Source organism: Poecilia mexicana, unplaced genomic scaffold, assembly GCF_051168715.1.
Source record: "Poecilia mexicana isolate PSO_F unplaced genomic scaffold, ASM5116871v1 scaffold_10, whole genome shotgun sequence".
Lineage (NCBI taxonomy): Eukaryota > Metazoa > Chordata > Actinopteri > Cyprinodontiformes > Poeciliidae > Poecilia > Poecilia mexicana.
The window spans coordinates 6,233,431-6,355,326 of record NW_028263379.1 but is presented as its reverse complement, the minus strand read 5'-3'; the positions used below and the strand labels follow the sequence as shown (position 1 = coordinate 6,355,326).

Genomic DNA, 121,896 nt, shown 5'->3' with positions numbered 1-121,896 from the left:
ACAAGTTCCCCAAAACGCAGCATATAGCCACTACCAAATATAAGACGTTTGATGTTCCAATGCCTGAATCAGACACCAGTGTGTCCTCTGATGGCTGATGATGAGAAAACATGATTCATCAGACCAGGGCATCATTTTTCATTGCTCCATAATCCAGTTCTGATACTCATCAGTCTACATGTTGGTGCTTTCAGCAGTGACAGGGATCACTGCGGGTACCCTGACTGGTCGAATGGCTATGCAACCTCAGACACAGTAAATGTGCATCTTGTAGACTTAGTTTGGGTGTTGCGTGCAAATGTTTGGAGTCAGAGCATAAATAAGAATAAAGAAATATCAAAACAAAGATGGAGACATAGAGATAGAGAACATTCCATCTGAGTTGACCGTTTAACCAGTGGAAATTAAATAAAGAAACTCAGACATTATATTCATCAGATGGCAAGACATCTCGTTTAGATGCTAAGGAAAATCGAGGCACATTATTATTACTCTGATTCCTTTTTCTTTCTTTTTGCAAGCCGACAACCCATAGGAGTAGATAATGAAACAGAAAGCATCTTAACAGCCTAATTATTCTGCTACACATCTCTCTCTACACTCTGTGCGCTGCTGCAGTCAACAAAAGCTGCGCCACCAGAACCAGAGGCTACAGCAGGGAACAGAAGCTACTTCTGAATCACTAATCTGTTTTACAGCAAAGCACAGCGACAATAAACAGGAACGCTTGTGTGGAGCCTTTAAGCCATTACATAGAGACTCAATGCATCACTGGCATCATAACCAGTCACTTTATTTAGTTGGAATATTGTGTGATAATGATTCCTGCCAAACTGCTGTAATGAGCTCACCATTCCTCTCATTTAATTGTAAAAATATTTGAATTTTTAGAAGAACTCTGGGGAATAAGCAGTTTTGGGGAGCAACTAATGAAACCAAGTCCCTCTTACTTCCACTGTTCCAATTCTCCATAATCCTCTTTATCAATGTCCTGCATGTTTAAATAAATGCTTTAAGTTGGATAACTGAAAAGTATGTTAATGTACTGTAAATTTTATACACACAATGCTTGGTTGAGGTTCCTATTGCATTAATTTGCTTATATTCAGCACTCAGTAAAAAGCTAGCTTTATTAGCAATGACATTTAGCAGCTTATCCTTGTGGAGGAAGCCAACACTGTCTGCTGGGCAAATGTCAAGGACAAGTGTTCTTCATTATTTTTTGCCTGTAACATTAGATTATGTATTAAAAATCCTTTTTTTATTGGTGTCGAGTAACTTTCTCAGAAACTACATTTTGGATTATTATTAGCTGTAAAGTATAATGAAATAAATAATTAAAAAAATTGCTTGAAATACACTGATTAATTTGCATGACTTTCTTATTCTGTATGAAATTGCTGAGATAAATCATATTTTTAATGACATTCTCATTTACAGAGATGAATCTAAGTTGTATTTAAAAAAACCTTGTAATTCAGAAGTCTTCATCTTTGATTTGTAAGTGAGGTGAGTTCTAGAAAAAAGGCAGAGTAAAATGTTTAACATGGTAGTTGTACACCTTTGATCACTGTGTTTACTGCTAAGCCTGATGGATACTGCTGGCATGGTTTTTCACTTTAAATGAGAAATCTGTGCAAGGATGATGGCCTAAGTTCCATAGTTAAGGGAATAATTAAAAGAGTTTAGATGAATGAACCTGAAATGTTAATGTGGTTGAGGAGAATTATACAGACATACAAACAGATCAATTCTTAGTCACTTAGAGGAGGTCATATGTTTGTGTGAACGTGTGAATATGTGTGCGTGTTTGGGGTACCGTCTTATTCTGCGAGCACACCGATAACACGGCATGCTGCTTCTGCTGTTGTTGCTTCGTGCTTGCATTAAAGTCATTGTATCCCTCATCCGGATTCTCCACAGGGGGGAGTTTGGCTGCTGTGTCTTTCGCCTCCAGCGGACACCCTGGGGAGACGCCGTGGCTGTTTTCCTGGAGGGGCCACATTTCCTGCCAGGTGAGCGACGGATGATGTGGTGGGTGACCGCTGAGCAGAGGCCTTTTCTGTCTGTAGTTTGCCCACACTTGGAGGATTGTTTCTTTGAAAGGCCGCGTGGTTAGCGTGTAGAGGATGGGGTTCAGGGCACTGTTGATGGGGAGAATAAAGATGACGACCCAGGAACTAATGGTACCTGCCAGGAGACAGAGATAAAAAAAAGAGGGGAGAACATAAATGTGGAACAAGCTAACATGACAAGAATATTCATAAAAAAATCATTTTGATGACTTTTTAGCATTTTTATATTTACAGCAGAAAAATGGAGATAGAAAAGAATCATTGCTGTGATGATGTGCTGATGTTACAAAGAAGGAGCTTCTTAAAATTACAGAGGCCAATTTCAAGTTGTCAAATGCAAAGTCAGATTTTCTTTTAAGTTATATTTGATACATTTTCATAACAACTGAAGGCAATATAGTTAGTTACTTGATTGGGCTCTCAGCCTGAAAAATACATAATATTGGTTCTTTATCAGCAATTCCTTGTAAATGGTGCTGGAAAGCCAGTTTATTTCCCTTTAAATGTTATGATGTTTATGAAGAAAATGCATATGATTTGAGCAGTAAACCTTGCAACATCTGGCAATGTGATGTGTGTGGTGGCATCTCCCACACTGGAGAAAAGAAGGCTATTTATCATCTCAATGCAGAGAGATATCGAGATGAGTTTCAACCGGTGAGAATCCCATATCTCTATTCTCCGGGACCGAACTCTTATCTTCTAAGATGTCAATGTTCCCCCAACACAACAGGTTTATCAGATTGAGAGCAGAGGTTGCAATGACCAGGTTTCAGTTCTGACCTCCACCCCACTAAACACTTGTAGGATCAGCTTTGGTGTGCTGTTTATGCAACAGGATCAACACAAGTGACAGCTGCTGGTTGAGAAATGAGAAATCAGCCACAGCAGTGTGTAACTGAGCTGGTGACTAGCATGAAGAGATGCCAGACTATTGTGGTTACACACCATCAAAGCTCCTGTTTGTTGAATTAATGTTGTTAAATTGCCAAAATAACTTGTTTCTTTGAACTTCCATTACTCAGTTCAACAGACACCAAAAACATGCCTTAGCAGGATGAGCAGGATAAGCAGTCTGGCATGGGTAGAAAGATATTTGGCTATTTTTTCAGTAGACTATCCAGAAATGCATCTTTCTTAAAAATGTGGCACAATTTAAGAGAAAATAAACAGGTCGTCCAACAATGTAAGCTTTATTTCCAAGAACCTCTGTCATTCAATATGATTTTGTTCAGGTTGTAACTGCACTAGAAATAAACACCAAAAGTGAGGAAAAATTCAAGGAGCCTTGTGAATACAGCTTTTACTAAGCAGTTAGACATTATTATTGCTTTTGGAGGTGACATTTTACCCTCAAAATTATTTTGCAAAACTTTTATTTCAGGAACTTAAATTGCTAATTTTCGTTGTCACTGGTGCTAACACGCACCACACAAATACTTCAGACACAAACTGAGAGCCACTTATGTTATTCTAAAAGAGCATATTTAAGTGGACTTTAAGTGGGCATCTTTTCATTACCGGGAATTTCCACTTGCAGCAGTGAAAGGATCTTGAGAATAAAAATGGGGATCCAGCAGAGGGAATCGGTGATGACGATAGAGAAGAACCGCTTGGCGATGGTGACCTCTTTTTTTATGTGGTTGCTGTACTTGGTGGTCTGAGTGCCTGTTCTCTGGATGTTATAGAACATACTTGCATAGGAGAAGACAATTATGAGGAATGCCACCAAGTTGAGACCTGAGGAGAGAGTACCGAGTTCAGAATTACTTCTGGGGTCTACAAGGTTTCTTAACATTGTAATTATCAAAGATGATCTGTAGGGTTCTTAATCTTGATACAAATTATTATAATTTGATATAAAAGTATTATAATTTTGAATCAGATCTTTATGCAGGGGCACATTTATAAAACTTGTAAAGTTTTATAGCTTAAGCAGTTAGTTTTATAACTGGATTTGTTTGGTTTATTTGGAAAACCAAACAAAAAGATGTATGTGTTTGCAAAATGTTATGGGAGTAAAATATGTATTAAGTAAAATTGGTTAGAAACATGGTTATGCAATAGGAAAAAGCAAACATGAAAACAAATGCTCACCAAGAAAAATAACAATGGAGTACACATGTGCCCAGGGCGTCTCTGGCTGCTCCGAGTGCAGAGGGAAGCAGACCCCATTGGTGCCATAAAAGTTGCGAAATAAACCCTTGCAGGCCAGAGGCAAAAAGGCGACGACAAATCCAAACACCCATATCCCGAGCAGGATACTGACAGTCCGTCGCCAACCGGGAGTCAGGTAGTGGAAAGGGTACACAATACAGATGTACTTCTCCAAGGTGAGATACGTGAGGAGCAGCACAGACACTTCGGTAGACAGCATAGCCAAAGAGCCAATGACCTGACATTGAGTGCTGTCCATCCAGGCTTGAGCATGACGATTGTATTCACCACGAAACTTCAGGTCATATGCACCAATCATGAAGAGATAAATACCCATCAGGCCATCGGCACCTGCAAGAAAGAACAACTTCCTTTAGAGAGAAGTCTGATTAAACTCATAAATTCTGCCATTTCAGGGGTTTTGTAGTCTTTTTGCTATCCACTTTTAGGGTGGCTTGCCCAGACCTGGGGCATGTTGGCAGCTGTTTTAAAGGTCCTTCACTTGCAGACTATATTCCAGACAGTGGAATGGCAAATTTTCAGAGTCCTTTGAGACCTTGTTATTTCTTTTACCAGACTCATACAACCCTCTGCTGCAATCCACTTTCTGAAGCCCTCAGACTGCTGTTTTGATTGTACCCTGGTGTTCACTCTCCTTTCAACAGTCATTAACACACCACACAAATTACTTTTCCACAAGCACCTAACAGCATGGCTAAACTCAGCTAAACTCTAATTTACACAGTTCGAGTGACTTTCCATCAGTTTGAGAAACAGCTCTAGTGGGTGGGTGTAATCAAATAGTTGGGGGGTCCCTGAATCTGAGAAGTGGATGGATCTGTACGACACAAACACAATATGGAAGCTATGTCAGTCACTATTTTGAGTTTTTTAAATGTTTGGTTATTGTAAGAATCTCTCATGATGCAAAGAGTGACTCCACTCCCTAGCCAATCAGTGACTGACAGACTTGACGTGATGTTTTCAACCGGACTCCACATGTTTTAAACCTAAGCAGTAGTAGAAAAACCTGATCACCACATAGAGCCGGCGCCAGCTGGACTGAGGTGGTCCTACTGGAAAAAGGTTGTAAATGTCTAAAGTTTGAACAGGGCACAGGTCCATCAAAATGGTCCTGATTGGTTACCTTGGCCTTTTTTGTGCTGCTGGTGACCTTTACTCATAGTAATCGGACTGCAGGCAGAGAAAGAGCAGAGGGGAAGGCATGCTGGAAGTGTCCCAAGGTCAGCAATATAAACAACTGTGAGGGGCGCTCACTTGACCAAAATGCACCATTTTAGCCATTTTAAGTGGGAATAAATGAAGGGATGTTCTAATTAATTTCTTTTACAGAATATATTTTATTTTTATTGTTCAATGATTAATTTATAAGTATTGTTAAAATGTATATTCGATATCCATATTGTAACTTTCTAACTATAGAGACCACCTGAACAAAACCCTCATCCAATGATTTTGAAAAGAAGAAAAAGGTACATATAGGCTCCACTTGTCTATAAGCAGAAGTCCATTTTGTGAGTACTTTGAGGTTTTCTTTTGAGTAGTATTTTTTTCTAATATATATCATTTTACTTTTTATTTTTTCTCCAGTACATCTAATTTTGTAAAAAAGAAAAGAGAGGCTTTTAGAGGGTGTCCTAAATTTCTGTGTGTTATTTCATACAACTCACCAACTTATCCACTATAAGATTTTCTGAAATGTCGATGACAAAGAAATAGATGCCCTTTCTAGATAATTAGAATTTTTTATTCAGAATAAATTAAAACTGTAACCTGTTATCTTGCTGAAAAGATGAAAGGATGTATTAGAGCACATGTGTCAAACTCAAGGCCCGTGGGCCACATGTGGCCCGCCATGTCATTTTATGTGGCCCCCCCAGCATTTTATAGGCCCATGATTGATTTAAAATAGGATTTGAGCACGAATTGACTACAAACTACATCTCCCATAATGCATTCCGATTGTTACCAGCCAACATTACGACTTCTCGTCACTAGAGAGCAGCAGAGTCACCTCAAGCTGCTTATTGATTTCCCCAGCGAATAAAACTGAGACGTCGACAAGCTAACATCAAAACGTCCAAGAAAAGAAACATCAATTTACAAGTAAGACTGTGAATGAAGATGTGTGTGAGTTGGTGTCAGGGCGGCAGGTGGCGCTAGACTTTTTTTGTTATCCGTTATCTTGACCGACAACATGAAAAAAAAAAAATAAAAAAATCGGTCATGTACTATTTTTATCTGTGAAATTACAATCATATTAACATCGGGTATTTAATCGCCTTTATGCGGTTTAGTTAATATTCACCGTGAATCCAGATCCCATCACAAATTAAGCAGATAAATGTATCTACATTTTTCTCGTAGTGACAAAAACCCCCCCAATAACTTTTAATAAATTAAATTAAGCGACTTCACTTAAATTAGCATCACTTTACCCACTGGGGTCTGAACGCACTTCCTCCTGATCAGATCAGATCAGATCAACTGAATTCTGTGAGTGTTTAACCCTGTGCGGTCCGGTGTGCGCTTCTACCAGGATTTATTTATTTATTTATTTTTTGCGTGGTTTCGCTTCTCCGAAACCGACAGATGTTACGTCTGCAGCTCCTCCAGGACGCCGCTCTCCTGGGCGTTCTGGACTCTGTAGAACCATTTGTCTCTGCTAATGGCATCTCCAATACATTTTTTGATCCCAGGCTTAGTTTATGGACTGAACAGACAGAAACAGTTACCATTATACATTTTAAACTGTTGATTTTATTTTTGAACCATTTTTTTTATGGTTCAAAAATACATTTTTTAATTGTAAAGTGTTGATTTTATTTTTGAAACCTTATTTATTGTAGTGTTATTATTTTTGAACCATTTTTAATTGTAAAGTGTTGATTTTATTTTTGAACCATTTTTTTATTGTAAAGTATTGATTTTATTTTTGAAACCTTTTTTATTGTAGTGTTGATTTTATTTTTGAACCTTTTTTTAATTGTAAAGTGTTGATTTTATTTTTGAACCCTTATTTATTTTGAAGTGTTGATTGTTTGAAGGACCTTACACATGAATTGCCCCATATGGGGTTTGAACTGACGACCTCAGGATTACCAGCACGGTGCTCTAACCTGCTGAGCTAACTCACCTACCTTACAAACTGTTAAGTTTCCATGGATTTAAGAAGAACTTACATGATCTTACCACAATGAAGATTTGATAAAAGTGCTTATATTCTAATGTTTTTCAAAACAACATACATAATATTTTATGAGCCTGAGGTTCTGTAGTGTAGTGGTTATCATGTTGGCTTTACATGCAAAAGGTCTCTGGTTCGAAACCAGACAGAAACAGATTTAGTCTATTCTATTCATCACAGGTGTTTACTAAAGGTCAACAAGGGTTCTGTGGTGTCATGGTCTGTACTCTGAATCCAGGCATCTGAGTGCAAACCTCAGTTGAAATTTTCATGCGTTGCATCTCACATCATCAACTTTGGAACCTCAAACTGAAACAAAGCAGAGAAGTTCAGTTCCTGTAGTGTAGTGGTTATCACGTTTGCTTTACACGCAAAAGGTCTCTGGTTCGAAACCAGACAGTGAAGCCAGCAGCCCACCTGTGGAGAACACAGCTTCAAAAAACCCTCAGAAATTATGACCAGCTGAAGTCAGAAAATATGATGCAGCTTTTATGCTAAACAAATGCAATAACTATTAATTTTTGAATAAAAGTGTGGAAAAAACTTTCTATAAGTTTATGCTTCTTTACATATTTTGTAGGAATGTCTGAGGATTTGTAAAGTGCGTCCCTGGCCAGAAGTTAATGATGTTTGCGGGGTCAAGGTAGGGAAAGGTTTGGGAAACCCTGCTCCATGATTTTATAGTTTATTAAATAAGTTGAAGGCTATAACAGATTTTGATTAAAGTAAAACATGTTTTCTATTTATATGGACAGTTTACACAGTATCTATTCTATTCATCACAGGTGTTTACTAAAGGTCAACAAGGGTTCTGTGGTGTCATGGTCTGTACACTGAATCCAGGCATCTGAGTGCAAACCTCAGTTGAAATTTTCATGCGTTGCATCTCACATCATCAACTTTGGAACCTCAAACTGAAACAAAGCAGAGAAGTTCAGTTCCTGTAGTGTAGTGGTTATAATGTTAGCTTTACACGCGAAAGGTCTCTGGTTCGAAACCAGACAGAAACAGATTTTGTAGGTTATTCATCTCTTGGGGTACAGTGAGACAATAAGAGCCTTCCTCTTTTGTGATGGTTCATTTGCCAATCGACTTCAATGTCGGCTTCTTTGATGTGGCCCCCCAGCATTTTATAGGTTGATGATTGACTTAAAATAGGTTTTGAGCATGAATTGACTACAAACTACATTTCAACCAAAGATTTGTATTCAGAAAGAATGTTTTTAATTAATTGATTTCAGTTGCCTCTGAGACTAAGTCTTTGCGTAAATATAATGTCTGCCCATGTGACTTGTTTTTATTATTTGCTTGCTCACCTTTAAACACTGATTTAAATATTGTAATTTTTAAACTGAGCAGTAATTTTACATCCATGGAAACTCAAATGTAATATTTAAAACTTCAATACATAAAATCAGTTATTTAACAATATGAGGTGGTGTTTAATTTATTTTTAACATTGTATTTTATACATTTATGCTAGGGGTGCCCAAGTCTAGTTTTCCAGAGCTACCATCTGCAGCTTTAGATGCATTCCTTCTCTAACACACCTGGACCATTGACTCATTATAAGCCTCTACAGAACTGAATGAGGGAAGTCAACCTTTTGTCTTGGGTGTTTTAGCAGGGATGCACTCCTGATTTGTACCGTCAATGTGGCCCATTGAGGGGGGCCAATATGCTGAAGTGGCCCTCAGTGAAATTGAATTTGACACCCCTGTATTAGAGTAAGAGAATGTAGTCAGAGCAAAGTCCTTCACAAAAGCTCAAAACTTAAAACTGTCCCATAGAAACCCTCACAGACTGAACTCAGGAAGAATGAAGTCAGTGTGGAAAGAAGGTCATAAAAAGTCAGTTTTGCAAATATATTTTAGACTCTTCAGCAGCAGTCACTACTTATGCTCTTGGCATATTTTAAATTTGACTGAAAAACAAAAGAGCAAATTATCCAGTCAGAAAAGTACAGCTAGGAAAAAGGGTGTTGCTCAGTGGTGGGCTTTGAAGGTTTTTATATTAAAAACATACAGAATGTGAGGATCCATGCACAGCTGCAGGTCTGGCTTCTGTTGTTAGTCACTCATTAATCAACAATTCCTTAGTTAGTTACTGGTATTATGTCATGCTGCAGAGACAGATTGATTTTCTATATACCTCCATTCTGCACAAATGAGTAAGCAAACGGACATAAAAAGATGCAAACATATTTGCAAACTAGTCAGGTTGCTAATGTTAATGTTTTTTGTATCCAAAATGCAAAACAGGAAAACCATGTTATTCTTGGTCTATACCAAAACAAAATCCAATAATAATAATTGCTTTTGTTTTAATACAAACATTATTTTATTTTTTTTAAACATGAAGAAGCAGTTTTTGTATTTTGTGTTGAAACTTGTTCTTATGTTGTTGAGATTCAATATTAATCCTACTGCACAAAAAGTAAAATAATAAACAATAAGCCCTCTGGGATGTCTGCACATTCAGCTTGAGTTGAGCTGCTGTTCCACGGAGCAGTCAACATATTAGTATTAATAACTCAGCACATAAGCACATCATCATAGCAAAGAACCAAGGTCTCCTGTGGTAGAAATACTTAATTATATGCAGTGTACCGGTGTCATACAGAGAGCTGACATTTTCTTTTGTACAGGACTATACATCTGATCAAAAGTGTCTTATTACCTCCCTGGACAATGTTTTCCTCCATGTTTACTCCTCATTGCCCTTGGCAACTTATTAAAAAGTTTTCCTGTCATGATCAACGAACAAATTGCAAATTTACAAGTCATACTCTCTAATAAGTTTATAGATGTCTCGTCAGTCACTTTTTAATGTTCAGATGAACAACAAAAAGTAATTCCTTCATTATGTCAGCACACCATAAGCTATCACCGATGACGGCTAAATATGTCCAAAAATCCCAGAACAGCAACTATCTTGGTGTCCTGTTCATAAGTGATGTTAAGAACCAGAGATGGACAGAGAGATTGGGTCTTTGTCTACTGTAATGTGAGCATCTGTTGTAGTGAAGAAAGAGTTGACCAGATCAGCAAAGCTCTTAATATACCAGTTCCTCAAAGTTCAGACCCTCACCTATGGTCATGAGAAATGGAACAAGAATGAAAGAGTGAGATCCTGGATGCAAGTGGTCAAAACAAGCTTCTACTGAAGGATGGGTGGACAAAGCTGGTTTGTTTCTGCAGAAGGAACCTTGTAGTTACAGGTTCCTCAAAGATCTCCGTCAGCAGCAGACGCAGCATACAACCCCACCAAGAAATAAGTAAAGCTGCCAAATACTGCTTAGGGTTAGGGTTAGAGAAAACTGAGAAGCACAGCTTTGTGTGCCCATACCAGCCTGACCCAGAGCTGGAAAGGTCAAGTTCAGAGCCGACTTGCTAACCAATAAGATAATGTTAGCCACAGTAGCTAACGGCTCCCAACAGACACAGCCAGCCAAATGTCTAAATTCATCTTGCCCGTTAGAGCTCTGTTCACAGTAGGTTGTAGCAGCTTAGGATGATCAATGTAAATATTTTTGTGTATTTTTGCTTTTCTTCAACAGGAAATAGAGATCGATCATGAATGTCAGTCCAGGAAGAAAATAAGTTGGATACTGTCCAAGGTTTGAGACTGGGGTGAAGGTTCGTCTCTTAATGGAGAAACTGCATTGAATATGAAGCGAAAATGAATGCTGTAGATCAAAGCATATTTACAAACAAAATCCAGTAAAAAATGTAGCAAGACTTGATTGTTGTCTTAGGTATGCAAAGCTGGCATGTCCTTGAAGACTTGCAGCAGTTATTGAAGTAAATTATGGGTCCACAAAGAATTGAATCTGGGGGTTGATAGAGATGCACACCACCTTCCACAAGCCGCTGTTTGAGCCTGTTATGTTGGGCCAAGAGCAACTCAATGTGTAATTATCCACGGAGCTCATGGATGAAATTATGGAGGTGACATTTGACCCGACGCATTAAATATGGCCACTACAGATGGTGAAGCACAGTTTTCTTCTTATTGCCTCAAGAATAATTATACATCATATTTTTAAGCTCCTCTTATGTTTTCTTAGGGAATAATGTTGATAACTGACCTATTTTCTTTTTCAGGTTCCTCCAAGCAGAGTAGTCTCATTTTTCTTAGATTCAAGTCCCACATGCTTATCCACTGGTGCAGTGTGAAAACTAATTACTCATATATTCTCTTTTCCTGGCATCTGAAAGGCATCAGTCAAAATCTGTAGTTTATATCCAACTGGAAAATGTTACCATTATTGCCATTTTATCCTTTGTTTTACATAAAGTATCACCTGAATACAGTGAAAATACAAATTTTAATATAATTCTTTTGGCTTTTATATGCATCACCAACACAAAGTAGTCCATAATTGTTAATATGTCTAATTTTAAACATTTTGTACTAATTAAAATCTGAAAAGTTTGGTGTTCACTTGTATTCAGCTCCTGTTGCAAATTCTCCTGTTATTTGGGATAAGTCTCCACCAGCTTTGCAAATTTGCAGACAAAATATTTTCCCATTCTTTTCAAAATACCTTTAACCTTACGGTCTATAAAATTTATATGAAATATATTAACATTTGTGACATGTACAAAAAAAAAGGCTCTCGAATAGTTTTCCAAAATTAATCTCATAAAGTTATTAAAAGTGATCTATAATACATTTGGTTTATTAAATAAAGAGCTCAACATTTTATTATTGATTCTATGCAGTATTGAGATGTGAGGATTTAAAGTGGAAAACAGCAGAACTGATTTGGTTCGTGCCTGACTGGGATCTCTAAGAGGATCTTGGCTTCAGGTTGACCTTGTATTGAGATGTTTTAGCAGAAAAGAAAAAAACAAACAAACGGAAATGTTTTCAGTGAGTAAAAGGCTACAGTCAAAGATGAATGTGGCTGAATAGATGAAAATATCTTTCAAGCTAACTTTTGATCCAGATTTGAATACAGATGGCTCAACACTTGAATGAGTTTATACTTTGCCTGTGAACTTAAATCTGTTCCATCCCTTTATATGCAGATCAGTAGCTCTTTGTGGATATGTTGTGTTTGCATATAGAAGCACATAATCCACTTCTGGTGAAGAGATTAAACCATTTTAAGGCCAGTTAGCTCCTTTTTCATTCCTTTAAGCTTCACTTTAGCTTTTTTCAGCCAACTCTGAAGGAATGAAGTTTTAAAGATCAATGTGTTAAAGCAAGTAGGCTATAAATGTCTTGAAATGAAAACAAATTCAAACTTGGTTGACACTTTTCATGGTACATTTGTCATGGGTTTACTAAACTTTTAGAAAAAAAGTTTTTGCCCTTCAATCTCTGGTTTATCACAGTGGGGGCTGTGGCCCCATGGGGGGGAAGGTCACCATGAAGAGCTAGGAGGGTCTTAGAAAGTAAGAGGACAAAAAATACAAAATTGACAAGTTTCTGAAAAGAAAAAAAAGTGAAGCCACCATCCAGCAGCCCACCTGTGGAGAACACAGCTTCAAAAAACCCTCAGAAATTATGGCCAGCTGAAGTCAGAAAATATGATGCAGCTTTTATGCTAAACAAATGCAATAACTATTAATTTTTGAATAAAAGTGTGGAAAAAACTTTCTAGAAATTTATGTTTCTTTACATATTTTGTAGTAATGTCTGAGGATTTGCAAAGTGCGTCCCTGGCCAGATGTTTGCGGGGTCAAGGTAAGGAAAGGTTTGGGAAACCCTGCTCCATGATTTTATAGTTTATTAGATAAGCTGAAGGCTATAACAGATTTTGATTAAAGTAAAACATGTTTTCTATTTATATGGACAGTTTACACGGTATCACATCACAGCAGCAGCAGATTTGCTCTTCAATCTCAAATATTTCCAAGGAATAAACCGTCTTCAGCATCAACTCCGTTTTCCTCAATTGTCAGTCTGGAGTTCATTTTAAATGGCCATTTTAAAAAACAACTATTCTGATTCTCCTCATTAAATCATGAAACAACCAAGGAGTCCTCATCTGATGTTGATAGCAAATGAAATTGCATTCGTTAGCATTCTGATGAAATCCTGTGTTGAGCTGTGAGCTACCAAAACACAGAAATGTCTTTATTTAAGGATGCAGGGAACATGTTTAAGAGTTGGGGCATGTTACCTCCACATTGCATCACCTCTTCTTTTAATGAAGCGCTTTAACTGTCTAGAAAATGTCAGGAACAATATGTTGAGTTTTGAATGTGTTGTCATTTTCTCTGTTTTTCTAACAGACTTTAACTTACTGCCATACAGATGTCAGTTTAATAGCTGTCCACCTGGAACACAAAATGTATCTGGCACTGTGTTGCTGTAAAAGTCACCTGGACAACAGCAAACTTCACTGAGCTGCATATAATGGTGAGGACTAATGCTGTGCGACATACTCATGTCCACTAATCTTCTCTTCTTAGATTCTCCTGTCCAGTTACTCTGTCTTGTATTAAATATATTTATGCCCCTATAAACATTTTTCCCGTTTTGTCACATTACAACCAGAAATATCAATGTATTATTGGGAAATTGTAGCAGATGAACATAGAATATTTGTGAAAATATCCTGTATGGTTTTATGTATTTTTTACTACACTAATTCTGAAAAGTGGTGGGTGCAAATGCATTTAGCAACTTTTACTTTAATGTAAATTTATAACATCTATATCTGTATTGTACCGTCACAACACAGTGACAGTTTTAAGTAATGAATAAAAAATGATAAAAGTTACATGCTGCAGCTTTGAAAAGACTACAACTTTTCTTTTGTCAGGAAACTGTGGAGTGTTTCTCCTCACCATTAGCCAAGGAAAAGGCTCCTGAAACAAATTATATACTTGAAATCACAGCTTCAGCTATAGATTGTAGAGTTGATATTTAAATGTTTCTAGTGCAGAGATGTTGATAAAAAATATGGTTAAATATTTAAGTATTGATTACTTTTTTAGACATCAGTGTAGAGCTCTTGTTTTATGAAACTTGTCCTCAGTTGATTCAGTTATTATCACACCTAACATACTAATTTGTTGTGTGACACCGTATTTAAATGTGAGATGTTTGAGCTGATTGATGCGTGGATATATTTTTTCCTCTTTTTAGGGTAATATAAAACTTAATTAGCTTTTTTTATTGCCCTGGTGCCAGCTTTCTACCCCCAGCTGTTTTCTCACTCCTTTTCCTTCATGCAATATTAACAAGGTCATGTAAAATTATCAAGCCAAAACGTGGTAGAAAATTGGAGCATACGTGCATGGGGGGGGAACATTAAATTTTGATGTGCAGAGGGACAGCTTTCACTTACACAGCCTTGGTGGTAGATGCATCCAGAATATGTTTAAAAGATTTTGTTGGCACTGAGGTAAAAATAAAACTAATATGAATCTTGATTTACATTCAGGGTTTGAACATTTGCATGCTCATTGCATTCATATAAACTTTTTACGAAGCATCTCAGCTTTTCTGGAAACATCTCTCAACATCTTAATCAAGAGTCTGTATTAATTTAGCAGATGAAATTACGATTTGAGAAATCCCTCTAGTGATTTATCTTTTTCCATTTAGTCATGACAGCGTGAGAAGCATTCAGATTTGTAGTTTTGAGGAATGTAAATACACTTTGATTTCTTTTATCTGTACTGTAGTGTTTATTTAATTTCACTGTTTCTGGTTTGTTATGGAGAATGATCAAATGAATGCGCAACTGTGGCATCAATGTCATTTAGAATAAATCTGAGCAGAAAAAGTTTAGTATTGGACTGCAGTGGTACAAGAAATCATTCTTCACTGTCCACCTCTGGTTCCCACAAGGTAATGTTTGCTGTCCATATAATTGCATGAAATTTTTTAACACGTTGAGTTTCTGAAATTAATTAACAGTCCTGGCCCTAATACAAACATCTTGGGTTCACTGGTAGGAAATTTAAGTCTTAACTCCATCCAGAACCTCTGGGCAGGTCAACCAAAAAACAAACTCTAGGAAGTGAAAGTGTGTCAGGCTGCATTACACACATATTAACACAGAATGAGTAGTCACTGCAAAAATATTGATGCTTTGCATAAACTTGATATAATTCATAATAAACCCTGAGAGACTTATTAAATATTTTATACCAGAGAAACATAATGAAACATGACTATGCATTATAGCAAAGAAATACAGTCAGAATAAAAATAAATAAATAAAAATTCAGGCAGAAACTTCAAGTGACACTTTGTACTCTCTGAAGTTTAAAAGGCTCCATATCCCTCTCCCTTTGCACAACGCTCCCTCCCAAATGACTGCTGTTCCCCTGAAAGTGCAGTTTGACTCACAGCAGAGGGAGATGATGCACATGGCGTGGAGTTTGTTCTCGGAGCGGATATACGAGCGCATGCAGATGACAAAGATGTTGCCAAAGCATGTGGTGGCAGAGACAACCCAGACAAAAACCCTCAGGACGATGTTGGCCAGCAGGTCCTCAAAAGACGAGATGCCATCTGTGTTGGGCTTGCAGCTGCGCACGTGAGGGGCATAGCCGCAGTACTGGAACTTCTTGAAATAGCTAAGAAAACAGATAAAACAACATCAAAAAAGCAATCTAATGCTAGGGCATGGGGTGTGTGTTTACTTGGAGCCTGGAGTGGTCTATCCACAATATTACCCTTACTGTCTATTTGTGCATTTAAACTGGAAGATAATGAAAAACAGAAGGACAGTGATCTCATTTCTGTCAGACTGTGCAGTTCAGGAGGTGGAAGACTTACTTAAAAAACCTATTTGGATTAAAACTGGTCCTTTTGTTCTTATAAACTCTTGTTGGAGGAAGCCGACAGAGATTTAACGTCAGTCGTTTATCAAAACTAAAAGAACTGAAACCCAACCAAGCGTTTGGCTTTGGGTTAATTTACTTTTAGATGTGGGGTGTTGACACAGCTCTGCTTTCTTCACAGTGTCACTTTGGCCTGAATGGTAACTAGAAAAATGGCCTTAATGAAAAGCAAAAGGAAAATCAATCAAATCCTCTCAGATCCTGAAATGACTAAATTTGGACTATTGATTGAAACTATTTTTTTTTAAACTATTTTTTTTCTGCATAAAATGCAATAAATATTATACTTGGTGTGCAAGTATTTGCAGAATGTCCACATTTTGTAAAGTTACAAACCCAAATTTCAATGTTCCTTAAAATTTTAGAACATAAGCCAAGTTTAACTTGGCCTGTCCGATGTGCGCTGGTTGTTCTCTAATGATCTCTAACAAACCAGTGAGGCCTTCACAGAACAGTTAGATTTACACTGAGATTACATTACATAGGCAACTGGTTGTGAAGAGTTTTATTTATGGCTAAGAGGGCTGAAAACATGCTTCATTTTTTAAAAAACCCAAATGTAATTTTCTTTTCTTTTCTTATCGTTTACTGCTCTGTGTTGGTCTGATACATAAAATCTAATTTAAATAAATTAAAGTTTGAGATTACACATCAAAATGTCAAAAGTTTATCTCCTATATCACTATTGGAGATAAACTGTTGCTATTTTAGCCAAAATATTCACTCATTTCAAATGAAGGTGGGCAACGTTCAGGATGGAGGTTGAACGTTCAACCAGGGAAAAAAAAAAAATAAAAATACTAAAGTTTTGTCATCAAGTGATGCACCAGTATGTAAATTTGGGTTAGTATTAATATCTGATGTTAATATTACTGTTGTGTCCGATAACTGATATGGTATTATGTTCTCTTACCTTTTCCACATAGTGAGAACACCCCACAATGCACTGCTTCAACATCATTGTCACATGACTAAAAAACTCATCATTTATTGAAATTGAAGTTTTATATATCAGGCAATTTGGTAAAAAAAATTAAGGAAAGCCAAACCCAATGTATTGTGCACTTCTACTTTGTTCCCATGTTTTGCTGCTTTTTATGGGTCAGTTTATGGAGTCAAATCTGTTGAAAAATCATAGAAATTGTATATTTGGAAGCAGATTATAGCCAGGCTGGTTGATTTAAGAGAAAAACACACACACACACACAACCCCACACACACACACACACACCCCCACACACACACAATGTAACCTTCCACAGCATAAAAAGTATTTGTCATGAAGATTTGAAATTGTTTTTCACTGTTTGGTGCTACAAAATTGCCTTTCAATTTACTTGCCACAGTTTGGGGCTAAACCCTTTTTACTAAAACAAACCAGATCACCATCCTTCTTAACATTAATGGTTTTTGTTTAGCCCACTTGAATAAAAACGAAAAACTACAACTAAAAAAAAAGAAGTAAAAAAGGAACTTATTCCTTCCACGAATTCATGAATTATGTATCTTTGCGCTCTGAGAGGTTGGCTCACCTTAAAGCTGGTTTAATTATCTCCCAGATGGATTTAAAGCTGAGCCCCAGTAAGGATAGCCTGTGACTCGGTCTTATCAGTACATTATGTGTGAAAAAATGAAGGTCTCCACAGAGCATGATAATGTTGTACTTACATGTGAGTCAAGTATCTGAGAGGTTCAAACATCCTTCGCTGTATGTTATCAATTTCTATTCCCTCTATGCTCCTGAGAGACATAAAAACATTTTGTTACAAATTCTGAAAAGTGAAATACAGACCTGTGAAAAAGAATATGCTCCTATGGACTTTCTCTGTCTATGCTGTTCTTGTCAAACTTCAAGTGTTTCAGATCAAACAAATTTTATTATCAATAATAGATTAAAAAAAGCATGTTTCAAAAACTTTGTTTTTTGAGCCATTTGGAGGTGAATTTGAGCACAGTGCTGTGCTCTGGATTACTGTCCTGCTTCATGATCAAAGTGTCCCTACAATCCTTTAGAAATTTATGCTAGAGAGATAATTAATTGTTTGATCACTTATTGAAAATTGTCCAGAGCCTGAAGCAGGAATACAGCCCCAACCATCACACTACCACCACCATGTTTTCTGTTGGCCTGATGCTCTTTTTCTGAAATGATGGGTTAGATTTACACCTGATACATTTGGGCGCACACGTTGTAAAACTGTGTGAGAATTTGGGTTTTTCTGGTCTTTTTGCCGAGCCTTTGTCTTACTGTTAAACTTTTTCCTATTTGGCATGTCACAACAGACATGTTGGCAGATCTTAAACATCATAAAAGACTTCATTACCCTTTCAAAAGCTGATACAAAGCTGTTGTTGTCCTTAAATCTCCAACAGTAAAGATTAGTGGTCAGTGTCAAGAACGGGAGAACAGATACTTACAAAGACTTCAGTTTATGTAACTTGTCAAAGTGATCCAGTTGAAGCTCCACGATGGGATTGTAAGATATGTTTCTACAAGATTAAAAAAAAGCACACAAAATATTAAATATAGATGCTACTGATCCTTGATCTCACACTACAGATAAATCCTGCAGAGATTACATATCAGACATCAGCGCTTCATCTAAATAACATGTTTTTCTGTTTCTTTTTAACTCCTACATGTTTTCCTTCCAATCAAGCTATCAAAACAATTCAGCAGCAAAAGCTGGACTCGTCCTCTTTCTGTTTGTCTCTGCATGACAGCTTGATATAAACCTATTATGCTGTTAGCAAGCTAACTTCTGCTCAACTATTTTTATGTAATAAATGCATAAAATCTTGGTGCAAATGTAAAAACTTTACTTTTCATACTTTATATGTCTGATTTAATTATATTGAAATAAAATACACTAAATCCAATTAAAATTGAGTTTTGTGCAATCTGATTCTCGCAGACATGTAAACAGACTCCAGCTGCAGCAATCCAAAGTTAAACCAAAATCTGTTTACTGTCGTGTTTGATTAAGAACTCACAGTTGGAGCAAATCCTCCAGTAAGACAAATAGATTGGGAGGTATGGCCACCAGTCTGTTGTTGGACAGATCCCTGTGCAGAGACACAAGCGCATAAGCATTAGACAAATAAACAAACTCATTCAGAACCAAAAGACTGTTCTAATTTTTGCTGATCTTTTTATAGAACATTGTTGGTTTCCAAACTATTTCCTGCTGATATACAAAATATGAACAACAGACTTGGCCGATTGACATGCAGAGACAAACAGGCACAACACTGTACTTTCTCCTTTACATGTGTTTATTATTTGTAGAAATTATGATAAAAAGAGAAGCAACTTTTTAAAAATAAAAATAATTTTTCTTGTAAAAAAAGAAATCTATGCATGAAATCCAGTTATTGTAAGATTTTACTCAGGAACAATTAAAGGTGCTAGTACGAGCAAAAAATAAATAATCTCAATTTAGTTGTCTTTTTTTTAAATAAACTTTAAAATAACACAAAAAAACAAGGGCAAGGAAAAAAACTTAACACCTGATTTCAATAAAAATAGTTCACAACATGTCCAATAAGAAACCCTGTCAGACAGACATTATGACAGTAGGTATTATAACTCTTACAGGCCATTTTAATACACAAAGTGGAAACTAAAGTAGCTAGTCGTCTTCTTATGTCTGTAAGAAATACTAAACATCTATCAGAGACACAGCTGAGAGTTCTTTATAAGTACATTAGAGTTTCTAAGTGCTTTAAGTAGAATGACCCTGGAGTTCTTTTATTCCTTGAAGAGCTCTCATCTTCTATCCAAAAGCCTTTTTCAGTTCTCAATGTGATTGGAAGTAAGGCCTATTCGTGCTGTAGTCACACCATTTGGGTCATTAAGTACACAAGTTGCCAGTTCTGCTCTCCGTTTTTGTCCAGTACTTGAGTCCATGTTATTTGTCGACATACAGATGAGTGGCTTTGGTCACATGGTGTGAACTGCTGTGAAACTGAATGAGGAGAGTCAGGACTGATCACCATCCTCTTTGTGAACTCACCATACATGCAGAAGATACAGATAAATGGAAATACTATTTTTCTCCCTCAAAACATTTAAATTAATAAAGTAGAAACAAGGTAAAGTTTACTATTGAAGCAAGATTAAGGTTAAAATCCACTGGCAGGAGTCAGAGGGAGAATGTAGTGGACAGAGTTAAGTATTCTGACAGGCTGTTGTTTAAAGACGCTCAGAAGCGTTGGAGTGTGTTCTGGTACCTTCTCCCTGAGGCAGGAGGCTGAAGACGGGTAGTGAGGAGTGTGAGGTGTCACCAGCAATGTTGGCAAAGTGGATGTCAAAAATATCAGTGAAGGAGGGAAGAGTGGAGATGATCCTCCTGGCTTCTCTATGTCTTGCAGAATCTTTTTGCAGTCTGCAGAGTTAGGTAGATCAAATCTGAGGTCACCTCCTCTGTTAAATGTTGGTTTTTCAGACGTGGTTGGCTTCTTTTAATACAATCTAGTTATCTCTGTCTAAAATGATGCCTTCAGTCGACCATCCCTTTTCCTTCAGATGTCAAATGAACACCTGAGACTAGACAGAATAAAATGGCTCTTCTGGTCCATCAGTGATATGAGGACCAGGTGAGTCTAATCAGTGAAGAGTTGCACATCTGTGGAAGAGTAGGCAGGAAACTGTGGGAAGGAGGCTAAGTTAGCTGAGCTAAACAGAAAGGATACTAAACTAAAAGTACCTTAAAGTGGACCTATTCTGCAAAATTCACTTTTTGCATATTTTCATACTTCCATTTAGGTCTCTCCTGCTTCTAAAACAGCCCAAGTGCTTAAGAAAACCTCTACACACAGTTGATTTTTGGCAATAAGTTATTGTTTTTTTGGATCTGGAAAACAAGCCATTTCAGAAACCTCCCAATTGTTAAGTCACAATCGAAGGACACTGCCTGGTTACTTGGCAACCCCATCTTAGCCAAGCCCATTACCAAGCAATGCAAGTGGAGCTCCAGCAAAGTTTGGTTAGCCGGTTTTACAGCTGTATGAGCTGCAGTGGCTGTGGAAAAAAGCAAGTGTTTTATTGTTTATCATCCAGAAACCACCTTCTGCGTTTTTGTTGACTGTTTAAGACGCTCTACTTTTGGTTTTCAAAGATGTACAGTGGCATAACTGTGGCTCTGTTTGCAGACAATTTTCATGTGCAAATGTAAACATTGATTTTGGGGGCTTAACCAGCAGCAGCTTATTTGGACCTAAAGTGACAAGAGGGCCTAAAATGGCTCATTTTGAAAAGAGGCAGAACTGAGTAGACTGAAATCTCATAATCTAAGAATGATTTTGTGCAAAAAGTGTAATGAAATGTTTTGAATAGCATGAAGACCTACCCTAACCTGTTCAAGGAAGCAAGATAGGTCACCTTTAGCACAGGAGGTGATATCGCTCCACCTCCATTCATTTCCTATGGAACAAATGCTATGAGGCAACAACTGCTTGCTGTCCTTCTACGCGGGATTCAATGTGGCTAGCAACACAATACAAGAAATTTGAGAAATGGTTTTTCACTGTTACTATTCTGTCCCATGTGCTGGATTTCACCACAAGCAGCAGAAAACTTTCGCCTTTTGTTGTCGTTCGATACTCCCCATAACACCAACATATGAGTTTACAAGTACACTGGCAAGGAAATGTTAGTGTCGACATGCTTACCTGTGTTTGAAATCACCTACCGCACCACAAATATAGCAGGGAGAATTCATAACCTTCTTAACCAGAAAGGAATCTTAAGATGCAGAAACATAAAGACAAATGTCGCCTTTTTTGCAAGGAGAGATATCTTAACTTGATTAAGGTACAATGATGTAAGCAGTGCTTTAATGTTACATCATGATTTATCTTCATTCTTTGAAGTCTTTGTAGTGAAGATTTATTGTTATAGCAATTTACAGTTCAATGCATGTAACTAAAAAACATTTATAAAATACTAAAACTGACTTTTTTCCAGCAGCCAGAGCTGCGAGATGCATTCTCTCTGTTTTTCTTGTTTCTGATTAAATAACCAACAACTACTATCAACACTTTGTATGTTTAATAAGGTTGACAAAATAAATTCTTAGAGTTTGCAGAAATGTGCATTATTGGTGAGCATTTAATTATGTTGTGAGTACAACAGAATAAATAAAGTCATGCGAAATGTAACTGGCTTTTGGCTACAGAGTCGAGAAGAAACAAAACAACACTGGTTATTTTGCTTTGATGGGATTTAGTGATAATAAAAGAGTCATGGAAGGCCTTATCTTGGACAAAAGGATGCAAAAAAGTATTTGCAAGAAAAAAAAAAAAGTAAAGAGCTTGACGTTATCTAAAATATTTCCCGCTAAGTTAATTTATTCCAAAGTCTCAAAGCCAAACCCAAGCAGTTGGATTCTTAAGGAATTAGCCTGAAGCTTTCACAGCCTAGACAAAGAAGGTGTGTCTGATGTTACAATAACGGTGCAATAGCGTTCAAATTTTACAGATGACACATTTCTGTCCCTCAAATATCCAGCAAGGAAAAATAAAAGCTTCAATTACCCCCTTGCTGTTAAATGTCTGCAGCCCATTTTTTATATTTCAGGCAGGACAAAAAGGGTCACAGTAATCTTGAGATATGACCAACTAATTTTAAGTAGTTCACCCTTTAATCCAAAGCGACATTACTGCAAAATTTAAGGAAATTTTCCTTCAGTGTGTTCTGGAGAATGAGAACAAACAATATGTTGCCTCCGGCTATCGAACTTACTGCTAGAGGAGCATAAAAAATTCACAGGTCCCTGGAACAGGAGATGCTAAAACTCATGAGGCATTTATCAGCTTTGTACAGGCAACAGTGAGGCACAGAAAACAAAAGGAACATACAGTTGGGGGGATGCTATGAAGATAAATGCAAAAGGGCACTATTCAAAACTCAAGAGGGAGACAGGATCTGAAGTAAAAGGTTCACATCTGCAGGCATACGCAGCACGTCTGTGGTTATAAGCCAGAAATATACAAACAACAGGAGTGGAATGGTGTCCTCTGTACAGAAACAGGTCAAATAATACCCAGTCTGAAAAGTAAAACAGTAGACACTTGGTATAATACTGGCTGTAAAGGTTAAATATGCTCAATTTAGAGGAGCATCTCAATAAATCACAATAGTTTAGAAAGCTAATTCATTTAATCTCCTTTATTCAGAAAGTTAAAATCATTTTTCTTACACAAACAGAGTTAAGTTCTTTTACAGGTAACAAAAACACACAATCACATGCTAGGACATTTTAGATTAATAAAGTAATATTTATCCAAGATGGCATCCAGGATGTTTACTACTTTACTGTTACAAAGAGAAGAGACATTACTGAGGCTTTTCTGTTCAAATGTTTTTTTTATGTGTTTTTGTACTTTTTCTGTCATGTCAGGTTTATAAATGAAAATTGTTTTCCAACATTCTACCTGGTAAACTAAAGGCTAAATAAATATTAAATAAAACCCTAAACTTCCTTGAGTGATTAATTAATTGCCTTCATTTTATGCTGTATTAATTACAGTAATTTATGCAAAAACGTTTTGACCAAGCAGTGAGTGTAAATACTCTGTAGTTCAGGGTGAAACGTTTTAGTAGGATCTCATTTCAGAACAAAAATGTTTTTTCGTAATATTCCAAAGTTCAGAAGCTGCATGTAAACCACAATGATCAAATTAAGATGACTAAAAACTTGATATATCACTGTGAGTGTGATTGATCCCTATATAAATATGTTTTCAATCTAACTATTTAAATAAATATCAATTTATTCAAATTGACCTGTATGTAAGAAGTAACTTGTTTTGTGACATATTTTGTGGATTATTTTTGGGGAGGTATATAGTACAGCACTGGAATGAAAATGGCCTCTGATGAGTTATTGTTTATTTTTTTACTTTGTTTTTCAGTTGGAAAAACTCCACTCCAGGAAAAGTCATGAGCTCAATGAAAAACAGAAAAAATATCCTCTGGGGTTCAGACATTTGGAGAAAATTCAATAAAAACATTACATGTACTTTGTGAGAAACTTTGTGGCAGTTAAGAAAGTTAGTGAAGGAGAACAAATCTGTAGTTCTAGAAACAGAAGGGTCAAGAGTTCATAATCAAAATAATCCTCCTGTAGAGAAAAGAAATGCTCTTAAAATGGGAACATTAGCTGAAATATATATCGCAGTGGAAAAATCATTTCAAAGGAGCAAACTAATGCGCCCCAATAAAGTAGCTAATCTAAATGACCATATTCAGTTTAACTGCAAGTAGTACAAAGCAGTCATGAGTTTGTTCAATGAAGCCTCCATCATAACTGTGAGCTCATTAGACATAGTGAAATCTTTCCCTTAAAATTTGCTCTCCTTCAGAACATACTGTTCCCTTGATGTTCACACACTCCTTCAAACACTCCATCAATGTTTTGATAATGTCCTTGGAACTGGAAGACAATATGTGACGATTTTCAAAGTGATCCACATGTTAACGTGGTTCATTCAGCCTTTTTCTCAAAAGCAACTCAAACTTTGTCTCTTTTTATTTTGAGAATAGTTTCTCTGTGCGATTTGAAAATAAAATAAATGAGGAAAGGAACTTACAATTCTCCGAGCTTTTGGAGGACTGAGAATGCTTGTTCGTGTATGTAGCTGATCCGGTTTCGCTGCAACACCCTGGAAAAAGTCAATAAACACTGAATCACTCCGCTGTTCCTCGAAGCCTCTTCCTTCCGTTTAATGAATCGCCTGTATTGACTTCATGCTCTGGCTACAAGGTGGCTTCAGTTTTAAGTGAATCTGGGTAGGATTTGCAAGCTTAAGTCAGAAGTAAATATTTTGAGAGCAAACGTTTGCCTTAGCTATGAATTAAATTATGCAAATTTACACTTACAGAACCGTCAACATGGTGCATGAATGGAGAGAAGCATTTCCAATTTTTTCAATTAGATTTCCCTCCAAGTCCCTGCAAGGACATGTTTTGGAAAACACACACATACACAGAGAGTATGTGGGGATAGATACACACACAGAGAGAATAAACCCATCAAAGGTCTTGTCACTTTTATGAGAGGACAGTTTGTGATATTTTCTGACATCCCACTTACAGCCAGTTCAGTCTGGGCATTTCCCGGCAGATGTCATCCAACTTTGCCAGGGAGTTGTTCAACAAAACCCTGTCAGTCAGAGACAAAAAGAAACACAGTGTCGCTCATTTCTTCTTCATGTTCAGACACTTTTACTCTTAACAGGGGAAGAACAACAACCACTTCAAATAGGCCAAAAAAACATGAGATGAAAGTAAAAGATCAAGTATATAATGTAAGGGCAGAAACTCACAGTAAAACAAGGGAGTTCAGTCCTGAAAATGTCATGGCAGATATCTGATGGATATTGTTGTTTTCCAGGATCCTGAAAAGACAAACAGAATATTGTTTCCGCCTTATTTTTGGATCATTGATTCAGATAAAACCGCCTCAGCAGAGATACGTGTGGTGTATAATATAACGCTGAGAGGAGGACGAGAGGAAAAAGGAAACAATGGAACATAACAGCTGCTGACTCACAGCCACTCCAGCTTGTGCAGGTCCTTGAACACTCCTGGCATCAATACTATTATCTTGTTGTAACTCAGGTACCTGGAAAAAAAATAATAAAAATGTTACCTTACTCTGTATATGACACATGAAACTAACAAGCAAAGCTAAGCCTGTATTTAGCGTCAGTCAGAAGCTTATACTCAGTCATTAGTGTTTTGCTAACTTTGAAAACGCTTAGCACACGTAGCTTCCAATAAATAAATGTTTGGTTAAGAATTATTCAAGTAGTTTGAATGGGTGAATATGTGGGTGAAGACTGTTTACTGCAGTTTTCTCTCCTCTTCTCATGTTCTCTCTTAAAAAACAATATTGAGCAAGTGACCAGTACATGTCAAACAAACAAATGTGGCACAGAAGAATACAACACTTCCAAACAACCAGGGTGATCAAGTAGGCAAAATCAGTAACAGAATTACAAAAACTCAACAATGAAACAGCTCCAGCTTTATCTCACTTGACATTTATCTTGCCTTGTGTAGGAAGCTACAAATATCAGTCAATCTGAAAGGTGTTAGTTTTGGAGGAAAAGTTTTTTTCTTGTTTTGCACCCTTCTCAGTCCATGCTGAATAGTGATACTGCTGCCTAGTTTATGAGAGACTTGGTGAGTCTTGGATTGTTTCGATCATTCGAACCAATTTTCTTCCAGATTAGGCTGACATTTTAGGTCATATGGGTACAAATTCAATAAAATCTGCTGTTACAAAGGAACAATGATGGACAAATTGTGTTTCATTGAAGGTTTCAGAATGGCTCTGGCCTCACACTATAGAAACATATGGACTATAATTAAAGTCAGGTCTGTGCCAGACAAAAGCAATCATTTAAACAGGTTTTCCAACTCGTCCGGTGCGTGTTGTGAAGGCGAAGCTTCCTAATAGACATTTACTTAAATGTTACTGAAAATGAATGTATACACTTCAGTCTGTCTGCATGCAGGGATTTGGAAGAAATCGTGCAGCCACTTCCTATGTTTAAAATCATTCAAATTTCTTTTTTTTAACACCAAGTATGAAAAAGAACTGCTCAAATGCAGCCATAAAAGTCTAAATGTGCATGACATGCATGAATATGATGAATGTATGTTAATGTTTAACCAGAACTGCAATATTATAAACATCACAACTGTGATGTTTTACCCAAACCTTCAAATTATTTTCATCATTCCCATCCTGTATATTGTACATTGACAATATCGATTACTTCCCAGTCATCTAAGATGTATTTTAGTCTTCATCTCTATATTACAGGAATAAGGTTTTGCATCGCTAAAGAGCAGAGAGCAGCAGATCAAATGGGTAATAAAAAGAAGGATGTCATTTTCTGTGAAAAAGGTACATTTAATAAAGCAAGAATTTCTGGCCTCTGTGGCCTATTCAAGGACATGTCAAAGTGAGATACAAAAAATGTAATGAAAGGTGGAGAGAATACACCTTCATATTGATAAGTCATTGCAGGTTTATATATTTCTGTTAAGTCAGATTTCTGTAAAGTTGTCCAGGTTATCTTCAAATCTCCTTGGATTTGACATGGAGTGTTTTATCAATGTCATCCACCTCCGGGGGGGGGGGGGGGTGCGTCGAAAAGTGAGGTCATGCACAACATGGTTGAAAATAACGTGCAGTATTACAGATGTGTGATTTATGTGACTATGACATCTTATTGAAAAGGTCACATTAAGGTGTCTTCAAACTTTGATAAAATATGACATTCCAAGTTAGTTCAAAGGTGCTGAAGTTTTTTTTTTAGAATGTTTTATAATGACAGAAACAATTTTTAAAATAAGCTGTGAGAATGTGGGTAATCCTGAAATAATAACTAGCAACGTTAAAGTAACCAGTAGGCAAAGATGAACTAGTTTTCCATACATTATGAGGAAACCCTACAAAAAGCTGTTGATATGCAACAGGACATGATATCCCCCTAATCTGTTGGAAGATGATTAATGTCCTAGCAACAACATTTCCATTTTACGGCTTTAAATGTTTTTAAAAACCAATTCAACCAATTGGTGCAAAGTGAAAAAAAAGTTTGATCAGCAAATGACATCTAGAAAATAGAGTTAAGTTTGCTGGTCCTAACTAATCTAAAACAGTTAAAGTTTAATGATTGTTTCTTTTTCAGCATATCTAAATTTGTTATAGATTTGTTTCAATTTCTGTTGTTTTCGTCTTGGTAAAACATTTTTCTTCACGGCCTTTACACATTAAATAACTAATCAAGCCCTGCAGTAAACGTGCAGTACTGGAGCTCCGAAACTCTTCGACCGCTATTTCTTGAGGGATTACGCTATAGCTGGCTACTCTTTGTTGTCTAGAAGAGTTTTCAGTAATTTCCCTGCTCTGCTCCATCCTCTCAGTTTTCTCCTCTTTGAACACCAGCCAGCTTTGCTCCTCCCTTACTCGCCTCCCTATCTCTGTGAAAGCCTGTGTCGGCTCTGCTCATTCATCTACAGCCAGCAGAAAAGTAAGCTCTGTACCAGTTCAGATCTTGGCATCCTGCTCCGACACCTTGACTCATAGAAAATCTCTCCAGCTCAACCTGGACTGCAGCGCTCCACCTTCAGTTCTTTGTGATGGCATTTTTCAAACAATCAAACCTTTTTTCGGAGGTGCTTAGTTAAATTTACACACAGCTAAAACTTGAAGTCGTCCTGAAAGGTTCCTATTTGTTTGTAAAGACGATGACTTTGGCTTACCTCATAGTTTGAGCATATGGGTTACATACAGTGTCATAGATAAAAATAATGATGATTATTTCCATTTCAGACACAACAATCTTTTAAAAAAATAAAATTCACTTTTGTAAGTTATAAAATCATTTTATGCTCCAGTTCTGACCAGTATTGTTACTGTCAATAAGCAACTAATCAATTGATCACATGATGAATTAAAATGAGCTCAATAATGTCCATTCTTATGATTAATATCTTTGAAGGAGAATTTTGTTTATTTTTCTTATTGTTCCTTTTTAGTGGTTTTTGTTTACATTTTTTGTTTTTCATTAAAACCTGCTGTAAATGTAGCATGTGTTTTAATAATAAGGGTTTATTTGGCTACTGTGCTTCATAAGTCATTATCTACTGGACACCGTCTCTCACTGAAGTCATTTAGCTTCATCAACTTTTATTTATTTACTTACAAAGCCATTCAAGTTCATACTCACACCTGCTTTACTTGACCATTAGCATTTATTCATTCACAATCATGGCTCACATTGTAAGAACCTTACAGAGATGGTAATATCTGCTCTCTGCTCTCATGCAAGTCACAAGTAAAACATGTTTCAGTTTTACTTTTCATTTATTGTTTTTACTGAATAAATAAAAATATACATTTTGATATAGTCATTGTCTCTGAACATTCAGTTTTGTTTATTTTGCACAGACACTGACAGGAAAAAAGATGTACATCTTCATGTGTACAGTCACCGAGTACATAAAAGTAAAAACAACATATTTCCTTCCAGAAAAACTTTCCACCATCAAACTGCTGACATCAGCAGTTTGTTTCATAATCTGTGACTGTGAAGAAGTGTTTTGAATAGAATATCCTGTTTTGGTGGTTGTGCCATTGTCTTCTCTCCGTACTGCATTAAACCTCTTCAGCTTTTCCCCGTTGTCATGATCTCAGCCCCTCAGCTCCACCTTGACTGTGCTGATTACTCATTACCCTCACCTGCGCTGTGCTGCGCCCTATTTAAACAGCTGCTCGTCACCAGCTGAGTGCGAGATCATGTTGCCCCAGTCACAGCTTTCAAGCCTCGTCTCATGTTTCAAAGTTTTCTGATTTTCTGATCCTGCCTGTTTTTTGACCACAGATTTTGCCTTGTCCCTTGGCTGCTGGAGGATTTCTGACCTACTGTTGATGAACCCTGCCTGACTCTGACCTTGCCTCAAGTTTTCTGATTACTGGATCTTCATTGCCTGTGGCCCTCCCGTGAATGAACCTGGATTGTTCCATGGACTCAGCCTCTGGTTGGTGGATTTTGTCCCTGTCATCTGTTTGTCTCCTGAGCCCTCAAGTCCTCCCTTTGCCCTTCCACCTTACTCCTCCCCAGCTGGATCCCAGACCCCTGTGGACTTCCCCCTTCCTGACCAACCAGCGTGACCACACCCTGTTTAGCCCCTTCTTACCATTATTTTTGTAATAAAGACATTTGGTGAACCTACTCTTGTGTTGGCTGCGTTTTGGGTTCTGGCTGATTTCGCTTTCCGTTACACACGTAGCTGAATCTGTGGAGGAAGCAGGGCACTCACGCCACACTTAACTATGTTATAATTAAGTGGTACATATTTATCCAGAACCTACTGTTACAAATATCTTTTTGGGCAAGAAAATCTGACTGTGAGCACAAGGTGATATAATTTATCAATAGCCATAGTGCAGAACCTATTTGGTCAAAGAAGCGCTCTAACTGTAGCCCATATAGCCGTTTTTATCTAGCTGCCCTTCATATCAATAAACAGTTTATTAGAACTAGAATAAAAAGGAGTTCATGTCTCTTACTTGTGATATTTAATACCAGACAAGCTACTGTGGTCATGTTTTATGAAATAAGAGTTTGATTTTAATCCAAAAGGAACTTATTCTCACACACACATTTATGATCTGAGGTTAGAATCAGAATAATGACAGAGCTGTTAAAAGTTATAATCTAATTACAATAAACATCTAGTAATTAGAAAAACTATTACTTTACTCACAGTCTTGTCAGATTATGAAGGCCCCTGAATGCATCAGGATTCACATCTTGAATATTGTTGTGCTGTAGATATCTATAGAAGAAGCACAGAAACATCTTGAGGCTGATGAATTAATAAGCAAACAAAAACAGGCACAGGCACATTGCCAAAATATGGTTGGGCTGACTGACAAAGAAATCTGCTTATATACAGGAAGGCCTAAATTTGGGGGTAACATCCTCGTGTTGTAGGATATTACTATTATATTTTACTAACAGCTGTTCAGTCATCTTGTTTATGTAAACATAATAGACATTTTAAATCTATTTAAACCCACAATCCCAATAATGCAAAACATGTTCTGGCAAAGGATTAGACCTGTCCTCACAGTGACACTGTGCAAGCTTGATAAACAGCACAAGTCAGTGGCAAAAGCATCCACACGCACGGCAGAACAATCAACACTGCCAGCATGCCCAACAGCCTTCCAAGGCTCCTAACGTCTGCAGCTACGTCTCCTGCACAGGGTTTAAGTAACTTTAGTTTGTGTGTATATGGAGAGAGGATGATGGAAACTCACAGTTTCTGAAGGCTTTGATAGTTAAAGAATCCTTTTGCTTTCAGCCTATGAAGTCTGTTTCTTTGTAAGGACCTGAGAAATAGGAAGGAATTATGATCATGTTAGTGTGCAGACCACTTTATAGTTATCATTAAAAATTATTAAAATAATTAAAGCCTTGCCAAACTATTAATCAGCAGGATTTTTTGTACATTGTGTTATGTAGCAGCTGCAAACTTCAACATATTTTAATGGGATTTTATGCGTCAAACCAGCACAAAGTAATGCATGTCAGCAAAGTGGAAGGAAATGATGGATTATTTAGAAAATCTTTTGCAGTAAAAAGGTGAACCATTTGACAAATGCATCCAGCCTCCCTGAGTAAATGCGTAGCAGAACCACAGTTTCCATGTCTTTTATAGTATTTCTCTACCAGCTTTGCCAACTAGACAACATTTTTGCCCATCTTTGTGAAATGGCTCAGTTCCAGTCAGATTGGATTTAGCTCTAGACTTTGACTAAGCCCCTGTAATACATGAATAAGCTGTGACCTAAGCCATCCCATTGTAGCTGTGGTTGTACATGTAAGGTAATTTTTCTGTGGAAAGATGGACCTCCATTCAAAAGGACTGAATACAAATGCTTGCTTTGTAAAACGTTTGAAAACCGTGTTTCATTTTCCTTCCAGAATTATTCACTATTTTGAGTTGGTCTTTAACATAAAATAAAAATTAAAATAAAATTAAAATAGTCCTCGCATTATAAAAACCATTAAAATGCCTCACACAAATGATCATTTTCCATCTCCATTTGCAAAAGATGAGATTTTCATTCCACATTCTTAACATAATGTCGCCTTTTTCTAATGTTTGCTTCATTCTTTTAGAATGTACTTATAATTATTGAATATAAGGCAAGGTAAATAACATCAGACAGAAATTTTCAAATGATTTATCACACAAAGACCAAAGGAAGGCCTGATGAATAATATTTTTTTTTACATTTTTTCACACTTGGTTAGCAGTTAGAAAATTAAAACCATAAACATGCTGCACCCAGTCAAGCTTACAAACTGTTTTATCAAGAGGCTCCTAATCTTCCAGTTGATTCCGTTTTTGCTTCCAAACCTTTGAATGGATTAGAATGTCACTAAAGTGTAATTTCATCACTTGTAGTTACACCAGACTTTTGGATGTGTTCACCTATGGACTCTGGGGAAATTATAAGACAATCTTCTTTGCTCTTCTGTTCTGGTAAGCTGCGAAATTTAAGCTGACAGCCAAACACAACATCTTGACTTTTTCACACACAGACCACCAACATGCCTGCTTTTGTAAAGGACAGAAAGGAAAGTAATTTATGAGACGTGACTGGGACTACACTTTAGACATTTTATTTTTTCAATTTCCCAATGCGGTGCAATATTTCTCCACTATTTTAAACAACAATTTATCTGTGTGATGTTGTTTGACAAAAAAAAATGTCCAAAAAAAAAAAGGACTGTTTGTTTGAAAGCTTTTAGCTTCACTCCAAATTAGTTATTTGTTTCTGCTTAGTTTTTTTTCCCACTTCAAAATATGGTTTATACATGGGATTTTCTGCATTGATGATGAATGGACAAAGACATATGCTCCATTGCTTTTGGCTGCGTTCAACATCTGCTATGATGTGAGACAAGGCCAGCTGGAGAGCTGCTTACATCCTGGAGTTACACACTCAGAAACCCAACAAATGTTAAAAGAGGAGTTTACACACTCGAGCTGATAAGAAATTCACAGATTCACAGTTTTGTTGAAAACATTCAGAGTGCAACAGCACAGCCAGGTCGACTGCTGTTTATGGCGGAAGTACATATTTTAGCACCAGTAGGTGTAGAGCAATTGAAAATCAACAGACCAGACATGCATGGTGCTGATTCTGCATAATAAAATCATTAATTACAAAGGGGTGTGTTTAAAATACCAGGATTACAGAGCTCAATCAGTGAAGCCATTCATTCTGTGAAACAGCAGGGGTCAAACAAGTGCCTCTCATGTCAGGGTGAAGGCAGTACTTGCTGGTTATAACACATTCCTCTCTGAACACTTGAATAAAATTGGTTCTTCCATATATAATTCAGAACTAAAGCAGGCCTTAATTAAAAAGAGGATTTGGAGACAGGAAAACATAAAAACGTGTAGAACATGATAGCATTCCCAGATAAAATGATCTTAAAAAACAGAAACTAAGTAGGGCTGGGAGTCTTACTGTGTCATGATTCGACTTGATTCTGATTTTTGGTGCCACAATTTGATAAAATTAATATTCAATTAAAAACTATAATTCATAATGATTTCTGCTTAAATCTATAAGCACGTAAAGGATCATCATGGTCATTCTGCTCTGCAAAGCATAATGACACATGGAGACATTAAAGTGTCTTATTTGCATTTACTAAGTTCTGAATAATATTCAGAGCTTATATGGAATTATTCCCTCCCTGTATCCTCTGTTTTGCTGCAGCAAAATCGATTCACATGAGAATCGGGATTCTTGTGTGAATCAGTTTTTTGGCATGAAACAACCTCAAAAGCTAGAAAGAAAATGGAAAACCAGCATTCGTACAAACACTTAACCAATGATGAGCTCCAGAGTGGTTAAAGCTCTAGTTACATGTGAAGGACTGCAACAATTAGGAGATGAAAATGTAATGTCAAGTAGTCTGCCAGAACCTCCTTAATGCACCTTTATTGTTGAAAGAACAACCTAAATATGTTACCATTTGTTTACGAACACACTCACCAACTTTAACAGAAAAGAGGGCAATCAGAGTTTAGATCCTCATCCACTGGGAGAGTCTTGATGAATGAAATCAGTGAGATTTTGAAGCTGAAAAGTACATGGCTGGAAGAATCAACACAGCAATTTTTGTCATTATAAAGATATGGGAGCAAAGGTACAATCTGAACTTAAATTACTCTCCTCTCAGCCTTTACAGTCTAACTGTGGAAAGGCGTTGACTTCAGCGCAAGCGAGACATGGAGGTAGTTACAGAGAAATGACGTACAACTTCCTGATATCAGGAAAACTGCCTTTTCTTTTAGTAGGTGGTACAATTATTTAAATCCAACAGGAAGGATACAAAAACACACAATGATATAAACAAAAGCCAACATGGAAAAGATGCTGATCAAATTCATTTGAGTATCTTATCCTGATCACTGTGACAACCTATTTATAAGCAGAAGATTTGGCAGGTCTGCAGCTGTCTTAGAACACTGCCATCAGGAAAGACATCAGCAGTGACATTTAGGAAGCAATTGTTTCTGGGAGAATTATGAAGTCAATTCCAAATAATCTGAAGTCCAACTTTCTACAGTGACATAGATTATTTATAAGTGGAAGCCATTAGAGACAGCCGTCAATCTTCTCCAAAATGGACATGCCAGCAAAGTCACCCCAAGGTCAGACAAGCAAAATGACAAAAACTCAGCAGCTGTAGTTCGTTCCAAAAGTCTTCTTGCTCTTTTATTCTTTTTCACATTTTGTAGCAAAGTATATTTTATTTGAATTTCATGACAGATTTACATAAAGTAGCCCAACATTATAAAGTTACATTGACTGAGATTAAATTACACCGCTTTATTTAGGTGACTTCTGAAGGTTAGAGGTTTGGCTGGATTTTATGTAGACTAAATAGACACAACACACTTTTCAAACTTTTAATTGTAAAATAAAGTGTTGAAAAAGTGCATGTTTTGCCTTTCATGTCACAATTAAATGCTACTTTATGTTTGCCAATAAAAGTTTTTAAAGATTTGCAATAACAAAGTGAAATAGCCCAAAGGACAGACGTAATCAAAGTGGAGAACTCCACGTTTGGAGAAAACTAAACACAGTAAACGCCCGACTCCGACAGTCAGTCATGATGTGACGCCACACTATCAGGGTACTTCGCAGTCATCATGGACTCCTCTGTATACTAAAATATTCTGGGGTCAACTCAGAGGTCACCTGCCTGCCAGCTTGAGCTCTGGCTCAAACTGCTTTACCAACAGAACAATGATCCTAAACACAGCAGCAATTTTGAAACAGCATCGATGAAAAAAAAATAAAAGATCCAGTCAAGTTTCTGACCTAACCTTGAAATCCTGGAGTGCGACCTTAAGTGAGCAGAGCAACAAACACATGAAGGCTTCAACTTTTCAGTCTCCACACAGTCATAACAGAAGGATAAAATCATACAGATGCTTTGATGTTGTTTCCAATGTGATTATTTAAGTGACTGGATAATTATTTTACACTTTTCCTTTTTTGTTGTTTAACTACAGTGTGGAATCTGTTGTGTTTTGTGCACTTCAGACTAGATTTATGAATCATTTTTAGTCAGTTTGCTCATCACCTCCTCGTTCAGCTTGATTTTTTATTTCCCTTTAATGCTCCATCTTGGATTTCTCCCATTGAGGTTGATTTCTTTAGACAAATCTATTGCTGTGAACAATTGATGTTGATTTCTTGCGCTGTTTTCAAATTACAAACTGTCTATACGGCTGTAGTTTGGAAATGGCAGTAGAGGAAGTAAATGAAGCCATTCAGTCCGCGTTGTTCGCACTTCCAAATATTGAGCAATTAAAATTGGAGGACGAGAAACATTTAAAACATTTTAGCTGCAAAGCTTCATTGAGCTATAGTGCATTACATACGTCACGGCCAAAAGCAATTAGGTAAAATCAGGCCTAAAACTTCAACAGAGTCCACACCTCCAACAAGCAATAATTTCTCAATAAGGGGCTGATTTTTAGCAGACCAAACTTTAGTTTGATTCATAAAACCCTAAATCTAAAGTGTGTGTATTTTTTTCCCAGATGACTGAAGTGATCATGTTTAGCTTCCTCTCCACTGAAACTGTTAAATGCTCAAAAAAATATTTTTATATATGAATATCAACTAAGAATGTATAATTGTGGTTAATTTAGGCGACTGGGTAACATAATTTTCTCTATTATGCAGTAGAAAAAGTGAAAACACTCGTCAAGGTAAGACTTCACTTCTCTGTTTTTGAGTATGTTTTTCAACAATGACAGGCCCTCACCTTTTTCCCCAACATGGGGTCCTTGAGGGCAGACATCCATGACAACACTTCCAATAAGAAATGACAGTGAAAGCTTTTGATGAATGACTTGTTGAGCTTTATGAAGCTGAAAAAAGGCCATCCCTAAAACAGAAGGGGTTATTTTCTACTCACATCACGGTGACATTTATCGCCACTACAGGGATTTCTCTTAGCTGAGCGCTGTCACAGTCCAGCTCCAGGTCTCGGCACTGGCAGAGCTCAGGAACGACACCCAGCACTGCGAGACGGGGGAGAGGGGCGGGAAAAGGACATCAGAGGACATGTCAATCAAATGGTCATCCTGCAGAGCTATGAGTGGAGCTGCTTGCAGGAATGACAACCTGCTGAAGAATGAAAGGTTACAGATTAAACCACCAGGCGAGAAAAAAAAAAGTAAAGAAGAGTTTTACAAAAAAGTGACTTAATTATAAAGTTAACCTAGCTTTTATAAACAATTACAATTTGGATCTGACCTTTTAAATATGGAAGATATAATTTACTAAAACAGGATATTTATTTATCTCTGTGGGTAAAAATCCATCACACCTGGAAATATTTGAGGGCAAAATGAGCCACAAAAGTTTATGAAAGGTTTTATTTGAACAGCACATTTTATCACCCATAATTACACATTTTCAGTAAGCCATATTTCAATCAATCAAGTTTATTTCTAAAGCAAATTTCATATGTTTCAGTTGGAGGTAAAGTTTCTAAAATAAATGGACATTTCAATAGTATTCTAATCATTGATTAGGAATTATGTGATCTTGGACAATAATTCTAAAGAGCAAACTTACTTAGTGATGATTTTTTTTACGAACCCTCAACTGTGACTTCAATCAATAATTTCTATTTTGTTCTAATTTCTGGTGAGGTTTCTTAATAATGCTTAGAGCATAAGAAAGACTTCCAATAAACAAGTAATGTCATCAAAATGAGCCACAGGAAGGAAATGTCCTATCTTTTATTATAATTGGCTCCATTTCATGATTTTTAAACACCTGACTGCTTGGTATGAAAATAGCAACAACCATTTCAGATGCAAGATGGAAAAAGGTTGCAAAATTTATGCAACTGCTTATGCAATATGTTGTTGCTGAAAGGCAATAAGTTAAAAAAATTTTATGCAGTTTTGCATTGATGAATAGATTAATGTGGGTCCTGAGCATATCTGTTTCATTGATTCTCAAATGTGAGTTAAAGCAGATAGATAAGGGAATGGGAGCCAAGTCAGGCCTAATAATCACAGAGATAATCAACATGTTGATTACAAATTTAGACAAATCTATTTGGTTTAAATTGTGGATGTTGGAAATGTGCTCTAAATAAAAATAACATCCATTTCAGCTCCATATGCCTGATGCATCCAACCTGAAAGTTTTGAAGAGTCTGAGGTAAAATTTGGGCAAAAAAAACAATCAGCTGCAAGAGAAAAGCTCCAAAATGGAAACAAAACATGAATGAAGAAACAAAACAAAAAGAACCTCAGTTGATGTCCATAGCCTTAATTTCGTGTATGGATATTTTTATTTTGAGCTTTGAGAAAAACACTGCAGAAATCCCCAACATGAATACCTAAATTATTGTGACCGTTTCCATAATGCTCTGATTACACAACATGCCTTTTTAAGGGCATAAACTGGTGTGGCCAAATCTGTCAAAGGTAATGCAGAAGCAAGCTTCTTATATGCTGAAAATATGCTCAGATTATGGTTTTATTAAACAAAGTGTAGAGGTAGAGAGCCAAAATCTCCTATGAGCTTCACATTTTCAAGGAAACAACCCTTAATCCAAGCCAGAGCAAAAAAAAAAAAAAAAAAAAGAAAAAGAAAAAAGAAAAGAAGTCAGTCAAAGCAAAGATTGCTAAAAATACAAAGGACTGAAAATAAAGAACCATTAAGTGAAACAGGATGTAGATGCATTTCTAAAATCTAAATCCATATATGTTCAGTACGTGATGATTCCTTCATGATGTCTGCTTCTACTGCTCACTTTTTTTTTCCTGCAGGCTGCAAACTACATACTTTTCTGTGTGTAGTATCATATAAAACTACACACAGAAACACACAGTTTGTTTTCTATGTTATGAAAAAACATAAAAAGTTATGTAACTTTTTATACGAAAATTTTTCATATAAAAAGTTAAAACAAAAATGTTCTCTAATCCAAATATCATAACAAATTTCTTAGAGTAGGTATGAAAATAAACCATTTAGTTTTGAAGACTAAACTGTTTGGGAGGAGTTTAAACAAATAATGGCCTCAAGATTCAGGATAATCAAGTTATTGGAAGTTTTTTTTTTCTTTTTCAGCTAATTTAATCTAAATAAACATGAATGTAACATCACATGTGAAAAGTTTTGAAATGGTTCATCAAAGTTTTATTTTCTATATTACACAAATTTTCCAAATTAAAAAAAGTAGGAAGCTGTGGAGTCATCTCAAACCGGCATGATTAGCATTCACCATAAGAAGAGATACTCTTGATTCTTAGTGAAGGAATGTTAAATAACTGCATTTATATTCATTAAATGTGTGAACTGAACAGGATCAAGGTCTGGGATGTTTTACCAAACTGAACCAAAGCTAATGGTGTTAAAATGGTGGAGCAGCACAAACACAGTATCTTATGCTCTAAGCATTATTAGGAAAACCAGAAGAGAGATTAATCTTCATGATTTTAAATAGCTAAAAATTCATAATGGAAAGATTTTAAATCAATAACATGTCAATAAATTAGATCCTAAAATAAGTTGCACTAAAACTGATAGCACACAGTCATTCAGTCTTTTCTATATATGGCATAAGCATCTAAAAAGACTCTTCTCCAACATGTTTTATCTTAGTCAGTCCAATCTTCACTGTGCAAAAAGAAATGCAATAATTTTTATCACTGTCCAAACAGCCGCTGGCCTGACCGCAATAAGTGAAAGTAATTATGGCTGGAGGTCCATTCACGCTAACCAGATAAGAGATTACAGCTGTTTTAGTAGTAATTGAGGGTAGAGCAGCTGGGGAATCTTTCACTGGCAGTAAATGAGTTGGCTGTTTGAAATAAACAGCTGATGGCCCCAAACCTCACTGTGCTGCGGTGGATCAGCTCAGATGGAAGGCAGCCAATTTAATTTGGGTTTCACGACACAAAAAAATAAAGAAGGAAATTAACAACCAAGTTTGGGCTTGGTGTTGTTGGGAAAATATTCCTGAAGTGTAAATTTAACATCAGATGACATTGCATATCCATCCATTAAGTTACAAACATATGCAGTTAGTTATACTTTGTTTGGAAAGATATTTACTTCTACCAGACTGAAAAGTATCACATTGTAAGTTAAAATTATAACCTTGGCAGGGAATAGATTATATGTGTATTATAAATATTTCTGTTTGTGTTTCACATATTATCCAGGATGTCTATAAATATATATTTAAACCACCAATTTCTGAATAATTAGCTGTCTTGCACACTTGTTTGTTTGTTAATTTGTCTTGAACAATAGTTTTTGGGCCATGTAGGATTTTCTTTGGATTGTTTTGGCCTTGAGAAACTATTGTTCAGTTTGGTTTGTAAAATAAGGAAATAGGGCCACAAAATGAAATTTGGATTTTTAAAAATTAGGAAACAACTAAGAAGATACAATCTGACAGAAGGTAAATGTGTTGTAATCTTCCCATCCACCATATTAAATCTTGACTCAAATGTTTTACTCTCTACAGCTAAAAAATCAAACCTAAGATACTTTACCATTTGTTTACCAGTGGAGTCTGGAGGCTAAATGTTTCTGGAGTTTATGGAAATATGTCTCTCACTCGCTGTTTATTTATTTTTGTGCTTCCGTTTACAAATAAATCTTGATTCCATGAATGTATCTTGGGATTAGGAACCACAGCTTTGTGCCAAGGGAACAACAACAGAACGACTGTTGGGGTTAAATCTCTCCATCTGAGAGAACATAAAGACGGAGAAACAAATCCATCCACTTTGTTACGTCTTTTAGCTAACACCTCTTTAGGAATGACCTTGTTGGTGTTTTAAACATTTGTCATGTTTATCAGACTTTGATAAAGTCAGTTTGATGAGTCAGGGTAGATCACTAAATAATTTAATTTAAAGATGGTTCTTTAAAAATAGCCAGTTATGACTGGATGAGGCTCAAGGTTACATGACTCACCAAACACATCACTCCTTGAAATGAAAAGGACAGAAAACAGAGGTCAAATGAGGGACACCCAGGATGCATACTGGAACATATTTTCTTCTTCTGTGACAATGTAGGAATGATATTCTTCCAAAAATAAGTATCATTCAGATGTGACAATGATGTTGCACTTTGTGTTGGTCACATAAAAAACATGTTTGAAAGGAATAAACATGTTTGCAAAGCCCAATAGGTGGGTCCTGTTACCACATTATAATTTATATACAACCCCTCTGCTAAGATAGCTATAAACAACTCAGAAAGATACTTATAGTTATTATCTTATAGTTACTTATAAGATAACTATAAATAACTGAGAAAGACATATCTCACATGCTATTCACTTTATGTGAATGCAAGTATTAGAATTATGGCATATTAGATTCACGTTGACCTGCTCGGTGATAAGCAGCTCACCTCTTCCAGTGTTGCAGACTCGGAATGCTAAACAGTGGAAGCCAAAGATTTTTTAAAGCCTCCTGTTGGCAGCCATGACACAGCAGAAAACAAAATGACTCATCTGAATAATGAAAAATGATTTCCACAAAGGGTTATCTAGTGATCATGTAGACCAGCTCAGTTCAGCTCAACTTCAAAATTTCAAACACATTTTAGACATGTTTATATTTTTTTGTCTTCTAGATAAACAAATTTGAAAAAAGAATGTCTGGAGACATAAATTGCATTTTTTTGTCCATACACACATATCTCCAGATTTGGTCACTCACACAACATTTTTTTTCTTTTTTATTACTTCTGATAAAATATGCATATTCTGGACATTTTATAAGGTACACCTTGTTAGTACGGTTCAGAACTGCTTTGGACTGGATAAGTGAAATGCTGAATCATTTTAAACTGAACAAAAATGTTGATATTCTTCAGTACAGAAAATGGTCCAAAGTTTGGAGTAAATCTTGAACAGATTTTTTTGTCAAGCAGATAAAAATGTAATGTCACTGTTCAGGAAAAATATAGATCTGACAATGGGGACACACTTTACTAAGTTTATATGAATATTTGCACAACTTTATGGAATGTGAAGAGAAGAGTAGGAAACTTGGAGTCACATGGTTCTAACATGTCTAGTCTGAAAAATGCTTTTTCATTAACACATTATACCGTTAATTGCCTGATATCTATGCAGAAAGAGCACAAATTTCTATAACAAAAAAACAACAATGGATCTTCAGAAATAAAACCCCCTAAAAAGTTGAGGTAAAATAAAACAAAAAAACGGAAACCAGGATTTTCTGACAAACAAAGTTGAAGGGACAGAAGAAAATAAAAACATACTAAAGCATTGAGCTTGTTTTCTTCTAGAATACAACATAAATTATAGTAAATCAAACCAAACACTGGATATTTCAGGATATTTCGGCTTATTCCCAAGAGACAAGTCCAAAGTGCTTCAACTTTAAGCGCTTTGTGGCGGCTTCTTTGTACGACTGCTTTTACCACAGCCAGGAGAGGAAGTCAACATGCATATGAGACACAAACAAGGATACGTGCACTGCGTCTGCGTCTGTGCACTGCGTCTGTGAAGCATAAACAAAGCCAAGCTCTGAGACCTCTTGAGTGGTGGGCGACATTATTTTCACAGCCTGCTGAATGACCTCTAATAGCCTCAAAAGATGCAGAAGCACGAAAAGAGACGGGAATGTTAGACACCGAAAGCCTCGCCTGCTGAGAATCTTAATGCAAGAAACTGAAAATTACTTGCATGCCGTCATGTTGAAATCAACTCTGTGTCACTGATGTAGAAAACGTTTGCGAACTCCAGTTCTCTGGCTGCACAACCGATCATTAACTTTAATGAAACAATGAATTAAACTTGGTGCTACTTCAGAGCCAACACATTAAACGTAGATTCAAACAGGAATTGAGCAGCACCTGTGAAGGATAAAAACTCTCTTCCCAGTCTTGTTTACCTCTGAGAGGCTGTTAATTGATGTAGAATAAGAAAGACAGATTGAGAAAACATGGATGTCTGGAGAAAAAGAGCATACTGTGTTTTAGTGTCATTGGCTGCCATAATGCTATCCTCAGCAGACGCATACCTTTGATCCTCTACTTGGAAAGTAGTGAGTCCTGCAGGGTTTTGACTTAAGCTACACAGACGTAAGAGCTTTTTGTTGATGCCACGAATTGACCAAAATCACAGTCTTTAAGTTAGTTCCCCCACAAAGCAGGCCTTGAACAACATGCATGGTGAAAAAAATGACTTAACTAAACAAACACATATTCATGGCTTTGTCACTTCATGTAGAAAAATGTATTAACTTTTGACTGGGAGAATATTGCTAATCTAGTTTGACAAAATGAACGAGATTCTACTGTATTAATCAGATTATTTCAATTGATCATGATTAATTTAATTAATCATGCCTAATTGAATTAACCATTATCTGTAAATGCATACAGACTCAAAAAAGACTATTAAATATATACATTTTGCATAAAAAACCTTTATGTGAAAACATGTTTCACTCAGAACGCAAGTGGCAGAGTTTTAGCTTCACTAGTTTTAAATTCTGCAAAAACTTTTAAAGCTCGTCTTAAAACCCATCTATTTTACTTGGCTTTCTACTCTAGCGGGATCTAGTTTTAAATTGTATGTTTTTGCTTTTAAACTGTAAATTTTTATTTTATGTTTTTTTTATTGTTATGTTGTGTTTTGATGTACAGCACTTTGTATCAGCTGTGGTTGTTTTAAAGTGCTTTATAAATAAAGTTGGTATGGTTAAAATCAATCTCCTTTTAGGCATCTTTATAAATAATCGACAGAGTAATTAATTACTAAAATACGTTTTTGTTGCAGTCCTAATTCCAACCACAAAACATAAAGTATTTTATTAGGATTTTAAGAGTTAAACCAATAGAAAGTGGAAAGACAACTATGTATTCCTTTCAATTATTTTACGCCGGAATATCCGTCATGCTTTGTATTAAGACCAATTTCACCCTAAAAATAATTTTAAAGAAAATCCAGAGTGACCTATTGCCTTAATAAAATGCAGCGTTTCTGCGAAGACCTCAGAGGTTTTCAGACAACATTAGAAAACAAGCAGCATCATAAAGACCAAGGAAGAGAGCAGACAGGTCAGGGAAAAAACTACGTCCAGCATTCAAGAAATGGAAAGAGATTTTCACAGCTGCAAACTCGGCTTGAGGAGTCGGAGCATTAATTCCTGTAAGATTCTCTCTCAGCTGTCAGGCTTTGTTTTCAGAATCACAAGCGTACAGACGTCAAGTACAAATACATATTTTACTGGAAATAAAAAAGCATAAATGGAACAGTAAGTGTAGTGTATGTATGTGTATCTACACATACACTTACTACACTTACTGAAAGATGGGCAAAATATCAGACTGCCTGTGTTTTTAGTGAGTTTATTTTTGCAGTAGATTTAGAAGGAACATATTTTAATATTTTACTGCTCATCAACTCAAATTCTTTTAACTTTTGTACATTTTGCTGTACAAAAAGCACAGCTTTTGTACAGCAAAATGTACTGTTTTGAACAGTACATTTCATGTACAGTACATGAACAGCCGTTTTTGCTCATGTTGCCTGTTACCTCAGCTTTAAATATATATATATATATATATATACACACACACACATATACACATATACAGACCCATCCCAATAAATTAAAATGTTAACTTTATAACTTTATTATCAAGTGAAACATTATATAAATCAACTACACACAGATTGTTATTTTCCAGTCATTACTTCTGTTAATTATGATGACGTTCTGCTTATAGCACTGAAAATCTGACATTTAAATATTAGAATATTACCTTAGACCAATAAAAAAAAATATATAACACAGAAATGTGGGTTTAACTAACAGTATGCTTAATGCCAGCTTGAAAGTTGTCATTTTAAAAAAAGTATTTTTATTTTAACAAATGAGCCTCATCAGGAAGCATATCGCAGTAAATATGACTGTGTGGCGTTCACACACTGCTGTGACACACACACACACGCACACGCACACGCACACGCACACGCACACGCACACACACACACACACACACACACACACACACACACACACACACACACACACACACACACACACACACCCGTTCTCTTCTCCTAGAGGCACTCAAACGGTTTTGATGAATGAACCAGGCAGGCCGCTGTACCACACTGGAAAGCTGTTAGACTTGACCAAAGTAGAAAGATTGCCAGTCTGCTCCTGGTGTTAAATGTGACTCAGACTGTGTGAAGTTTACTGATAAAAAGCTTCAGCGGTTCAGATTTTCTGAATGTTCAACTGTAAAAAATTTGATCCTAAAACTCGAAGCCAATTTTTGTTACTCATTTATGAGAGATTTCCTTTAGACTGGATTGATGCTCATGCTTAATGGACAAAATGAAAGGGTTTAAAGTGTAATACATGCACATTCTTAAACATGACAAGAGGTGCTTTGAAGACCACCAGAGCTGTGATTGGGTAATTGTATTTTCTGCAGTCAGTTTCCATTGCTAGTGGAGATTTTTGAAGCGAATAACGTGGGTTGAGGCATGATGCACATTCAGAATGGGTTTACATTCAATAACACCAAAGCAAACTTACTCTCCCTAAATCCTTTCCCCCTCTTTTGCTTTTTTCTCACAAATAAGCCAGTGGCAGGAAACAGAGACATTCAGAGATGAAAGGAAGAACACCCTCCTACTGTGAAGGTCACATTGTGAAAAACTGAGTACTTACTTTGGGGAGAATGCAAAAAAAAAAAAAAAAACTGTTTACAGCCGACATCAACGGGTGGGCTCTAATGACAGAATAAAAACCTACACAAAAGGAATCTGCAGCAGAACTATCATTAAATCCTGAGTGTCTCAACTAAATCTGGCTGCATTTCTTCTTTTTAGAAGTTAACAGATCATATGAGTAAAGATTTCTGACAAATGGCCAAAATTTGCAAAAAATCTAGCAATTTTCCTGTCTGCACCCACACCGATATTGTTCCTAAAACAATACATGACACACATAATTGTGTTCTTCACATTTCCAAAAACCCTGCCAACACCATATTCTCACCTCATTCTGTGTAAAGAATGGCTTTAAAAACATTAGAGAACACTTACAGCACACGTTGGACTTGGTCCTGGTATTATGACTCGGCATGCCAAAATATTTATCAAAAAGGTGGGGCCATCCATTATTGTCTCCTGAAATAGAAGAAAAATGACAAAAAAAATGGAAATCATTATTTGTCCTTCAAAATTGTTTTCATGTCAGCTAAGGAAAGTAATAAAATGATACCTTTTTCTTTCATCTTGTTTTATTTAAACCCACATCTTTCCTGTCATCCAGCTGCTTGTTTCAGACTCAGGAACATTCAGTGTTAGTGCTTTTTCCTAAAATCTTGTTCTGGTACAGTGAAGTTTAGTGATCAAAATTTAATACCTTTCAAAGGCTTTTATTGAAAGTTACATAAACGTCCTGCAAAGGGACAACACATTCTCACTGGTATTGAGATTTAGGGCGCTCAAACCTGGTTTGCATGGAGGGACAGTTGGTAGCACTGCTGTCTTACAGCGAGACAGTCTTGGTTTGGAGTTTGAAGTTCATAGTCCAAAACATTAGTGTGAGTTTAACCGTTTTATCTAAATTGTCCTTAGCCATGTACTGCTGCAGATAGACACCAGCCCCTGCAGAGATAAGCGGGAATAGATGGGTTGTGTTCAGGACTCACTGTCCCATGTTTTAAGGTTTTCCCATATTTCATTTAAAGAGTCAAAATGTCATTCAAAAATTGTGTAACTGTCTTCGCGTGGAGACGTCCTCATCCTCTTCCTTAGAGACACCAGACCTGGTCAAACCATTTCACACAGAGCTCTGTGCAATGTGTTGTGTGATTGGTCAGAAGTTTACTGCCGGACTTTATGCAGATAAACTCTCAAACAGCAAAGTTGATATTTTGCTTCAACTTGTCCATGTCCACTATTTTGCTTATGTTTCTGCAGGAGACATGAATACTTTTGAAGAGCGTTTATGAGACATGGTGATGAATTACGGACATTTGCATGATTCTTCACTAGATACTCACAAAGATTGTCAAATGGCTAAACATTCCTGGATGGAAATTGCAACGTTGTTCTTCGTAGAGGCTGTCTGCAGAGACGTTATTGCTGTGACAGTTTACATACAGTGCTTAGGGCATGATGTATATACAGCATGCAGAACAGTACACATACTGTTCTGCTTGTGAAAATACAGAAATCTAACAACCATGTGAGTGCTTGGCTTTGGATGAGGTGTGGGATAGCACTTGGATGTCTCTGCTCCAGTGCACCTGATTCAAGTTACTTCCTGGCCACAGGTGCTGCAGAAGTCTGTTATTCAGTCAATCATTTAAGGTAGGTGCTGCATCATGCTGGAGGAACTATTGTTCATCACTTAACAGTCTGGATTGTTGAGAAAAGTTGCTGCTGGGGGATGTTTTCATCTTTTTCAGGCCATTTTTTGTGGGCCTGCTCCATTATGTTGTCGAGATCGCCTTTTCTCCAGATAATTCTTTTTCCAGATGCCTTAAGCTGTTTAAAGGGCGGTTCATTGTGGAAAACAATTTTATCCCTGTCCTCCACAGCGCAATCCGGCTCCTTTCTGCAGAATGTCAGTCTATCCTTTATGTTTTACTCTGGGAGAGAAGTGACTCTTTACTGTCCTCCTTGACTGTCCAGCATGTAAAAGTCTTAGGGTGTGTGCAGAAGCAGAAACACACGTCCTCCGACATTCCTGAGCAAACTTTGCACTGGTGGCAACCTTAGAGTGTGCTAAAGATTTCTTTACTGCAGTTGAAACTCTCCTTGTAGTTCTTGGCGATTCAATAAATGGTATCAGTTTGTGTTTTTAGGATTGATGCAAATGATGAACTGTACCTAAAACAATAAATTAAGAGCTGATTTTTAAAAATTAGAATAAAATTTGAAGCCATTTTTGTTTAGATTTTGTTCAGAAACAAAAGGAGGTATTAACTTTAAATGTTTCTTTCCTCTTCCGAACTCATTATGACCCGAGTTGTCCCAGTTCAGCGCCAGTGGTGGTTTTCTGTTCCCTGATAAGCTTCTCTTGCCAAAACACCCGGACCCGTTTGTTTTAACTTCCTGAGTAAAATGCAGATGTCAAAATCAGTATTACTGGTTACCTTTAAGAGATGCAGAAAGCTGCAAAGTTGAAGCCGTATCAAGAAGGAAGCAAAATAATCTGAATTGCTAAAGTAAATGAATAAGGACTAAAATCCAATAAAAAAAGAGAAATCCTAGACAAGCAAAACAGCAGTCAACTTACTTAATTTTGTAACTTAAATGTACAATAAACACCTTTAGAAAGATACAAAAAAATAGAAAAGTAACAAGAAAACACATTTTATATGTACGGCTCCTGTTTTATATTTTCAAAATGCAAATGAAAAGCATATGTTCAGAAAGGTATGACGGCAATCTGCTGAACATTTACCCAATTAAATTTCAACAGATGCTGTAAATTCATGAAAATTAATTGAATCCAAATAATAATGGTGTTCCCACACATGCTTGCTAAAAATGTGTCATGCTTTACAATGCAGAAGCAGATGCAGCCAGATGCATACTCTTTAACCACTTTGGTGTATCTTCATCTACTCTAACTGCTCAAGGATAAACTAGAATAATAACTTCTAAAATGTCATGGACAGGTTCACAAGAGTGCAGAACACCACTGAATGCAAAATGTTTCACAATCTGCTATCTAAGGAACCCATTTCACCTTTTCTCACATATAGAGACTATGGGTTTGGCCTGACAATTTGAAAAATCTACATTTCTGGGTAAAGTTCAAAAGGGGCAGTGACAGTGGTTGTCAGGAGTAAAGAGAAATCACTTAGAAAAACATAATTGTAGAGTAAGAAATTAAACCTTGAGGTTAAAGTCATTCAGTTGTTCCTTTTTTCCCCACAGCTGATGTTTTTAATCAGTATAGTCGTGTCGAGTTTGTAGGAAGCGAGACAACTTTTGCAAACTTTGGCACCAAACTCTTCCCAGTGACTTCTGCTTCATTCCCAAAATGTGGAAACTTTTCTGATCATGTTAGCAACTGAAACCACATTGATGAGCATCATGGCTCATCTGTTGTTACTCTGCTACCAGGTTTGTACCAGGCTGTGGTGTTCTGGTGAACATTTAACAGCATCAGAAAAAAAATAAATAAATAAAATAAAACAAACAACGACCACCATCAGAATCAGTAAGTCAAAACTTAATGCAAGAGTTCAGACTCTAATCAAACTAGAAATCTCTCTTTACTTTGAACTGGATACTGCTCTCTGTCTGATCAGGATGAAGAACTCTTATTCCAAGAAGTCGTTATTCACTCTTTAACCTCAAATGCCAATGTTCTGATCCCAAATGTCATTGTAAGGTTTCATTTCTTCCAGATGTTATCAAAAGGTTCATCATCTCATAAAGGTTTCTCAGAGCAAGTTACAGCTTTCTGAATACACCTTAACATGTAAAACTGCATTTACACAAATTATATAAAAATCATCCTCTTTTTGCCTCCCTGACTCCTTGATGGTGAATTTCACAAAACAGATGCATCTTGCTGTGGCACACTATTCACATACATCCAGGCTCCAGAGAAAACCCCACACAGGTTATTTTAGGAAGCATTTCTTTGCTTTTTAGGAAGCACGGTGCTTACAATAATTTGCTAAATCAGCCAGAAATTAATCCTCAAGTCAGTGTACTATCTTTTTTCTCAGGCAATTTTAGATTCACATTCGTGCTACATCAGAAATCTAAAGCTGCCGTTGGTATAGAAATATTACAGATTAACAGTTATGTAACGTTTATCAGCTTCAAGTAGGTCATTAAGACTCAAAATCAGTTACTTTCATAGATTGCTCAGAATAATTCAGATTACTTCAGTGACATGGAAACTACTGAGAAAATTAAAGTGATCACAATGAGACTCCCTGGTTTCACCTGCGTAGCAGGGAGACTCTGCTTACTGTCTTCTATAAAATTCATTCAGCTCTGGGGAAGGAAATGCATTCAGAAAAAAACTAAACATGTTGGCTTCAGGGTTGATTATAAATAAATAAATAAAAAAAGATTGTAGTTTGAACAGAAACCATATTCTTCACCTCCAAAAGCAAAATACCAACTATATTTACACAGGGCTGAGTTCGTCTCTCCTATTAACCCATGTTTGAATAGAAATGTGGATAAATTTACAAAACTGTTGCATCGATTGCACAGCTCATCACAATTTAAGATCCAAGCTGCAGTTGCTATGGTTTAAAGATGCAGCAGAAACACAATGCAGCATTCAGAGGGACCAGATTTCCCTGGATGCAAAGAGCAGCAAAGCACTGCCCCTCCCACACCTATTGCTGCACACTACTGAACAACTGTCTACTGTCCAATCTGCTCTGCGGAGACAAAGTAAACTGTGTTTTACAAACTTATGCACACACATGTATGCATTTTGTTCTGGCCAAAACATTTGCTGAATAACATCATCAGGATATTAAACTGGGCTAAAATCAATCTCGTTTCCCACAAATTCATTTCCTGAGAATGTGAGCATGTCCAAATACAATGTTTATGACAGATATGTAGTCTCTCATTAATTTTATGACTTTCAATAAAAGTCAAAACAATAGTCGCTAAGCTAATAATCTCTTTGATAGTTTAAAACAGAGTTAGCTTTGAAATGAATGCATTTTTGCATATATTTTTCTTATAATAACACATTTAGACTTACAGATAGGCTGCTGTTTAGCCAGAAAGTTCTTATCTGGTGTTTCAGAACTGCCTCTCTAAAAATGATGGGGGGGGCTCAGCTTTGATTGTCTAATTTCCCATGAGCACATGTTTTTGGGATCAGTGCCTAATGACTTTACAACAGAGAAACATCTGTGAGCTCTCTAATGCTGACTACAGTTTGGGAAGACTAAGCCACACAGAACAAGAAACAGCCCACTTGGATTTATCAAGTCTGATCAACCTGTTCAGCATTCGGCAGAGAAAAAAATTTGCTTTTTGTTTGCTGAACTTTTTTAGACTTTAATCTTTGTTTAAAGCAACAGCAAAGCTCCGTCTTGTTTTTCCTCTACACTTCAATGTGCTCAGCATCACTTTGACACTTCTTAAGGAGTGTTTTCTTCCTTATCTCTAGTTTGCAGGGCTTTCTACTCTGCATAACTTCGGAGACCTGAGCCAGATAAGACACCCCTTACTACCTTCCCCAGAATAACCTTTAGGCCTGTTCAAAGTGTCAGTGGTGATGGAAAAGGCAACAGTAAGAACCAAAGGTCCAGGGATCCAGTCTGGTTTATTGAGAAATGATCATAACAACCGTCACCAAGGAAGGCGTTTGATTTCCTGATAAAGCTGCGTTCAGAGCAGAGAGTTCATGGATCACCTTGAGCTCATTAATTCTTTTGAATTCTCCTTTTCCTCTCCTCCAAATCTTCCCTCAGATTTAGGACGGGTATTAAGAACTCAATTCACTTGCAAAACCTTGCATTTCAGAGACATCCTTACAGAGACGCCGATAGATCTGGAGATAAAAACCGAACCTCTAATCAGATATTATTACTCTGATGCTCCTTTCTCAGTTCTGGTGGAACTTCTCTTTCAGTAGTTAATCATTTTATGTTTGCTTGATTTCTTTATTACTCTTTTATTTGGTTACTAAGGGATAGAAGATGACTGTTTCAAAACTAGTGTCAGCTAAAGTCTTGATATTGTGATAACAAAATATAATTTATATACTTCACATACACTTTTAACTGTAACTTCTTCCTGCACAGTATAAAACAACAGTTATTTCAGAAGACCACACAGATTTCTGATGCATAAATTCAATTAAGTAGTCTTATTTATTCCTGGATACTCTATAAAGAGCAGAACCACAAGAAAATGCAATTCTTTCTTGTAGTTCTTTATAATTTTTAGCCAACGTTAAGAGCCATTGTGAGAGGTTCAAAGAGCCACTTGCAGCTCCAAAGCTGCAGGTTGCAGACTCTTCCTTAAAGTCTATGAAGGTGTGCATCAGGAAGCAAGTTTGACAGATCCATTAAGACATTTAAAAACTTTAGAGAATTTAAAGGCAGTTTGTTAACACCCAGGGAGCCTCTGTGATCCAGTTAGAAAATGATCAGCTGTATTTTGAACAAGCTGAAGATGAGAAAAATCAGCCTTTCTTACACCAGAATACAGTTTTAATCAATACTCAAAGTGTCCGACAACAATGACATGAATGATCTTTTCAAAATCCTGCCTGGACAAAATGGATTCGATTTTGGTACAACTGGAAAAAGCTTGTTTTCACCACAGAGCTGACCGGTGTGTCAATCCTAAGGCTGCGTTTTATACAGAAAAACTTCCCCCACTGCTCCCCGTCTTTCAAAGGTAAAAAAAGGGTTTCTTTCAAGAAATTCTATCAAATTGGAAATCCATGTTTGGATTAGAATTTGGTAAGTGTGATTTGCTCCATTTGGACTTTTTTGTCATTTATTTTTATGATAATGTGGAGCATTTCAGTAAAAAGCGACAAGCAGAAGAAAGGAGTCAACCTGCCCTCCATTCAAACTCTTAGAAATGCAGTTATGAGGCTTTGCTGACAGCGAAAACTTGGAGCAACAGGGCCGACACCCCTCCTCGCTTTAACAGAAAAGAACTAGGGAGCTCATTGAACTCATGAGTCTGTGCTACATCTCACATTTGTTATGAATAAATAAGCATGTTTGTTCAATTTAAGGATGTACTAATTAAAACTTGGTCATCCTCCAAATGGGTCTTCAGCCTGAATAGCTACTGGAGGCTCTTGAGGATGCATCCAAAATTCTATTGAAGCTTTTAATCATTTTTCCTCCAACTGAGATGCTAATTCATCATGGTCTCATCAATGAGATGTCCTCTTTGTGAAGAGGTGATGTCCGGTAGAATTAATATGAAACAGGCTAATTTGTACCCAATAAACAACATCACTGACTTTTCTAGTATTTAAAGTAGAAAAGGGAAACTTTGATGCAGGTGCCCTTGTGCTGCTTATGGTCTACTAATAAATATACAAAATGAAACTACATAACAGGCAAAAGCTGTTTGCAGTTACAGTTACTGAAATGCTACAGATGTTTTTTTACATTAATCCAAAATAGTAATAATTTCTAATGTGAAGCCGGTTATGAATTATTTTTATGATAAAAATAATTCATGCCAAGTAATGCATGCTATTGCAAATTAAATTGCAGGTCATCAAATGGAATTAATGGTTTCATGTTGTGTGGCATCTTAAATAGCAAATCCTAAAGAGGGTTACTATATAAAATCAGCATGTTTGAGCTTTACATCATGTTACATTATGTTATCAGAAAACACACACCTGGAGTGTTGCTTCAATTTTTTCATGTTTAAGGAATCCCGAAATCTTCAGTAGCAGCATGTTTGCTAACTGAAAGCGCTGACTATTTCCACATAAATTCAATCTGGTGACTATTTTCTCCTCTTTGGAGCTGCAGATTCCAGCCCAGTTTCCACCTCACAGAGCAACCGTTCTCTACTTACTTTCCTCACACAGATCCTCCAGACTAGCAGCAGCAGCCACTAGCAAACACCTATGAGTCTGCCTAACTTATCATAGGAACTACTTCTCAGTGCAATGCTCCAATAACGGTTGTAAACGGCATAATGGTGTAACATTGTTGTGAAGATGTGTTGAAGGCAGAATGTCTGAAAGAGCAGGAGCTTCTTAAAGAGACAGAGGCCTGATTTCTAACGCATCAAACTGTGAAGTCAAACTTATTTTAAGCCATATTTGATATATGCAGTGTTTTCAATAACTGAAGGTAAGAGTTACTGCTAGAAAAAAGCACTATGTGCCTGAAAAATCCATGATATCTCAATTTTAGACCAATAGAAACAACTTGAGGTTAAAAATATCAGCACCAACCATTTGGACACATCTAAAGGTTTTCTTACAGTTACCCTGACTGATCCAACATGGCGGAAATTTAAGCTAATCTGACTTGTTTCAGCAGGGCTGGAGCTTGCTGAGCATTTATTCTTGCAAAGTTAAATCCATTGTCCTCCAGAAGTAGCATAATGCATTGTTTCCACTGAATGGTTTGGTCATTGTTTAGTGTGAGGGATACAGGAGAGTTTTTTCTCACTGTGCAGGCAGCGTTACGTCCAAACTCCTAATGTAGCATCATACTAGTGCAATGACATACATGAGTGTGTAGAGAGCTTTGAAGAGGGGTCCTCCATCCGTCCATCTATGGTCTACACTCGTTAACTCATGCAGGATTTTGGGGGAGCTGCTGTCTCGCAGGGGTCAACGGATGAGAAGTTTGGTTCACGCTGGGCAGTTGGCCAGCTAAAACTTTGTTATTGGGCATTTTGTTTTTATTTTTAAATTTTCAACACACCATCATAAAGTTCCATAACTTTATTAAACTTTACACATAATTGTGTAATTCAACTCAACATGTCGATGTGGGGTTCTTTCAGAACTGAAGGTCCAAAATGATATTTTTAATCTTTCCATTTACAGAATTAGTTTCAAAAGAATAATTCAATTATATCTAATGATGCTAAACAATTTGCTCATATTTGACAGTGAAGCCTTGCCCTTTAACTTTTACGCACTAGAATAATAATTATCATTTCATCATTCAGAAAGGAGCTGAGCTTCAAAGGAGGTAGGAGGCTGCATACACAACCATGATAATGTAGTAATGGTGTGAAATTTAAATCGTTCATTACACAAACGCAGTCGCTCTATTAAGTACAAGTTTGCTGTGATCCAAATGCTTTAGAACATGAGTAAAATTAAGATTCTGGCTGAGGCAATGAACCCCAAAAATATATAATCAGAGGAAACATGTCGAAGTTATATAGAAATTATCTAAAAAAATAATATTCTTAATCAACTTTGATTAATGGATTGCTTCGATGTTTCGATTATTTTTCTCGCTGATTTCTTGTTGCTGTAAAAAAAAAAAAAAAAAAAAAAAAAAAACTACTTGCAGTAATAATTGTTCCTCCACATGTTAAAATTTCAATAACCACACAATTTTTAAATACAGACATTTCCAGATTTACTTTCTGAACACCAGCAGAATAAATTTACAGTGGCAGCTACTCAAACAGCTTCATGTTGCACTGAACCCAACATGTAGCTTTTAAATCCTGATGTCATTTATTAAGAGAAAAAGAGTATTCAAAAAACTATGTTTTGTAGAAAAGTTAAGTTCAGTTTCATAAGTCTTCCAGCTTCCTCCCACAGAGCAAACGGATCTATGTCGGATTGAATGCCAACTCTAAATTGCCCTTAAGAACAAATGTGTGCCTGGACATGGTTGTTTATTCAGTGTCTTCCTGTAACATTGAGGTGCATATTTTTTGCAACAACAGAATCAAATGGCTGAATACCTTCATCCACATGTCATACAGCTTTGTAGAGGTCTGGCAATGGCAAATCAATTTAATTCATGTACGCAAGAGAAGGGAAGTTGCAGGACAGCAGCTCTCAAGGATTGGAGCAACCCTGATCTAAAACATGTTTATATGAAAACAAGCAACAGGGAAAAGAAAACATGTAAATACAGAGTCAAAGGCCAGGCTGTAAATGCTCCAGGATGCCAAGAATGATTTGTTAATTGGTGCAAAATGTCACAAACTTAATTAAGGATGAATGATGAAGCACTAGTTTTGTTGGGACTTTGAATTTAGCCCAGAATAATCATGTGGGTAACCATAACGACAAATTAACTCTGAGTTTGTGTTAAGGGCCAACTTGCACAATAGTGCATTATTATAACAGATGAGACACAAAACCTCCCACTGAACTCTGAATGAGACAGGTCATAAGCATACATCAACAATGAAGCATGGTATCTCTGCACTGAATGAAGTAGACTTCCCCTATAATTAAAGACAGGAACAGTTTTTCTGCAGTGGATAATTCCTTGTGTCATCGAACACTATGGCCTTTTGGTTATGGGGTTTCGGGCAGGACTTAGATTTATGGGCTCATTTGCCACTTGCACTGCAGCTTCATGGTCAGCGTTATGAAGCTTCTGCAGAAAATTGATGCACCTGCATTTCTGTAGCTTCTGGAAGAAAAACCTTAGAAAGGATTATAACTGACAGCACTGCAGAAAGCAAAAGATCAGCCTGAAAACACAACAGAATAACTCATGTGATGCCAATTTTATGGAAAATGAATGAGCAAGTTGTTGAATAATCATTTGGAGTCTGGTAGAAAAATGTTTTAGGATTTATTAAGTTGTGCTCCAACCCAAAGAATGTTGTTTAGTTACAGAATCTTATAAAGTGAGCATTAATATCTGGGAGCAAGTCGCTTCCTGATGGTTTATAATTGTCTCAAATGATCAATTCCTTTTAGATCACAATGCCTCAGCTCTGCAGATCGATTATCAAATTGAATGGTGTTGACATTGTAAACATTTTTTCTGTCTTCAATCTTGCATCAAAAGCTTTGGTAGAAGCTGTTTATGCATGTGCTGCACAGATGAAAAGTAAAGTTGCTTGGTGATTATGATAAGAAGGGAAAACCGTTATTGTTTATTAAGCTGACTCTGTTTATGTCATCTGCAGGCATTTCTAAAATGGAAACAATTGATTATGTGTGAGGTTGTGATAAAAACTAGTGCAGAACTCTTTCAGCCTATAACTAAGAACAAATCAGACACTTTGGGAGCAAAGTTGTTTTCCTCATAATGCAAATATATTTTTCTGTTCAAGTAAAGCTGCGCTCTTTTTATGGATTTTACACCTTTGAAACTTTCCAACCTCACATTTCAGTGTTTTATTTGAACTTAATATGACAGAATAACACAAACTAGTGCATCATTGTGTAGTGGAAGGAAAGTGGTCCATGTCTTTGTGAAACTCAATCTGAGAAACATGGTGTGCAGTTCTGTTCAGCTTATCCAAGTCAATATTCTGAAGGACCACCTGCTGCTGCAGGATGTAGGATGTGTCTCAACCAGCTTTGAAGCTCGAGAGACCAGGGTTTTAACAATCTTTCTACCTCTACAACATAGTTCAAGCTTTAACTATGTGCAGAAGATGTCTAAAGTTAAAATTCACAAAATATTCTCTTTGATTTAGGTCAGGACTTTCCTGGGTCATTCTAACACATTAGTATGCATTAGTCTGATCAGTTTCCCCGTCCATAAGAAAAACAAAACCACTGCATAACGCTGCTACTGTCCTCTGGTGTGTTCAGAGTGGTGTGCAGTTTCATTTTTTTGACCAAAAAGTTGTTTTATCTAATCTGACTAGAGGTACATCTTCCTCATGTGGCAGTGCCCCCGATATGGGTTGTGGCCTTCTTTCTGCTGCTCTTGCATAAAGACCAGGTTTGTGGCATCCATGATGAGAGTTGTCCTGCTGACAGATTATCCCATCTGAGCTGGAGATCACTGCAGCAACTCCAAAGATATCATGGGCCCCTTGGCTGCTTCTCTGGTGAGTACCCTACCTTTCATGCTAGCATAGGTAGAGATGTTTACCATGTTGGGGCTGCACATGGTAGCCCCAACATGGGGCACAGATGATGATACTGTTGCCTTGCAGCAAGAAGGTTTTAGTTAAGTTTTGCCTAGAGTCTTTCTGCATGGAGTTTGTATGTTCCTGTTACTCTGGCTTCTTCAAAACATGACTTTCAGGTCAACTGTTTACTCTAAACACAGTAAACAATTACTGTAAACAATGTAGGCATGGTTGTTTATCCTGTGTGTGTGTTGCCTTGCGATGGTCTGATGACTTGTCCAGTTTGCTCCCCACTTCTTGTCTAATGATTGATGAAGATGGACTCCAGCCCTCCTATGACCCACAATGATAACTTGGTAACAATAAACTATATCTAGGTAGGTTTGCAGTTGTGTCAGTCTTTCCATTGTTGTCTGTCAGTTGCAATGTGAAAAAATATCAATATCTTTACCAGATTCTAGATTCAAACATATTTTAGGTACAGAGACTTGCAGGCTGAATGGAGTTGAAGTATTACACCGTTTTATTTTGGTTTTTGTTCTTCTCTTGATGAGAAACAGTTGGCAGTAGCTGAGCAGAGATGCATGATCTGCTACGCCTCAGTATGATGTAGAAGCTTACAGATACATTTCACCATGTTGTCCCCTCTGACAGGTTTTTTGACTATCAGCTAGCAGGTTGTCTTTTGTCTCGTTTACCCTAGTTCTGTCAAAATTTGAAGGGCTTTTAAAAGTGTAATAAAGACTCTGTGTCCACGAACATTTTGTCTTTGAGGTTATGCTCAGTTGCACTAAATAAGTCTCAGAGAGACGACCAGGGGTTCAGATTAATCCTCACCAGGGCCGTTGACAGCAAAATGTCTTGTATTTGTCAGTTGTTAAAGCCTAGAGAGATTGTGTCATCACTGTGGTGAAGTAATCTTTCTTCTTTTATTTAATACAACTGGCAGAGATGGGCCATCAAAGTGACAGAGGCCCCGTTTACATGACAACGCCAGGACAGTAAAAAAAATCAAATGTTTTGTTGATTTTTGGCCTCTCACTTACACAGCAGCAGCATTCAGGCAGGACAAAAACACAAAAGGTTTGACAAAGAGTTGCAGAGTGGAACTGATTAAGTCTATAAGCATAAACTGAAAAACTTTGGAAACGATGGTGATGGTCACGTTATCTGTACTTATGCGCTCAGGCTCAGGGACAACAACAACGTTTCCATCTGGACATGGAGCATTTTTACTGTTGTGCATATGTGAGTTTTTTTTGGAAATGTTTTGAAAATATTTTATAAACAAGGCCTAAGTTGCCTCGTATAAATTATTAAAGTAAGCTACAAAGCATGTTTTATTCATATAGCACCACGCTCAGATAAACAAGATAAGCAGATAAAACAAAATGACACAAACAACATCTAGTTAATTGGCTAAAAGCTTTTTTGTACAACAATGTCAAGACATTGATTCTTTCAGGTTTAACCTGTGAACTTCTAGTTTCTATAAACATCCCAAATTCCAACAGTGCCTCTTAAAATGGCCGCTGCTTTCATTTAACCAGGAGCAGTAAGTTGTGTGGTGGACAGTGTTTGGTTTGAAAAGTGCTACAGAGCCTAAAATCAATCTGCATTGATTATTGAAAGATGAAACAAAACCATCAACGTCACTGTGACTCATCAGCATCAAACATGTCTGAGGACGTTTCCACAGCAGCCTGGTCTGGAATTCACCTTTCAATCAATGATGAGGCAAATGATCCAGGAAAAATTAAAGAGTAAAGTATATGCAACACGTCCATATTTTCTGCATCTAAAGTCAGTTTTATTTCCCAAAAAGATAAAAGAATGATGAAACTAAAACTACTAAAGGTAAAACAGTGAAGTAGAAACAAACAATGAAATTAATGATGTCACAATTGAGAAACCAGATTTATGTTATGAGGAATTTGGAGTGTGTCAATTAGCTTACACTAAAATAGAATGGATGGGACAATTGATCAATTACCAAAGTGATTGATTATTTAATCATTTGGAATAGGTCTAGTTTATTTGTACTGCAAATTTCTGCAACAAGGCATTTCAAAATATTTAACCTGATAAAAACATAATAAAATGACCAATTATAAAACAAGCAATAAACATTACATTTAATCAAATGCCATCATCAAAATCACTAATAATATTTTAACATAGTAAAATAGATTAATCAATGTTTCACCTATTATTAGTCAAAGGCAGCTCTCAGCAGGTGGGTTTTAGCCTCGATTTAAAGGAACTCACAGTTTAGGCAGCGTAAAGTGGAGCTTAAAAACTGAATGCTTCTTTTCTGTGTTTATATGTTAATACATAATAAACTGCATTTTTTTCATTTAGTCCAGTTATTTTGTTTGATATTGGATTTTGTTTGATGCACTGAAACATTAAAGTGTAACAAAAAAAAACAAAGAACAGAAGAAATCTGAAAAAAGAAATTGCTTTTTCACAGCAATCTTGACAAGACTTGAGAATAAAGCTTTAACTTGTATATAATTGGGTTTTTTTGTTGAATTTTTCTTTATAGAATGTCTCAATATTGAAATTTAAGTAAACATTTGAGAGTAAATCTACTGGTTTTATGACGGTTAACTGAATCATCTAGGGTTTTAAATAATTATTTTCTCTTTAGGTCGTTGTTAGGTCAGAAATAACCTATAACTGCAGCGACTTCACATGAAAACCTTTTAAGAAAACGTAAGTTTGAACCACAAAGGTCTGGATTTGAAGGGAGGAAAACACAGATTAAAACCTTCAGGGAATAAAATTGACCTCAAGGCAGTTGTGGTTTTAGAAATCCCTAAATATCTGAAGGATAGAGGAGGAAGTATTGAGCTCATATCTGAAGCCACCAGTGGTTTTGTGTGGAAAGAGCATGGCTTTGTGGTCAGGAGTGATGTCCAGGGTTTCTGACAGTTATTCAATCCTTTTTTCTCTTGGCATTTGCTCATTTGTCAGTCATATATTCTCTAGTTTTTGTATGTTATCTTTTTTCTCTCATTTACTAAATCACAAAATCTGAACCAATGAATATTTGCACTGCTGCCAAAAAGACAATTGTCATAAAACATATGACAACCCTCTCATTAAGTTATTTGAACATTATTTTATCAAATCGTTCTAGATCTAAATAGTAACAATATTTGTGTAATATTGAGAGAATTGGGAGCATAAATATGTTTTACAAACATCCAAAGTGCAAGAGACTTTTTTTCCTTAAAAGAACTTTATTTATGTACAACAATGTTGGCAACCTTTAGGGCCACTTCAAAGAATAACTGATCCCAACAATAATGATGCAACAGAGCTTTCATGCAGAAACATAGCAGGGCTCTATGACGGGTGCATGCACAGAAATCAATGAATCTCTGTTCTAGAGGCGCCACAGGGAGCTTTAGGACTTGAAAATAAAACAAAAAGGTATTCAAAAAGCCATGTATCTGATTTCGGGAGCACTCATGTGGAGATGCACGGGATCACGTGAAGTTTGAATGGGAAAACAGACAAGCTTGTGCTGGTCCTGAATTATGATGCATTGTTGTTCATGCACAAAGGCCGTCCTTCCAAAGAGGTGCCAATCAAAGTAATGTCACAGAAAAGCATTGTAGCATTCAGTGATACGTGAGGAAATGACACAATGAGCCCCTCGGAATAGGAAAACAAAAGCTGTCACTAAACTTGAGAGGGATGCAGGAAAGCTGACTGGCCTAGATCATTCTGGTTTGAGTGAACACCTGAAGGACAGACCATCTTTGGCCAATAGTACATTCTTTTTCTGCACAGAAAAAAATCCTCAAGATTTTTAAATTATTGCACCATATACTATTCTGTAAAAAAATATGGTGGCATTCTTGTACTGTTTTGTAAAACATGCAGTTACAAAATAGTTTCAATTTAACACTGTATATGTGAAAACAGATCTCCACAGAGATTGTTCACTGTAAGATCATATATTTAAATGTGAACATTTTGACATACAGATTTAAGTATTTGACAGACGTCTACAAAATGCAGAACACTTCCCAAGACACACAGTCTTAGCATATGTCCAATTTTTCCTCCAAAGAGTGAGCAGTGTTTTAAGCACTCCGATGTCTGGCTGTGCAGAGAGCAGGAGCATAAATCTGCTTAGTGGCTAAATTAATGTGCAGATGACAGCTCATAGATACACTTGCAGCTTGGGTAACATCAGACAAATATGCATATATTAATGTATAGGGGTATTTGTGTTAAAATATTTTCTAAAAGTTTTAACAAGTGAAACTTTGGATATATGACAGGTTCAAATGGATGGCATTATGTAAAATTCCCCTCTCCAACATGGCTTCCATATTCCTAAGCATGAAACACTTTCAGACATGTAAATGATCTGCACCAAAATGGGGTAGGACTGGGGGAACTCTCCACCTGCTTTAAAAATGAAAAATAAATATTCATGACTTTCAGATGTGAAGAGCTAATTACTGCTGCTGAACAGTGATTGCAAAATTTCCACAGATGCATTGAAAGACAATGAACAAATTAGGAGTTTGCTTTTTTTGTCAGAGTTAAAAAAATCAATAGTAAAATTTCATAGTGAAATGAAGCAAACTTTCAAATGAACTGAAAACACAGAGCAGTAAAGATTTTATACTTCTTTTCCAAAGAATTTCATTTCAGTTTTTTTATTTATCCCAGCTGTTGAAAATCTGTACTTAGCTTATATTATTTTCTGTCAACAGTCTAATTAGAACAGACGGCAACCATTAATGTGATTCCACGGTTTGATAAAGTGTGAAGGAGAAATTATCACATTTTTATTGAGTCCCTTTGAACTTTGGCTTCAAAGCAGATTACTGTGCGCCTTGTTGTGTGCTCATAATTACAAAAACAAGTCAAAAAGCACCAACAGACTAATGCTCAATCAAACCAATAATTGGAAAACTAATGATGGCATTCTGGTTCAGAGGTTCGGGAGCAGCAAGACGGTCTGCGGGAATGCTGTGATGTAGCTCCGATGCTATTTAAAGTTTTATTTGAGGAGGCACGATGCATCATGCAAAGTTTTACTTTCTGCTTGCTAATGTCACATTCAACCATTTGTGCCTTTCAAACAAGTTTGAATAAGAAAACTGAGCTCTCAAAACAGGACGAGCGCAAAGTAAATGAGATAAATTAACTTCAGATGCAGAAAAAAGCGCATAAAATGTGATCTCCAACAACAGGTGTGACCTAAAATTGTTGGCACAGCAGCCGTTTGGAATCACAAAACTGACAGGGGATGCCTTTTAATCTACAATCAAGGTGCTCTCAACACGAAGTCGTCAGAAATCATTTGTTTCCTCTGATGCCAAATTCAAGCAATTACTTATTTGCAAGGACGGATGATCAGGAACAGAGTGAAATTTTAACATAAGGGCTTCAAATAATCCTGTCTCTCTGTTGCATGTCTGTCTTCCAGAGGGCAGGACGGTGCGCAGTTTAAGTGAAAAATGCTTCAGCATTGCTTTTCACATTGAGTTTTAAACATGATGAAAAATTACATGGTATGATTGTTGCCACTGTATACTTCATACATGCACCACTGCTTCAGAGCTGACCCAAGCAAAACTCTATCAGCTCAGTGATGAATAATAACATCACTTGATCTCATGTTAAGCTATGCAGATGGTTTGTCTACACTGAAGAAGACCCACTCACTACATGCTGAATCCTTAAATTGTAACCAATTCATTGATTATTCAGCTAATAATTGATTAATTGACTGTATTCCTCTGATGCCCATTTGATCCCTAAATATACCCAATCTACAAAACAAGAACACATTACTGTTCTGACCAAGTCATCTGCTAGTTGAGGAACTAAACAAACAGCCTTCTTTTGTATCTCCAACTGAGATGGTGTTCTGAAATTTGATTGGCTTTCCATTATGCCAGATGCTGATGAAGTTTGATGTTTATCCAGTGACTTTACAGAGAGTGATGAAGACCCCGGTGATAATGACTGCCAGCTCTCAAATGGATTCACTTCCTGGCCCCGGGCCATTCACTGCATGGCTTCCCCTCTCTCTGCTTTTCTCTGTTCAGTCACTAATGAGTAAAGGCATCAAAACCCAACAAAAATTGTCAACACATGTAATTTATTGTGGATTGTTGTTGAAATAAATTGAATTAATTAAACTAAATATCAGATATCAGAACGGCATTTCTCAACTCTGGAGCTGCAGCAATGAGAAGCTGGCAGTGACATGAGTTTGGGATTCTTTACTGCAGAGAACCAGTCATAAATTTTACCATAGAAGGGTGCTTTAGAAAAATGTGTGATTGTCAGTAAAATACAAGTTGAATCAGAACTGGGAAGGTGGAACATGTCAATGCACAAAACATACCAAAAAAGCGACAAAGAAATTGCTGAGAATTAAGAAAAGAAAAGTCCTGGGACTAGTCAAAGCCTATATAATATATAATTGATATATCTCTGATGTGCTGGGGTGTGACTTGAAACTGGCTCAAACATATCAGAGCTAAAAAAAATAAAAAATAAAAAAAGGCTTGAGGCAAACTTTCCTCAGACTCATTGAAGTTTATTTCAATCAAATTGAAAAAAAAAAAAAATCTTGGCTAGAAAACATGGATTTGTTTTTGTTTTGTTTCAATATATAAAGAAAAAAAAATTTGTTGTACAAATACCATTAAATCACTTTCTTTGGGGAGATAAAATAATGACATTAGAAACTGATATGTCAAGACATCTTCCTAAAAAAAATCTTTGGTCTTTTATATTTATGTAGTATTCTAATATTTAATTTGCTTGTAAATGAGTCAGATGCTTTATGCATCATATTTCTGTTGAGGATTAACCTGCTATGATTGGAGTTACATCAACAAGCTGAGTCACTCAGAGGCAGAGAGGAATAAAATCACATTTCAGCAGGAACAGAAAAAGTTAGCGTTCACACTTTCAACAATTTCACTTTCTTGTGAAATGATGCTGAAAGTGGTAATTAATTAAAGTTAATATGAAATATATAGTTGAATTTGTAGATGCATTAAACAAATAGAAGAACAAAAGCAACACTCAATTTAAAACTGGCCTATTTCTTGCATTCAAACATAAAAATACATGATGCATTATGTTTAAAAATATCAGGAATGGTGGAAGTGAATTAGATCATTTCAATAAAATATAAATATAAAGTGCCAAACCTACCTAAAGCTTTTAAAACACTAAAAATATTTATGGAAGCTTTCACCATTATTACATATGCTTCAGACAAGCAGACAGAGAAAAGCTATTACTGGAGATATTACGCAAAAAAAAGGAGCTAAAACAAGACAGAAATAACAAATCTACAGATGCTCACTATAGAAACAACAAAGCACTCAACACAAGCAGAATTGTGTTTTAGGAGATTAGGTTTCGATCCATGCACCTTCAAAATATGTTTGAGAGATTTAGAGCAGCTCACTTACTTTAATCATTTCAATCCAGAGAAACTGGCTGAGAAACAAGTGTTTACTTTCTGCTGATACACATGCAATAAATTAGCTAATTTGTCACTTTATAGAGAGTTAGGTTTACAGTCAGGCTCAAGAAAAAAATTGTCTACATTTGTCATAATGTAACCCCGTTTCCACACATCCAGAGTAAGACAGCAAGCTTTGCTTTGACACTGGATTCAGTGACGGGGTCAGCAGACCTTTTGTTAAGGAGTGGGTGAATGGCTCTCTATCACTTTGGACAGTCTTTGTATTTGTGCACATCCTGGTTGGACAGATGATGCTTGGTGACAGCAAAACATTAAATTATGCTAATTTGCCTTGACATTTACCATCATTTTAATAGAGGTCTTATTATATTAAATAGACTAACAATGGCTTTATTGTACACAACTAACTGACTACATTTAACTCTGCTCGGTGAGACGGCTTTCATAGTAAAACATTGTGGAAAACAAATGGCAGAGCAGATTTTAAAGCCCCTCAGTGGGACAATGTGTGTAGGAAGATCACAGTTTGTGATGGATGAAGAAAAACAGAAACAGGAACAGGAAGTGCTTATGTTAATGTAGCTCAATCTCTTGAAACATTTAAAGAATTTATTTTGTTGCTGTGCTTCTTCAGCTCCTTATAACCATGAGGGTGTTTCACAGTTTGGTCACTGACTTGCACTATAAAGTTTTTTTTAATGATTAAATACTAGCCTTATTTTTTTTTTAAATGTTATGTAAGCATATTAGTCTGAGTATAGCATTCATTTGTCACCTTCTGAGTGTGCATTACAAAAGTTTTTTTTTATTCCTAAATAATAATAAAAATCTTAAGTTAGAATTTAAATGGACAAAAGGGTTAAAAATTTGTTTATAATTTGAAAAATAAAAATTGTTTTGTTTTTGCTAAGATGAAAATTGGAAGCTAGCATGCATGCTTGAATGTCCTTACCCATAAAACTTTGTTTTCAGTCAACTTAGTCCTTTATGTTGCCTTAAAATTACACTTTTCACCTGAATATGCCCTCTCCGAACCAAACCAGCATTTTTTGTTAAGCAACCCTAAAATCAACCAAAAGGCACAACTTCAAACGGTTTCATTGTTCTGATGAACAAAGCAAATTATTTGAACCTTTAATGTTTTAATTTCTTTTTTCTTTGCTATTGCTCTGAATTAGGCTGTTGAATTACACTGTGGACTCTTCCCAACAACCAGATTCACTCAACTTTCTGACTATTTTTATCAGAACCAGCATTAATTCCTTCAGTTATCTGAGCTGCAGCAGCTCATCTGTTGGACCGGACCCAGAGCCCGGCCCTCAGTCACCACATGGATCAATGAGCCTCGATCCTGACGCTGGTTCAGCACTGTGCCTTCCTGGGACAACATTCACTAGAAACTGACCACTGCAGACAGAAAACACATCCCAAGGGCTGCAGCTTGAAAGACGTTCTGACCCAGTCCTCTAACAATCACAATCTGGCCTTTGTCAAACTCACTGAAACCCTTACACTTGCACATTTTACTTGATTTAAACACACCAACTTTGACCAAACTGTTTACTTGCTGCCTGGATATTCCTTACCCACTGAGGTATTGTAATGTCATGTCTTATTGACGAGGAGCACCACACATATCCTGCAGACTGCAAGAAACAATACGGCCTGCAAAGAGGAGGAGGAGAGCAGCTATGCAGATCCCACACATCCTGGACACAAACTATTTAAACTTTTACCTTCAGGTCAGCACTGCAGAGCTCTTTGTACAAACCAGCCGCCACAAAGACCAACTTTACACATTTAGAAGAACGAAAATATAGAATATTTAAAATACATACTCTCTAAATGTCCGTATTAACATTAAAGCAGAAGCAAACTTAAATTCCTTGTTTGTGTGCACAAACTTGGTCGAATAAAGCACATACCGATTTAATGACTATGTATATTGTACAGTAAAAAGTTTAATTATCTAGCATATAAAATGTCACCCCCCAACAAATCCTGCTCGTAATGTCCAGTGTTTGATGCTCTTACTTTTAGTACTGAACATTTTATAACCAAAGGATAAATTCAGAGTCTGCTCTTGCTTGTACAGTTTATTTTGCATTGCTTTGCAATGTTAAAGAGAAAAACACAAAGCAGAAACAGAAGTGACTTCACATGAATCTTAATTTGTCCCGTTTAGGGAGTCAGACTCCAGGTATTAAACATTATATGCCAGAGACTGAACATTGTACTGTGGGAGCCATTTTGAACAGTGCGTGTTCCTAACCGAGATGGAATGATTCAATATTTTTTTTGGAGTCTGAGATTGACTAATATCTTTGTCATGTTATATTTTCTTTGACAGTCATTTTTCACCATGAAAACAAAAGTACATTGTTTTCTGCTCTCCTTCAGCCCACATGCAGTCCTCTTAGCTGTGAAATCCACATGAGTGGAAACAGCAGCTCATCTTTCAGAAGTCTGAAGCTCGTTCGGCTTTGATGCTTTACAACCTCTGACTAAAAAGCAGAGCTGAAACTCTGGATAAAAGTCTGTCTAATCCTGGACCAAATGTCATTTCAGCCCACGGGCTGAACAGCGCTGCCTCATACATGCTGCTGTCGCTCCACATTAATGTTCATTTTATTAACCATTTCCCAAATATTCTTCCAGAAAGGTCTTTAACATGCTGGTTTCATAATGTTTCTTTCATAATGCTGGTTCACATATATTACATCAGAAAACAAACAACACACTAAGAAGACTGTATAAATGGGACATTAATCAAAATAGGGGAAGTAATATTTCTGGTATATTTTGGGAAACCGATTCAATTTCACCCTAATAATTCATATTTATTGCATTTTGATTACTACAGCCACACCAACACTAAAAGAAAGTCGGACGCTATCAGGTAATCAAATTGAACCTTTTTTAATCTAATAAACCATTATTCAACAATATATTGTTTTCCCTTACAAACACATACAATACATGGCAATAAGACATGCTGAATGTGTCGATGCTGATTTTGACACAGCCAATTTTTATTTTTTTTTGTAACATGTTGAACCCAGTTGCCAACTTTAACTTGACACGGAGCGAGTGCAGAATCTCTCACAGACAGAACTTTGAGCTCTGGAAAGGAACCTTACACTCACCATTTTGAGGGAAATCTAGCATGTTGACAAATTATTTATAAGTTTACATGTTAACTTTAATTGAAGACGTCCAAACCATCTGTACTGGGAAGAACACAAAATGAATTATTCACTGAAACCGAGATAAAACATAAATGAACATTTCCAGCAGCACAAATGTGAATTCAAATTTGAAGAAAACACAGAGCATAAATAGCCAAATGGGGAGTGAAAAGCCTAAAAATAAATTAAAAGTGCCAGACTGAAAACTTTGAGACATATTTAAATTAACTATATTTATTCATTAGAAAAAAATAAATCAAATTTTGAGAAATAATTGCTTTTGAAATTTCTACATTTCTTCTTAAAGTAAATCAGATGTTTGTCAAAACTTCTGATTGGCAATCCAGGAGTTTGTTTCTTTAGGGTACAAATACAAAGAGACACAGAAGCTTGTTGCTTTTGGACTCCGCCAACAAGGCTGACCAAGGATCCAAAGTTATTTTTCCACCCCACGCGATGAACAGAATGTCAAATGAGGCAAATATCTCAAACGCTCAAAGTTAGACAGCTGCAGCTCAAAGTACTGTTCAGTTAAAGAAATTCCAGCTTACCCAGAGTTGGTGCCATTTCTTAACCGGTTCTATAGGACCAGATTCTGAGTCACATCATTACTACAAAATGTCAACAGTGTACATTAGTGCTACCAGTGAATTTGTTAAAACATTTTACAAAAACGGTATGCATCTACATAATAAAGTTGACATATTTTGATTGTTCTTTCAAGACGTATTAATCCAATCCAAGTTGCCACAAATATTTCCAAGCCAAACTATTAAAACAAAAGTAGCATTTATTAAATATCTCCAACTCACCCTTAAAACTGGATGTAAACTGATTTACATCCAGGGAACAATAAGACTCTGTCTTATTGTTTAAGCTGAGCACAAATTCAACATGAGTCAGTTTTCTCCAAACATTCATGTCTTTTTTAAATTCAATTTATTTTATATCTGCATCCCATAGAGTTGAAAGTCTCCTTAAACAAAGTGACTTTGGTTTAAGGTAAATATAATTGCATACAATCAGTCTATGAATATAATGTAATATTAGCAGTTAATGTGATAATGCTATTTATGAGTTGAAGTTCATCTTTATCTGGCTTAGATAAAATGGTAAATCATAATGTTTGTGATGATTAATTGTTGTGGAAAGTGATGCATGTTGTTGTTTTTCTCCTCTGAAATGTAATGCTCCTCTAGCATTACATTTAAATTATGGCCAAGATCAGATGTAGTCACAAAAAATGTCTTGCATTCAGAGTTTTCTGTTTTACAGTTGAATATTTTTTCAAGAAATTAATGCATAAAAAGGAATAGAATAAAGAATAAAAAGATAAAACAGTTGCAGTAAGTCAGCACTTGCTCATCAAAATGGATTAGTTGGTGGTTGTCTGTCTTGCAGTGCTGCAGCTTAAATAAATGTTAATGCAGGGATGAGTTAAGCAAGTTAAGCTTGAAGACCTTGTTCTGATTTCCTCTGAGCTGTTAAGTGCATTCAGGTCTTAATGCTGCATTCTTTTGTTTTCAGTGGGAAAATAATGCTGAAAGGCTCAGAATAAGTCAGTCATCCCAGAAACTTTGGATTTAAACCACAACTTTCGCTTTGCAAGATAACACTCATACTTTCGTATTCTATAAAAAGATTCCTGAGTTTAGTGGGTATATATTTAAACATGTCAATAAATAGAAATGTTTGCTGTATGAAAATGTTAAGTTCATAAATTATCTATGAAAATCAGTCTAAATAAAAATCAAGAAAAACTACAACAAAGCAGATTTCAAACTGTTTTCTTTCTTTCCAACAGGAAAATAAAAAATAACCTACACCATATGGTCTGTTTATTTAAAGATTATGTTGGATATTAGATGCATAAACTGATAAGCAACTGTGATGACAAACCCATGTAAAGAACTGCATTTTAACTTTAGAATCACCTAAAGATTATAAAAATGGTTAATAGATGAATGCTTACATAACTAGACAACAATGCAATTTAAAATGAATGACAACTGAACATGCTGGAACAAAACCTGTTTCTATTTTTATCAGTACCAGTTTTATGTAATTATATTTTACAAACTAAATTTTAATCCCCAAATATGAGCCGTTACTAGAATTTACTGTCTATATCAGTTTTTATTGAATATTATATCTATGTTCATTTGTAAAAATAAATAACTTATAAGTTTTGCTAGAACTAATTAAAAGTTCATGCAAACCCATTTTTAGGGTTCATAGGAATGGCTGAGGTTTAAATTAATTCGGCATCATGGATTATTTCTGGGTTCTGGTTATTATTGTAGCTATTAAACTAAATAAATAGAGAACTTTCTCTGTCTAACTTTCCAAAATGGGATTTATGATTGAGAAAGTAATGTAAAAAAAATAAAAACAGTCCCTTCAGGTTATACACTATGGTAAGGAATTGCTGTAGACATCGACTTTCTCCAAGATAATCGTTGGAGCATAAATTTGTAAGCAGAGGTTTTACTAAACATACTGAGAGCTGCACCTTGCTTGCAGCCCAGCGTGTTCTTCCACAGATGTCTAACTTGCCTTTTTGTAAAGATTCATTTCTTGCCCTGCAGTCAAACAGTGTTTTTGTTTTTAGCTTATCCTCTTTAGCTGATATCTATTTGACAGCTCATCCGCTCCGTCCTATTACTGAAACCCTCAAGGGTTGAAGAAGCACGAACACCCATGACAGTTTCTTATCTTGAAAAACTAACTCTGACAAGATGGGGAAAACATAGAGAGCCAGGCAGGAAAGTAAAATGCCCATATAACCACACCTCCGATAAGCATGTTATTGTAGTGAGGCCTCAGCGACGGAACTGGAAGGCACAGGAACCATCCAAGATCAGAGCTTTTTTCTTTTTCTGATCAGTTATGAAGCAAGGTGATGCTAAGGGACATCTCTAAATTAAGATGCTTATTTTTATATTAAGAAAAAAAAAACACAAAGAAAGTCTGCAAAGACATTTTTTTTTTTCCAGTTTGTGCAGATAAATCCTAGGTGAGCTGTTCCTCAATTTAGGGTGGCCGTTAAAACTTTACACACCCTGGTTAAAAAAGGTCAGGATTTATACCAAGAAAATGAGACTCTGAAAAGTATTTAAAACCTTTTTCCTCCTTTAATGTGATACATATAATAATCTAGTTGCAAATGGTAAATGTGCACACCCCTAACTTGATATACTTTTGCATTCCTAGCAAGTCAGTGTGTTTTGGTACCAATACCATATCTAATGTTGGGAAAATGATTGTTCACTGCTCTCCTCAGGGGACGCCACAGATGTTCTGCCAGATTAAGACTTTGCCAGGACATTACTAAACTTTATTTCTTCCCCAGATGAAGATTTTTCTTGATTTGTGTTCACAGTGATGCTGGAAAATGAGTTGTCAAAAACTCACTGTCAGCCTATTGGGAGTCTTTCATTAGTTTTGGAGTCATTTCATGGTGTTTTAATTTATTTCTATCAAGAATTTTCATTTTTTTTAACATGTCACAAAAACATTAGTTATTTATATTACTGAGAATTTCTTGTTACATTTAAGCCCCAAATTATTCATAAGCCTGACAAATTTAGGTTTAAATTTGTCATTTATTTTACCATAAATCTCTCATGAGTATTAATATTATTTATGATTTAGAGAGGGCCATTTATACCCGACAGAGAATCAGTGGATCGAGTTTCACCAACAAATTGGATCTCATCACCAAAGATAACATTGTGAAAATACCAGTAATTTTAGAGCTGCTCAGAAATTATAAGAAATGATTTGTGATGATCTTTTAAAAATTATAATCATGCTAGCAGTCTGACAGGGATGTGAAGACGTTTGAGACCGACTGTATGTTGAAGGAAAAGAATTGTAAAAGTTATTTCCTACATCAAACCTCATGTGAATGGAAATGACAGTGAAGCAGCTGCAACACCCTTAATGAAACTAAAACCCTTTTATCAGTTACACTCTGCACAGACCAAGTCATTTAGAAAGAGGTTTTGGTTCCCAGAGAAGTAAAACATTAAGGTCAACAGTGAAAAATGACAAATCTACTGTCAATAATGTGTGAGAGTCCATGACGAACAAATAAAGACTTAAAAAAAAAATAAGCATACAACCAGAAACATTTCTTTCTTAACATTCTTCACAGGAAGTTGAGAAAGTTTCCAGCTGGTTGATGCTCTGTGTGCATGGGAGCCAGCAGATTTTCATGAGATTCTGTCAGTGTGGCTCTTTGTGTCAGAACCATGAAAATCAGAAAGTCAGTGGATCAAATATTAGGCGGTCACTTTGTGGAGAGACTGTCTGAGGAAGTATAACCTAAGGATTGTCACATTCAGCACAGGATGGAGATGAGATGCATCAGTGTGATGGATGGTTTTCTTCCTGTTCCCAAAACTAGGTTTGCATTTTTAAATTTGAAAATATCTGCCAGTGGGAGCTTTTTTTAGGTCAATAATTCTTGAATACTGACATAAATACCATAGTGACCCGTAACCTCTAATTTCAGAGGCTGAGAAATTTCCAGACCAAAATCCAAATGAGAATCTGCTGCAAAACACGAAACCTGACATTGTCAGACAATGTCCATCCAAATTAGCTGAAATATAGCCGTTTCACAAAAGGACAATGTGTAAAAATATCCATGTGAAAAGATGGTAGAAACATGTAACAACTACACAAAGAGGTTCATAAGGCATTGCCTCAGGAGGTTTAAACACAAATGAAACTTTTTATGTTCCGATTTATTAGAAAAAGAGGAAAAACATGAATTATTTTCCTTCCACTTCAAGATTATATAGTATTTTTGTAACACATAAAGTCAGGAAAGACTACATAGAAGTTTGTGGTTGTAGTGTGAATAGTTATAGAAGACACTATAACTACTCTTTGAAGGTCTCTGGCATTTTCTGGGTGCTTCTCATAGATCTGACTGCTGACAGATTGATTGCACCAAGATAAATTTCACCATCATGTTGTTTTTGTCCTTTTCACCCACAAATTCTGAAAACATCAAAGCAGTAAACAGTGTATATGTTATCTCCATAGCTTATTGAAAAAACTACACAAATACACACTACTGCATAAGCAGGACCTGCTGGCTGCTGAAGATCAGAAGAGACACAACAAGCGTCTTGCTTTCATTTTCACAAACGCACGCGGTCAGAAAAAGGTTAGATGTCGACAGCAGTTGATTGCTTTTTTGACAGAGAAGCTTGCAACTGAAAATCCTAACTGCTAACCTAAAAGGTTGCCTGTTTGAATAGTCGTGTAATGTGTTTCCTCCAACTTTGATTGACAGTTGTGATTAAAAGCTGGCAAAACTTTAGCTCCCAATGTCCTGACTTCTTTTGTTGCTAAACAGCTTTATTTGTTTGCACTTTTGAATTTTGTTTCATACGTGGAATGTTTAGCCTTTTTAGAAAGCTTTGTCTGACTTTTCTTCATTCAGAACTTATGAAATATTTTTTTTCTGTATGGAAAGTTGACTAAATTTTTTCTTCCTTTTTTCCCCCCGATTTTCTTATGTTTTGGCAACGCTGGACTAATATTCAATTCAACGTAAGGACACCATTTTAAATTTTATAATATGCTAAAAAACAATAAGAAAAAAAAAGAGACCTTCTCTTCCGTTTTTCCCTCAACTTTTTCAAAGAAGTACATTTTCAGTCTTAACATGAACAAATTTCTAACTTTTCAGAAGCCTAACCTAAAGAAAAGTTTCATTCCAGCAGTGTGCTGCCTGCTCCTCATTGTATGAAAGGAATTGCAGATTTTTTCCCCCTCTTGTCCTTGTCCTCTTTAATCGTTACCAAACAACATGCCTTTCTGCACAAAGCGAATACCACTGCAGTAAAATATCATCCCTTAAATTGACATTCATGGGAGTCCATGCTGCTGTGACCTTCTGTACGAATTAGATTGATTTCTCAATGTCAAAGTCAGAAACTGGAGAGCAAACAGCCATAACAGCGTAGATTCATCCCTGCTGTTTCATGTTTTTTTTGTAGATATTTCATATTAGAAAATGCACAAAAAATTGCATTATTTTTGTATGAATTCTGTCGCAGCCCCTTTTCCGCCTCCTGCACGAGCTTATCTGGGAAAACAGCCTCAGGTTATTTAAGGACTGGGATGGAGGGAGAATCAGATGTGCAGCTTTTTTCAGTGTTCAAGGTATTGAGTCAGAACTTTTTTCTTTCAGCTTTGTTCTAGAAGTTATGCTTTGTAAGCGGTGGGTTGCTGCTCTTTTGTGAACAAAAAAACATCTGAGTAAATGCCTCATCAGCCTAACTGAAGCGCTGATGGATTTTTCAGGTCAGTGAAGCGATGATTTGGGCAGTGAAGTATTATTTTTCATCTGGAAAACCCTCAGCGACATGTTATCTTCTTCACTTCAAATTTAACAATCAGTGCAAATAAGTTTTCAGGGCTTTTCAGGGCAGATTTGATGAAAATCATATTTTGTTGCTTACACTCAATGCCTTAAGATTTATTTGGTAACATAGTACTGTATGTTCTGCAAATGTGAACAGAAACGGAGTATTAAAAATAGATCATTAGAATGTGTGCAGAGCAAAATGTTGATACTGGAAGCATCTTCGTTCCCTTCTCCACTTTGGAGGCCCAGAGGGGTCTGAATAGGATTCACTACAGTTTGTCTTGTTGACCAGAGTCTATTTTTCGGAAGCGCATTGTTCCTTTTCATTGCTATGCTGACAACATTAAGCCCAATCTGTCTGTTAAAGAAAAAATAGCAGAAATCAACTGTCAGCATTTCTAAACTGCATCAGTGGAATTAAGATTTAAACGATGCTCAACATTCTGAACCTTTTAAAGAGAACATTTAGGAAGCCCCTTTAAATGTTTAGTACTCTATCAAAGTCTATTCTGTTTGTTTTTTTCTGAAGACAAAGTGAACTAAATTAAATAAAAGCACCAGCTGTGCATTCTCAGTCATCCGGTCAGGTCTGTTACTTAACCCAAAGACATCCAGATTTTCCCTCAGCGTTTTTTCCCTGAACAGTTTTTGTCACTTCTGGAGGCTCACAGTTGAGCTTAACTGTAGATTTGAACCCAGGAAGAAAAAAAACTGCAACGTCCGGTTGCCTTTGATTTCAGTATGTTAATGTAATGCAAAAAAGTTTTTGTTTAATAAAAAAAGGCAATTGTGAATCAAAATTATGTATTCTAACAAAAGTTAGTACACCCTGCCACAAAGAATGATAAAAATTAGTATGCTTTTGCATCTTTTCTTATGGTCAGTTTGAAATCCCTGTGCTTTTTTATTTTACACAATTTTCTATCACACAGAAAAAAAAGTTATCCAACATCTGTTTGTTTTTTTAATCAATGTCACATGCTGTTTTTATTTTAATTATGTAAAGCACTTTGAAATGCCTTGCTGCTGAAATGTGCTATACAAATAAAATTTGATTGATTGATTTGCAAAATATTATGTTTATCTTTATTTCAATTTGCTATTTAAAAATAGCAAATTTCCCAAAGTAGACACTTGTGAACAGGATGTGTATGATGTCTTTTTCCCCAAACGTTATGTGACATCTGTGGCTCTTAATGACATATTTTGGCTGGCCTGAGAGCAAAATGACTCCTTAGGTTATAACGGTTGCAGACCCTGGTCTAGTGTTAATATAGAACAAGTAAAAATCAGTCTGCAACAAAAGCAGCACACATCTAATGTGCATGTTGTTCTAATCACAGTAAATGGTAAATGAATGAGTCGGGTTGAATCAGAACATCTTAGGATTTTTGGAGACTTTTTTTAGCATCTCCTTTAATAGACTTCAAAGCTGGTTCAAACTTTTCGCTGAACACCTCAAACAGCTTTTGAAATCTTACTATGGTGTTCTCGCTGAGTAACAATTTCCTAATCATGTACAACTGAAGTGATACGCCCATGTGCAAATTTAGCCAAAATTTCACATCTGCAAAAAATGTTTTCTAAAGGTCAGAACCTGCTTGTCTGAGTCTATATTTATCCCGACATTTCAATAATGAATCATTTTTAAAATGCTGCTCTACCCCAGAATAAAATGTGAGAACATTCAGCAGCAACACTTTAAAGGTTAGCAACACCCACATGAACAGGTTGTTGGTTTTATTGATCAAATAAATGAACACAGCAGTGCTTGCTCTGGTAAGTAGTCGCAACTTAAAGCTTTTAGTAACCAGGTAAATATAAACTACACATATGTTAAACAGATCTGGATGTTCAAACCAACCCACATCAAACTGATCTCATCAGGTCTTCAGTTTCTGATCCAGTCTTTCACAGTCAGAGAACTGCTACCAATGCTCTGTTACTAAGGCACCTTACATTGCTGTAATGAGCATACACTCTAAGTTTGATGTTGCTACTCCCTTTATCATACTTATGCTGTCAGGCTATGTTGTTGAGCATTTAACAGAGAAACACAAACTGAGCAAAAACAGTTCTGCTTCAAACACAAGAATAGTTATAAAACTGTGCAGCTTGAAAAGTAATAAGCTTTCTTACATAAGTCATTTTAATAAGTTGCCTTCTTACTGTCGCAGTCTAATGTGATTCCTATAAATCCATCTACACTACATAAAAAGGCAACCAATCCAAGCAAGTCGGGGGGCTCTAATAAATGTAAATCACAGCTTGTGACCATGCTGTGCTCCACCCCCTCCTGGGCATATGCTCCGTCACTCAAACTCTGAATCTGCAGCAGAAACCTGGCGATGGCAAAAAAAGAATACCAGAAGAGGTAGAAGAAAATGTCTCTTTCTTAACAGCTGACATTAAATAGCTGTGAAAAAAATGGGGAAAGATGGAGACAAGAGCAGCAAAGCGAGGCATCTTAAAATAAGCTGAAAACCGCAAATGATCAAGGAATAGTGAACATCTGTGAATTGGAAGAAAACTGCACCTGAAGGGACTAAAGAGCAATGAGCTCGTTTACACCATTTACCAATTAGCATTACAGTTTTTTAGGCCCGAGCAGCTAAGCGCTGCGAAGGCCTATTGAAATTGTGCTGTTTATTATTTTTAGTTTTAATCCTTTACAGATCAAATTATTTTTCCATTGCTGTGTAGTGCTGCTTCTACTCTGAGATCATATCTTAAGCCCTAAACAAACAACTATTGACGGATCACCCGCTAAATATAGATGCAGAAGCCACCGGGTGATTTTCTGTGTAATACTTCATTTCAGGCTGAGTGACTTATTGCTTTGTTTTTTCGTGTTGACCATTTTTGCACCATATTGCTATGCTGCACAGCTGTTGTAGTTCATGACGTCTGTCCCTCCACATGGAGAGAAGAAGTAGAAAAAGTTTTGGCACATCTGAAATATTGTAAAGAGCTTCCTGAGCAGCTTAAGACATTTAATAATGATAATAAAAGATATAATAATTCAAAGATGTAATTTTTTTTATAATGGTTGCTTGTTCATGTTAAAATATTCACCACATGTATTCGATTGATTTCAGTCTTTTATAGAGACAAGTGATTTATACCTCTGTGTGCATGAAAGGCTGCAGCTTTCAGCACATTTACAAGGGAGGCATTAGGCTCCTGGCTCTAATGCATAATAAAGCAACACTGGGTTTACAATCTGCTGGTTCAGCTACCCAAATGTTGTTGATCTTAAGTGGAACAAATGAAGATGTCAATAATGGTTTTTGTTTGCTTCTCCAACATTTTGGTGGTTTTACAAATTTCTTTTTTGCTTCTTGATCTCCAAATTTTCATTTCAGAAACCTATTTATGCTGATATTTGTCCAGATTTTTTTATTCTAACAATTTTAATCATCCAAAAATATCAGGATGACTCTTAACATAATCGTATGAGTTATTCCTGCTCTATATCTCACATGATAAACGTGATCTGAACTGCTTGGTGAGACGTTGGGACTGCTCCGATCCAAAATCTCATCTGAGATATTCAACATGATGAATTGTCTTGAGCCAATATCACAGAGTTTTGGGTGTCCCCCAAGGGCAAACAAGGATGCATATGATTAATGTGACATTCAGCCAATCAGAAAGTGAGGTTACAATAGAGCAGTGGTCCCCAAACTTTTTCCTGTGAGGGCCACATAGATTGTTGAGGAGGGGGTGGGGGGGCGCGTTTCTCGATTGAGTTTTACCCAGAAAGCACATGGGAAAAACCCATGAGTGAAACGGTCACTGGGACTGACTAATATATATTCCATTGAGGGAATGTAACTTTAACATATTAATTTCTCATACGTTAACATAAAGGCTCGTTTTCAAGTATAAGCTGCTACTTACATGCATTGCTTCGAGGAATGCGGCGTTCATAACAGACACGTGTGTTCATCTGCTCTACCGCTAGCAAACAACCTGATTAAATAACATAAAAGTCAAGCAGTTCCCTAAAAGTCCAACAGATGGCAGCAAAGCGCCCCACAGTTTACAGGACACACTTCCTGCTAAAGAGCCCCCTGGTGGTTGAAGAAAAATCCACATATAAATCGGAAAATACAATAAATGAAAAAAAAATCTGAATGCTCTCTGGTATTGTTCAGGGGGCCAGACCAAATGTGGAGGCGGGCCGGATCCGGCCCGCGGGCCGTAGTTTGGGGACCCCTGCAATAGAGGAATCGAAAATGCAGAAGATAACATAACTCCCCTGGTGCACCAGAAAGTCCCATTGACATCAGATTTCTGTTTTGGATATATTTTTTTCTCTGTTAAAAATAGTCCACAAAGTATCAACATTACTTTTTCCCAGTCGGCCATATTTGTTTACTCGACCAAAACTTCTACTCCGGTGTCTGCAAACCTGATCAAGAGCTACAGGAAACGCCTGATGTCTGGAATTTAAAATTAATGTTTCTGCAGTATTTATATTCATATTGTATCATAAATTATTTAATTCAATAAAATAGTAGTTATTTAAAAATCATGATTTTTTTAGGTTCTGCCTCTCATTGTTGAGATGTACCTATAATGAACATTACAGACCTCTCCATTCTTTCTAAGTGGAGAAACTTTAAAACTTGGAAATACTGAATGCTTATTTTTCCTCTCAAGTCCAATATAACCCTAAAAATCAATAATCTATATGTGTTTTATTTCTATTCAGTATTTTAAGAATACATTAAGATGTTAAAAGTAAATAGTTTGGGATAGACAATTTTCAATAAAGCAACCCAGCAACATTGAGGTTGCAGTTGCCTTATATTAATACCATGTACAAATATTTACTTTTCTACTGTCGGATGTTTTCTCAGTAGACAAAAAAAAAAAAAAAGCTGATGCACAATTCATAAAAAGACTGAGCTGCATGTTACACTACTAAGATCAATTTAATAGGAGCTTTACAGAAATAAGTTTAACCATTTACATTTACAGGGTTAATTTTTCCTCGTTTGTACCAGAGTAAACCTTGATCTAATATGCTAAAACCCTTACTCACTTTTCCCACACATTAAATTCAGTCAATTTATCAGCAGACCATTTCAGTTTGAAATGCTTAAAGCAGGCAGACAAAGATTTTTTACTTCATGTAAACCTTGGTGTTTGATGGCAGCAGGAAATGATCAACTACATAATTAAAGAGACACATTTAAAGATACTGCTGCTGTGGATTACCAAGGACCAGAGCAGAAAGAAAATCAGAACCAAATACAAGGAGTACATCAGAAATCATTTCTATCCACAACACATTTTCTCTCCAGCTGTATCTGATTGTCTTTAAACTCACTCACTGTATTTTCCACCTCATGTATTTTCCTAAAACTGCTTCACTCTTTCAAACATGGCAAATTTCTGAAATAAAAGATTTACCCTGTAAATACTTATCCCACAGAAACCATAAGAAGTGCTGGACAGACGTGTTCAAGTTTGGTTATTGCTTAGTAACAAACATCTAAACTAACCTATTAACAACAAATGAACAAGTGTTTATCGATTTGAAGATGGATCATTCTTAATTTATAAGACAGATTTTTTGACTTGACACCCAAATGAGCAGTTTGACAGTAGAACAGAATAAAACAGCATAATTTAGTAATAAAGACCAGAAGTACTGAAGTTCAGTCCAAGACAATCCTGCAACTTTTGCTTCCCTTCTCCTACTTACTTGCCTCAAATGAATGACTTGTTACCAGACCTGAATGACTGAGTGCCTCTGAGGGAACTCAGTCATTTTATTCAGCTGTGTTGGAGCAGGGCTCCATCTAGAAATTCGAGGATAATGGCACTTGAGGACTGGACTTTGCAAACCCTGCTATAAACAAGAGACCAAGGATTCTGAGTCCTGGTCCTGTGGGACCACGGTTCCTCATGGTTTAGATGAGTCTGCACTCCACCTGATTCAAATGATTTCATCACCTGCTCAACTACCATCAGTTGGTGAATGACTAGGTCTAGTGATCACAGATACATTTAAGTAAGGTGTGTGACAGCAGAGAAGCAGCTAAAACAGGCCCTGCAGTGGGACCAGAAGAACATGACTGAAAATCGCTGCTGCAGACTGCAACTTAAACAGCAACTTAAAGCTAAATGGTGACAACTATGAGAGCAGAGGGGTTGAGAGTGAGCAGAATTTCGCATTAGTTCATGCAAGAATCTGAAGAAAATTAGGTCAGAAATCAATTTAGCGTACCAAAAGGTCTGTGAAAATCCTAAGAATAAACTATATAAATATAAATAACACAGTGTAGCTGTGGCTGGTTGAGGCTGTAACTACTGGATATCACTGAGGAAAACCTGCACTTGTAGGTTTTGATTCCTACATAGAATTAATGATTTAACATCATTACACATCAAGTATATCCTCAGACAAGAAACACTCCAAAAATAAAACCACTATTAGGTATAAGTATCTGTATGCACAGTGTAATGGATGGTAATGTATGCTTTGTGCATGAGTGGTTTTGTAATTCTGTTTGCTTTTACTGCAGTTTTTAAACTAATGCAAGCATGCGACAGAGGCATTATTAATTATTTCCCTCTAAGGTCACAAGTACATGAAATGGCTGTTTGGAAACTGCCAGTATTTCCAGATACTGATTGGGAAAAAGTTCCATGTTTAGACAAAATCGCAGACACATGGAGTCTGCTGTAGATGTCATGCCAGGCCACTGTATGGCGTTGTGATTTTAGCATGTCGTCAAAATGCACAGACGCCTTTGACCGTTGGCCTCCACTGCATTTAGAAAATAGCAACATATTCTGTATCAGAAGTTATTTTAAACTGATTACATAGCACACAAAGCACAATACTATCTGCCATTGTTTTTGTTTAAATCTGTCCATCCATGTGTAGAACAAACTGCAGCCCTGCAGTCAGCACATGTTCACTTTCACACCTGCAGAGCACTTCTCACCTCTGTGAGGGGTCTTCATGAAAACTTTCACTCTGACACCTCGTTTCAAAAAGTGCCAAAGTCAGAGACTCTGCTCACTAGAGATGTGTATAAAAGCAACTGGATTGTAACAAAAAATATTACGCTTCCACCGAAAATCAGCTCCGTCTAAACCGGGCCTAAATCATATTCTATAATTTAAATTCAAGTTGATCAAATTTTAAAAATAAGAATATAAGTTTTCTTTGAAGCTCCTAAGTCGTTTCACTATCCAGTTGTCAAAGCGACCCATTTAGGGGTTCTAGTACTGGAATATTGACAGTTCCACTGGTTTAGATCCAGATTGTTCAAAAGACAGAAACCACTTCTCATCACTCAGTCTTTTAGAACACAGAGCTGACAACTGGTGCCCTAAAGGGTCACAGAAAAACAACAATAGAACATGAGTCAGTGTTACTTTTAACAGCGCTCATGCTTCCAGCGCGGGCAGCATCAGCTAAAAAGTAAAAGGTTTTTGTTTAAGCATTTATTAACGTCCCAAACCTCCGTCTTGAGGTATTGACACCATATTTCAAACGGCTGAGGATGAGTTCTGTTTGCCACTGTACAGACCACAGGCACTGCAGGGAAAGTGGGAGACTTTACAGGAAAATCCTATTCTATTGCTTCTGCATAATATATTATGACCCGTTTTTGTAAAACAGAGTCTTCTGTTTTTTTTGCCTATTTGATAAAATGGGGCTGATTTTTAATCTCCAAGCTGTTGCCAGTAACAAAGTCCTGGCAGCTGAGATTATGATACAGAAGGTGTTTGACAATAAACAGCAGCCTAATCATAATACTTTTCATACTCTTAGCTGTTAGTAGGACTTATTATGCAAGTGATTTTTTTAAAGAGCTTTTACTTTTAATTAGGCGATTTCAGTTCGCACAGTAAAAGGCTTTACATCTGGCTTGTGTTAATAAAAAAGGATGCCAGCAAATTAACTCATTAGGTATTGAATCAGACAAACTCCCAAATAAGGGATGTCCAAAGTGCGACCTGGGAGCCTTTTGATGCCCTTGGTCTGATTGTGTGTGACTGCAACTCAAACTGTGCAAATTGTGTGAAGACTTAATTTTAATTGGGAGAAAAATATAACTGACAAATTAAAATTTTGTATTAATGGAAAATGTGTTAATCTTTTAGTAACCAGGCATTTTAAATCATTCTCATTAATTTAATGAGAGGGTCAGACCTAAACTGAGTTTTTGGTGCATCCAAATATGCTTTTAGTTCATGTAATAAAGTTGGATAAATACAGCAACCATTTTCAAATAATTACCATTTTGTTCATATTGCTGAAAATATTCACTCTCCTCAGCCCCTGCCACAACTTTTTTTTTCTTCAATTTGCCCGAAAACAATTTGCAAATTGGGTGTTATTTTAGCTCTTTATTGCCTGAATATATAAAATTGTGCAAAGAAAATATTACTTGTTTTACAGTTATCAATCAGACTTACAATCTCTCCCAGTCAATAAGTCGCAATTTCTTTTCCATAGGTCACGCTACATGGAGTCAGAATTGCATCATTCAATAAAAAGTTAATTTTCTGCTATAAAACTCTCCTGGTCATTGCATCCTAAACTAAGTCCTAAATATTTCTTGGTTATCATAATGATAAGGAAGAAATCTTTCTTCCCTGATAAAGTAAAGAAATCTATCATGTGAAAAATGCTGATACAACTTTAATTAGAACAGCTGTCCTCTGCATTTACAGCACACACTGCAGTGTCTTTGCTAAGTTCAGTGAGGTGTTGGTCATAAACTTTCAAGAAATAATCTAAAAACCTACAGAGGAAATGCTGACATTGTTCTCATTTTCCAGAGGAAATCCATTAGAACGTCACTAAGTGAATTTGTGTGATGAATGAATTATTAATAACAAAGAGGCTATTGCTGATTGTTTCTTTTTTTGTGGAAATTAATTGTACTTGGCATTTGGGAACTCTGCCCAGCAGGTAACCGGCAAGCTGCCAAAATCTGGTACAATGTGGACTCACATTGGCTGTTAAACGAGTCAAACTGTATCCACTTCCCCTTCTCCCAAACAGCTGAAGACATCCGACTTATTTTTCTGATGTGATGTTCATTACATGGAATGTGAGTGGACCGTGATACTGGAACAGGGAAAGTGTCTGAGGCGTTACAAGTAATAAAAGAGAACATCAAAGGACGAACACGAAAACTGCAGAAGATGGGAAATGGAAACTTTTATGGCGATTTATTTTATGAGAGTCTGGAATGGACCAATAGTATACATGTCAGGCTGGATAAAAAAAAGATTAAGTTATTCTAACTTGAACCCATAAACATTTCCTGACAAATATCTGACATCAGACCATATTTTTTTGTGACTGAATAAAAGCTGGGACACAGATGGCAGCCAACAGGGAAGATTAATTCATTATAATCTGACAGCTGCTTTACAGGCTGTCATGACTGATGATTGTCCTTTAAAAGATAACAGTCAGGAAATCAGTCATGCATAATCCTGATGTGACAAAACTTAGGTTGTGGATCAGGTGAGAAGATTATGCTGAAATGCTAAAACACTTCATAATGTTTCCTTTACATGTAGAATCCTGTAAAAAAAACCTAAATAGCATTTTCTGGTTCAATAAAGACATACGACAAAAGCAGTATATAGCAAACAGTGAGGCAACGTTTTAGGTCAAGTCAACAGTAGAGATATTAAAAGGTCCAACAACAAAAATGGATTTTAAAGGTTTAGATGTGAAGGTCAAAGTAAAAGGTTAGTCTCCATGGCAGAGAGCGATATCCATCGAATGGGGAAAAGAGTCAGGCAATTTTGTTTTATAACGGTGCTGCAAACAGTGCTATAAACTTCAATTAATGCTTTCTCAGTAACTCGGCGCTCTTACTGTGTCCTGACTCCGTTGTCATGGTGCCTTTCTCAGCGTACGGTATTTGGGTTCAGGTCCTCTAACGTCTCTGTGATTTGCAGGTGCAACATTTTTAGCTCTCCTATGACTTAGTGCATCATTGTCAGATACTCAAGCAAAATGATTTATATATCTTGAAGATAACATTATTATGAGATGGACCTAGATTTTTTAAAATTCCAATTTCTTTTCACAAATACAATCTGAAAAGTGTGGCATGAAATTCAGTTCAACCCCATGCTCCCTTCTGCTGCAAGTTTTTCTTCCAGGATTGGTTTGGACATGTGTCCAGTCAGCCGTCTTCCCCATGACTGTGACCCAGAGAGAGAGACCATTTAAAGGTCCTGGGAAACTCTGCAGGTGTTCTGCGTTAATTAACTGATTAAGCTATAATCATCAAAATTACTAGAAACAAAGGATTGAGATATACGAGTTTCATTTTCATGCAATATTCAAATTTTTAAAAATGTACTACTACTTCTTTTAAAGAAAACAGAAAACAACTAAATCACAGAGGAACTGATGGCAGAAGAACAAGTGTGATTTTCATGCTCATCCTGTCACAAATGATGTAATCCTGAGTTCATTAAACCTGTCACTCACAAAAAGCTGCAGAGAATCAGATCGTTTCAGAGATTGCATCAGAGAAGTTCTACAGAGAGCAGCTTCAATAACTACCAACAACAACACAGAGCAAGCTGGGATCGTGGCCCATTAACACATATTGGACCATTTGAGTCAACTGTATTGGAGCTAAAACTGGCATGACACGGGCCAGACGGGACCAGGACACTCCTGACATAAACCATCGGGTTGGCAGGAACATATGCCAACAAAATGTCAGTTAAAAACGTTCAATAATTCATAGCTGCTTCTCTTAGATTGTTTAGTGATGTGTTAAAATAGATCACTTGAGAAAAATATAGGCTCCAACGTCCAGGGAAATTTAGATGTTTTATTTTCAGTGTTTTGACAGCCAGTCTTACCCTGCTCAAATAGAAAATGTCAGCATTATTATTATTTCAGGATGGATGTATTTGTATTCTTCAGTGGAAAGATTTTGTTGCTCTACTCTTTACCTCAACAGAATCCTACAGCTTCTCTCTTGGTCAGAGGTGGGCAACGTGTTTGACCAAGTTTTCTGTTTCAGTAAGTTTTGTTTTTTAATATCAGAGTGAAACTGTCCTTTTTCTGAAATAAAAACCAAGTCAGCCAGTTTGTTTCTTCAACATTTCTAAATACAATCTCCACTACATCTCCTGAAAATCTTCATCTGACCCATCTGACTTGAGCAAAATTTACTTTTGTCTCTCATCGAAAGGAAAAACTTCAAATCTTACTGAGACATTTTCCTTATATTTTAAGAAAATGTGATTCTTTCTGCAGAAAAAGCAAGAGGGATTATTTTAATAGTTGTCAGTGAAATATTTTCATAAAGTACGACAGACCTTCATAGTGTTTGAGCAATAAATCAGAGCCTTATTTCTATTTCCTCTTTCCCAGTAACATACCGTCAATGAATCAGTTCAAAAGGTCAGTCGAAGCAGCTTAGATTGAAGGTACTACACATTTGCGGTGAATAATGCTACAAGTGTAATTCCACCGAATATTGGTTGATCATTATTATTTCCTTTTCATCTTACATCTTTTTGAAGTCTCACAATAAGATTTATTCTGCCACAGGAAATAGTTTTTCATCTAGAGGCATAATGAGAACTTGCAGATAGATATAGACCATATGTTTCAAAAGTGGAAAAGTTCAAGGCCAGAATGAATAGATTATCTGTGCAAGAAAACATGGCATTTTTCTTTCTGTGTAAATCTCAGGAACAAATTGAGCATATAAATGAGCCAGCGAGAACATGAATGCACAGAATCACAGGGGAGTCAGGAGTTTTCTATAGAACCAAAAGAAGCAAGGCTACATGAAAAATAATGAATAAATAACATCTAATTACCAAGATGCTAACATGCTTAAATGAGGATAATGCTCTCATGTTGAAATTCATGTCATAGGTTAATGAAAAGCCAGTAAGAGGGAGCAAAGACAAACAAATAAAACCCTAAATGAAAAAAAAGACTGCCACGTAATACTAGGGATATATTTTTGAAATAATATTTTACTCCAAATAGTAAAATTGTTCATTTCAGTGCAATGTTCTGATAAATTAAATGTGGCAGCATAAGATGATTACAGAAAATATGTTGGATTACAATAAGCTCTGTTCAAATTCAACATAAAGTCCAAATCCCTTTTTTAAATAATGGACTGAAAGGAAAAAAGTGTCAGTTTAGCTGCGTCACTGCAAAACCAGATTAATATAAAAGTAAATATGAATAAATATGAAAAGAAATTAAAATAATTAAAAAGAGTTTGTTGTTTTGTATGAAGAAAGATATGCACAAAGAAATAATATACAGGCTGATATTTTTAATCAACAAGTCTTTCTCATCATCTGATATTAAATCAGTCTTAATATTTAGGATTACCAAATCTCCATTAACCCTCTAAGTCCTAAACGGAGCGCCAGCCATCCAGCCATATTTGTAGTACCATAATTCCTCCACACTTTGTGCTACCAAGGGTTTCTGAAAGAGGAGATGTTGAGCTTTCCAGCCAAAATCGGGTTATTACGATAATTTCACCCTCGTCATAGCAGGGAGTGAAATTAATCTGAGGAGCAATTGCAAAAATAACTTGTTAGATATTGAAAGTTCCAGTTGTTATTGATAAAAGGGCAAATATATTTACTACCAGACATTTAAAGGAATTAGCCAAGATATCAAGAAAAGATTTGTGGACCGCCACAGGGTTTATCTGATTCATCCTGAAAAATTCCAGATCCTTAAGAGTCTCTCGTTCATCTGCTGTCACATTTACACACAAGTCTAAACACCCTGAGGAATTCCAGCTATCACACTGTTTACAAAGGGGACTGCTTCTGTGTCCCATAGATGAATGTGTTTAGGTGCAGAACACAGGCATGAAGACCGGAACAAAAGCCAAAGACCTTGTGAGGATTCTGGCTGAGGCTGAGCGTCATGTACCGATCAGAAAGGACACACCTTTTACCCTAAAACCAACGTAGTGAGCTAGACTGCAGTTTGGAAATACTGCCTAATCCCAATCATTTCATTTGGAGAAAAAAAAAACTGGTTCAAGAACATCATCCAACCTGTTGGCATCATTTTGTGTGGATGTTTTTCTGCAGAATGGACTGATGTGCCTCAAAAAATGAACTATGTGACATTTAAGTGATAGTCCACAGATAAATCTCTGACTTAGTCATCATTCAATTCATTAATCAATATATTGCCATTATATAAAAGCCATTATTCATTAGGGATAAAGCCATTTGGCAGTCAGTGTGAAACTACAACCTTCAAGTTCGGAACAAAACTCACCACAGTTCTCCTCGTCTGCCTGGTTTCCACAGTCATCAATGCCGTTGCAGTGCAGGAGCTGCGGGAGGCAAACTGTCAGATTGCCACAGGGAAAATATCCAAGTGGGCATGTACCCTTCTCCTCTGTGGTATTGAGTGCTGCAATCAAAACAGAGTCACAAAAATATGACTTAAATCAAGGTTTTCACAGTATGCTTAATTAAATGCTCTAAAGACTCTTTCCTAAAAAAAAAATGTTATATAGAGGAACTGAAATGCTCAGTTTTATGTAGCTCTTGCCAAGCTACTGTGTTTTTTCTTACAATTTGTCTGGCCATGATGTTGTACATGCTGCAAAAAGAAGCAAAAGTCTGACAAATGCATGTAGGGTTGAAGCAACTATTTGGATTAATCATGATTAATCAAAGACTGAAGTAATTGTCAACTAGTGAAGTAATGAATAAATTGTTAACTGGCGTCTGAAGACTCAAAAGGCCACTTCTTGAAAGAACGCAGTCACAGCCGCAAATAAACTAAAACTGAAACAAAAATATATACATTTTTCATTGAATATGAAAAAGATTCTGTTTGTAAATATGTTCTACCCAAAACTGTCAAGTGGCAAATTTAGCTTCAAACAGTTCTGTACAAAAAAGAAAAATCTATTAAGCACCCTTTGCTATCAGATGATTAATGAAAACAGTAGTCAGCAGATGGGCTTATAGGCTGTGTTGATACCAAGTCAAGCAGAAAGACCTTAGCTTTTGTAAAATGTCTTTTTGAGCTGCAGATGCATTATGTGGTGCAAATAATGAAGCGTACACTAAAAGAATGTTATTGCATTTTAGATAATGGTTTATTTTCTTTTACTTTAAAAAGGAATTAAATTATTTGTTTATTTGCATTTTAATGTAATTCTAATATTGTATAAAATCATTTTAAATGGTTAAATGAAAAATTCAGAAAATCTCTTTTATTCTTTTCATTTAAAATACAATTAACACGCAAATGAAAGGAAAGCTTTGTTTAATGTTTTAAATCTATAAAACAACTGCAAAGGCAGTCGTCATGGTCATGAAACGTAATATTTTATAGGTTGTTCTGTGAATTTATGCAGCTACTGCCATGAAAAACCAGAGATAACAGAAAATTGAGTAAAGATTGACAAAAATGAAACTGCACTTGCAAAAACGTTCAGCAACGGCTGCAATAAATTAAAAGGCTTCGTCAATGACAGATAAATCATCTCCTCCAGTAGTGACTCATGGTCTCCGCTTTTCTGCCTTCTCAATAAATCTGTTCCGTTTATGGTTAAAAACAGAGAAAATGTATAAAAGCCAACAGCCCATCAAAACATTCACAATAAAACATGAATTGTTGATTACTTTTAATTAAAGCTCTGCTAAAGAATTATTTCCAAATACAGTACTTGATTAGCTCTTTACCTGGATTAGTTAACAATTAAATGAAAAATGATAAAAACTTTGTAAATTGCCCCTGCAGCAGTTGTCTTGAGTACCTTCTGGTTAATTAGTACATCCTCACATAAACAGCAGCATAATCACCTCATTTGATTTTAGCCCATGTCTCTCGTGACTGTGAGTGAAAATTAAGTATTGTTGAGGTTCTGCAAATGAATAAGCTCTAAGCTTGAAGTTTAGAAATGTCTTGATGCAGAACAGATTATGAGCTACACAGAGAAGAAATCAGTCTTTTTATGATAATCCAAATGGGTCTAAGATCCATAACCAGCCATTTTTTTAAACCAGTTATTAATTTGAAGTATTAAGGCTGATCTGCTGCGTGTATAAGAGGTTGTTTGCACCCAGCGCTAAGAAGTATTCAGATAGATCTGATTATAAAAGAGGGGATTTTTAAGAAGCTGTTTTTATATTTTAAGAACATCTCTGCAGCACACAGATATTATACATCTATGTGCTGCAGAGATCTATAAGATGTGTCCTATAAAAGGATATGCCTTTATGTATCCTTATATAAGATATATAAAGATATTACCATGTCCTTATTTGTCCTAGAAATATTGAATCACCAGTGTCGTCCAAATCAGAAGGTTGTACGCCCGCTTTTACATCGCAAACAGAGAAAAAAACCAAAAAAACAACTCACCAATCTATACCCATCTGTGCCGTATTACTCAGTGAAAACAAGACATGGGCTTAAAAGGAAACTATGAACCAATACCCATTCTATTAATACTACTAAAACAGTGGATTAATCAAGAATTATGTCTGAATCTTGTTAATTCTTGTTAAATCTTTTGCCAAAGGTAAGCCAAACATAAACAGAATAGAACAAGGTATAGTCAGTATGTTTGAGTCTATAAATATAACCTTAAAGTGTGGATACATTTATAAAAATAATTATTATTTTAGATCATATTTTTGGTTTTAAGGACATCATTTCAGAATCAGCATTTTACACAGCCAGAAGCTTGCAAGTAGGACGATAAATGAATAATGCTGCACAATAAAGTAATGACTACTTCTATGCTTCAATTATCTGAACAAGATGTGTTCTGGATTTTGCTGTGTTTTCATAAATAAGTTATGACAAAACATATACAGCTTTGGACTCAAAAAGTCAGCTTCCTGCATTTAGGCACTGCAACCATATCTACTTGTGGTTAAGTAGCAGCGGGGGTTTCCTTGAAAAGACCGCCTGTTTGTTTGGACTTAACTTAATGCAAAAGACAGATAAGCTAGAAAAAAGATTCTGATGGAAACTTGGTTTCTTGTAAAGAGCAAAAACAGGCAAAGAGGTGGCTTATGTTTGCAGAATATGTCCAAAGCCTCAGCAGCAAACGCTGAATGTGACCTGAGCTCTGGAATCTGACTGTCCTCAATGTGTCCCGAATGCATTCACACCTGTACTCTGCTGTTCACTGTAATCAGATCAAGCAGGACGCGTGTCGGCCTCAGACAGAAACTGCCTCTAAAGAACGCAGTGCATTATGAGAGCTAAACTACCTTGAAAAATTGTAAGAGAATGGCATCCTCAACTTTGCTTAAATGTGAGCTGCTGCATTTTTCAGCTTAAGAGGAACTGATGTTAACAATCACAACAGACCTGCAGCCACATGTGAGGCAGAGCTGAGGGAGACAGCAGGGAAACAGCTATTATGTTGTGCCGATGCTGAGCAAGCTGTTTCTTCATTTTCTATACAAGCATCAGGAAATAACATTCTAAAGGTTAATTCTGTTTTTACTTAACTCATGATCTAAGGATACTTTAAACATTTATGCATACTAAATGGACAAAAAGGAAAACAATTCTTATTTAACGACCTATTGGGAAATGTAAAATACCCCTTGAAGCAAATAAAATGAGGGAAACCCAGTGTAAACTTTAATGTTGCTATAAAGGTCAAAACACTTTTGCTTCTCAAAAACTTGTACATCACAAAAAAAACCAAAAACAAACAAGGAATTGTTTTGAATAAATGGCTTCCATCAAAATCAAATTCACAATTCTTCTTTTAAAATGTTAAATTTCTGCACTGGCTATAAAACTTACAGTCATAAACCTGAATCTCTAATAAAGCATGCCGGTCATGTTTCAACCTTTGCAGAAGAAATGTAGCTATTAGAAAACAAATAAAACAATAATGTCCTCAATGTCTGTTTAGCAGACACAATTTTCTCATCCCTGCCTTCCACTCTGACATTGTATATAAAACAATAGTGCACTATTTACCATAAGTTGAGATTCATGTGTGGATCTTATGCTGTTCTCAATTGTTCTGTTTTATTTCCAAGCATTTATAAAAGAAATAAAAGTTTTAAGTTAAAAAATTTTAATGCATCAGGGCAATGTAAAAGCCTTCTAAATGGTCTTCTAAAAGGTTTTCACTTTAAGTACACAACATCAGGCAGCACATTCAGTACTGCAAGCTGGAGTAGCTTTTTTGGATCTTATTTCCAGCCCTGCTTCAGTTCCTTAAAAAAATATCTTTGTGCACAGATATCTTAAGTTTCCATCACAACAATATGAAATTAAAATCTGATGTGACACACCCCATTTTTGTTTACATTTTGTGAAGAAGGAAGTTGTCAGAGTGACAGGTTTTCATGTCGTTTCCTTCAGTAGTTCTTGGTGCAGCGCCACCACAGGCAAAGGGGGGAACAGGTTGCTCAAAGGGTTTGGTTCATTTGACACTGCAGTGGGAAAGCGACAGCAAGTGTAACAAATGCTACAATTTTGGTTCCCGGACCACCAGGTGTGAGCACACCCTGAGACCCAACCATGCCTGAAATATTAGCAGCTTAGCTGATATGAGAGATGACAAATCTACCGGGCAACCTGTGGTACTAAAGTGACAGACAGATTCACTATAATATTTATTTTTCTTTTTGTCAGTTACCCAACAGGATTATTGCTTTTTAATGCCTAATGCTATAATGTAAATCCTTGATTTCATTATCTAAATAAAACCTAAAGTGATATGGCAACAAAAAAGCCAGAGATTTAACTTTTATGTCGAATATGTCGATAAATGTTTTAGTTATCGCCTCTGAAAGAAAGCAAACTGTAGGAGAATAGAACAAGGTATAGTCAGTATAAATGTTTGATGTAACCTGGAAGTGGAGCGGGTTATGTGTCTGACTCAGCTGCTTCACAGTTGGAGGTCTGGCAGAAGATGTTCTTTCACTCTCAAGGAAGCGAAAAGAAGAAGGTGAAAACGAAAGCCCCTAAAATAACATGCTAATCTTCATCTTTTGCCATGGAAGACGGGATGTGTTAAATCTTATTAGTAAGACCAGAGATGGAAATCGTGAATCTAGCTAAAATAGTGAATACTCATAATTCCAGTACTCATCTATGACAGTCATTTTAAACTCGGGGAAGTTTGCAGGCGTATGTCACTTGGCCTGGCTGATTTCCACGTTTCTTTGAAGTCTGACTGAAGCTAATGTTTTTGCCCAAAGAAGAAAGAAAGACTAAACACAAAAAATGTAAAAATAATGTTTTTTTTTCATAGAGGTAGTAACTGAAACCACAAAAACAAAAGAAACAAAGGAATTACCTCTTCTATAAATTAAATCCTGTATTGCAATGGATGGCTAATTGCACCATTACAGGTTTCATCTGTTTTTGTTGCTTTTTTCCATTACAAGTTTGATCTGTTTTTTTGTTATTCTTTTTTCATTACAGGTTTCATCTGTTTTTGTTATTTATTTTTTGTCACAATCAAAATTATTTTCTTGTAAACATTTATGTGCACACTGTTTCCAGATGAACATGATTTGTTGTGTCTTGCTTTTACAAATAATTCATTAGACTCTGTATTTTTGTTTCCTACTGTCTCTCTTCTAGGAAATGTGTCTGAGGTTGCTACTTTCATCCCATATATTTCACAACTGACTCATTTGTGTTTTCATTTACTGAAGCCACTAAAGAAAATAATGTTGCCTTTAGCTCTTTATTTTTTCAGTACCCTTTACGCTAAAGAGTTTCGGAAGTAATTTCCACATAAAGACAAAATAATAAAATAAAAATGAAGAACAGCTCCACAGTCATCAGATAAAAAATGCTAACTTTTGGTACATGTGTAAGGATAATATTTTGATAGTGACATCACTAATGTTGTTGTTATCCTACCTTATTTATTAGTAATTAAACAGTAAATTAGAAAAAACAATGTAAGCATCCAAGTAAACATTACAAAATACAGTAAAAATCCTTGTCCAGACACAAAAGAACGGCTCAGACTTTTAAATCTATATCTTGGTTAAAACTTCATAGTTAGGACTGAATCAGCTGAAGCATATTTTAGTGAAAGTTTTAGTGAAAGATGTACCACACAGAGCTGTCATTTTTAGCACAATTTGGCCAAAAAGTGTCTAATCTGTGCAAAATGTGTTTTTACCTCATAAAAGAGAGCCGATTTCCATTATAGGACTCTTTCTGCTTTTGGTCACGGTGTCTAACTTGTTTATTGTCAAAATAGCATAGAATACATAAAATGGAAAGAAAATAAACTAAATTTAATCCTTTTTGTCTCCAACTGGAGAATTGTATTGAACGGAATTAAACTGGCTGAACTTTTTCAGATACATTATTTTCATGGCCTGTTAAGGTCATAAACAGAACTGATGAGCTGAGATGTTATCTCCTCCAGTCAAAGTCCAGACTTCATGAAGTCTTGAGAAAACAAATAAAACAATAATGTCCTCAAAGTCTGGACTTTGACTAGTTCACCAAGAGGTTGACTTGCTGATTCTGACAAATTATTTAAGCAACACTCACTAAATGACTCAAGTGAATGGATTGGTTTAGTGAGAGATAAATTCAAAACAACCACCTCTATTAACCACAGTTAATTGATGTGTTAAAATAACTGGGGCAGGTTGGGTGGGAACACTTTGTTGCTTCATTAAAAAAATGATAATTTGAAGGCTTTTGTTTTATTTATTCAGCTTCTTTTTCACTGATATGAAAATCTTTGAGCTGAAACATTTCAGCAAAAAGCTAAATTCAAATAATGGAAACAATAAAAGTAGATGTTACTTTAATGAATGAGAAAACACCCCCTCATTTTTCAGTTTCTGCTCTGTTCATCAGCAATTTGCTTCTAAAAATAGTGAAGTCTGTTTCTGATATCTGGCTGATTCACAAAAATATGTAGAAAACGATATGTTTGTTTGATCAACTGTAACCAAACAGAAATGTTTAGGATGAAGATCTCCAATAGAACTCTGTAAAACGAAAATGGAAACATAATCCTATTAAACGAGTTGTATTATAACTTCCTTGGATGAACGGCCAGTCTGATAACTCCCCACTGACAGCCTTTCCCATTGTTAGCACATGCTGAAACCTAGTAAACACAGAGAAGGAATGTGGTGGGCACATTATTCAAGTTACAGAGGCAAGGTGACCACGGAGGCTGCCAGTCAAGATAAACCACTACCACTGTCTTGATAAGTTCTATACTATTTAAAGAAACAATCTGTTGATGCGTTCCCTTACTTTATATCAAAAAAGAGCAGAATATAACAAACTGATTTACAAACTGAAGAATAAACTGAAGAGTTTCAGTTCTCTAATGGTTTTGGTTTTAAATTGTTCCAAAGCTGTTACTTAAAGTGAAATTGTATGTAAACTGTATGTTGGATTCCCCTCATCTAGAAACAGTAGCTTCCCTCAGTAACACAGAATCCCACTGAAGCAGCAGGACAGTAACTGAATGAAAAAGGTTCACAGCTGATGCTACAATATGGAATAAATATGCTTATCTCACAGCTAGCAAAAATGCCTCAAATACACAGATTAGTCTACCTCAGAAAATGCACAATATAACAGAAAAAAATGGGATCAAACACAAGGCAAACATCTGACTGAATGTACATTACTATCATGACGTGAAGATAAGCGATTTTTTAAACAGATTATGAGCTGGAACAGTGCTTCAAGAAAGCTCTAGCTGTTACATGAAAGGCAATTTACACCATAACTCTGAGATGGATGAAAAATCGACATATTCACAGTAAAATCCCTTCAGTGCAATCTTGTTCTAATTTTTCAGTTCTGTTTTATGATCAATGCAAATGTGAGACGATTTAAATTGGAAAGGTAAACTGTAAAAAAAATCGTCCTAAATAAAGCGGGCAGAGTTCAAATCATCATCCGGTCATTAAGTTGCTGAACTTACCAGACACTCCATAAGCGAATATCACAGCCATGTAAACTTGCATGATGCCTCTGGAAGTTATCTGTTAAAATCGCGCTGGTGGGAGAAAGGAGCAGTAATTATCTCGTCCCACTCTTCCCAGGTGTCAAATTCTCACCGGAAGTTTTTAAATGAGACGCTGTGCGGTAGCAGCCGCGCTGACGGTGTAAACACGGTGGTTCGATCCGGAGAGCAGCAGCAGGAGAGCCCCGTGAACGCTTCACAGGATCGAGGCGGTCTGCAGCCTCCTCCCGTGTGGGGGAAAGGTTTAAAGAGTTGCCATGTTCTGACGCACGGGGAGAAGCGGGCGGCACAGGTGCGGCAGCGCGCGCAGACACGCAGCTTTCACATACTACCACCTCTGAGCGCGAGCTGCTCAATAAATGCGCCTCTATTTAATTAGGGACACCAAACTCTCCCAGTGCGGTGCTGTGAACTAGAAGACTGATTGCTTTAACAACCCACAAATGAATTCGCTTTGTTTTTTCTTTGCACACTCTTGAAATTCAGAAGACTTCAGTTCGGGTTTAGGTTTTCTTTGTTTTACACTTTTCACAAGGAAATGAGCTTTTCTCATTTCCTTTCCTTCTGTCGCACCTATCATGTTCTCTCTCTGTCTCGAAAATTTCCAGTTTCATACCGAATATTAAAGGTAATCTCTCTACAGTGTTCTAAAGGCAAGTATTATATTCAGAAAGCAGGTTTCTTTCTATTATCGAGGAAAGCTGCTATTTATAAGAAAAGCCGGCCGCTTCTTCCACCTCAGTGCTATTACAGTATCAGTCCAAATCTCTGTTGCTTTGATTGGCTTTTGCTTTCGTTTTATCCTGCAGCTGCATCAGGAAAAAAGAACCTGACCCAAAGCCATTATCCTCATAAACTCAGACAACATAGCAGAATTTTTTCACCATTTCCCGCTTTTACCATTTAAACCTAAATTGACTGAGAGTGTATTTGGGGTTAAACCAATTTTAGTAACTGATGGGACTCTGTGTATCTTCAAAGGCTCAGAGTGGAGGAGCTATCTGTCAGCATTATCCTTTCACATGGATGTAAGCGTCAGTCAGAAGGGAATTCATCCCACCATAACAAATAGCCTCTGGGCATGGTGACAAACTAAACTATATTGGAATAAAACCTTGTCTGTCCAACAATATTAGCTAGAATGCTTTGAGTCAAATCAAGAATATCATATACAACAATGTTTATTAGAAGACTCAATACAATCATCATACCGTCATATTCATTTGGAGATTTTATTGATGCATGTGGAAAAATATATGCAAAGAAATTTTACCACTGGACTTTTTGCACCAATCATTGAATGGATCTTTCAGCAATGTCTTGAGATTCAGTCTGTATGACGAATTTTGGATGAGAGCATAATCAGTCACTTTCGTATAATCTGCCTATGAACGTCAATAAATTTGAGTATTGATCTTGACTGGAAAAAAAAGACAAAAAAATAAATAACTGACTTGAGGACAAACTCTAATACAGTAAAAACAAACTGTGAAAATATTTTTTTTATTTACTTTAAAAATGTAAAAATATTTACATCTAAATGTTTGATGACTATTTAGGTCAAAGGTAGAAGTCACTAACAGCAAAATGCTATAGAGTAAAACTGCATTCTGTTGAGGCACACACACACGCATGCACACACACACACACACACATACACACACGCACACACACACACACGCGCGCACACGCACACACACACACACACACACTAATGAATTTAAAAGCATTCCATTGACCCTCAATTTCTCCCATTTTCTGAATATCTTTCTGGTTTTAAAGGTGAGAAATGCAAAATGATGCTCATAGCCTCCAAAGTGTCATGACCCGTGTTTCTGTGTATTTATTTTTAAGGGTTGAGCCTCTGTGTTTCTGCTCTGCCTTGCTGCCTGAGATCTGGACTGTTTTTGAGCTACACTCTTCATTCATTCATTCATCATTTTCTTCTACAACCTGGGTCTCTGCGTCTCTCCTCACCACCACCAACCACTCCACATGACACAAAGGAGAAAACAGTACTGATTTACTCTGTTTATCTAAAAACCTAAATCTGGTGATGTAACAGGTCACAGGGGGACACAAATCAGAAACAAAGAATCAGCAAAAACCTCTTCCAACATGGGGTGAACACAAAGACATCAAATCTGTTCTTAAGTTTAAAACAACAGTGGGGAGTTTCTTTTCAAAGCGTAAATGTCTCTATTTGCCTTTAACCCCTAACTAGGACTTTTTGTAAATTAATACATTTTCATGAAGGCAGACTTTAAGAACATAAAATCCTTTTGGGTATTAAAAAGTTCATCCAAGAGTCCATGAACTAGGCCAATTATATTTGAAGTATTGAGTTAATTAAGCATGCATTCCATCAACTACACCTTTTCAGATCATTTTAGAGATTTGTAAAGTTCACATTAATAATTATTCATCTCCAGTTCTGATAGCTGGCTATTACAACACCACAGGTTGATTCTCTTAAAAAGGCTCAATTTGACAAATTAGAGTCTTTAATTAATGTGATGTACTGTCTTAAAAATATAACAAATAATTGGTCCCTCACTTTTGGTCCCTCAAATAATTGGTCTCACAAAGCTGAGACTTAACTTTTTAGTCTCAGCTTTTGGAGCCTGGTGTGATCAGATCTGCTGGGGATTAGCTAAGAAATGAAGCTGCAGTTTGTGGTAGCTGATGAATTCTACCTCTAAATGCACTCAAACACACCCTCTAATCTTATTTCAGTTCATAGAAGATGAGATAGAATATTTATTTTTAGGCTTTTCTGCTTGGCAAGCATGCAGATTGGATACATGATGCTAGTCTGATTTCACAGATTCAAATCCAGACGGAGCAGCGGAGATGTGGGAGAGGTGTGAAGCTTGTAGTTCTGCAGAGATCGAATGACTATTTCCTGTGTGGTATCAGTCAAATAGAGTTTAAATTAGGGTGTAAAAATGGGTTGTATGTGTGCACTGCCTGGGTTAAAAACGTCACAGAGCCTTGATAAACAAACAGGTTATCGCTCTCAAAGTGAAGATAAAAATTTATTTTTCACCCCTTAAACAACAAGAAGGTTATTTAGGGAGGGAACAAGTTCTCAAGGAATCCTGATAGCTGGGTCTTCTGGGCTTAAACCAGGAAAGATTGGTTCAGGGAGCATGAGAATTCATTTTCACACTTCTAGTGGCCACCCCGATGTTCAGGCATTTAACGCTACTGCCCATAGTGTCAGAGTTTCCTGACATCAAACCAGAATCTTTGCAACTTTTGTAAACTAACCATTAGGATATTGAGTTAGTTTTTTGCAGTGTTTTTTCAAAACAACATTCAGCTTATTTTCTGTTAAAGATAACTTGGAACAGTATTCATAATGTTTGAGCAGAGTACCGAAACAGGAGGAGGTCCAGTTATCCAGGAATCTTTATGTGACCTTTCAGACTTTTCCCCCCCTTTTTTTTGTCAGATTTTGTTCTGAACTCTAACTAGACCAATTTTGATTAAGTAATCCTGTCACTGATTCCCAAGTGTGTTTGAAATCAGAGTGATGCTGAAAAGTAAAATCCCTCTTTATCTTCAGCTGTCTGGCAGCAACCAGAAGGTCAGTCAGAATTAACTGATATTTAAATTTGTTCATAAGTTTTCCACTTTGACAAAAAGTCTGCTTCCATCTAACAAGAACTAATCCTTAACTTCTAGAGTTTCATTAGATTAAAACTGCAAGACTTGGAGATTTCATTCAAGGCTGGATACTTTCTTTTGGAGACAGGTTTTCTGTCTTTCAAACACAAAATTTAGTCCACACATTGGGGAACACAGGAGACTGTCACATCGTTATCATTATGTCCTTCCTTCCAGCAGCGTTATAACCATCACTGCTCCCCAAAGCTTCTGTTTTCACCCTGCTATTAATTGTAGATTTTTTAAAATGTTTTTGTAGATAGTTTGTTTTCCTGTCCATATCTATACATACACAGTTTGTAAATTTTTTACATGATTTTACTGAGTTACATTCTTAGAATGTATTAACTGCACTGCATTTTCTTGTGCTGTAAGTTGTTCATCACACTCTTCTCCTAACTGATGTCTTTGTATGACACCTTTGTGATCCAGTGAATGTCTCTGCAAACTATGACTTTCACTATAGATTATGAAAGAGTGACACATAAAGTGATGAACACCCTGATAGGTCAGCTGAGCTTTACTTCAGGTTCATCGGACTCATGCTGGGTGTGTGCCCAAAGGGGACTGAATCTTCTATTCAATAGCAAAAGGCAACATATTTCACAACTTCACTAGGCCTGGTTATCTCTTAGTCTTCCATTTTCAAGGTGGACTGAACTTCCTAAACATTGTCACACTGTCATAGGAGAAGCTCATTTGAGTTCAGACGCTCTCTGTCTTGCCTATAGCAAGACAGAGAGCGTTCCAGCTGTATGTAGAAGAGACACTACTTTCTCTCTTTAGTTATTTGGATGGTCGGTTCACTTGCAAGCAAAATAAAACCCGTTTTCCAGTCAACCAGATTTAGTTTATTTGGTCAACAGCAGAGTTAGTATGAGCTTTTACACCTGCTCACATAAAGCAGACAATCTAAGAAAAAAAAAAATCCTGGTCTGTTTAAAACGGATCAAAAAGCTCTGGTGTGATTTTACCCAAAATGTGAGGAGGGAACAAAAGCACAGGAGCCCAGAAAGAGTGCAACTTTCTCTTCACGTCGCTTCAGACTTTTAAAACGGAGAAAGCCACATCCAATCCAGAGTCAGAAAATAAGTGCTTTATTTTCAACTTTCACCTCATCTTGAATGGGAAGAAAACACAAGCAAAGCTTCATGGTTTTTGGAAGAGTAGGGATTTGTAAAGAAAAAAAAAGAAAAAATGACAGTAGTCAGTTCCTCTTTAGGCTGAAAGTGGTGCACTTGTTGCCTCTCAGTAAGAATACCAGCCAGGGCCTTTCTGTGTGGTGTTTGCATGTTCGCCACATGAAAGTGAAGGTTTCCTTTTGTGTAGCTGCCAAATGCAGGTGTCTCAGGTAAATTGGTCACTCTAAATTATTGAAAAGTGTGTGAAAACTGAAGGAAAGCTCTCAGAAATGCTGAATGAGGGCTGCAAATCTTGTGTGTTTGCGTATTTTTGGGTCGTATATTTCAAGTCACATTAATTAATTTTAGATGTTTAAGGTTGTCTGGTGGGATTTCTTAATTTTTCATTTATTCAGTTCCAACATTTCTGAATAAAAGTTCTTATTGGTTGTTAATTTAAATGTTAATTTATATTATTGCTAATTCAATTATTTTAAATCTGAAGCACATTTCTGAATAATGCAAAATGCTCGTAGAAGGTCATGGGTAATTAAAAACTGTTATAATGAAGAGCATCTGTTCTTAGCAGTGAACATTTTCTGTAATATTGACAAGCAGCAGAAAAAAGTGCAAAAGTCTGTTGATGTACATTTCTACATATTCTTTAGTCTCTGTTATCATATTTGTATATTTTTCAGAAGCCTAAATAAACAGCAATGTTTTTGACATTTAGGTGAATTATCAACCAATCAGTGGCTTTCAGAACAGGTTAGTTATTATATCTTATAACCTATTAAATTTGCAGTGGTGTTATATTTTTAATCAGAAAGCTCAAAAGTGCACTTAAAAATGTAAATGACTTTTTAAAGCAAACTTGTTCAAGTAATGTGATTAAATTTCAGACCGAAGTAACACACTGGAACAGGAAATTAAACTGTTTTTCCAGATGCAGACCTTTCTTACTTAACCCTGGATGTAGTAAATAATTGGTTCCATATTGTGTCAGCAAACATTGATTCATTAACAGATTTGGGATTTCCTACTACCATGTCCCATTAAGCTGGTCCCATACTCAGGGTGACCTGCATTAAACTTTTCTCAGAATTAGACTTTGTTTTTAAACATAAAGGAACTACCTTCTGTAAATAAATGTTTGAAAATACCTCAAACTGTTTTTTTTATTTTTCTTTTTTAATCAATTGTAATATGTTTTTAAAGTTTTCAATGCTATGATTTCAACAAAATGGTTTGGAGCAACCTATTGATAGGGCCTTGTTTAAGTGTTCAGAGGCCTTGAATTTTTCCAGCTGTTATCACATAATAATCACTATCTGTGAGCACATAGCGAACAAAACAACATCTTGAAAACTAAGGAAAACAGCAGACAGGTTAGGAGTAAAGGTATACAGGTTGTGGAGAAGTCTACTTAGGGTCAGTTATACAGAAATAACTGAAAATCCGTATATCTCATTCAGGACTGTTCTATCCGTCTGTTGAATATTGTTTTCATGTTGACTTCCTGTTGTGGGCGGAGTTTTGCGCAGGTGACATCGTTTCTCAATAAAAGGCCACAGGTCGCTCTGATGAGCACTGCACTCAGGCCAAACGTATCTGGTGGCTCTGTGGGTTGATTTCCTCCGTCCGTCCTCGGCATTTCCAGCCCTTTACTAATGGCAGCGTCTACAGGTTATGGGCCCAGGAAGGAGCTTGGCGGCCGATGGAACCGATTATGTTTTGACGGAGATGAGAAGAAGTATGAGTTGTGGGAAACCAAGTTTTTAGCCCACTTACGTCTGCTTGAGCTGAAAAGCACCATATTATTGAAAGACGAACCCGATGATGCGGAAGAAGACGCCACCAAGAACGAAGAGGCGTATGCAGAATTAATCCAAGTTTTGGATGATAAGAGTTTATCCCTTGTCATGAGAGATGCTGCAGATGATGGCAGAAAAGCCTTAAAGATCCTGAGAGATCACTATGCTGGTTCTAGTAAGCCACGAGTGATCAGTTTGTATACGGAACTGACGTCTCTTCAGAAAGCCGTCAATGAGAACGTCACTGATTATATTATACGAGCAGAAACTGCAATTACAGCGTTGCGTAATGCAGGAGAAGTTTTAAGCGATGGCCTGTTGACTGCAATGATTTTAAAAGGACTGCCCGATGAGTTCAAGCCATTCTCTGTTTATGTTACACAGAGTGATGAAGAGTTAACTTTTGCCCAATTTAAAACCAAGCTGTGGAGCTATGAGGGCACCGAGAAGTTGTGTGTTGCGGACTCCGCGGAAGACTGCGTGATGAAAGTTAAAGGAAGAGATGATTGGAGCACGAAATTCACCTGTTACACCTGCGGCCAGAGAGGTCACAAAGCCCTGGATTGTTCTTCAACCTTGGGCGAGCGCAGAGAGTCGAGACAGTGGTGTAGTTTCTGCAAGAGCGCTACGCATAAAGACGCAAACTGCCGGCGGAAAAGGCGAGACAAGGTGAAACAAGCGAGGGATGAGGAAGACCACACGTTCGCTTTCAAGGTAAAGCAGATTGACGACTCCCAGATTTATGGCACGAAGATGAAGGGCCTCATGATTGATTCCGGTGCAACAAAGCACATTGTGACGGACGCGGCAAAGTTCCAGGATTTCGACTCAACGTTTAAGCCTCAGAGCCATGTGTTGGAGTTGGCTGATGGCGTGAGGGCCAGTGGCATCGCGCTGAAGAAAGGCACCGCCATAGTTCGTGTGAGAGACAATAATGGACGGGTTGTGGAGATGATGTTGAGGGACACCTTGTACGTCCCGTCATTTTCCCAGGACATCTTTTCAGTTAAAGCTGCAACAGCCCAAGGAGCGACAGTCATCTTCAAAGACGGACAGAACAGGCTCATCCATAAAAATGGTACGACTTTTGATATTGATGTTCATGACAGACTGTTCTATTTAAATACTCTTGCAGATGAGGTTGATAAATGCAATGCATGTTATGACATTCAAACGTGGCATGAAATATTAGGTCACTGTAATTATGAAGATGTGTCAAAGCTGGAGAATGTTGTAGAGGGAATGAAAATTAAAGGTAAAACTGAAAAGCCTCATCTAAACTGTGAAGTGTGCACACAGGGCAAGTTTACTCAGACCAGAAATAGAGAGCCTGATGGAAAAGCTAAAGGTGCATTGGATCTAGTACATGCAGATCTGGCTGGCCCAATAGAGCCAGCTGCTAAAGATGGGTTTAGATACACACTAGCTTTTACAGATGACTATTCAGGTACTATTTTTACCTACTTCCTGAAAGCTAAGAGTGACACTGTTAAAGGGACAGAGAAGTTTATTGCAGATGTGGCACCTTATGGGAAAATCAAATGTATAAGATCTGATAATGGAACTGAATTTTTATCTAGTGAGTTCCAGTCATTGCTCAGTCGAAATGCCATTAGACATGAAACCTCGGCCCCTTATTCTCCCCATCAGAATGGGACAGCTGAAAGAACATGGAGAACTATCTTTGAAATGGCAAGATGCATGTTGATTGAGAGCAATCTGCCTAAAGATTTATGGACATATGCAGTTCAGACGGCTGCTATTATCCGTAACAGATGTTACAACAAACGTACTGGGCAGACTCCATATTACATGTTAACTGGAAAAAAAACCTGACCTTTCTAAAATGAGAACTTTTGGGTCTGAATGTTATGCGTATAAATACAACAAGAAAAAGTTGGATTCACGTTGTGAAAAGGGAATTTTTGTTGGCTACGACAAGAATAGTCCTGCATATCTTGTGTTTTATCCTGACACAGGTAGAGTACTTAGGAATAGACTGGTAAAATTTATAACAAAAAGTACCAACGAATGTGACACCCAAACTGATGACATAGATGAGAATATCTCACTTAGAAAGAAAGTTGAAAGTGAGCAATTAAAATCTGAGTTGCAAACAACTGTCTCACATGACATTAAAACTGAGACTTGTGACATAGATGAGGGTCAAAGTGGAGGTAACCTTGGTGCACGTTATCCTAAGAGAGAAAGAAAATCTCCAAAGTACTACACAGATCAAGATTATGAAATGAAATGTGAGGATGATTATGCAGATGTTAACATTGATTATTGCTATAGGGTTGCATGTGATGTACCTAAGACGGTGGAAGAAGCTATGAGCTCACCACAATCAGAATTATGGGCTAAAGCTATGAAGGAGGAAATGGATTCTTTAAAAGAGAATGATACTTACACCCTAACTTTATTACCTCAGGGTAAACAAGCAGTGGGGGGAAGATGGATATTTACTGTTAAAGAAAATCCTCTAGAGACACTTTATAAAGCGAGATATGTAGCAAAAGGCTATAGTCAGATTGCTGGTATTGACTACCATGAGACTTTTTCTCCTACAGCTGATATGACATCTGTGCGTGTTCTAATGCAACTTGCCGTTCAATATGATTTGGATTTACACCAAATGGATGTCAAAACGGCATATTTACATGCCCCTATTGATTGTGAGATTTTTTTAGAACAACCTGAAGGATTTGAGGAGAAAACAGAAACTGGGGAGAAACTAGTCTGTAAACTGAATAAGTCACTTTATGGTTTGAAACAGTCGGGGCGAAATTGGAATAAAATGTTACATGATTTCCTTATTGAAAATGACTTTGTGCAGAATCCTGCTGACTATTGTGTTTACAACAAAGAAAATGAAAATGAGAGGGTGATCTTGATTATTTGGGTTGATGATCTTATTCTTGCGGCTAGTAATGATCAAATACTTCAAAGTGTGAAGAAAATGTTGGCTGTTAAGTTTAAAATTAAAGATCTTGGAAGACTTAAACATTTTCTAGGTATTGATTTCACTCAGAAATATGGTCAAGTGAAAATGAACCAGAAAAGATACATCATGAAAATCTTGAAAAAGTTTGACATGACTGACTGCAAACCAAGATCAACCCCATGTGAAAATAAAATGAAGCTGGACAGTGAAGGTCGACTTGCTGATCATAAAAAGTATCGTGAAGTCGTAGGGAGTTTGATCTATGTGATGATGAGCACTAGACCTGACTTGAGTTTTGTTGTCAGTAAGTTGTCACAATACTTGTCTGAACCAAAAGAACAACATTGGGTTGCAGCAAAGCATGTATTGAGATATTTGAAATGTACATTAGATCAGGAATTATGTTTCAAGAAAAATGATCTAAATCTTAAACTTACGGCATACTGTGATGCTGACTGGGCGGGAGACGAGGACAGAAGAAGTATGACTGGTTATTGTTTTTGTTTATCAGAAACTGGACCTATTGTTTCCTGGAAGTCTAAAAAACAGTCCACAGTTTCTTTATCTACATGTGAAGCTGAATATGTTGCTTTGGCTGCTGCTACACAGGAAAGCATTTACTTGGCCAATCTAATGAATGGAATGGACTCTGGACATGAATATACACCTGTAACCATTTTTGAAGATAACCAAGGTGCAATTGCTCTTTCTAAAAGTCCCGTCTACCGCCAAAGATGCAAGCACATAGATATTCGTTATCACTTTATTCGATCAGCACTTACTGATGGAAAAATAACTCTCTGTTATTGTCCAACAACAGAAATGGTGGCTGATATTTTCACAAAGTCTGTAACTAAAATGAGAATGGATAAATTTATATGTTTTCTTTTTGGTATGTGAATGAAATGTATTCTGTCAGCATGAGAACAAGTGGGGGTGTTGAATATTGTTTTCATGTTGACTTCCTGTTGTGGGCGGAGTTTTGCGCAGGTGACATCGTTTCTCAATAAAAGGCCACAGGTCGCTCTGATGAGCACTGCACTCAGGCCAAACGTATCTGGTGGCTCTGTGGGTTGATTTCCTCCGTCCGTCCTCGGCATTTCCAGCCCTTTACTAATGGCAGCGTCTACACCGTCAAATGAAAATGTAAAGGGAATCACAGAATGACACAGAAGAGCTTCAGAGGTCCACAGCCAGAGTGTCAACAGGAAAACGATTAGCATTGCATTCCACAAGTCCAGCTTTTAAAGAAGAAAGCCTTTGTTGAAAGAAAGACCTTTGAAGTTCAGTTTGAAGTGAACTTCAATCCATACAGGGGACACAGCAAACCGTCCATAGAAGCTGTTTTGGTCAGGTGAGATTAAAATCGTATTTTAAGTTTGGAAAACTAACCAAACATCACCCTCACCATTCCACCTCTACCTTGAAACACGGGAGAGCCAGATCTAAAGCTGAATTGTTTCTTCCATGGCACATTCATTTGGTGGAATTGTCCAGTTAAAGTCCAGAGATGAATAGCAAAGACTTGAAAAATACCAGAACTAATTTGAACAAAAATGAAGCAACTTTAAAAGGAAGAGAGAAAAGAAAATGAAAAAGTGCAGAAAATTCTGACCCACATTATGAAAAAAATTGAGGCTAAACAGAGTGCTTTAATGAAATACTTACTGGGAAACTGCAGAGAGGGCAGGTCATGAACTCATGTATAACACAAAGGGAGGTGAATTAAGTCTAAAAACATCAGCATGCATTACAAACCAAGGGCACAAAACTAACTAAATCTAAATGCACAAACAACAGAACATAGGCAGAAACTGAGAAACTAAACACGACAGAATTAACTAGTAAACAAAGACTAACGATGAACCCAGGGAACTGAGCTCAAAAGGGAAGATCTATCAAACAGAAATAAACAAAACAAATGAAAAATAAATGCCAGTGGATTGTGAAATTCAGTCTTAACTGCAGCAAAACAAGATTCTAGAAAGCACTAACTGTGCTAATAAACTTTTTTATTTTTATTGGTAAAAGAGTTTGAAGACAACATCAACATGATTTTTCTTCTATTTCACAAGATGTTATACCTTGTGCAGTGACACAAATTCAGTTAAAATGTAGTTGCAACATGACAAAATGTGAAAAAGCAGGGCACCACACTCCAATGAGTAAAACCCTAATTGAAACATCAGCATGCATTAGAGTGTTTTTTTGACTTCTTCTGAAATTAGCTTTGAGATCACGCCAGGTGGCTGCCACATTTGATCATGTGTTCAGGAAGAACCAAATAAAAATTATCCCTGGTATTGATTGCAACCTGCCACTGTCTCAACATTTGCTGAATGCCGTTCCACTGATCAAAGCTGACATTACAGTTTTCACAGTTTGAAGTTTCAGGCCCACAGGAAACATTATCAAAAAGTGGTTTTGAAGTCCCTTTTTACACATTTAAACCTGATCAGAAGCCTAAATGCAGAGAGGACTTTAGTGTTTTGGGTGAAAAGATGTATAAAATTGCAGGTCCTCATTCACCTATCTGTGGAAGCTCAACATTGCATAAGGTAATGATTCTTTCATTAGTTGTCATTTAATATAAATGGCAGAAGCAGCAGTAAAATATTAAACTGCATCAATCTCATAAATCACCAAACTAGACTGCCTTCATTATCCTTCAGCCTGCATGGTGTTAAAGAGTCAATGAAGTGACATTTGTTCCAGGAGAGAAAGAATAGTGGGTGGAGAGGATTTCAGTGAATAAGAAGGTGAAAGCGGTGTGAGGTAAGTACCGTAGGTATGGTGCCAAGAACAGAAATAAGGAAAGACAGATGGCAGTGGGTTTTATCAAGAGGGTGGGAATGGTTTTGAAGATGTACTTCAAGAAGACAGAGGAAGACTAGATGAAGTATTGGACCTGAGGAAGGTCACGCAGATGGACCACATGCTATGCACTTGGCATAGTGTCACTGAGACAGGAGACAGAAAATTGGTTTGCATGGAAAATTTAGCTCAGTAGTACCAACTTTGAAAACACATAAAAGAATGTGAGTGAAAGCAAATACAAGGGTTGAAATTAGAAAGAGCAGAGGATGTTAATCAAGGTTTAGGGAAGAGTTGACACTGGCTGTTACTGCTGGAAAGTTATTCAGCGTACATTTAGACAGACGGAACACAAATCTGATATTTGCATTTCACGCAGCTGGATCATAATTGGGTTGTAAGTTAAGCTTTTAAAATGCAAGCACAAGACACGCAAAAAATGAATAAATAAAAACAACTTGCAGTTCCAGGAAAACTGTTTATCCACTGTTACTCTCCTGCTGGCTCTGATTGGTTGGTTCTGATGATGATGATGTATTTCTGCAAATGGCAGTAGGACCGCAGAGGGAAGTGTGTGAAATTTGGTGAAAGTAGCTTCACAAAGGGCACCATGGTCTGGAGCTGATCTCTGAAGCGACATCGTCCTGTCTGGATGGTGATGCAGCCTGCCTCCACTGCAAAGTAAAAAAGAAGTCCAAAGTTTATTGTTCTACACGTCCTTCTTACGGATATCTGCTCTTCTCCCAAATGTTTCATTGGCTACACCTTAAGGAAGACACTAGTTCATTAATTTTCTTTCATTAGATATCGTTATATCTAATGAAAGAAATGGAATGTAAGAAAGATTACATCATCCTTGCTATGAGATATAACGCCATAACTTGAAGCGACCTGATGTAAATATGGAGTGGTTTTGGAAATATAGGTCAGAGCTACATCACACCATGAGCCAAAAAACATTAAAACCACCTGCCTGATCTTACATAAATCCCCCCGAGCAGCTGCAAGAACTCTCTCTTCAAAGAAGTAGCCTCCTTAAACTGCTGGATGCTTCAGGGAGAAGAGTAAACAGATGGAGTCACGTTTTATTTTTATGCAATACGCATTTGTATTATTGATTATTTTTGTTCGTAAGCTACTCTTAGGTCACTAAGCAGCACACAGTGCAACCACGCAATACAAAATGTCCGAATGACAGATAGCAGACACATTGGAAGAGTTATACAGTGTCATCAGAAAAATAATGTCACATATTAAATCTTGACATGCTCTTTGAGCCGCATCAGGTTGTTCTATCTTAGTAGTTTTCACAGCATGGTGGTGCACATCGTCCTGCTGAGGGACCACTGTTGCCATGCCACCACTGACTTCATCTGTCACTTTCAATGTAGTGCCCACTCGGTGTGTATCTAATATTCAACAGGGGGTATTTGATGTGCAAAACTCAACTTTTCCCTTTTCCTGTCACGTTTCCATCCTGTTCTTGATCTCTATGAAGCTCTTCTTCCTTTATGTTTGGCACCAAGTTTTTAATCTGGCTTGTTCAGTCACATGATTTAATTAAACTGAGTGGTTTTTATTATGAGATTCACTACAAGAACAACTGGATACAAAAGTGAAGAAGTCAGTAAACACTATAACAAAAGAAATTGTGTTAAATTGTCCATGCAGTTAGACTGCGGGGAAGTGCTGCGCTGTCTGTAGTCCTCAGAAGCAAGTTGATGCGTTCACTTGGAAGCTGGGAAGTAAAAACACTAGTTAATGGCTGGTTTAGTACCCAGATTCAAAGAGTTATCTGTTTAAATGTCTACAGCTGTTTCTGTCCTTGCAACTCTTACTGCTCTCTGGTATTTATGTTAAATGTCAAAAGACATATTTTCCGTTATATCGTTAATGTCACAGCTTACTGTCCTGCAGAGTTAATATCTAGTGGTGAACACTGTTTTATAGCAACGAGTGAAGTCTGCCTGTGAGCTACAAAAGAGGAAATATGACAAAAATAAGCATTACATAGATTTATTCTAATTATTTTCAGAACTCTGAAAAAAATCTATAAATAACTCCACTTATGGAGATGCATAATAGGAACCAGATATTTATATATAGTATATAAACATACATTGTACCCCCCATCACTATTTGATGTTAGATCAACTTGAACCTTTCCTATTTATCTGTTGAGATTTGTTAAAAAAATAATCAACTACAAAAGTTTGTGTTGAAGAAATAAATTTGAAAAACTTCAATATTTGAGCATAATTCTTTATTTTTTTAAAATTATACCTTATACTTGCACAATAAAATCTGAAAATTAATCCAGGAGCTCAACTGAAAAGTTGTGGTGTAAATAACTACATAAAATGTTAAAATTTCTGGTTCCATACAGCCTTTGGGTTCAGACCTGCAGGAAAACTCAGTTACATCCATAACATATTAACATAACGGTATTAGTTGAAAATGCCCTCATGTCAGAGACTTCCATGCAACCTACAGAAGCTTGTCATTTTGTTATGAAATGATAGAAAAAGACAATAAACCAGAAACAAAAATACGAAAGCATCTTTTAGTAAATTAACTTTTAATTGGCCCAAAAAGGCAAAGTATCTGCAGACTTTTCCAGTTAGGTATTCTCATTGTAATGTGTGACCAGTAATGTGTGAGAAACTGTTTAAAAAGATACAGAACAGGCCTAGTCTGCATTAGCATTTCAATGATTAGCCATTTCACTTTGATATCTGTACTTTTAATTTGCAATTCTATTGAAGATCGTGTTGAAACTCAAAGAAAAAAGAATTAAACAAATACTTAAGCGAATTAGGTCTTTCTTGCTTGTTAAGATCCTCTCTGAGATTATAGTTTCGTCAAAAAGAAAAGCTGCACATTTGTAAAATTATAATTAAAAAGTAGCGTGCAGCGGAAAAATCAGCTTCATTGAGGAGAATAAAGTTTAGATGAACCAGAAGTTTGTTAAAAAGGTTTGTTGTGGAGAAAAGCAGCTGCAACCTCTCTTCTTCTGCAAAAGTTCAGAACTCTTCTGGTTCAGCAGCATGTGATGAATACAAAAACACTTCAGGAAAGCAGCTAAACTAAGGAACATGAGTGAGCAGCCAGGAAAAACAGTCTCTCAAAATTCAGGAAATTGATTTTAATCACTTGTGACTTGATTAATTTAATAAGGAAATTGTTTGTTCACCAAACTAGAGGGTCTGTGCGCTTAGCAAAAAACATCTGAATTTGTTTAATTAAATGGAAACATTTAATTATTGCCTTGCAAAAGTATCTACACCAATTTAACTTGTTCATGTTTTTAATTCAAACTACCTTTAGCTCAGTCACTGTGGATTAAACATTTATCAAGTTATGTCACACATTTTCAGTTGGATTCTCTGTAGTTCAGGGGTGTCAGCAGTACAAACATGTACTTTTATCAGTAAAGACAATTACACTTTTTTTCATTAATTCACTATTATGCACTACTTTGTGTTGGTCTATCACACCTCAATCAATTTAAACCATAGCTGCACATAACTAGGGTGTTCCAATGTAACAAATTATAGCTTCTTATTTTTTTTTCTTAAGATGTTTGAATAATAAAAAAACTACAAAATGTATTCCATCATCTTTTCTGCTCAACTGAACACAATTCATTGGATCATTAGAAAAGTGCTGCTTAAATGTAGTTAACCTTTTGTGTTTGCAGCTGGATAAAAATGTCTGTTGTAAATGAAATAAAGAATATAACATTTTATATAACAGCTTTTGCTACAGACAATTAAATTTAAATGAATATTAATGGAGAGCAGCAGAGTAATAGGAATACGTTATTGAGTCAGCGGTAAGTGTTCGGAAAATGCAGGGTTGTCTGAATATGATAAAATGTTTTCATTGAAATGATCAATTATAATTTGAGGGAATCTGAGTCTGTAGTCATCTCATTATGGACTACTCCCTTTATTACAGAGCACTGTGCAGTAACCAAGCAGGAAAAAGGAAACTGTTACCCAACACAGACAACCCGGAAATTCAGCCACAATACACAGTAAGCACTGAGCTAAAAGTAGGTTGTTGCTCTGGTCTGCAGTGGTGAGAGACGTACAGGAGAACAGAGCCAAACAGCTGGCTGTTGACGGGAGAGTCTGGGTGACAGATTGATCACAGAGGGATGACGCAAAATGGAAGATATGTACAGCACTTCCCCTAAAGTGTGGAGTGCTACTTACGTAGCATAAAATATGGCTGCAGCGACGGCCAGAAGGTAATCTGTAATGACAGACTGAGTTCGGTACATTAGCTGTGTTTCCACGAACCATAAGATTGTGTGAAATGGAATTACAAAACGTTTTTCAACAAAAAAAAAAAAAAGTTTTTGCTCTTGGATGAGGTGGGTTCTCAGCAGCATCAAAATTTGTGTATTTCGCAAAACTGCAATGAAAACACTTATTCCATCATACAAGTCATGTGAGTTTGTATACAGCAGCAAAGCAGTCCCAGGCCTCGGACGATGCACTGCTGGCTCCACCAGGGCTCTCATAGCATCACGCCGTTCAAATGTTGAGTTTGCCATTTGAAAGTCTTGAATCCATAGTTCATCTGTAAAATCATTGACTACAACTTCTCAAAAATGGCACAAATGTAGCCTCACTCAATAAGCGGTTTGTCGCTCCAATGCCTGAATAAGATGCTGGCATCTCCTCTGATGGCTCATGAGTCTTCCATCATGGCAGTGACGCGTTTGCATGCGTCACTGCCTGTACAGTTAATCATGTAAGATTTTCATTTCATTTTTCCATTTAATCAAAACACAATTGCGAAACTGTGTTTTTTTGGCATTAGCATCATATCAAAACAGTTTTGCACATATTTGTAATGAAAACATAGCTGCTGAATGACTCCAAATCCAAAAATCCAGATGTATGATCATTCTACAAAGGTCAAATATAGTAAGTCATGAGTCAAGACACTGAATCAGTGGTCGACACTCACAAAATAGGTTAATGTCTAAAAATCTGACAGGAGGTGAAAGTCTATCAAAGCTGAGCAAGGTGAGAAGAGTCCTTTGGTTGGCAACTAGAAGACAAACGAGAGCCAGAAACAACACTTGCTGTCTACTTGGACAAGTCTGCTGATAATCTGGCAAAGCAGAGACTGGAGAGCTCTCAGGTGGTGCTCCATACAGGTGGAACAGAGAGACAATCAGCACGGCCCAGGTGGGCGACATGAGGCTGATTGCTGAACGGAGGCTTGGCAGGAATAACCTAAAGAGAAAACATGAAATGCAAACAAGTCGACCGTCAACACAGATATGGTAAAGCAGAAATGTGAATAACCTCAAACACAATACCTAACTAAGAAGGGACTATATCAGGTCAGTAAAAAATAGTTGTCCAAAAATTATTGGGTTTTATTAGCATAACACAATGAGATAAAACAATGTTCATAGTCATAAAAACATACTGCAGTAAAAAACACAAGTAGAAGAAAAATGAAGAGAAATTAGTAAATTTTTAAGTAGGTTGAGGTTCTGAAGTCAGCCAGTAAACATGGATCATGTCTGGTCACCACAAGGAGAATAAAACATTCAGCTGTAAGAATGTTTGTTTTCCTAAATGACAAAGTTTCCTGTCCTACACCCTTCCTTCCTCATAACAGCTCATTTTCCACCAGACCCATTATTAAACACTGTTATGAAGTAAAGGTTCCAGGAAACAATCCCCCTTTTTCTCCATGTGGAAGATGAACACAGTGCTGGACCTCACAATTTATTATCTTAGTTCCACATATAAAATATTTCTCTACTTTTGAATTTGCCATAGTTTGCGATTTGAACGTGTAAATATACTTTACTACAATTCTTTTGTTTTATTTGCTTTTGTTTTAAATTTATTTTTGCTTGTATATAACTTTGTTTGTTCCTTTATTACACTACGTTCAATAAAGTCAAACTAGTACTTAATTTGAATGAACTGTTCTTATAGACACGTACAGAGAACACACTGCCTGTCACAATGAGATGCCGCTGAGAATAGGAACGCCACAGCTCTTCTGGAACACATCTGAATAAAAAAGCTAAAAGGTTGAGAGCAGAAGCAAAGGGATGATTAAAAGTGTCACAAGTGAACTAAAAAATGTGCCAGAGACAGTTGTTGATATTGTTTCCTCTTGTTTGGCAGTAGAATAATTTGAGACTTGAAAATTAGTTCTTTAGTTCAACTGTCTAGTAGACAGCTGCCTGAGAAACGTTAATTAGGGTCATTGAAGATCCGTGGAGACAGACTTAAACACTCCAGAGAAAGAGCCATGCACACTTGGGAAATTAATGAGTAAGTCTTTCATCATTATGACCTTTTTGTTTTCCAAAACTGTCTGATTCTGCCAGAAAATATTTCTGACGTTGTAGGTCTTTCGTGAGTTTAATAGCATATGCTTGTTAAAAGCAAATTAAAATTTTAATTGAATCAACAATTGTGTTTTTTTCCTTTTTACTTTGTGCTTCTTAATTGCAGCAGGTCAATTAACAGAACTAATGTTATCTTTAACGCTCAGTTCCATTTTTTTGTACTACTAGTTAAATCCAACCACAATCAGACTTCAGTGTGAATTGTTTATGAGCCCAAAGTGACAAGCATGTGCAGAAGAACAGACATCACTCTGCAGCACTTGGTTTACAGAAGAAATAATGGTGAAAAGGAATGGCCTTCTGTGGAACATTGACTGCAACGTCTGTAGAGAAGATTGCAGACCAATTTTCAAGAGGAACATGCATGAACAGTTTGTGGCATTGTGAAAATGATTCATGAAACTTCAGCATAATCAGATTATTAAATATTTGACACAGACTTGCTCCAGAAACCTGGAGACTTTTAGTTGGATGGGAATTTGCTATTTAATGGACTTGATGTAGTGGTTAGTTCAAGTATCATGAGATTTCATCTTTGGTTTTCAAACTGAAATCACATTCACCTATTCAACTTAAGGAGTTTGTTTTAATGTCAAAACATAATCATAAAGAGATTTATTTACACAGATTTAAACAGTTGTTATGATTAAAAGAGTAATAAATAAAGGTAACCTTAAAGTTGATAGTAAATGTTTAAATACTGTGGTCTTCACTGTATATATTCAGAACATACTGCAGTTTACATTTTGCTTTCCTGTCTCAGATTTAGCATGTTTAGACTTCAGTTTGTGACGCAGATGGAAATCGCTCCTCTTATTTCATTAAGAAGACATTATGAGTTTGCCCTGATGACGTCTTCTATAACTTTCTTAGAGAGACACAAAGCCCGTCAGGTTAACATTTCTTTTATTCTTCTGTAGCTATTCAGTGTGCCAAAGGTCTCTAGTGCGTTCCTGAATTAAGACATCATGTTGATAATATGTTTTACACAAAAAACTGTTTGACTTTTAGTCAAAACAGTCAATTAATATTTAAAATAAGTGTCATATTATGACATCAGTCTTAATAAGAATAAAAGGTTTCATAGTTCCAACTTTTAGTTTAATTTTTACTCTGGAATAAGCCCATCCATCCATCAACTGCATGTGGCACTCAGTATTTCTTCACCCCTTTTAGCTGTTACCTAATTCACTAAATGGCTAAAAATATATATATACAGTATACTGAAGGTGAAAAAGTACTTTATGTTACAAAGACAAATTATTTATTGTGTGATAAAGAAAAGTAGTGAATGAGTGTGAAGTTTCTGACCAGCAAACGGCAGATGGTAGACCCAGGGTTATATCATCTATTTGTGTATTGACTGTCACGATGAGGCTTAATGTCATGTTATATTTCATTTATTTTTCAAATGACTGTTTTGATTTGTGGAGATGTTTGGACCCCAGGTGCAGATCATCCATTATGAAATGTTTTAACGTGTTGTCTGTTATTGTTCTTCTGTCTTATTGACTCCTCTGGTTGGTAAAGTGTGGAAGCAGCTTGTGTATAAGCTGCTCTGTTATTTAGATTTTAGTAAATAATGGATTGATGCTGCTGCTGAGTTTGCTTTTGGATGACTGATAAAGTCTAACACTGCTGATGCAAAAAGGCCAAAAATATATACAATGTAAATCTCAACCCCTGACATTTGTAAATTTAAAAGTCATAATAATTAATAGGAACATTTGTTCGCCAGAATTGTAGAGGGATTTGAAAAAAATGTTAAACAAAATCATCTCACACTTCTGTGAGGGGAGTGTCTGCTTTAAAGGACGACATTTAGTGACCTGTTGTGGCTTGGTCTCAGTAATCTGGCTGTGAATACGATATGCTGAAATAAGAACAGAGCTGAACCAAAACCAAAGCTCAGTTTGTTACTGTGTCCCCTGCTGTTCTGTGGTCATGATGTATCCATTGTGCAGAGTAAGTTTTATAATTTGGTGCAGAGCCGCTGCCCATCAACATCAACTGGAGGCTCATGGGAAAGGAGCTGCAAATAATGATTATTTTAGTAACTGATTATTCTATTGATTAGTTGGAAAAAACTGGCATATTCTGTATTTTTTTATTTCAACACTTGAGCCTTATTACACAATACTAGAAATTAATTAATATATACAATAAACTAAAAATTAATGACATTTTATCGTTTAAAATGCAGTGAATTCCTTTTGCTCGATCAAAAATCCTTCCAACATTAAATCTGAATTCTTTCTGCTTGACTTATCAATACAGTTGTAGGATTAACCAACTAATAATTTGATAAAATATGTGCTTAAAATCTGTATAATTTTTTTTTTTTATACAGAATTTGAACTAGGTGCATGAAAACTGAACAAAATAATTTAGTTGGAGTCTCATCTTTTTACCTCTTTACTAACTAACTAAAGAGTTTATGTGAAAATGCTTTCATCTAGTTTATCTTTAGAAAATAATGCATTGATAACAGTTTTCTTTTCCCTCAAATATTACATTTTTCACCTATGCAATATTTTGTATATTGTGCATCAGTTTACCATTATTTACAAAGCCATTTTTCACTAATGATATTTTTCAATCTCTTCATTGATACAAGCAGGAATTTGTACTTGCATTTTGCAATAAAAACTGTAGTAAAAAGCAATGATTCCTTAAAAGAGCAAAAATTACAATCCCACTCTTATCGCAGCCAATAAGCTATTTTACCGAGTCTTTTCTTTTCCCCAGATTAACTGCTATCCAGTTTCTCTTTTGCATAAAATAAACCAACCTTCAACCACAGCAGCTGAACATCAGAAAGGAGTTTTTTCATAGCAGTAATATCTAACCATTTCAGAAAGCAATGGAAAATAATAATCCTGACAAAATGCTCTCTTTGATCTTCGCCATAAAGAAGTCCTCGCCGCCTCTGGAGGACTCGCCATTATCAGCATCCACAGCGACTGCAGCGAAAATCCAGCAGAGACAGAATATAAGTAAAGCGGACGAGCCTGATAACATCTTAGTTGTGCACCAAAAACCTGTACCACTCAGCTCACTGATGTCGTTATGGCTGATTTTAATATTTGATATGACAGATATGATATATAATTTTAATATGTTACTGGAGTGAAATGTTTTGCGGCAGCCACCATGGTCCCAGAGGTTAGAAATCTGTCAGATTTTGACCTAAACTACTTCAGCCCTGTGGCACTGAGCCTTTTTTCTGAGCCAGGGCTGCTCTACATCAAAGCCAACCTGTCTGGTCCCTAACCAGTTTGGATTTAAAACCAGGCCTGCAGATGATGGGACCTGTATTGACTTTCATTCACTAGAAAAAAACCCACAACAAAAAATCAAGCTATGTATTCAGGACTACAATCCACCATGAAACATGCAGGTAAACTGAACCTTGGGAGCTGAAGAACTATTTTTTTTTAAAGATAAACTCTTTGACAAAAGAAAGAGTTTGCAGTAAACCATGAAATGCCTCCAGATGATCACTTGTACCAATCTATGACAAAATCTGCAAGGAGTCAGCTGTGGTTAAAATGACCCAAATGTTGTTTTGGTTCTTTTTGAGCTGATTGCAGAAAAAAGTTTCTGTACTGTATCCAAAGTCTGCAGAAACTGGCCTTGTTAGTTTACCCTGAGTCTTTTCTTTTCCCCAGATTAACTGCTATCCAGTTTCTCTTCTGCATAAAATTAACCAACCTTCAACCACAGCAACTGAACATCAGAAAGGAGTTTTTAAATTATGCAAATTCTAATTTCATCATGAAATATGTGCTTTTTTTTAAGTGTTCAGTGACTGAATACTGTATGAAAAGATAAAGTGTGACAGAATATGTGTAAAGAGTATGGTGCTAACAGTTGAGCTACATAAGTGACTGTTATATGAATGCTGCCCATTGTCATGTCAGTTATTTTGCTCCTGCTTTTCTTTGGGACTTTGTGAGTGAGTCTTTGCAGTAGCTGCTTTGCCTTTGCTACTTTGTTCTTTTGGCTCAAACTATTAGCAGCATGGATGATACTTTCACCTTTAATCACTATGGTTAAATTGGCTCATTAAACCATTTTTATATACAACTGCATGAAAGCCTTGAGTAAGCAGCACCTTCATGTGTATGTTTTTAATTGAAAGTCATAGAAATGCTTTCTGGTAAAAAAATAAAATCATATTTGTGAATTGTAAATGTTAAACCAATACATAATAATGAACACAGATTATATGCTAAAGCACACAGCAAGTTAAATAACTAAAGAATAATGACACAGAAAAATGTTTTACCCAAATGTATTTAAGCTCCTGCAAAGACATTAAAGGGGACTTTCTATGTGGAGTTGCAGATAATTCAGTGAGACCATAACCTTTTGAACGTTTATCTTTACGCAGTGATCTGTAGCGTTTCAGTATACTTGATGAACAGATCACGCTTCCATAAAAAAGCTCTTTGACTGCAGAAGTTCATAGAAGATGACATTTAATCAGGACGCTCTGTAAAAAAATATCAAAGGAAGCTTTAAAGTATAAAGTCCATAAAAAAGTTCTGCTTTACAATTCATGAAGTTGTGGTTTGTTGAGACAGCTACACAAAACCAAAACGAAGTCTAAGCCATTCATCCATCACAGGTCAATGCAGAAACACAGTCTGATTACCTGAAAAAAGATTTTAAAAGAAATATTCTGACAGGAAGAGACTATCACAGAACGGCTCAGGTTGTCAGGTTGTCCTCAAAATTGAGAACAGCAAACAGACACCTTTGACCTCTCGTGTCTCAAACTGTCTAAAGTAAAAAAAAAAAAAAGAAAGAAAGAAAAAAAAAGCATTTCTAACAAAGGCTATACGATTACAAAACACAAAAATCTGAACAAAATCTGGTTGTTTGAGATTAGCCTAATCTTGCTAATCAGAACTGTAATTTAAAACATTGTCAGAGGCACATGTTGCTTTCATATCTTTTGAAAACGATGTGCAGCTTTATGTCTAAAAATAGTGGAGTTCTCAATCCAAACCTAAACCAAGTCCTCCAGTTTGTCTTTTTTCCACTGATAAAATGTAAGAGTCCTTTAATGAGAAGATCATTTAAATTTGATTTAGACAGATTTAGCTTAACAAACTGAAGGAAACAAATTGAAAAGGTTCATGATCCATTTCTATTTTTTTATATTTCATGCAACTAGATGAATTAAAATAAGTGTTGTAGACAGTAATACTGAACAATGAATTGTGACTAGGAGTGCATCAGGGTTCTTTTTGAACAATTTTTAGACCAAGCTTCAAGGAGACATATTCTGTATATTCCATATTCCTAATAAAAGTTTTTATGTGGTACAAGGTTCATAATTTTCCCAAAACTGAAAGCCTGTTTACTATGATGCATTATCCCTCTCATTTCACTGGCTTCAACATCTTAAAATCTGTAAACCAATGTGCATTTTTTGCTTATTTGGTAGATGTGTCTTCTCTTTGCTTGAATAGGAGAAAGAAAATGGGATACACAATTTTACGTTTCAGAGGCTTCAAAGAAGGGTATTCACCAACAGACGCTGAGCACACCCATTTTAATAGCTGATCAGCACCACAATCACAGCAACATCTCAGAGAGTCTCTTTTCAGAAACACAATGCACATTAGTCACGTTGTTATTCACATCATTTATTTGGTTAAGAAATTTTCTGCTTCCATCAACTTAATTTTCCTCTGAGATAAAAAACCCCTCATCATCCTGATGATATTTATTAAGTGGAGACTACAAGGAATATTAGAAGCTGCTTTGTCTTGTTAGAAATGAAGATTTTAAATATAAAGACAAATAGAAAATTTGTTGTTTTTTTTTTTTTTAAATTGTTTTTGTCTCCCAAGATAATATTACACAAAAGGCTATGAATGGATTCCTATTGCATTGCTTTAAAATTAGGTGAATCACTGACATCTGTCATCAATGCAATGCAAATTTTGACAGTCTGAATGTCAAAAAGTATTTCCATATTTTCCCCATTATGATTATTGATGCTAGAATGTTGAAATATATATATATATATATATATATATATATATATATATATATATATATATATATATAAAAAAAAAAAAATTCCCCTCTCACCCTCCGTGGGTGGTCTCTTTCATCCTCTGAGCTCGGGTCCTCTACCAGAGGCCTGGGAGCTTGAGGGTTCTGCGCAGTATCTTGGCTGTGCCTAGAACTGCACATTTCTGGACTGAGATGTCTGATGTTGTTCCTGGGATCTGTTTGAGCCACTGCTCCAGTTTGGGGGTGACTGCCCCGAGGGCCCCTATGACCACAGGCACCACTGTGGTCTTCACCTTCCAGGCCTTCTCCAGTTCCTCTCTGAGGCCCTGGTATTTCTCCAGTTTCTCATGCTCCTTTTTCCTGATGTTGTGGTCACTTGGTATTGCTACATCCACCACAACGGCTTTCCTCTGTTCTTTATCCACCACCACAATGTCCGGTTGGTTCGCCATTACCATCTTGTCTGTCTGGATCTGGAAGTCCCACAGGATCTTAGCTCGGTCATTCTCCACCACCTTTGGGGGTGTCCCCCATTTTGACCTCGGGGCTTCCAGTATATATATATATATATATATATATATATATATATATATATATATATATATATATAAATATCTAAACAAAGTAAAAAGCTTAAGTCCATAAACCAGGGGTTATAGTTTACTTTGTGCTTAAATTAAACAAATTAAAACTGTAAGATACTCTAAACAGTTTTTTGAAATACATAAAATGTAGGAAAATAAATCAGAAAGGTAATATATTCGAAGAGTACATTTAAAACAAATACCTAGACATATATCTTATGTCACCATCAAATGTAAACATACAAATATAAACCAGAATTTCCATTTTATTATTATTAGCTATGTTTTAAATGTTTTCATATTTTTGTATCAGACATCTAGATTTTGTCTAAACTAAATGTCACTGGAGCACATTACATGAAGTATGCCAGTGAGAATGCATTTGTGCAAACATTGGGTGATTAAAAATATAAAGAAGCTCCAACAGTTTCCATGCGCCACCTTTTTCAATTAAATTATTGAAATGACTTTTTTTGGGATTTGCCAAAACGAAAATGAGAACTCACATTATTCAAATACTCACATTTCTTCTTGCCGCCTGAAGGAAAGAAATCTTCTTACTGCACAATTTGCCAAATTAGGCCTCAGTGGATTTATGCCGCAAGTTTAAAGTTTGATATGAAGTCAAAGTAAAGCACCGCATCTTATTATCAACGTCAAAATATAAATTTAGCCAGTCTCTTATAAAATACCAAATGAAGGAAGCTCTTGGGAAGTTATTTGTCATGGTAAAGAAATTCCCACTAGATAGAGTCCGTAAGTATGTTTTATTAATTGCATCTTTAAGTAAACGACTGTAGAACTGAAAAAAGGATATATATACTGTAGACTCAAACTTGTGGCTTTGACTTTTGGCTTTGAGGTTTCTAGTAGATTTACTTCGATCCAAGCTCTCATACATTTGTGGAGAAAACACCCTTAATAAGAAACTCCTCAGTCCAGCATGATGACGCACTGGTAATTGGAACTGAATTAATTCATATTTTATACAGTCTTATTCAAACTAACTTTTTACCATAAATTCAATCCAAAGTCTTTCTGAATGATGGATTTTCCATCTTGTTTTAATCACACATTTAATGAAACTGCATCATTGCCACGTTTAGGATTTATTTACAATTAAGCAAACTAATTACATGGAATCGAGAATGTAATTATGCTCATTATGAATTACATTAAGGATTATTTCCCTTAAAAACCCAAAAAAGAAAACATTGAAAAATATTTTTTTCAATTTACACTGGAAGTTTATTTGTAAATTGTTCAAAAATATTTGCTAGTAATAGTTTATTATTTTATTAAAAATCAGACATTAACTGTCTGGTAAGCCTAAAATTGAAGGATAAAGCACTTCCTTTTCTGAAAATGACCTTAGCGTAAGAAGCAGAGCGGCTTACTGGGTCCAGATCTTCTTATGTCACCTTTCGATGAACCAGCCTAAAAGTTCCTCTATGGCAGGAGGGAGCAGATGGTTTGTCTGGCTCTGGGTCATTACAAGTTTCTGTTATTTCCCACTTTAGATCAGTCTGGAACCTGAG

General features: G+C 36.4%; 1 protein-coding gene across 1 annotated transcript; it reads right to left on the bottom strand.

Annotated features, from left to right (window-relative positions):
• Window positions 1-501: 501 nt before the first annotated feature.
• Window positions 502-95,550, bottom strand: rxfp1 (relaxin family peptide receptor 1). Its single transcript, XM_014981980.2, has 18 exons — window positions 94,932-95,550; window positions 87,281-87,418; window positions 45,486-45,569; window positions 36,312-36,417; window positions 31,109-31,180; window positions 30,550-30,621; window positions 25,814-25,885; window positions 25,587-25,658; window positions 25,355-25,423; window positions 25,141-25,212; window positions 24,852-24,923; window positions 19,251-19,322; window positions 18,675-18,746; window positions 17,925-17,996; window positions 15,760-15,989; window positions 4,173-4,583; window positions 3,597-3,815; window positions 502-2,190 (listed from the first exon to the last, which is right to left on the bottom strand). The coding sequence occupies exons 1-18, from the start codon at window positions 94,972-94,974 to the stop codon at window positions 1,763-1,765; spliced, it is 2,376 nt and encodes a 791-aa protein (XP_014837466.2). The 5' UTR covers window positions 94,975-95,550; the 3' UTR covers window positions 502-1,762.
• Window positions 95,551-121,896: the final 26,346 nt, after the last annotated feature.

What these genes read in the sequence shown, in the direction of transcription:
- rxfp1 (XM_014981980.2), bottom strand. Translation starts at nt 94,974, where the DNA reads ATGCAAGTTTACATGGCTGTGATATTCGCTTATGGAGTGTCTG. An exon ending in GGCAGACGAGGAGAACTGTG is followed by an intron (nt 45,570 to 87,280) that starts GTGAGTTTTGTT and finishes CTTCTATTTCAG; the next exon opens with GAGACAATAATGGATGGCCC. An exon ending in GCTGCAAGTGGAAATTCCCG is followed by an intron (nt 2,191 to 3,596) that starts GTAATGAAAAGA and finishes GTCTCCTGGCAG; the next exon opens with GTACCATTAGTTCCTGGGTC.